The sequence below is a fragment of the Anastrepha obliqua genome, chromosome 1 (genome assembly GCF_027943255.1).
Source record: "Anastrepha obliqua isolate idAnaObli1 chromosome 1, idAnaObli1_1.0, whole genome shotgun sequence".
Lineage (NCBI taxonomy): Eukaryota > Metazoa > Arthropoda > Insecta > Diptera > Tephritidae > Anastrepha > Anastrepha obliqua.
Window position 1 is genome coordinate 67,971,234 of NC_072892.1, and position 144,179 is coordinate 68,115,412.

General features: G+C 36.8%; 7 protein-coding genes across 13 annotated transcripts; 5 read left to right on the forward strand and 2 right to left on the reverse strand.

Moving 5' to 3' along the window:
- Nucleotides 1-12,926: 12,926 nt before the first annotated feature.
- On the forward strand, nt 12,927-40,171 carry LOC129250733 (glycine receptor subunit alpha-4). The gene is made up of 6 exons (XM_054890333.1): nt 12,927-13,329; nt 36,046-36,118; nt 36,193-36,647; nt 36,741-36,851; nt 36,928-37,454; nt 39,388-40,171. The coding sequence occupies exons 2-6, from the start codon at nt 36,048-36,050 to the stop codon at nt 39,658-39,660; spliced, it is 1,437 nt and encodes a 478-aa protein (XP_054746308.1). The 5' UTR covers nt 12,927-13,329; nt 36,046-36,047; the 3' UTR covers nt 39,661-40,171.
- A 4,588-nt stretch (nt 40,172-44,759) lies between these two features.
- On the forward strand, nt 44,760-48,781 carry LOC129250741 (acyl-coenzyme A thioesterase 9, mitochondrial-like). Its single transcript, XM_054890343.1, has 4 exons — nt 44,760-44,921; nt 44,998-45,065; nt 45,162-45,404; nt 47,488-48,781. Exons 1-4 carry the CDS (start codon nt 44,851-44,853, stop codon nt 48,417-48,419), a joined length of 1,314 nt encoding a protein of 437 aa, XP_054746318.1. The 5' UTR covers nt 44,760-44,850; the 3' UTR covers nt 48,420-48,781.
- A 1,719-nt stretch (nt 48,782-50,500) lies between these two features.
- On the reverse strand, nt 50,501-51,828 carry LOC129253177 (60S ribosomal protein L6). The gene is made up of 2 exons (XM_054891450.1): nt 51,673-51,828; nt 50,501-51,304 (listed from the first exon to the last, which is right to left on the reverse strand). The coding sequence occupies exons 1-2, from the start codon at nt 51,781-51,783 to the stop codon at nt 50,627-50,629; spliced, it is 789 nt and encodes a 262-aa protein (XP_054747425.1). The 5' UTR covers nt 51,784-51,828; the 3' UTR covers nt 50,501-50,626.
- Nucleotides 51,829-56,130: 4,302 nt separating this feature from the next.
- On the forward strand, nt 56,131-56,451 carry LOC129253446 (activity-regulated cytoskeleton associated protein 2-like). Its single transcript, XM_054891822.1, has one exon. It carries the CDS (start codon nt 56,131-56,133, stop codon nt 56,449-56,451), a length of 321 nt encoding a protein of 106 aa, XP_054747797.1.
- A 1,968-nt stretch (nt 56,452-58,419) lies between these two features.
- On the forward strand, nt 58,420-91,377 carry LOC129247638 (uncharacterized). 6 transcript variants are annotated; one of them, XR_008582569.1, is made up of 3 exons: nt 58,420-59,185; nt 87,669-88,267; nt 88,541-91,377. XR_008582569.1 is itself a non-coding variant. In XM_054886880.1 (3 exons), the coding sequence occupies exons 1-3, from the start codon at nt 59,091-59,093 to the stop codon at nt 88,138-88,140; spliced, it is 432 nt and encodes a 143-aa protein (XP_054742855.1). In that variant the 5' UTR covers nt 58,420-59,090; the 3' UTR covers nt 88,141-91,377. The 6 variants fall into 6 exon arrangements, 2 of the variants coding, with proteins under 2 accessions (XP_054742855.1, XP_054742831.1); XR_008582572.1 differs by lacking the exon at nt 88,541-91,377 and adding an exon at nt 76,928-77,517 and having other exon boundaries at nt 87,669-87,739; XR_008582571.1 differs by lacking the exons at nt 87,669-88,267; nt 88,541-91,377 and adding exons at nt 76,928-77,517; nt 79,872-80,032.
- Nucleotides 91,378-122,868: 31,491 nt separating this feature from the next.
- Nucleotides 122,869-127,821, reverse strand: LOC129253081 (transcription factor SPT20 homolog). 2 transcript variants are annotated; one of them, XM_054891325.1, is made up of 7 exons: nt 127,409-127,821; nt 126,963-127,352; nt 126,714-126,901; nt 124,276-126,555; nt 124,053-124,188; nt 123,689-123,970; nt 122,869-123,050 (listed from the first exon to the last, which is right to left on the reverse strand). In XM_054891325.1, exons 1-7 carry the CDS (start codon nt 127,547-127,549, stop codon nt 123,033-123,035), a joined length of 3,435 nt encoding a protein of 1,144 aa, XP_054747300.1. In that variant the 5' UTR covers nt 127,550-127,821; the 3' UTR covers nt 122,869-123,032. The 2 variants fall into 2 exon arrangements, with proteins under 2 accessions (XP_054747300.1, XP_054747299.1); XM_054891324.1 differs by having other exon boundaries at nt 122,869-123,970.
- A 1,689-nt stretch (nt 127,822-129,510) lies between these two features.
- On the forward strand, nt 129,511-138,529 carry LOC129244572 (protein split ends-like). The gene is made up of 4 exons (XM_054882279.1): nt 129,511-129,865; nt 130,060-136,702; nt 136,790-137,015; nt 137,224-138,529. The coding sequence occupies exons 1-4, from the start codon at nt 129,791-129,793 to the stop codon at nt 137,816-137,818; spliced, it is 7,539 nt and encodes a 2,512-aa protein (XP_054738254.1). The 5' UTR covers nt 129,511-129,790; the 3' UTR covers nt 137,819-138,529.
- The last annotated feature ends 5,650 nt before the right edge of the window (nt 138,530-144,179 follow it).

Below are 144,179 nucleotides of genomic sequence, written 5' to 3' on the forward strand. Positions count from 1 at the left end.
TACAGTTTTATTTCCGGTCTTACCCCCTTTTCGTAGAAATGAAGAGATGTAACGCCTTTACAAGACACTCCCCACCAAACTATTACCGAGACTGGTTGGCAGACACGCTGAACTCTTGGAACAGCATTTGTTGCATCAGAAGTTTTAGGATAGAGAATGTCGTTTCGTTTATTAAAAACTTCTTCAACAGTGAGCATTTTCTCATCTGTGAAAAAAATAGTTTCATGGCCGTCGACCGCGTGCCACCGAAGAAGCTGCTTGCATCTGTCGAGTAGTAGTAGTAGTATTTATTGCAAATAAAAGCAAAATATACAAAATTTTAAATTTACTTATTGTAATATTAAAAAAAAAATATATTTACAATAATTTAACGACAATGGCATGAGCCGTCTGTCGATTTATTTTTCGTGCAAAACAACTATTCGGTTTATGGTTAAACCAATTAAACTCTTTTATTAAGTAATCCGTGTATCTAGAGGCATATTTAATGAAACGGAAAAGTTTATCCCAATTATCATTTTCCCCATTGAGAATCTCAATTAGTTGTGAATCATTTAAGGTAAATTTTCCGGGAAAAGACTTTTCTATATTCTCTTAATATTGGGCAGCGCGCCAGGAAATGTGCTATGTTTTCAAGCTCGCCTAAATTACACATTGAGCAAGTTTTATTTTCTGTGTCAAATCTGTTGTTATTTAAAATTACCATGTCACTTCTAGCCCTCATAATCCACATGCTTGATTCTATATCATATTTTTTTAAATAAACTAGACCTTTTATATCCTACTAGTACTTAAGGCTTTTTGTATGTGCACATTCATCCTTGCCTTGTTGTGTTTTGTTAAAAGCAATGTTGCATCTTCTATTCAGCTTTCTGATTGTATGTTATCTATTCGCCAAATGACATTGTTTGTACTAAACAAGTTCTTAAAATCTCTAATCCAGAAGACTTCTTTCTTTTAAAACAATTGTTGACAGATAATGTGGCAGCCGATTTTCTGAGTACATAAACAAAATTCTGTACATATAGGTACTTAAGGAACAGTTCTAAAGTGAACAAATGATTTTCTTGCATGCCGGTTTCCAAAAAAAGTATGTATGTAGGCATATGTGATGGTAGCTTCAGAATTCGCTTTACAAAATATTTTGCAATATATCAACTTCTTCAAACCACCCAAAACCCCACACCTGCGCTGCGTATGATTGTATTGAATGGCAAGCTGCAAGAAAAAGTTTCCGTTTACCATAGATTCAATTGAAATTTCTTTCTTTTTTAAAAGACAAGTCCACGAAGCACTAATACCATTTTTTGTTGCAGCTGTTCTGTTTTCAACATGTTTTTTTAAGTTCATCTGAGGTGTTATTTCCACTCCTAGCAACATAACACTCCTAAGTAAGTATATCGAGAGCATTCGAAGCTGGTCAGGGAATGCCTGGTCTCACTCTCGATTGCATCAGAATTCTTCGACATAAAGATAATTTGGGTACCTGGTCACAGTGACATTGCAGGAAACTGCGAAGCCAACGAGCTGGCCAGACAGGGGACCTGTGAGGCAATATGCCCGCGAAAGGAGAGGATCGGGATCCCCTTGACAACCTGCGGTCTACTCCTGGAAGGATGGGCTCTGCACCAACTCAGCGAGCGCTGGGCAAGTACACGAACGTGTAGGGTCGCGAAGTCCTTCTGGCCACGTTTGGATAGGAGGCGTTCGAGGGATATTCTGGGGATGACAAAATGTCATCTCTCAAATTTCGTGGGCATCATCACGGGGCACTGTCCGCGAGGTACACATGCCGTGAGACTCGGAATCACTTCGAGTTCTTTTTGCTTCAGCTGCATGGAGGATGAGGTGGAATCATCTCAGCACCTGCTCCTTAGCTGCCCAGCCTTCGCGCGACTAAGATTCAAGTATCTTGGTTCTCATTTCTTTTCGGCGCCTGCTGATATAGCAGGTGTTGATAACAAAAATCTGATGAACTACATCAGCAGCATAATGAGGTTAACACAACCGCGCACTAGTCACCGTTCGTAGTCCACAAACACTCACCACTCTCCCATCCCTTCCCTTCCTCCCCCCTTCTCTGTCCTTAAATGGTATCACAAAGGACGAACCAAACTATTTCGTCCAAGTGGGCCCTACTCTCTGGGCAACCATTATAACCTAACCTAAGTATATCGCGACACAATCTGTATTTCTTCCTTACTATAATACCACTTCTCCTCTTTACTAAGTTTCCCACCTTTTCTGAACACCATTATTTGATTACTTCAAGATTCCACAGGCTGTAATAGCTTTCAAGGTTATTAACCATCTCTTGTAATTTGCCTGGGTGATCCGCTAACAAAATGATATCATCCGCATACATTAGAAGTCTAATATTTTTCCCTTCTATGTTTACCTATGTTACCTTTCATGTAAGTCGAGTATAATTTTCTTCAAGCGCGTTGTCAAAAGATTACCAGTTGAGCGACGGAAGGCTTTCATGTGGAGATCATCTCTAATTAATCTTGATATGGATCTGGTCGATATATTCATTTCCCTGGACATGATTTTCTGCTTAACAAGGGGACTTCTGGGAATTCTTTCTCGAACGTCTTTTATGGATGCACTGGTTCGAACCACGCAAGGACGACCACTTCTTTTTCTGTATGTCACTTCAGATGTTTGGGATCCTGCGGTAAAGAAGCATTCTCGAAATACTATGTTTCTTCAGTAGTTCGTAAATCTCATTAGACTTTTACCACAATTTTGTAATGCGAGATTCCTTAGCTCGCCACTCCATTGTTAACAAGCGAAATTTGCCACGAAACTGAGTACAATTTATATGTAGACAATGCATTTGAATAAAAGCAGAAATAACGTAACTTTATTCTGCGAATATGTTCTCGCCGTATGCATTGCAAAATTTGTCACAGAACTTGTGGCAAGACTAAGTACATTCGAAGGTTTGCCATTGCCTGCCGAAAAAACTTGTCTATCATTTAATGTTTCCGCATGGTAGTCACACACCTACCCATTCTGCGCAATAAGCGAAAAAAATCTGTCATAAAGGAAAGCCAACGCCAATTGGCAAACTGACAGAGGCTGCAAGAAACAAACACAAATTTTCATTAAATTCATTATTAATAATATGAACTGATAACCGTATGGCTAAGATCAATACAACTTTTGCATGTAAACGCGAATATCCAGCACTGATACGCAATCCAAGAAGAAGAAGAAAGAACCTATACTTTTATAATAACACAAGTCCAATCCGAAAATAATTTTGTGCTCACTAAAGCGTAAGAATTGGTGATTGAGAAATGTTTAATAGCCTTGATTAAACACCTTTAAACATATTTGTACATATGTATATTGCGTTTATGGATATGTTGCTGCATATATTTTGCTGCTATAGCTATTAGTTGCGCTTTCATCAAATCACCTAGAACTTTCTCCTAGGGCCATCTTATCTTTCTACTTAGGTAATATGTAAAATTCTTTTTAAGTGGAAAGCTAACTATTGACATCAACAACCCAGCCAACAAGTACACTCATTTCCACACGTACACTTCTTATATCCATGCAAATACATACATATGCACAAACGCATATACATACATATATACACATAGAATATTTACTATGCCAACACGTACAAATACATATAAGAACACATCACCAAACCTCATTCAATTGAACGACAACGGCGTCAACACTTTCAACGTTGAAAGATTTTCTATTTTTTCCTCTTTCAATTATTAAATTATCAGCATTGCACGACGTGATAATCTCGCACTTGAAAAATATTCCGCGTCAAGGAGACAGGCTGTTTGTTGTCCCCATCGGACAACCGTTACACCTCCGACTTACGTGTACGTACATATTTTTCAGCTGCGTTCGGAGGTACGGCGAGAGGTATTTATGCTGCGCCTAGCCTATTTTTATTGTACTATAATATAATATTTTTTAGTTAAAGCATTGAAAAGTGTAACAGTGCAAACATCTAGAAACTGCAACACTGCATGCGCTCAGCACTCACCGCCAGTTGCGGCTATTCAGAGTTATTTAAGTGAGAACTAAAGTTTGCAAATTAAATAGAAAATACACAAAAAGCTTATATAGAATTAAAAATAGAAAGTGAAAGCGCGTTCAAAAAAGTAGGCGCGAGTGAAATGCTTAAGAGGTAAGCATAGAGGCCGCAGCAATGTTCAAAAATATTAGTGTGGAAAATTGTTAAGGAGACTCAAGTAGGCTGGATGCCGAAGAAGGCGATATGGGCGAATGGCTGGCAAGAATGACTGGTAGGAAACTATTTTCGCTTGAGGGGACGACGCGTCGCCAACAGCCTGAGTGCTTATGACTATACAAAACTATCTTCAAAATGTTTCTTTTCACAACGCCTGGCTGGTGCAAAATTGTTCCCTTTTTAATGTAATTTATTTTCTTTTCCATCCTTTTTTATTGCGCTGATTTCAAAAGATGAGGTTAAGTGCGGCACTTGTTGTCTTAAAGTTGCCACAAAAGTGTTTGACGTAAATGCGCTGTGTTGCATACAGCAGCCAAGCAAGCTATGCTCAATGTATGTAAGCATGTGCGCAAGTATGTGTGAATGTGTAGTTGAGTGGTAGTAGTTGAGGGGTTGACAGACTGGTGCAGCTGCAGCGCGCTTCTGCTCATGGGGTTCTGAAAGGAAGCTCTTGGTGGCAATAATGCAAACGATAATGGTGATGATGAGCATTAGTTGTTGTTGTTGTTGCTTTAATGCTTGTTGCCGCAATCGACACGGTAGTTGGCAAGTGTCAGTCTGCAATGTTCGCGCAAGTATTGCAAAAATATGCTCATGCACTCGAACGCCTGCAAGTATGCTACTTTTAACTTATTTTTTATCCAGGTACAAGCGCGAGAGATATTTGCGAAAGTTTTATTTTTGTAAGGCCATTTAAGCAAGGTAAATGTTGGAGCAGCGCATAGCGAATACTGAATGCAACATGCCCTTGCATATTATACTTTATCGAAAGCAAATTATTTACGATTAAAAAATATTTGCGAAATGCACTTATGAGAAGTATTTCATTGGCAAGGTCAAAGTAAAAAAAAGGTGTAGCTATACCCGTTTGCCGCCGCCCAAGTAATTCCAGTGTAATTCACCGCCCACCAAATCTAAGACATCTCACATATGAGAGATAAATGAAATTCAAGGCGAAATTTTGGTATTTTACAAATTGCATGTCGTCTGAGAAAGTGTTGCTTAAACAAGTATTAGGGGGGTTGTAAATTTCAGAGAAACTTAGTTTATAGCAAGACACGTTTACAAGGCAACAGCAATAGAGGTAAAACAACAATGGTGTGTATTTTGCCATTGTTTGAGTTCTCCAGTTCTGTCGCCCGCCGTAGCCAAATAGGTTGGCGCGAGACTACTATTCTGGAGTGCGTAGAAAAAGTTTTTTTTTAATAGCGGTCGCCGCTCCGCCGACAATGGCAAACCTCCGAGTGTATTTCTGCCATGAAAAAGCTTCTCATAAAACCATTGGCCGTTCGGAGTCGGCTTAAAACTGTAAGTCCCTCCATTTGTAGAACAACATCAAGACGCACACCTCAAATAGGAGGAGGAGCTCAGCCAAACAACTAAACGAAGTCTATGCGCCAACTATTTTTTTTTTGTCCGTTTTTTGAGTTCTCCAGAAAGTCAAATTCGAAATTTGAAATTTGCCATTGGCGTTTAGATGGAAATACCTTGACACCTTCATGTGACCGGAATTGAATATGAGACGTTGAAGCCCATCAGACTGAGCAGAAAATTATTATCCACAGCTAAAGCATCATATAAAGGCCGCTTGTATTATCGAAATACAAGCGGACAAGACTGAGAGTCCCCCACCCAGAAATTGCAAGAATGAAAAGAGGTCAAACACCTGTTTTTTCAATGTCCGGCACCAAAATTAAATAAAAAAATTAATTAAATGAAATTCGTGTTTTTAGAATATTTGCGAAGATCTGGTATGTTGGTTCGAATAGGTGCGTGACTTTGGGGTCATTATGTTTCTTAGAAAATACTCTATAAGGAATTTATGCCACTTTTTGCTACTTATTAGAATCACATCCGAAATATTGTCTTTAACGACAATACTACTTTTGAACCCTTTCTTAATTTATTTTGTTTTATTTTAATCCATCTCAGCTATTGCCGGAGATTACACATCCCGGATAAAATTTTCAAGAGATTGTGGCATGGTGGAGCGTATTCCAAGTTCTACGCCCATGCGATTACTATTGCTTAATACTTATATTATACTTCTTCAAATTTTTGATTAGATGCTTAGGCACTAATCCAGTGGAAGGTATAATTATTGGTATCATGTTCGCTTCCCTCATTTTAAAAATTTGATTACCTTAAAAACCTTTCCCAAATTTTTAATTTTAATCGTTTTTTTTTCATGGTATGCTTAAATGTATTTAATTATTGAATTTTTACTCATACTAAGGAAGTTATGTTCCTAGGTTACATATATTTTATCTGCACTTCGGAAATAGAAAATTCTTCTAAAAACACAAATAATTTCTTTAAATTTTGTGTTACTGTAAATTATGAGTTAAATTCTTAGATTTTACTATATCTAAAAAAATTAAAATTAGATATTTTTTTTATAAAAACATTCACCATCTCACCCTAATAATCACTCCTTCTTTATCTAAAAACAATGCACCAAACAGTAACAGTCCTTTTGCGATTTCTAAAAATCTCAAGCATAAGAGATTTGTGAAAGTCTCTTATTTTTGTTCTATCCTTTAAACTAAAATATTGTTTTTTTCGTTACACTGCAGATACTTAACGAGCACTCTTCGAATTTCACAATAACGAGCCAATTGCTTGGCAAATCCTTTTACACTCCTGATACCAATCAGTGCACTTACACTAACAAAAACAAAAATAATGAGATAATAAAACAAAAGAAACAAAAAGGCAGTGAAGTAAATAAAAGCAAGCAAAATTATGCGAAAAAATCAATGAAGTTTTAGTTCATCGAAATGGGTCTATGTATTTATAAAATTTTGGTATGAAAAAATTAAGTTATATAAATCACAAATATCAGCACCAAAATAATAGACACACAATATTTTAAACATTTTCGACTAATTTTGTTTTATTTTTTAATCGCCATTAGTTGTTTATAAAAAAACAGTTCATTCTGCAACAAATCACAAGTAAAGCAAAGTGTAAAACTTTACACAAGGTTTGAAAAAATACAATGAATTTTCATCAAAACTTGAAACTTTTTAATCAGAAATTAAAAATAAAATTGGGTACGCCATTTTATAGGTTATGAAAATTTAGTATAACAAAGAGCAAGTTTGAAGTCGCCAAATATTCACGCTGATTGTTGATAATTTTCCCCCTGAGGGTGTTGCGCATTTACACCATCTTTCGTGCATCCGTTTGCTATACTTCTGCTCAAATATGACCGAGACTTTATCAATAAAACGGTCCGCGGATGACATATGGCAAAAATAAATTTTTTGTTGGATGGTAGGACTGTTATGAGCTTACATGGCAAATTTCAGCGTGATATGTCACATAGTTTGATTTCTGTGCTACTGTAAACAAGTCAAGCTCGAGTGTGTTTTTCGAATTTAACGATGGAAATTCAAGTTGAACAAAGAATTTGTTTGAAATTTTGTTATTCCAACAAACTTTCGGCTTCAGACGCCTTAAAAAAACCTATAGGGACTCTGCTCTATCGCGTGCACGTGTTTTCCAGTGGTACAAATCGTTCAAAGAGGGCCGTACATCAACCCAAAAAACCACGCCAAAGTCGCTCAAAAATTAAGGTTATGCTGACTGTTTTTTTCGATTACGAAGGTGTGGTGCACTCGCCTCCAATGGTGATTACTTTGAAGGAGATAAAATAAAAATTGAACAATAATTAACCGTTTGTGTTTTATTAAATCAGTCTCGTTCATATTTGAGCAGAAGATATTTTGATCATAGCAATTTGAGGGCGAAACCAATTAGTTTTTATTTTGAAAAAAATTTAATGCCAAAAATTTTAATACGAATAATTGCGAAAAATCTTCACACATTTTTTACACAACATTTGATATTATATGTGTATAAGTTTATATAATTATTTAATAAAATTTATAAGTTTATATAATTATTTAATAACCTCCTCGATCCGGGTCCGGAAACGATTGCATGCCCGAATCAAATTCTCCTTATTCATATTGACGTAACGGCATTAATTGCAACCTTCAGAAAATAAATGGTATTATGAGAATGCCTATTGGTTACACGCTCAACACAACAGCAAAATTCACTCGAAATTCTTGATTAAAGAATAAAGAAGTGTGGTGGTATGACATGTCTTTTGTTGCCCACAACATCTAAAACCATAATAGTAGCTGGAAACTTCGTGTGCATGACATCAGGAACCTCTGTAGCAACATAGCCATCTGTCCTTTCTGCGGTTAATCTTTTGGTATTGGCCAACATTTTTTTCGCTAGAAAAGAAACCATAACTCAGGCGCTTAAGGGTGTTTAATTTTGTTTAGAAGAGGTTTTGATCCGACATAAACTGTATTCTGCGCATATCTTAGGATTTATACCGGAAATCTTCATGGACAACTCGACGGATAAGAAACATTAGACTCCTCGCTAGGGCCCTCATTAATTTTGAAGGGTCCTCGACAATGATCGCTTGCACTTGTTGAATAAATTCTGCAGATCGGACAGTATCAGAACGTTCCTGATATTTTTTTGCGTTTTGCAACAGATTCTGCATCGCCGCCTGACGCTTCCAATTCACGGCGAACGTTATGAATGAATAAACGGGCACACTTAAGACAATGAGCGATTTCTGAATCGGTATGATTTGCACATATAGCGACGATAACTGAATGTCTCTTCATTTCTTGAGTTAAGTTGTAGTCCTCATTGTCTTATCTGAAAAAGAGCAAAAATGAAAAAAGTGGTTTCGGGAAGATAAAGCTACATATATAGGGTTGTTCAATAGGTGCGCTTCAACTTTTTTCCGATAGGGAGGGCGAACGACGCAATATTTTTTATTTTTCGCTTGTCATTTGTAAACTTCATTAGTATACATTTCATCATGGAACGCTACACACTTGAGCAACGATTGCAAATCGTGCAAATTTTTTATGAAAATATTCGTTCTGTTGCTGCTACTTTAAGAGCATTACGGCCATTTTACGGTCCATTTAACAAGCCGTCCCGTTTTGGGGTTATGTGAAGTCATTGGTCTACAGTAACAAGCCGGCGACGATTTGTGAGCTCAGAGCCAATATTGAACGCGAAATTGCTGGAATTTCGACCGATTTATGCAAAAGAGTGGTCGAAAATTGGGTTCAACGATTGGACCTCGTAAAACGTGCACGCGGTGGTCATGCAAAAAAAATCGAATTTCATACTTAAATGTATATGTTCAAACTCGATAATAAAAAAAAAAATTAGTTAAAAAAGTCAAACCGTTTGTGTTTTATTCAAAAAAGTTCAAAAGTTGAAGCGCTCTTACTGAAAACCCCTTTATATATGTCCTCAATTACCATATTCACCCGGTATTCATTTCATCTATTAGGTAAATAAATTGCTGATTATACCTGTATTCTTCCTTATTATTTGCATACTCGTACATATGCATGTATACCTAAAATAACCTTAGTGTTCGTCTTTCAAACTTTCTCTATTATTACTAGCAGCTACGGCATTTGCTGTAAAGCCGCGGACAGCTCAATAATTTTGAATATTTTCACTACTTCCTATGAAAATGAAATGAAGTAGTATTTAGAAAAAAATTGAACGCTCGCCATGAGATGACTCAGACGCCAAACTTCTCTTCGAGTATTATCTCGCTTGTAGGTATGTCATGTAACGCTACTTTATTTGGAGCACAGCTCAGATATAATATATCGATGTTGTCAATCTCTGGCCACAGAAAATTGGTTAAGGCGAATCTATTCAAGGTGATATCAGTAGTCACATTGATTTTTTAGATTTTTTTTATTTTTGTTTCTTTCGACTTGAACATTAGGATACCAACGAATGACGAATAGCCGTCCACTACTACTCTGCTTTATTTTGCGATTGTTCTAGTTCTACCACCTTTAATAGACTGGCCTTGCACTGCATCGATAACTTTCCACGGTAACGCTATTTCCTTCCTTCATCAAACAGTTAATCTTTGTAGCTGCATTGATGCTTGGTGTTCGGTCCAAGAATGACAATTTGACAAAAATGGAATGGCAAAAATGAGCCTCGTCCAAGAAGATGATTTGCAACATATTTACGTATTTGTGTATTCGCACTATGCCGGATTTACGGAAGATTTATAATTTTTGCAAACGGCAAGGAAAGTAAATCATATTTAATATTTCTGAACTAGACAGCTGGAGCGCGTAAAAGTCAGCATAAAGATCTCGATTCACTCAAAATATTGTTTTTTTATTTTGTAAAAAGTTATTGAAAAATAAAATTGGATGATTGATTTCGCGCCAACTTGTACTTCTTAAAATTGCCACACGTTCGGTAATCGTGAAGCGATGCATGATGAAATGACAAAACTAACTGAATATTTTGACAGCTAGATACCACTGTTGACACTTTGTTAACACTTGAAAAACCCATTATTACTATCTAGCAACCCTGTATTGAATTTTATTTTAATTTGTTGCAGAATTGTACTTTTTACAACCAACTTTATATCTCCGGACCGATTTAAGATATCACATAAAATATAGATGCAGCCGAATGGCTTGGTGCGTGACTAACATTCGGGAGCGCGTAGGTTCGAATCGCCGTGCATGAACATCAAATAATAGCAACAGGTTTTCTAATAGATCTCGACCCTCGGCAGGCAAACCTCCGAGTATATATCTGCCGTCCGGAATTGGCTTAAACCTGTAGGCCTCTCCATTTGCGGACACTAAGACACACGCCACAAAGCTCGGATAGCTCAGCTAAACACCCAAAAATGGTGTTAAGCGCCAATTTTTTATTAATTTATTTTTTATTAAGAATTATACCCAGATTTCTTTAAGTGAAAAATATGTAGACCGATCACTGGTCCCAAGTGCTATAGGTAGGTGGGTAGGTTAGATGGCTAAAGTACCACCGGCACACTTGAAGTAGCACGTATGTACGTGCCGTTTTGATACCATAATGTGGACCACTACTTGCGAAAAAATTTAGGGAAGAGAAACCCATCTATAGCCATCAAGTGCTGTTGATGTAATGGAGGAGAGAAAAGGGATCTAGGCTGGAGAATTTCCTCAAGCCATCCCCAAAGGGCACACTAAGGAATCTCAAGCGGCTAGCCGCCAGAGCCGGACATTTGCAGAGAAAGTGATCAACAGTCTCTTTCTCTACAGGATCCCCACAGCTTCTGCAATAGAGTTTATACGGAAGTCCAAGCTTCTCAAGTGCTATAATTTACAAATAAATTTTTCATTAAAATTTTTTTTCGTTATTATGGCATAAGTCACTATGTATAAATTTGTAGCCCCATTTTCTTTATTAGTTTAATATTTCTATATTTTATCTCAAAAGCAGTACGTGAAGAACATCTTTGACATTTTCCGTACGATGCTACATTGAGTGCACATGCACCGAGTTAACGCTAATACACTTAGACGTAGTAAACTTTTTATACATACATACATACATATGCACGTGTCAATGTGTATGTATGTACGTCACTCAGTTATTTTGGCGCTTACAGCTGTTTTTTGTTTGCTAATTTTAAACGAACAACAATGATGACTTTGCGCCAAATTCGCCCGCATTCATACACACATGCATGCATGAGTGTATATGTGTGTGAGTGTACATTTACAATAAAAACGCTTAAGCGCTCAATAATCACTTTAAGGATCAATCGATAATTTATGCCGAAGCGAATCATTTTTAACATTGAAAGCGTCAAACAAGAACAAGAACAACAACAAATCTAGGCAAAAGAACTACTGTAAGAATAGCTGCAGTTACAGCAGTAGTTAGCAGTAGTAGCAGCAATAACAACAAAGCATTAGTATGGCAGCAGCAGCCTGCTTAAGTGGTACTATACAGAATAATGACGACAGGATTAGGCAATGTCAAAGTACTCAAGGAATTTATGTTAAGTGGATGCAACGCAGCAGCAAATCACATGTAGCATACATAAGTGCGCATAGCTGAGTACATACAGACATAGACATACACTCACGCATACATACCATATACATATGTGAATATATAGACAAAATTTAAAATAATTAATAGGAAATTATAAATAGCTGCCAGTTGAAGCATTTCGCAAATCGAATACGTTTTTGCCAATTTTTTGTTTTAATTTTTACTTTTTAATTTACACCCATCTAAAGGTGATCCTAAATAGCTATTGCAAATATTATTTATTTTTTTTTTTTTTTGTTTTATATTTACTTGCCAAAAAATATGCGTCCAACTAAAATAATATTCTCATGCATTGGCCATCGAAATCTGCAGTCTAGTTATTCTACTGCGCCGAATCCTTTCTCGTCAAAGCAAGCAAATACATTTTAAACGTAAATTCGCTACTGAGCGCCTGACTTTCGCTTTCGGCAACGCTTAAACAGCCAGCACACACACGCACACACACCCACAAAACAGCGGAAAGAAAGTGTAAGGAAATTTTAGAGATTAAAAGAATTTTCCATCTCATCAATGTTGAATGACAACAACACCAACAATCAACAACTACTGCAGCTTTAGTGTCTCATCAGTCAATTGCCGACCACCACCACCACCACACCACACCAACGCATGCAGTTGCCAATGAGTATCTACCAGCTACTTTCAACTCATCTGTGAGCGCTCGAATGCTTGAGCTCTGATGCCAATGACGTTGCGCCTCCATTTGCTATGTTTAAATTCAAATCTCAACGTTATAACCGACAGTCAGCGGCGGATGTTCAACGAATTTAGACGTACAAATTAAAAAAGTGAAAGATAGTTCAAAGCAAACCAGGAACTACTAAAAATGAATTTTCTTAAAAAAAAACAGGCATGCAATGATGAATACTAAATCAATTAAAAAGAAAGTTGCTTTTAAAAAAATCTGATAATTATGTGAAAAGCCAAAATGTGTAAAAGACTTGCGAAAATGCAATTTAATTGTTTTAAAGCTGTAGAGTTCGTGTAATGTGTTACGTAAGCACAGTTGTGAAAATTTGAAGGCCTTTCCAGCAGATTCTAAGAATAAATAAAGAAATTATGAGGAAATAAAACAATTTCATGTGGAAGTGTATTTGAAAATTGGCAGAAATCTTCACAAATTGTAATCATAAAATTATATTAATAAAAAATTAAGTTCGGTAAGTCGAAGAAATTTTTCAGTAGCTCTGTATGTGTGTACACGTACTCGCAAAATAAAGGAGCGTGAAGAATTAGCAAGTTTCAACTATTTTATTCTTTTTCGGTATTTATAATAATTTTTTCATTCAAAAACGGTCATCAAAACTTTCAACTTTTTGTCAGAGTCTTCAGAAAATTTTTAGACATGCAGTGTTATATCAAAATCACCAAAATTTTCAACTTTGTAATCTAAATTTTTAATATTATAACTTCTGGGCCACTTGGATTTTCATTTCATTTTTTTCTCGTTGAGCGTTTTCTTCCGTATATCGATCACCTAATTTCTTTTTTGAATAACTTTCTTTTACTAAATAAAATAAATGATTTTGAGTAATGAAAATCTTTATATTGACCTTTACCCGCTCCATTGCTAGGCTATTTGTATGCTGCAGCTGTCTAGTTCGAATATGTTTGACGTACGAAGCCATTTGCAAAAATTATAAACCTTCCTTCGTGCATGAAACAGCAAAAAATGCTAGAAAAAGTTTTTTCTAATGGAAGTCGCTCATCTACAGACAATGGCAAACCTCCGAGTGTATTTCTGCCAAGAAAAAGCTTCTCATAAAAAACCATTTGCCGTTCGGAGTCGGTTCAAGCTGTAGATCCCCCATTTGTGGAACAACATTAAGACACTCGCCCCAAAATAGAAGGAGGAGATCGGTCAAACACCTAACAGAAGTGTACGCGTCAATTATTTATTCTTTTATTAATTTTTTCTGGGGTCATTAATTTTGCGCCACCTTGTAAAAGTCAACCAGAATTTTTAGGCACTTGAAACTTGCACTTTGCTTCAATGAGTTTGTCTAGAAATTTCGGAAACGACGAAACCAAAATTGCACGTAATTAGCTGTTACAGTATCGGCACCATAAAAACCATTCACAATTTCAGCGGCCAAACTTGCATTTTCACCTTTATAAAAAAAGAAAAACTGTAAAATGTACCGATTTTTTTCTTTTTTGATTTCCCTTGTTAACACCCTGTAATTCACAACTAACAAACAAAAAGCAGCAAAAGAATTTTTTTAGTGTGAAATGTCAACTTTAAATTGTTTTTGCGATACTTTACGCGATCTCACTACAGCCATCTACCGAGAAAATAATGTTTTTTTCTTTTCCGAACTAAATAATAATAAAGTATTGCTTACAAGTGAGTTCCATAACTACCTACAGGGTACGATAAGGCATAAAGGTTCAGATTATGTAAAATAAGTACGAATACTCTTTTTTTATTAGGATTTTGTTCATACTAACATCTTTTACTAATCCCAATCAGTGAAACTTACATACCAAATTTGAAGCTGCTGGATCACTTTTTGCTATTTATGACCAACCTTTGTATGAAACGCTCTGACTGAGCTTATTGGGCAATATTTTCACTTATTTCGAGATAAAACCGAATGACGTATTAGAATAGTCAAAATAAAGCAGAGTCTAAATTTGTTAAACTGAGGCTCAGGAAAAACTACAGCTATTTTAATCATATGTAGTCGGATTATTACCAGGTTTTTAGCATAGAACCAGGTTCAAATTTAAGGGGTTACATACGTCCAGCAGCGCCAAAAATTCGCTAAAAGAAAAACTGTTTTTAGAAGGGATAACAATAGAAATAAATGTAAACAAAACTTTATACATCGTTTATTAGTACTTGAACTTTCTAAAAAAATTTATTTTAATTTTTCTTTACAAAAATTAGTATATAAAAAATCTCGTGACCCAAAGTACCATGAAAAAAAGTTGCTCCGCGGTCTGCATGAATGTGTAAAAAGTGAACAAAATCTTGTCAATGAAAGTCGTAGTAATGGTTGTCGAGCCGGATTTTGGAATTTCGAAAAATTTAGCAATTTACGGCGTTTAAACAAAGTATGCGTTTTACGTCATAAATGTCACACTTTAATTATGTTTAAAATTTTTTTTAATAAAAATATCAAAAATCCGACTAGACAGACTATAGAGAAAACACTTTCGCTTATTCAATAAAAGAAAAAACCGTATCAAAAAATATTTAAAACTGTAAGGGTTATAATGCAGACCACGCCAGAAAAAGTAGTTTCGAGAAAAACGAGTGCATTTCGCCCGAGGTCGCGCACATTTGAACAACTGTTGGCCTCGAATGATCAAAAACAATTCAACTTTGGTTTCATAAACCTTTGCATATCGACCCTACACATACTCTCATAATGTTTCATAGACGTCCCTATACATAGGTACTTTAGAAATTTAACGGCCAGCTGTCTCAAACGAAGGACAGCTACCTATGCGCATCACCTGTGGGGAATTTTACAATCGACTTCCACAGAAATACGCTTAAAACTATAAAGAATAATAATTTGTAAAAAAAAAATCGATTTTTTGAAAATTCTGGACGTATGTAACCCCTTAAACCCAGCACCAGATGGTACTAAAATTGGTTTCAAGCAAATTAAATTGAAAAGTTTACGATGCACATAATTCCCGATACAAAAAAAACAACAAAAAATTTGCATTTCCAAGATATTGAAAGAGATTTGTATATAAATTTAATCCAAAAATGCGTTTAGTCGCGGTACAGACTCCACAAAGCCACCGTTTTTTTATAGGAATATTAAGCATTGAAGAGCCGCAAAATAATAAAAGTCTTACAGTCCCGATAAGAACAGACTTGAAAGTCACTTTTGTCCGGAATGGAAATCTCTCATCAAGAATTTTTGTACCTATATGTCAATTTGTACCGCAATTGCCTTTTTGTGTACGTAGTTTCATCCGTTTCCATTGCTATTTCATTTTTAGTACATCTCGCTGGAATGCAAAATCGACGTATTTTTATGAGCTGCATCCTAAGCATCCTTCTTTTTTTAATGATTCCCAGATCATTTTCTTTTTCGCATTCTTTTACATTTACTTATTTTTTATACTTATGCCATTTTTAATTTTAGAAGTTACCAGGCAAAGTAAAATATTTACATCTAAACAGATGATCATACATACATTTGTCAGATGATATTCGAACGTAATAGATTTATGTTAAAACTGGTTCTTACTAAACCAAAGTAGATACTAAATTGAATATGGCAGTCCAAAAAAAACAGAGCTCTAAATATTATTCTTAGTTTAAGGGGGTGGTAGGGTTTAGCGCTAAAAAAACACTTTTTTTTTGAACTTTTTACAGAAATATGGCTTAAGATACTTTAATAAAATCAGTTGCATGTTATTGTACATCTTTTCAATAAGTTTTTAAAAAATATTAATAATAAAATATTGACAAATAAGCCCATGACAGAGTTTTTTTGGAGATATGTTTTTCGAGAGGTGCTCTGCGGTGCCAATCGGCATTCGTCGTAGAATCATCTGAAACTAAAAAAGTCGAATTTTTCAGTTAAAGTATGACGAAAAACATTTCGCCATATTTGTAAGTGAAAAACAACCTTAAAAAAAAAAACTAAAAAAAAAAACAGTGGGGGGGGGGAGGTATTTTTGATTTAGAAAACGTGTGCCAAATTTGAAAAGAATCGGTTGAATAGTTTCGGAGTTGTGATTGGCACCGACTTTTAAGAAGTCGTTTCGGGAAAAACGCGTTTGAAAAAATGACTCTGAAAAATTATCGATGCTCCGCATTCGAGGTAGAGTGCCTACAAAGGCTATGACTTTGAGAGTTCTGCTCCGATCCACTTAAAATTTTGACACAACATTCTTCAAATGATTTACTATAAGATGAGTGAAGAAAAAAAATTTCGATTTTGTGACCCTACCCCCCCTTAACTAAACTGGGGTTATCGCGGGACTATGATTATGCGCCAATAGGCTTAGAATGTTTGTATACTATGTTTGTATACTGACAATCGGAGCACCCAAAATCTATAAATTATAATTGTTTTACTGTTTCCATTAAACATTCATATGTACATAAAAGTGTGAACGTGTACTGGAAACTTTTATAATTATAAAAAAAGTCAGATTTCTTTCTTAATTCATTTGCCTTAACAAAAAGTGCGTTTTGCAAATATAAAGTTTGTTTGACTTGTGAGCATTTCTTCACGATATGAACGTGATCTCAAAAATACAGCTTGATGGCCACGCAAATTTCATCATTTGTACAGGACGTAAACTCTCTCAAAGAAAGTCACAGTTGCTCGACAGCAATGGTTAAAATACTGGACGATATTCGAATTCACAACGGAGACTTGACTCTACTTTGTTTACTTAATTTTTCTAAAGCATTTGACTCAATGGATCACAAATTGTTATGTTTGAAGCTTAAACACTATTTCGGCTTCAAAGACAGTGCTGTGAAGCTCATGGTCAGCTACCTTGGTGGCAGAACGCAGAAGGTTAAGACGAGAAAATTAACATCTCAGCCTAGATATGTACCCACTGGTGTTCCGCAAAGGTCTATCCTCAATCCACTTCTATTTAGTCTTTTTGTCAATGATATTTTTACCGTTTGTCAGTATACGAATGTCCATGCGTATGCTGGTGATATACAATTGTACTTGCCCTGTCGTATTGATCTCGTTGAATATTTATGTTTTAAAATAAACAGTGATTTGTCTGCTATTTCTGTTTGGGCTAATGATAACTATTTATATTTGAACGCGTCAAAGTCATATGCCTTACCTATATGTAATAGTGAGGTGTATGTTGACAATATCCCTAAAATGTGGATAAGCACTAATTCCATTACCTTTGCGGATACGGTAAAAAAATTTGGGGTTTATTCTTAACACAAAACTTACCTTTACTGACCATATAAATACGGCTGTGGGGAATATTTATGGTACATTGCGTAAGCTGAGAGTCTCTGCAACATTCACGCCAGAGGAAACGAGGCGCAAATTAGTTCTCCAGCTAATTATGCCTCTTATTACCTACTCTGAGGTGGTATACAGCAAACTTAACTCCACATCCTGCCATAAACTTAATGTGGCATCTAATAACGCCTCGCGGTATGTATTTATATGGGATTGGCAGATATGACCATATCTCTGCCTTCAGATCAAGGTTACTAGGCTGTTGCCTTAATAGTTATTTATCTGCTAGGAATTGCATATTTTTGTGCAAACTTATATTATTCAGGCCTCCTCTCTATCTGACGGAGAAGTTGATACCAGTAGGGTCTCGCAGACACAAACAATTCATCGTTCCAACATTTAATTACCTATCATTATCTGGATTATTTTTCATTAACGCTTTTAAAGTGTGGAACCCATTACCCGACACTGTGAAGGCTGGACTTAACAGATTTAACTACGGCGCACAAATCTATAATTGCTTTCAAAGTGTTTGATTGCATTGAATTAGGGCATTACATTTCTCTCTATATTCCCTAATTACTACTTTCTTCTCTAAATTCTTCTTTTCTTTCCCAACTACCAAAGCCTTATCTTCTTATTATTATAGTTAAGTTACATACATTAGATTGATTTGTTAATGAATTGGTGTAAAAATTTAGATTAATAAACTTTCATGCTAAAATCATTCTAGTTGAAGGGCTATTAAAAGACCTTAGTCTTACTCTGTACTATTGATACAAATAAATAAATAAACTCATATGTGTAGGAAGGTGGTTGAGAGCGATTTGAGCTATTCGTTTATATAAAAAACACACTTTTTCGACAGAAAATTCAGATTAAATATTAACGTATATTTTTTTATGTAAAGTAAATGATTTTATGAAAATCGTGAGCCATCTTTAATACAAAACTTCGTGAATGCCCGGGATGCAACTTTTGATCGCCATGCACTGGCCCTAGAATATTTGAGATAAATATTTTGATTGAGTTAAGATATTTATATTATATAACGATAATAATTATTCAAATTTCATATTCTTAGCTTTTATGGCTTTTTCAAGACGGCCCTTAAAAAATGTGGTTATTGTCTGTTTTTGCCTACCATTTGATAATAACAACATATGCACCAAACTTTGCTTTTTACTAATAATAGTTCGAGGTATTCGTTGCACAATCAAAGACGCAAAATGAAGTAAAAACCTTTCCCGGCTTTTCGATTTCATTATTTTTAAATTCCTGATTAGTGAGATTTTAGGCAATGATGTACCAAAAGATAAGCATGGAGCGGATGCCACTCATTTTTTTTTATCGCGACAACTAGCAAGTACAGCACTGAGACACAATTAAATCCATTCTATTGCACTCGGATTCCCTTTTAATTTTCTTTAAGTCTACCCGACCCAAGGTGGTTGCTTCTTAACACATCACTGCCAAAGAGCTCAAGCCTGATTTGAGCGGAGGCGGGGCAAACGCACAGGAAGTGGTCCGCCGTCTCATCCTCCTCTTCATGTGCTTCGCCCATACGGCTCGTCATCAGTCCAACCAGGTGTCTGCAGTGCCCTCTGCTTAATGACAGAAGGATCTGCGACAGGTTACATCAGTTTAGTCCATCTGCAGCCTCTCTCAGCCTGCCAAGCTCGCCCGTGGGTTGTAGTAACCCATTTGCTAACCGTGACTTTGATGGCTGCAGAAGGGAGTGGCGAAACGGGCTCTGGGCAAAGAAGATGGCCTCAGAGCCCGCCCTAGCTAAGGAGTCAGATGTCTCGTTACCCACGAAACCCACGTGTCCCAGCACCCATGTTATCATCAGGCTATTATGTCTGCCGACTTAGTTCAGCCTCGATTTACAGGATTCGACTACTGATGTGGTTGGGGGCTGTATAAGACCTGCCTCCCATAGTTTACCTTTATTTTATTTAGATTATTTTTCTTTTTCAAAATAAGTTTACGATTTGAAAAGTTTCATCGCTTGAAAATTTGTCAATGAAGTGTGAGAATTTACTTTTGAAATAGAAATTCATATTTTTTTAATTGGTCGGCTGATTTAGCTGAAATTTCATCACGGCCATTTTAATTTGTTTTAAACAAGTTTTTTAAGAGAATTTTCTTTCTAAAAGTCAAATTTAATCAAATCGTATTTACTTATTATTTTAATATCGCTTTTGACCACTTTTGAAAACTAGCGCAATAACGAAGTTGGGAGTGGCTTTTGTGCCTTTTAAGTCCCAACCTGACTTAGACCGAAAGCAAAATAAAGCCCAGCAATATAATAATATATTGTATTATAGTTTATTCTACAACCACTTAGAATCTAAATTAAAGTTTCAAACTTTGTACAAAATTTATAAGAACTTAAAAAATATTCATCAAAATTTCAAATTTTTTAATCAGAGTGTAAAAAAAATTATAAGCATAATTAAATTTTAGGATAATAAAGTGCAAGCTTGAAGTTACTACAAAACTCTCAATAATTTTTTTCTCTGAGCATTTTTTATATGGAGAAGATTCGCAACACCGCATGAAAAAAAATTAACAAAAATGCAAAAGGATTTTCCAGCAACATCAAACTTACACTAAAATTTAAGAAGCTATAAAACTGCATACTCGAATTTTTTCTAAAAATTCTGAATAAATTTTAAAAATTTTGGTGAAAAATTGTTGAATTTTTATGAACCTTATAGAAATTTTGAAACTTTGATTTATATGATTTTTTAACTATATTTTTTATAAAATAAAAATAAAGAAAATTAAAAAATAAATATAGTTCTTTTAGCGAGCTGTACGATGGAAGCCGTATGTGCCTTGGCACTCACAAGGCTTTATGTGAAGCATATTGCCGATGCAATCTTATTAATTTTAAGTTTCTTTAATACAGCATTTATATTTGTATTTGGATTTGGATTCGTATTGGCCTTGCAGTGAAGAGACAACCTACACCAAAAACATTCCAGTCCAGGAATTGGTATTTGATCGGCAAAGACTTACTAGTACGAGAATTATATCAGTTGCAAAATGAACAATTAGAGGTTTATGCAAAATAAATATGTTTCTATTAATATAAATAGGAATTCTTCAAACAATAAAGATGCGCGAACTGTGCACCAGACAAATGTACAAGTAAATAGTATTTGAGTCAACAATTTTCTTTGTTTTCATCCATTATGAACTAATTCATTAACTGGTATAATGCTGATGCATAGGAAATCAATTAATATTCTTAAGAAATAAAAATAAAACTCAAACCACAATTAATAGATATATTGAGGAAGAAATTAAATTTTAAATATAAACTTTGTGTAATCATTAAAGTAAAGTACAATAACAATAAATGTTACATATAGATGTACATTAAATTGTGTTTTTGTTTCTCCTTGCCTCGCAGAGCAAGTTACAATATGCATGTAAGCAACATGCATGCATGCAGGTGAGAGCGGTGCCGCTGAGTTCAAACGTTGACTGCGCTGCTTACGCTTCTTTCGCTGTTCGCGATGGCTGCGTAACCAAACAATTTTGATTGCTAATTTTGTTAGATAACGTTCGTAAAAGATCAGTGCTGTCCAGAATGAAAAATGTGATTGTATAAGTGAGAACGAGAGAATGGGAGCAGCCCAGTAGGAAATTTAAACCAAAATAAATAAATATTGGATTGGAGTAGAAAATTTGGAACGTTATGTAACTCCTTTTATATATTTGGGTTTGTAAATCTATATTATATCTCTAATAAAATCTTTAATATGAATACTTTCGTGGCAGCTTCTTAATAAAAGATAAATTCGAAAAATTTTTAGACAAATGTTTTTAACAAAAGCACCATCTATAAAAGGCCGGCCTTGTTTAGCAATATATAAGCTGATCATGGAAGATAGCTCAGCTTTCATTTTTATATTTAATTGCTTAACAACTTCCTCATTTTCTACTTTAGCTAACCACCCTTTGAATTTTTCCAAAAAGTCTAACTTTTTTTCTTCATATAATCCCTGACTAGCTTTTTTGTCTAAAATTTGTATATTTTTGTGGGAGGAATCGAAATGCCTTTTGATATTACATCTATAGCCTTCTTTGAACGACTTGTAACATAAAAGGCATTGCAAGTCGCCAAAGGCATTTTCTAGCATAAAAAAGTTCTCACCGGGCATTGTATTGCATACACTAAGCATCGCAGACAAACTTGGTGTTTATTCGTTGCTGGTTTGCTAACGACTGAACGATGGAGAGTAAGAATACGTGTGATCAATTGATCTATGGGATGGACAGCACTGTTCCAGATGTAGTTTGCGGCCACAAGTTACCTATTTATGGTTCTGCACCAAGTGTTTGCTCGAGCGCCAGTTCGTCTATAACCCTGGATATTCCATCTTAGCGCCTGCCTTACAATATTGTCCACGGGTTTGCGCCATCGCCACTTATGCTTACCAACCTCAATCGTTACAGTTTCTTGCTGTGTACGGTGCCATACATCTTCCTACCTTACTTTTTGCAGCCATTTTATACCAAGTGTTCTTCGCAAACATTTGTTAATAAATCGAATCGAAGATGCGGGAGGAGCATTTCCATGTTTCGCATCCATAAAATGGCACTGATTTAACATTGGACACAAATATACGCTGCTTTGTTTTGCATGAGATCTGGCTCGCCGATCTAGACGTTCCCCAGCATGCCAAAAACGGAGTTTGCTTTGTTAATCCTTTTATCTACGTCTTCGGCAGCACCGCTTTTGGCTGACATAACACTTCCCAAATATATAAAGCTCTGTATGCTTTCATGGCCTAAAAAGAGTTGGTGATGGCGTGGAGCAGTAGCCACTGGCATTTATTTCTAGGCCTGCTGCTCTGCTATGACTATTCTGTACTAATTGATTAAGATTTGTTTCCAGATTAATTAATCTGTGACTGACCATCCACTGACCATGTCACCGACCTATTCAAGATTCTCGAGGTGTATCCACTGTCTATGTAGTATATATTTTGGGTGCTTTTACTAATATACTCTCATTCCTTGGGAAAACTTCGGGGGAAAGCTGTAACCTCTAAAGGGCGCGGTAGCGAATGCTTCTCATATATGGGTGGGAGAAGAGAAATTAAATATCTTCAGCGTTCCAAACAAGCCCGAAGAAGCAGAACTTCGTTGAAAAGCTTAGCGTCGGCTTACAATGTTAGGTGCGGCTGGAGCGGATTTCAGCCTTAAATCAAGCGGACATTGACTGTTCACCCAATACTAGTGTTTAAGCATGGGTCCAAATCCTAACGGAAATACGTCTCCATGGGGTAATCGATTAATTTCCGGAAATCCTTCTACACAAAGTACAGCCGACACAACGGATATAGGGGTGCCAAATTCATGCAAAAATACAGTAGATCGTAAAAATTCAGGCTAATCACACTAGCCGCTGCAGGAACAACAATCTCTATTTACTTACTTACTAGATATCGAAAATCAATTTTTTTTTTTTTTGGATTTTTGGAGTATTCCAGGGTCACTATAAAAAAACTTATTTATTTTTTTGTTTTACTAAATAATTGAGGTATCATTGTTTGGACGTTTATGAAGGGAAATTTGATTTATATAAATCGATTTCGATTTATACAAAGTTAGTTTTTCTTTGCATTATTGTCAATAGAGATTTATTGGACTTGAGCTTTTTCGCACTTTATTTAGATCTAGACTTATGCCACTCTAAATCTGTACTCAAAGCTAAAGTGAAAGACTATTTTTTTTTTTTAATTCATCTAAAGGGTTTTGCCAAAGTGGCGCCTAGATGTCAGTAGCAAATAGTTTCTAAACGGTACTTCTTTTTTTGTCCTCATTGACTTTGTTAAGTGGCAGATGCACAATTTTACACGATAGAACAATGCGTTAAAACACTTATTATGAAAATGGTCGATCTTTAAGAACAACATATCCCAAAATTCGTGATTTTTTTTGTAGAAATAATCATCCGAATGGGTCAACAACTCAAATTGCAAGAAAGTGGTTCTGTCGAGGATAGAAAAAGGACTGGTAGACCAAAAATAGGACGTTCTGTTGAGAATATTGCTGCTGTGGCGCAAAGTGTTGCTGATAAACCTTCAACATCTTAGCGTTCTCAACAATTAGGCACTCATGAAATGACTGTTTGGCGGATATTACCTGTAGACCTGGTGCTCATGGTGGACATTTAAATGATGTAATTTTTCACATATAATTGTTAAGAGTCCTATTTTGAATAAAAATAGTGAAACCTAAAGAAATCTAAATTAAAAATTTTTTTTGTTTTTTAACAAAATCTTGATTCGTCTTTTGAAAGACCCTGTATTATAATAATCTCATCCCAAATAATCTCACCTTAAATGTAAGTTTGGGGAAAAAGAAATTCATTATTTTTATTTTGCGCAAATGGTCAACCTCGATTATTTCTGTGATTTCATCGACATTTTCCATACCATCAACATTTTTTTAACATCAAAAATGTATGAACGGAATCGACGAAACCAAGATTGCACGTAATTGGCTGTTACAGTATCGGTACCATGTTCACCATTCACAATTTATACGAGATATCGATCAGTTCAGCCATGATTAATGGATTTCCTTTTCCCTAAACTAATATATGTATGTCATGCGTCTATGTATCGATTAAATCGATATGCGCATTATTTTAGTTTTAAATAACAATAAAAAAATAAGTAAATAATTTTCACCTTAAATGCACTACAAAATTCTTACACAAATTTTAGTGATCGTGGCTGAATTTTTTATGACGCTATGCATTATTCAGGTAACTTGTTCTGTATACGCCCCTTCGTACTGATTTTATTCACATACATACATACTTCATACTTGTATGATATAAAACATTTAAACGTTACGCATACGCCTACGGTTCGCTTACGAACTTACTTTTCCAATAATTTTTCGTTTGCGATGCCCTTGCCTTCCGTTTATGTTTTTGAATGTCGATTCTCTCTTCAATTGTTTTTGTGTTTTTTTGTTTTCTTAAATACCTAATCGGTGTTGCTAGCATCGTTGACGTTAGACAACGACCCCAACACATACTCAAGCCGACCTCCGAGACAACGATGCTACGATGCCACCCCTCGTTCCCCTCATTCGCTCGTCTAATATGTGGCAATATGCCATAAAAGCGCACACAGGCACTTGTGCGGCCACTTCAGTCGAGTGGTTTTAATTGTGAATTAAGTCGCTATTGTGACCGCCGCATCTGCGCAAGAAGGTCTAGTGCAAGCCTCAAACCTTGCAGCCTACCAGCCTGAAGCGATAGAGGAAACACGCGCGGTTGACTTGTGATGCTATTTTCCTTTTTTTTGCGTATTCTTTCTTATTGTCAATAATATTTCATATATTTCATGCTTATGCATTTATAGGCGGAATGCAATCTGTACCGGGTGGTTCAAATAGAGGTATCTTTTTATTTTATTAAATATAATTATTTTTTTATTATGTAAATAAAATATTAATTTTACTATTTTTTTATTATTTTTTTTTTAATAAAATTATTTTTTGTTTGCTTTTAAATTAACACATTTGTGGACAATTTTCGGTTCCATTTCACGAATTGCTCCGGTCTGGCAATCACAATTTCAATAGGTAATCTTAAATTTATAGCCCACACCAATAATCGGAATGAAGCTTCCAGCAGCACAAGCCAGCCCCACTCTGCGGATGCATTGTCTTCTCGGCAATCATGTGCGAGTTTTTCAATTCCCAGATACCGGAATTTAGTTTACTAACATAAATAAGTTTACTATTGTATATTTTTTTTTAAATTTATTATTACGTTTGGTCAAAATTTGTTGCAGAAAAAGCCTTCTTCTTCTTAATTGGCGCGATAACCGCTTACGCGATTTTGGCCGAGATTAACAAAGCGCGCCAGTCGTTTCTTTCTCGTGCTAACCGGCGCCAATTGGACACACCAAGTGAAGCCAAGTCCTTCTCCACCTGATCTTTCCAACGCAGAGGAGGCCTTCCTCTTCCTCTGCTACCACCAGCTGGTACCGCATCGAATACTTTCAAAGCCGGAGCGTTTGTATCCATTCGGACGATATGACCCAGCCAACGAAGCCGCTGGATCTTTATTCGCTGCGCTATGTCTATGTCGTCGTAAAGCTCATACAGCTCATCGTTCCATCGTCTACGATATTCGCCGTTGCCAACGTGCAAAGGTCCAAAAATCTTACGCAGAATCTCCATCCATGCAGAAAAAGCCATCATTGTCCAAATAACTCAAAAAGGCTAAGTACTCTAGAATCACCCTGTATATGCACCTAACTACACAAATATCCACATACGTTGGTGCAAACGTATGCGTGTGCAGCGTCGTTGCTTTTGATGCTATTTCTAGAAATATGAAAGAACAATCCATTGAACGACTCAGCAGCCAAGGTAATTCCGTATTGTTCGCGTATTCTTCCGGCTTGGAGGATATTGTTGTTTCCGCTGCCATTTCGATTGTCATTGCCAGTGACACTGGTTGATGGGATTGTGAAATTATTGGCGCCGGTTTAAGTATTGTTATATTGGCCCGATATACTTTAAGGCTACGGTTTTGATTTGTTTTTTTTTTTTTTTCTTTGCTATTAATTTTACACTTCACCTTGACAGTGCGAAAACACTAATAATAAAATGCCAGTAACACCTTAGTCGAAGGCCAATTGAATTTGTGATATTCAAATTTCGTTTCGATGAAAAAGTTAAGTGTTATGAGATTTTTTAACAACATACATTTTATTTTGCATAAATATTATTTACAAATTAGTCTGAACTTGGCTCAAAGTATCTTAGAGCTTGTGACATTATAAATATTTAAAGGCTAACTTTGATTATATATTCACTCGAGTACAGTTTAACGGGAGGTTATGAACTTAGTCAGAGGAATTGGATGCTATTGTTGTTTCCTTTGTATACTCTTAAAAATATAGGATAGACCCGGGGGATACGGCACGATTTTTTTTTTCACTATATATTCTAAAATAAACAAGATTTTATAAAGAAAATTTATTGAAAATTCAGTGGATTAAATTCATTAGTATGCATATCCTGTATAGAAAAAAAACGAAAACAATTTAATACTTAAAATGCGCAAAAATATGTTTTAGGATACCCAACTAAAATGTTGAACCCTATAATTAATTTCGAGCATTCGTTAACAGAAAAAATGATATTTTAAAAAATAAACGAAATATGTTGTGTTTGTATCTGTACCACAAGAAAATAAAACACAATCGAAGGCTCAATATATGTATTTATTATTTATTATAATTATTTATTTGTTATCTATAATTAAAATTACAAAATAACTTTTAAGCACAAGCTACCAAGGCTATCGGCTTAGTCATATGGTTATAATACTTATTTCTAAAGGTTTAAATTAAGTGAAACATTTTAATATCTTTTAGAAAGTTAACAATTAGTCTTATATTAGATTCAGAGGGGTGTCGTAGGATTAGCGGGAGAGCGTTGAGCGTGAAGATTTGGGCAATCTGATAAAATATGCTGAATTGTTAGGTTGTTATTGTTGCAGAAGTGGCACTTGGGTTGAGATTTCGATTGCAAAATATATTCATGCGTTATAAGTGTGTGCCGCAATCTGAGGCGTATGAAGCATATGTTGGCCCATGTTGAAGTGTTGGTTGGAAGTTTGATCTGTGCACCGAGAGGGTTTATATCTTTGTATGGATGTGTGTAAGTTGACCATTCCTCATTAAGATGTTTACGTAGAGAGTTAGAGTAATAGGTTTTTAGTGACTTCACATCAAATGGCACATCAAAGACGTGAAGACAGTCTTTTAACGAGGATTTTACAGCTAGGTCTGCTTGTTCATTGCCCAAGATGCCTGAGTGAGATGGGATCCACATCAGTTTTATTTTTGGTGATATATATATTTAATTGGATGTTTCGCCAGGCTCCTCCTCCTATTTCTGGCGTGCGTCTTGCTGTTGTTCCACAAATGGAGGGACCTACAGTTTCAAACCGACTCCGAACGGTAGAAATTTTTTATGAGCAGCTTTTTCATAGCAAAAATACACTCGGAGGTTTGCCATTGCCTGCCGAGGGGCGATCGCTATTAGAAAAAATTCTATCTTCTTTTTGGTCTTTCACCGAGATTCGAACCTACGTTCTCTCTGAATTCCGAATGGTAGTCACGTACCAACCCATTCGACTACAATGGCCGCCCAATACATGTTTTAAATATTTCCACAAAATTTTAATTTATTTTTGGATATCTTTTATCATGAGCTAAATTTGTCTTAAGCGCTGCTGATTAAAACTTGTGAAGCTTTCGAAAAAAGTCACTCACTGGCTATTATAGTACAATATTCATAAGCTTTGTGGTACAATTTTATAAATGCCTGTTTAAAATCTTCCTAAATTTCCAATGGATTTTCATTTAACCGATTAACAGTTGCTTTAAGCAGACAGACAGCTTTACCGTAATGTTGCCTTCCTTCTTATTGAGTTTCTAGTTAGATTAGGTTAAGATATGTTGGGCTACGGTGGTTGCCACGCTCCAAAATTGTTTAAAAGGGCCGATGAAATATGATATTAGACAACGATGCCGCGTTCTAGTGAGAGCAGAGCAGTGGAAGAGAAAGTGTTCAACTTTTTTGAAAGAAGATAATAAAGGGTCTTTCAAAAGATGCGCCTAGATATTGTATAAAAAAAACATGCAAAATTTAGATTTTTCAGGTTTCATTATTTTTATTCAAAATACGGCTCTGCCCAATTATATGTGAAAAATGGCATCATTTAAATGTTCCCCATGAGCACCAATATCTACAGGTAAAACCCGCCAACCATTCGATTCATGAATGCCTAATAGTTGAGAACGTCGAGATATCGATATTGAAGGTTGTTCAGCAACACTTTGCGCGACAGCAGCAATATTGGCAACAGAGCGTCCCGTTTTTTGATCTGTCAGTACTTTTTCTATCCTCAAAGGACCAGTTTTGAACCAACCTTTGAATTGTCGACTCATTCGTTTATAATTATTGATGGCACGTTGGGGCTTCCCGGACAGGTGGACTATAAAGTCCCGCCTGTACTTGCCATTACAAAGTTCACGACCCTCTTACCCTCGAGGGAAGAGTGGGAACGGGACGAGGTAAGCCAGGGCAAATTCATATACATATGTATACACAGATGGCTCAAAGCTCGAGGGCAGGGTGGGCGGAGGTGTGTAATCCGAGCATTTGGGGATCTCCTTCAGTTTTCGGCTTCCCGTCTACTGTAGTGCTTTTCAGGCTGAACTGATGGCAATAATGAAAGCCGTGACACTGATACAGTGTGATGCGATACCTGGAGATGATATCTACATTTTCACTGATAGCCAGGTGGCGATAAAATTCCTCACAAAACAGTCCACAACCTCCAAGGTTGTCTCTTAATGAGATGGCTGAAGGGAACTGCAGAACCGGTGAACTAGCGAAAATCTGTACCAAATTAACTGATGAGTATATAGACAATGACATAGAGATACCCTTACAAATATGTAAACTACTTATCCGCGAAGAAATTGTACGAGTAGCGAATCAAAGATGACGTAATGGAGCCACTTGCAAAATTGCCCGACAACTGTGGCCGACTCTCAATGCTAAACGCACGGAACTTCTACTAAGAAGAGATAAGCAAGTCTTAACACACTGATTTCAGTTATAACGGGGCATTGCCTAATCGTTAGGCACGCCCAAAGATAATTAATCTAACCTAACCTAGATAATTAATTTTAACAATGGCGACTCATTAAGTAGACCATAATCTGCTTTATATGAAGCTAAAATACTCTCTTGGTTTCAAAACTTGTGCGTGGAAACTTATAGCCAGCTATCTCGAGAATAGAACGCAAAACATCAAATCAAGTAAATCAATCGTCGGTGTTAGACATGGATCCGCCTTCGGTTCGCTTAATTTAATGTCTTTATTAGTGATGCTTTTTCTGTGTGTCAGTGTGTGAATATTCACGAGTGTGTAGATGACATATATGTAATTGTACTTCTCCAGCCTCATTGGTCTCGCAGAGGATTAATGTTTCAAAATAAACTATGTTCTGTCTGCTATCTCTGTTTGTGCTAGAAAAAAATTATTTATGCTTAAATGCGACTAAATCATTTGTCTTACTTACTTGTTGACAATATTTCTAAGCTGTGAATTGGCCATCGTTTCCTTAACTTTGTGGATAAAGTAAACAATTTAGGATATATTCTGAACTCTGAACTTACTTGTAGAGATCATATAAAGGGGGTAACGAGAAATGTGTACGTCAAACTCCGAAAACTGAGAATCTCAGCTCCATTTACACCAGTTGAAGGCAGGCGTAAATTAGTGCTCCAGCTAATTAGGCCATTTAGCACCATTTAGGTAGTATACAGCAAAAGGGTTCAGTATCTTTGAAGAAAGTTAATGCAACATTTAACAATAGTACATTCTACTTATATGGAATCGGTAGATATGACTATTTTTCTGTCTGTGGAACTAGAATAATTGGTTGTTGTCTTGAAAATTATTTGTCTACCAGGAATTGCATTTTAATGTACAAACTCCTAATGTAGAAGACACCTGCATCTTTATTTGACAGGCTGATATCAGTAAGCTCACGGAGGCACCTTAGTGAATTGTGCCAAAATGCAATTACTTCATCTCCTCTAGGCTATTTTATATGAATGCCGTCAGAGTCTGAAATTCAATCCCTAAGTAAATAAAGCCTGGACTAGACAAATTCAACTCCTAAGATAGCTTCACCAATTTCCAAATGCGCCTCTTTTGCAAAAGACAATGGACTGCCCTTAAGACTATTATCGATGAGACATGGCCATCACCCGCCATGGGTGCTGAAAAAATCATCTTTTATAAACGACTTAAGTTACATGCAAAAATCTAATACGACATCGGCAGAGTATTGCGCACATTTTTTAGAAATTTCATCTCGCTTTAAAAGCACTAGTTGGCAGCTAATCTTCACCGATGGTTCCAAAGCGAATTACACTTCCTTTGCTGTCGTGAAAGAGAATGGAGATCCTATATCGTATGGACTACTACTTCCGTTTTGTTCAATTTTCACCGCTGAAGCAACAGCAGCTCTCTACGCCATGCAGTATTCGTCATAATCGAAGGGGAAATACATTATATGCACAGACAGTATGTCCTGTTTTCAGGCCATAAAGAACTATAATAACTCAAAGAACTATAATAAACCACATTATTGGAACCATAAGAAATATCCTGATTTCTCACCCTCATAATATCAAAATCATGTGGGTACCAGGGCATTCATGCATCAACGGCAATACAATCGCTGATAATACTGCCAAGGATATGAGCATTACTCCTACGATCACATCAAATCTTTTATGTAAAAATGATGTTTATCGACTTATAAAGCAGCATAGGCAAACCAAACTAGTAGCTGACTGGTTTCACTATAGCCACCATTACTCCAGGATTAATCCTAATCGTACTAAACCAACTTATCTATCATCCCTCCCATCTAACTATACTACGCCATATACTCGCCTACGCATTGGTCACAGTGTAATCACCAATGCATATCTACTGCAAGGGAAGCAACCAAGCCTGTGTCCATTTTGTAATACTCCAGTCAGTATCCTGCACTTGTTAGCCTTTTGCCCTGGACTAGATAGACAAAGACAGCAGAATTTTGACGGTCATGATGCACTATCGCTATTAATTAACCCTTCCGATTCCAACATTTCGAAAATCTATAAATTTCTGAAGGACTCTGATCTTCTACGACATATATAAGCCAGGAATTCTTCACCAGCCAGCCGAAAGCCTCCGTTGCTAGCGCTGCATTATCTTTTTGTTTATTTAGCAATTCTATTGTTATTTAAGCTTTCAAAAATAAAATAAATAAATAACTCCAACACACAAATATTTTAAAACAGTCTGATTACAGGATATCAAGGCATTACACTTCCCTCTTTCTTCCTGTACTCATTCTCATTTTATCTTTCATTATCTTTTCTATTATTACTAAAGGGCTTTCCAATAAAAGGCATTATTTTGATATTCAAAGAAAAATGATATTTTTTAATAAAAATAATCGCCGTTAATAGAGGAAAATAACCACGACCACGTTTACAGGACAATATCCTTTTCATTAATATTTCCATAACCGAATTGCAAAGTGACTACCCTATGTTCTCGATAGCCTCACGAATTCCATCTTTGAGGTCTTGAATCGACCCTGGGCTGTTGGCGTAGACCTTCTCTTTCACGTGATCTCAAAGAAAAAAGTCACAAGGTGTTAAATCACAAGATCTCGGTGGTCAATTGTGATCACCTCTTCGAGAGATAACACGGCCCGGAAGCTTTTCCCGTAAAAGATCAATGGTTTCGTTGCATGTGTGGCACGTAGCACCGTCTTGTTGAAAATAAACGTTGTCCAGATCAATACCATCCAATTCCGGTCATGAAAAATCGTTAATCATCTCTCGATATCAACGAATAACACCTGTTATTGGAAAACCCTATATTACAATTTTAATGTAATTTACATTTAATTTAAATGTGGTTAAAATTTTATCATGTGAAAATTTATATAAGTTAAAGTAAAGACTTACTTTGTACTACATACAAAAATAAATAAATAAGTTCAACTTTCAAAAATTTTGGTCAGCATTTTTGGACAAGTTCTGAGTATTCACTTTTGTAGCATTTGAGTTTTGGTATACTATAATAACACACATTCTGCCAAAAAAATATCAAGAATTGTTCATTTAAAAAGCGCGCGTTATAGATATGTCTAAATTTTTTTTTTTTTTTTTTTGCTGAAATGTTGGTACAACTGTCCTCTATAGTGCCGCAGAGTTTGAGCGTGATCAGTTAATTAGCTTGTTTTTGGCATTTGGCAAAGAGTTTGTCTTAAATTTTGTATTTTGAATGGGATTTCGTGTGCCAAAAAATGTTGGCGAGTGTGCTTTATCAAAAACACGGGTCTACGAGTGGTATACGACTTTTGCAGAGGGCCGAGAAGTCGTGGAAGATTTGCCCCGATCTGGTCGCACATCAACGTCTTCAACGGATTAAAACATCGACAAAGTCAAGGAAATGCTGCTGGAAAACTATCATTTAAGTTTGAGAGAGGTAGCTCATGGCCCTAGCGTGTCTCAACAATCAATTCGCAACATTTTACACCATCAATTGGGCATGAGACGCGTGGCTGCTCGACCCGTTCCAAGAGAGTTGAATTTATTTCAAAAAATTCATCGGAAGAAGTTGGCTGAAGACATGCTTGAGCAAGTGAATTCGGACCCAACGTTTCTCCAGTGCATCATAACAGATGATGAAACGTGCGTATATGAGTTTGACATGCAAGCCAGTCAACAAGCGGCTGAATGGCGCTATTCTCATGAGCCGAAACCGAAAAAAAACCTCGTCAAAGTCGGTCAAAAGTGAAAGTTATGCTACGCGTTTTCTTTGATTATCATGGTGTTGTGCACTCGGAATTCGTTCCAAATGGTTCTACGGTAAATAAAGAATATATATAAAGGTGAATGTCTGTACGTTATCCACGCATCTCTACAAAACGACAACACCAAATGACGTAAAAATTTTTATACATTCATAAAGGTTGTCAAAAAAGTCTTGCGGTATTTTTATTGAATTTTCAATTGTTCATAAAATTGGTTATAATAATGCGATTTAAGTCAAATATGCGCCGTTTTGTTCGATGACGAGTTCCCAACGAGATGCCAACTTCATAATGCCCCTCTTATAGAAGCTCGCTTCCCTATTGTCAAAAAACTCGGAGAGCCAATTTTCACAGGACTCTCTTGAGGACAGCTTCCGACTACCAAGCTCGTTCGCCATGGACAGAAATAGGTGGTAATCACTTGGTGCGAGATCCGGACTATACGGTGGATGCAAAAGAACCTCCCATCCGAGCTCCCGGAGCTTCTGGCGCGTCACCAAAGATGTGTGTGGCCTGGCGTTGTCCTGATGGAAGACAATTCGGCCTCTGTTGATCAAAGATGGCCTCTTCTGCATGAGTGCTGCATTCAAGCGGTCCAGTTGTTGGCAGTACAGGTCCGAATTGAGCGTTTGGCCATAGGGGAGCAGCTCATAGTGGATGGTTCCCTGCCAATCCCACCAAACACACCACCGTCTGGGCAGCTCCACCGCTTTTCGACCACGACCGTTTGCGCTTCACGTTGTCGTAAGTGACCCACTTTTCATCGCCAGTCACCAGCCGCTTCAAAAACGGGTCGATTTTGTTGCGATTCAGAAGCGATTCGCATGCATCCATACGGGCAAAAATGTTTTTTTGCGTCAAGTCGTGTGGCACCCATACATCGGCTTCTTTTTGAATCCAAGCTTCTTCAAATGGTTTATAACGGTTTGATGACTCATGCCCAGCTCTTGGCCGATGCTACGGCTGCTACTATGCCGGTCTCTTTCGATCAATTCAGCGATTTTATCGCAATTTTTGACGACAGGCCTTCCGGACCGTGGCGCATCTTCGATCACCTCTGCACCAGAACGAAAACGTTGAAACCATCGTTGTGCGGTGGAAATGAAAACTGTATCGGGTCCATGAACTGCACAAATTTTATTGGCAGCATGAGATGCATTTTTGCCTTTATCGTAGTAGTAGTGTAAAATATGCCGTAGTTTCTCTTTATTTTGCTCCATGTTTGCGACGCTATAACTCACGAACGACTAAAAGCAAATAACAATTAATCAAACACGTGTTAGCACGTGAAAAGAGCTTTCCAAAAAGCTCTAGAGTGAACCGATGCGACGAATACAACTAGAACTACGCGCTTGCAAAGACAAGCTTGCGGAAATACCGCAAGACTTTTTTCACAACCTTTATTTTCACTAAATGAAGGTTATAGGCATATTTTTATGACGGATCTCCATTCTCACAGCCCGCAGGCCCGGCCACCACTCTCATTGGTCACTAATAATCGAATATTTGCTTAAATTTAATCTAAAAAATCTTAGTTTTTTCTATTTCCCACTATTTATAGGGCACTCTAGACTTTATAATCCGCATAAGCGGTTCAACTATGACCCAAATGCAAAGTTCAAAAGCAGTTTGAGATAGAAAATTAATAAAAATAATTTTGCTTTATATTTTTCTGATTAGTTGTTTTGATTTTATTTAACGAGGCATAGCAACGGATGCCGGGTATTGTAATATAATAGTATGGTTATTAATAAAAAATTATTTTCTATGAAATTATTGTTTGTAATTCTTTTATATACATATCCTAAATCCCTTAAAACTACTCCTACGCGAGTGGGGCCGCGGGTTAAAGCTAGTAAAGAATATTATTTAGAATTTATGCGACGTTTGAGCGAGAATGTGAGTAGGAAACGGCCCAATTTGTGGAAAGAAAACTCATGGACCTTCCCCATGATAACGCCCGACCTCATAAGGCGCATATGGTGAAAACTTTTTTAACCAAAAACTCAACAAATATCATCGAAAAACTACCGCATTCACCGGATTTAACCTCCTGTGACATTTCCCTTTCCCAAATTGCCACTCCACGGTAGGAGCTGAAGAAGATCTCCTCAAATGCGTTTCAAAGGTGATTTGATGATTGAACTAATGGTTGGCATATGTGTATTGCTTTGAATGAAATGGAATGGATAAATTTTGATGATTAAACAATTATTTTTCGTTTTTTTTGAACAATTCCCGGTACTTTCTTGACAGAATGTAGGTAAAGGTAAATAAAAACAATTTCGATATTTTAATTCGCTGCATCGAATAAAAAAATCGATGTTTTTTTTTTGTTTTTACTGACATTTCATCTCGAACCCCCAAGGTCTACTAGTAACCCAAGAATGAATTTTATGTCTCTTCACACTATTTTGTTATTTTCATATACATTTTTTAATTGCTCATACTAACATCTTAAATCGACTGTTTTCCTTTCTTACAGTAATGGAATACCAAATCTTCCTGTTGGTAATATTTTCAATATGTTTAGAGAAATTCACAACGGGCGAATACCAGTAAGTTTCTACTACGATTGCCCTCTGCTTAAATGTTTCAACTAACCTACATTAATTTTTCTCTCGCCAACCAGGCAAAGTTTAGCGATAACAGATATATTACCCGAGGATATAAAACGCTATGACAAAATGCGTCCACCCAAAAAGGACGGACAACCAACAATAGTTTACTTTCACGTCACTGTAATGGGTCTCGATTCGATCGACGAGAACTCAATGACATATGTCGCGGACGTTTTTTTCGCGCAAACATGGAAAGATCACCGATTACGACTTCCAGAGAATATGACACAGGAGTATAGATTGCTCGAGGTAGATTGGTTGAAGAATATGTGGCGCCCCGACTCTTTCTTCAAGAATGCCAAATCAGTTACTTTCCAAACAATGACAATTCCTAATCATTATATGTGGTTGTACAAGGATAAAACCATACTTTATATGGTGAAATTGACATTGAAATTGTCGTGCACCATGAATTTTGCCATTTATCCGCATGACACGCAAGAATGCAAGATGCAGATGGAAAGTTGTAAGTTGCTGAAAAGAAAAGAAAAATATACATACATTAATAAAATAAATTTCATTACTTAAATCATTTACTCATCACTCGATTTTCAAATAGTATCACACACCACAGATGATATGATCTTTCAGTGGGATCCAACGACCCCGTTAGTGGTTGATGAAAATATTGAACTACCGCAGGTGGCACTGATACGTAACGAAACTGCGGGTGAGCAACATATTTACCATCACCATCAAAATACTTCAATGCAATAATGATGTTTAAATTTAACAAATATTTCCAGATTGCACTCAAGTCTACTCGACCGGCAATTTCACCTGCCTCGAAGTCGTTTTCACGCTCAAACGCCGTTTAGTCTACTATGTTTTCAATACATACATACCGACTTGTATGATTGTCATAATGTCTTGGGTCTCATTTTGGATCAAACCGGAGGCAGCGCCAGCGCGTGTTACACTCGGTGTCACTTCGCTACTGACATTGTCCACGCAACATGCGAAGTCACAATCATCTCTGCCGCCTGTTTCCTATCTAAAGGCGGTCGACGCATTCATGTCCGTTTGCACGGTGTTTGTTTTCATGGCTTTAATGGAATATTGCTTAATAAATATTGTATTAAGTGACACGCCAATACCGAAACCCATAGCTTATCCGCCGAAGCCGGTGCCGGAAGGTGCGAAAAAAGAACCAGAAAAGCCACCTACGACCGCACCAATACCCGCGCCAGCAACCACACCAGCCAAAGTGGTGCCAGACGAAAAGATTGAGAAAATTGAAAAGATATTCGATGAGATGACCAAAAATAAAAGGGTGAGTCCATATCGAACAGGAGCTATTTTTTTTATTCATAGTTTTTTCGAGTCAAATTTGTTAAAATAGCTTCGCTGTTTAATTGGATAATTAGTAACTACAACTTATGATCAGATGCTATAATTTGAGCTTGCACCAATTGTTGGGTGTTTGGCTGAACTCCTCCTCCTATTTGAGGGGTGCGTCTTGATGTTTTCCACAAATGGAGTGATCTGTGGTTTTACCCCGTCCCCGAACGGCATATGGTTTTTTTATGAAGAGCTTTTTCATGGCAGAAGTACACTCGGAGGTTTGCCATTGTCTGCGACTTCCATAAAAAAAACTTTTTCTATCATTGCTTTTTCATGCCCGAGGTTTCGAACCTGTGCACTTCCGCATGGTAGTCACTCACTTACCCATTCGACTACGACAGCGGGCATCGTATATGGTATCTTTCACTAATATCGGAGTTAATGTGGTATATTTGATGGGTCGGGGGGAGTAGCGCATTGATTGGTGCGGTAACCGTTTACGCGATTTTGGCCAAGTTGAATAAAGTGCGCCAATTGTGATGAGTTCAACAGGCGGGTGATATCTACTATAAAACTGATATTTCCACAGGCGTAACAAGTGAGTGATAGCCAGGATTCCTAAAATTAAAAGTTGAGAGAAAGGAGATAAATCCTCCACACAGCTGCGGCAAAAGAAACTCGAAGTAATGCCAATATTCAACGCATGGATGACTAGCAGACAATAATTTCCAGTTGAGGCATGCACAATATTCGACAGCTGAGGTTTTGTTAGCCTTATAAACTCCCTCGAACGCCTTCAATTAACGCATGACCAAAAGTGCAAATTTGTGCACCTTCCCAGCGCTCGCTGAGTTGGCGCGAATTCCATAGGTAGTCAAGGGAACTCCAAACTACCTCACTGGTCTGCTGACAGGTAGCTGGTCAGTCAGTCATCAGCCTGGCAGTTATTCTGTCAATTAGCTATAGAAGTTTAATTTTGAAGTATTCGGATGAGGTCGAAAAGAAAATCTGACCTTCCCCAACTAGTTTCTAGTGCACCATAAGCGAGTCTAAGGCCCTAATTTCCGTTTGGCAATTGGAATACACCCCAATAGCAGTCAAAAAATTGATTGTTTAATAGCAGCTGCCTTCACTAGAAATACATTGCATTGATTCGGTAGCCTGGACTTAGGACTCATTGGAGCTCGTCACATAACATTCATGCAGCTTCGGGCCGTGCGTGAATACCGCCTAGTCTAACGATTAATTATAATTTTTGCTGCCAACAAGTAATGAATTCCAAGCAAAAAAACAAATATTAGTTTTATTTTGCCCAAATGGTTTAAATTGTTTATGGTCGATCTTCAGCTCCAGGGCGATGCCCTGCTAATTTTATCAACATTATCGACATTTTCTTTAACATCAAAAATACCTGAACGGAATCGACGAAACCAAAATTGCAGGCTGTTACTTAGCTGTTACAGTATCGGCACCATAAACACCATTCACAATTTCAGCGGTCTGGCTTGCAGTTTCGCCCTAATCAAAGAAAACCTGTCAAATGTCCCTAATTTTCTCTTTCAATTTTCATTGTTAACACCCTGTAACTCACAACTGAATGGAACAAACAAAAAAAAGCAAAAGAATTTTTTAGTGTGTTATGTCTCCTTGACAACGAGCATTTACTTTGGATTGTTTGATATATAGCCATCTACCGAGTAATTAAGAGATTTCTTTTTCTCCAAACTAATATATGTACATACATATAAACTATCAGGAATTGAAGCAATCTGAAATCTGTTCTACCAAAAAGAGAGATAGGCTAGGAAAGTTTGTTACACCAATCACATAAAATTGATCTTGTAACCTAATTAAGTTATTGGTTCAAACTAATTCTAAATTAAAAGTTTATTTCCTTACCCTTCTCTCCTCTCTACCTGCAGGTAGTGCACACACGTCGTGTCGTACGCCCTCCACTAGATGCCGATGGCCCTTGGATTCCACGACAAGAATCACGCATCATACTAACACCAACCATTGCACCACCACCACCGCCACCGCCGCCAGAACCCGAGCTACCCAAACCAAAACTTACGCCACAGCAAGAACGCCTGAAGAGAGCCATTTACATTGATCGCACATCAAGGGTGCTCTTTCCCGCGCTATTCGCCAGTCTTAACGGTATTTACTGGATCATATTTTATGAATATCTCTAAGCACGCACAGGCTGCTATGGCAAACATGCTTGTGCATGTTCACATATACACATATATGTGTATGTATGTATGCTCAACTGTGCATGAGATGTGAAATGTGCTTTATGGTTTTAACACTAATCTATAGAATTAAAAACTAAAAAACTCTATAACTTACTCAAAATTTAATATAAAACAGGAATATGTACGAGTATAAATGAAAACGAATAATAGACAATTGTTGTAATGTTAATACAAGTAAGTAGAAAATTTTATTCAAATAAATGTTACTTAAAACGAGTGTGTGTACTTATAAAAAAATATGTTAGAATTAAAAATAATATACAGATTAAGGTTATTTAAAACGCATTAGCTATTAAACGAAGAGTTCGATATGAAATATTTAAATAGCGTATCTGAAGTTTTAATAATACAATTTACTTTATTTTATTTCACAACTATTTCTTGGATAAATAATTTGCAAAATTTTGAAGCACTTTGCATTAGAAAATCCTTTAACAAGTAAATAAATAATCGTATCAGTGTGCATTTCTTATTGTGAATAATTAATAAAACATATATCATTTATTAAAAACATGATTAGTATCATTTACTTAAGGATAAGTAGCAGTTGTTAATTGAAGAAATAAGAAAATTATATCGAATTTTAAAGTATGTATTAATTGTGATAATAACTACAAATGTACATTTTTGGCTTAGTATTAAATAAATAAAATCGCTTCAGAAAAACTACTTATGTGGCCAACTTTTTTGGTGATAAGTATTAGGATAGGCTTATAATAAAACCAGCTGCGGTTCGAAGGCATGATACAGTAGAATTATAATAAAATCGAAGATATGACAAACTCAATTCGTTCACCGCTCTCAATTAACGTTTTTTTGTTTATATTTGCTTCTATAAATTTATTATTTGCTTCGTAGTATACAGTGAGTCACAGTCAAAGTGAGCCACCAATTCCTTGAAGATATTTGTTTAAACAACTTTTGTAAATACTTTCAAACACCCATTATTTTTTGTCAACTTTATCAAGTGAGCATGCTTGTGTAATCTAACTGTATTTTTTCTGTTTGTTTGCTGCCGAAGTAAGAGTAATAATGAAGAACAAAAACAAACGCACAAACTAATGTCACACTCAAAGTGAGCCACATAACATTGTTTCTTTTAAAATAACGGGATATGTATTTTTGGATATTAATTTTCGCTTGCATCTTATTCTTAGTGTTTTAGTTGTTTATTATCAAGCGGGTTATAAAGATGGGTCGACAAACAAGTGTTGAAATTAGACAGTTAATAATTGATCTTTTTAAAAAAGGAAAATCCCAAAGAAAAATTGCGGAATATGTGAATAAAAGTCGAGGAACTGTCCAGCACATCATACATCGCTTTACTAGAGGAGGAAGAGTAGGAAACAAGCAGAAAGTAAGCAAAAAAAAGGCGTTTTCAGAAAGGGACGAGGCATTTATTTTGCGGGAAGTGAAGAAAAATCCTCATCTTAGTGCTCTAAAATTGACGAAGATGATTGAGGAGTATCTAAATATCCACGTTAAACCCGAAACTGTAAGAAGAGTTCTCAGAAAGCATGGTTATAATGGTCGTACGGCCAGAAACAAGCTATTTATTAGCAGCAAAAATCGAAAAAAAAGGTTGGAGTTTGCGCTGAAATATGTCTACAAGGATATGAGTTTCTGGCAAAAGGTTCATAACGGTATAATGCAACGTGATATTTTTGTAGGTTCTCTTTACAGACGAAAGTAAATTTAACTTATTTGGCTCTGACGGTAAGAAGATGGTACGGCGACAAAAAAACACTGAGTTTCAGCCGAAAAACCTAACTCCCAGTATGAAGCACGGCGGTGGCTCCGTCATGGTTTGGGGCTGCATGGCAGGTGGTGGAACTAGAAATCTTCAACATATTCCAGGCATAATGGATAAATACGTTTATATAGACCTTTTGAAGCAAAATCTTAAGCCAAGTGTCGAAAAACTAGGGATCGAAGGCGACTTCTATTTTTACCAGGACAATGATCCTAAGCACAAGTTGTTTGTTGCGCGGGAATATCTATTATATAACTGCCCCCACGTATTGGAAGTACCACCGCAGTCTCCAGATATAAATATAATTGAAAACTTATGGTTCCGTCTTGACCAAAACCTGCGGAAACATAGCATTTCTTCAAAACAAAGTCTTTTAGATGCCTTACAAGACGAGTGGCGTGCAATTCCTTCCACATATACCTGTAAGTTATTAGAATCAATGCCCCGACATCTAAAAGCCGTTATTTCCGCCAAAGGTGGCCCAACAAAGAATTAATTTGTTATTTAAGTTTAGTTCAGCTAAGGTGGCTCACTTTCACTGTGAGATAGATTTGTGAATTATTTTAGTTTTTGCTCATTTTTTTATAATAAACAAAGAAGGTTCTTCATGTAAGCGATGAATTATTGAAGCTAATATTCAAACAATAAAAACACATAAACCTTTTTTACAATCTGTGGTATTTTTAAACAAATTTCTACTAAATCTGATGACTAGGAAGTGTGGCTCACTTTGACTGTGACTCACTGTATATCAAGCTGAAATCTATGCCACAACAAAAGCAGCTAAATTGGCTCCGGAATTAGCCCCTCTTGATACTCGGACAAACATTTCCATTGATAGCCACGCGGCTACTAAAGCAAGTATGGCTCCTTGGACTAACTCGGAATGTGTTCAACAATGCAGATCCAAAATAAATAAATTCGGCAGAAATGGGCGGGTAACTATTTACTGGATACCAGGACAAAAAAATATAGAAGGAAATGAGAGAACCGATGAGCTCACTAAGGCAAATGAGGAAATATCTGTGGAAATGTAATCAATTTGGGAACACTCAATTTCGTACAAAACTGCCAAAATTATGCTAAGGACTTGGAATACGAAAACTACAAACTTTATTTTTAGTTTATATATTTCCTCACACTTTAGAAAAGACTACAAAATATTGGTTGGAGTACTGACGTGCCACGGTCTCACCCCACATTACGCAGGCAGAGCTTTTTTCGTGTAACACTGCAACGAAGCGAATGCTAGGGGTACTTTGGAACACCTACAAATGTGCTAGAATCAACATATTTTCCATCCTTGAAGGATATTGCTGACAAAAGGCAGAACTGCTTGTTAAAACTCGCGAAGACATACATACGTTAAGAGTTACATAAAATGAATAGTTCGACTTCAAATACGTAGCACTGGAAACTCAATGAGCCCTAGAGGTCTAAGGGAGATATTTTTACAGATCAGCCAGCACTACCTAAGCTAACCTCCCATAAATTATTAAATATATAAAGAGTGATATTGAAGGGTCATTGCCCACCAGATCATTTAACAAAGAAAAAAAATACAGAGCATTAACCATTTAACTGTTTAATTCTGTTTCGAAAAACTTTTTCTGTCTGCTCAGTTATTTTCCAGCGAAGAGAAATATACTCGACATAAACAGAGTAAAATGTTTCTGTCCGTAAAAGTAGGCAATTATTGGCCTCTGGTGACGGTCAAGCATTGTTTGACAAGAACTTTATATGTGTGCGTGTCGGGTGCTTGACGCTAATATCTAAAATTTTTGATTTTTACCGACAACAAGTATGTGTGACACGACGCCACCCGACTGCACTAACACATACAAAGCGCAGTCAAGCATGCTGTATCGTCACCAGAGGCCATATGACTGAAAATCAAACGTTGCGTGCTGGTTTTTTAGAGAATATGTATTTTTATTCGTTGTAAACAAACAAAATGTATTTCATTGATAAAAATATACCACATAAAGATAAAATTAGGGCGTTATAAGAATGAGAACAGAAGCAATAAAATACCCAATTAATTTCAAGAAAGCTAAGTTACGAAACTAAAAATTAAAATTAAGGGAAATGATAGTTTTTAAAGCGAGTTGCAGCACATAATGCACCAATATCTGAATGCCGTCATTGGAGACTCGAGTAACTTTGACCCAATTGCGTTCTGGATATTGTAGCAGGTTGAACTTTTACTTATCAAGAATCGACACCGACATACCCAATCTACATATGTCCGGCTTGTGAAGGCCATCAAATCTACTCACCTAACACCCCCTCCCTCTGGACCTAACCTTTTGACAAAGCACGTTTTCTGGGCCTACCGTTAGATGAGCTAGACGAAGAAGATTTGTATCAAAATCGCACTGACAGGGCTTAGTAAGCTGCTAGGACAACAATAGGGAGAAAATACGTTGCTTACAGGGTCATGCAGAAATCAGTTGCAAATTAACAGCTTGCGCAAATAAAATTTTAGTACTTGTTACTCAAACAAAATTCAACGATTTCATACATATCGGGTCACTCAAATAATATTTAAATTTTAAATTTTCTTCACACTTTTACTCAAGCATGAAATTTGGCAAGCACAAAACTATACACGAACAAAATGATATCATGCCATATCAGGTGTGAATACAATTATGACCATGTATACACAGCTTAACTTTCAGCCGAAACTGTAATCAATTAACGGAAACACGGTTGTATTGTACAAAGAAGTACAGAACGCAAAGGTGTGGCCAACATCAAATCGTTAATTGGCTGTCAGCACGTTTGAAGGAATAAGCTGATGTGCTGACGTAATAATGGATATGACAGCTGTTTGACTTCAACTAACGTCGGCAAAAACTGAGATTGCATTGGTGAAAAAATTAACATCCTTGTTGTTTCGTTGCCGCATGAACAACGACCGACTGAAAGAACGTAAGAATACACGTGAAATGAAATGAACAGATGTGAAGTTATACGCTACCATTTTTGCGAATTTCGTAGATGAAATCTCATACAGTAATCACCATTTTACCTGACTACTAACAGACAAATATTTACAATATAATTGGAGGGACAGTATGGACATATCTATAGTTTGTGTCAGAAAATTAATTTTTTTATATTGCAATAAAATACTCCTTAAAATTAAATGCATATAAATACATGCCTGTAATTCTCTGCTGTGATGTCATGGAATTTTATTGGCTTATTTTTGAATGCTATGCTTTAGCTCTTGGCAACCCTTCTTTCGAAGATAAGGTGAATCGTAAACAAAACCAGTCAGACATCACTAATTGAAGCGTAAATACTTGATGTACATATATTAAAGCGATATTCTTATTAGACTTTTAAGTTATAACAAAATAAAAATGATAAGAATACTGCAAAAAGGCACGCATGTATTGTTACGTCAACAATTGTCTGCGAGACCAGCCTTGCTGTAAGTCATACACATGAATATGTATAGATAATAATTTCAAGGACAGTAACATCAGACAATCATTAAATTTTTATAGTTCCGCGAATTTTGCAACGGCCTTAAAGGGGCAGGATGCACCCCCACCCATATATACGATGAATGAAGGTGAAACTAAAATGATTTTAATATTTATACGACTATTGGACTTTCATTTATATATATGTACATATGTATGAATGTGCTTATGAATCACTATTACAGTGCTAACTGAAATTATGCAGCGTTTGGGTCTGGAAAGGGGCTACTGTCCCATACCAAAAAGTCGGGAACATTTACTAAAGTATACCCCGAAAGCGGAGGACTTACCCGCACGTGCAATGCAGGATTCCTACACGTCGGCGCTGCTCCCACTTAGTACTGATTTGAAACTACAAGACAATTACGTCTCACATTTAGGTAACGTACGAATGGGCCGTCTAATGGAAGATATGGATGCTTTTGCAGGTACTTGCACATGTCTTATAGCAATTGGCAAATGAGGTTTCAGTAGATACTTTTATATAACGGCGGTGAAAGTGCAAAACCACATTTAATAAATTGCACATAAGCTTTTATATTTGTTTAGCCGTTATAAACGATTTCGACGTCTAAGCTATATATGTACATATTTTGAAATTCTGTCGATTATTGTTATTTATTGGAGCAATATGAAATTTTTTTAAATTAATAGATCACACTAGCTACATAGGCCTACGATGCTAATTCTGTCGGTATTTCTTTTATTACGTTATAAATGTATCATAGCATTATTATCGTAGAATAGGGTCACTCTGATGGGTTGTTGTTGTAGCAGCATAAATATTCCACATACATATACGGGGAATGCTGCTGAAGCCGGATAAAAATCGTGGGAACGATTCCGATGGGTTGTTATTGTTATAGCAGCTTACTTAACCCTGCCAGTGCAATATAGATTACCGATCGTCTTCGTCTAGCTCATTTAACGGTAGGGCTAGAAAACTTGCTGTTTTCGACAGGTTGGGTCCAGAGGATTTTCTTGGGTGGTGAACTTGAAAGAAAAAAGACTCTTTCTAACCAGCCATTAACTATTTAAAAATATAGAACAGAAATGTTTTTTTTTTTTTTTAGTTTTTTCTTTAAAATCTACTGAAATCAGACCATTTATTCTAATATTTTTATTTATAAGACTATTTTTTGTCGCAATGGTCGTTATTTGCCCAATATACATATCTCCCAGTACTTCTAATATGACAAAAAAAAAATGTTTGTTAAAAATAAATAATTTTGGTTCGAAACATAAGTAACACACATGTAACATATTCACATGTATTTTTCACTAAAAAATTATTTATTTTCATTTACTATCACCTTTTTAATAGGGTGATACTTTACTTTTTCTACAACTGAATTTATTTACCCAACCATATTTCAAGTAAGATTGTAGATAGGCAAATTTTTTACCATGTCCTTGTCAATGTCAGGCATGCGCAATATTAGGTATGTTCGTGTATTATCCAGTAACTTAATTTCCTCAAAGAGAAAAATATAAAAAAAGTACATGAACGCAAAACCAGTAACAATTTGCAGATTTTTCAAATGAATGAATGTTTGGCGGGAAAAATCACAAAAAATAAAAAAAAAATCTTTAGAGCTACCTCGTTTAAAAAAACAAACTTTCAATGCTTTCGATTTGTATTTCGAAAAGTGCAGCAACGGTGACTGGAGGTTATCGTTCAGAATTACATACCTCTACGTCATTGACCGATTCCTATTTAATGCCTGACTTCAAACAAACTTTGTAAATTTTATCTTAAATATAGTTACTCACATTCTCCATTTTAATCCCGCTTTTTTAATTTACTTTTCGAATTTTGACTCAATTCGCAAATTTTAATTTGTGTGTAATTTTACTTTGCGATTACTTGCAAATTCTTACATGTAAAAATTTATCCAGTAAAAACTAGCAACTTCCCCTCAAAATGTCATTTGCTCTCTCACTTTCCCCTACTTTGCACGTTTTTTGGATACATGAACACCGAAACTTGATAATTTGTAAAAATTATTTCAAATTATTTGCTTCATGAACAGAACTATTGTTTCAACAGAAGGTTCTAGATTGACACATTTCGAGAGGGTAAATTCTAATAAGAAGAAGAACAATTTTCGCATGTAGTTTCACATCGATCATTTTGTAGATGAGTGTTATATACAAATACAAAATATGCAGAAATTACAGCCAGTCCTTATTTTATGTTGTGTAAAATTTACTTCTGTATTCATCATAATGTTTATGAATGAATATGCATAAAAGAGTGACACAACAGGACGGTTTTTTGTTTGAATATGTGTTTTTCAAATATTTTTTATTTGGAATACGAGGTCTTCCGATATTTGATTATTTTTTTTTTGGTTACGCGTTCTTCCATAATTTTTTTTAATATGCTTTTTTTCAATACGCGTTATAACTTAACCTTATATTTATCTTTTATATTTCATTACAATAGTCAAATTGTTGTTTATTGCATGACATTGACTGATTTAAAGTTATAATAATTCCTCTTTGTAGTTTGGGTTGCTCATCAGCATATTAAAGTGCCCACCCTTCCCGCCAATGTCAACTTGCCATACACTTTTGTCACCATACTGGTTGATAAAGTGACGTTCAGTGACCTAATAACCAATGTCAAGGAAGATATACGTATTTCTGGGCATATGTCGTGGGTAGGACGGAGTTCCATGGAAATCGTTGTGTGGCTGGAGCAAAAGCATCATGACGTTTATAAGAAAATAACTCGTGCGCTATTTCTCATGGGTGCACGCAATGCTACCAATACCGGGCCGGCTCCGGTTAATCCAATTGCACCAGCCACGGAGGAGGAGAAACAGATACTTTCCGGTGGTGAGGAGCGCAAAAAGCGACGCCAAATGATACAAGCACAATCGATATTTAAAGTAGAACCAAATGATTTTGAGCAATCCTTAATGTATGATATCTATAAGCGTACCACACATACCAATACTATGGAGCTGAATAAACGTGTGTTACCGTCGAATGCGCGTTGGATGTCTGAATGGAGTACAGTTACAACGATACCATGCTTTCCGGAGCATCGCAATGCACACAATACAGTGTTCGGTGGATTTTTAATGCGTTTAGGTTTGGAAAGCAGCTGGACAGCTGCTTTCTTGTATTGCGGCACACGTCCCAAATTGATGCATATTTGCGACATAAGCTTCGAGAAGCCTGTCCCGGTTACATCGTTTATAAAACTAACCTCCTATGTGGTGTACACCGAATTGAATTATCTGCAAATAATGACAGTTATTGATGTATTGGACACAAGTGGCGGCGGCAGTGGTCAAGTCACTACAAACGTCTTCTATAGTACATATAAATCAAATGAGACTGTACACCAGATACTGCCAAGATCTTATCACGAAACTATGTGGTACATACAGGGAAGGCGCAAGTTTAAATATTCAATGGGCTTGGAATAAATTAATTTCAAATGTGCAATATAATCCCTATAAAGACGCTAAGCTGATTGAGTGCTTAATTATGCCTATGTGAAACATAATTAACATTGTGATTTCTATAAATTATGTATTTAACCTAAAATCCATTTTACCAACAGTGACTAATAGCTTAAGTAAACATTGTATAAATTAATTTTGATTTTAGTATATTTTATAATATATTTATATTTGAAGTTTTTACTCATTTTTGTAAGTAGATATATCTTTTATTTGATGCTATTTATAAAAAGATACTTACCTGTTATTTAATCGGCATTGTAATCTGTTCTGTGAAAAATAAATTCATGACGAATCTCCAACAACCATTCGTTGTGCAAATACAATTGTGTTTTATGATATGCTTCTATGGAAATATATTCTGCTAGTGGTTAGAAGAGAAATTCTTTCCTTTATAAAAGTTTGGTCTGGCATTGTAAAATAACCTTTTTTTATACATAGGTCAAATAAAACATGCAAAATATTCAAGTTATTGTTTGACTTATAAAGTTAGAAAATTATTCTGTAAAAAATACAGGATATTATATTGAAAAATCGTCGAGGAACCGAAAGAGATTTAGTAGAAGCCCTAGGCATCTCATTAGTCAGTGTAAGCAATATTTTGACTGAAGTATTGGGCTTCAGAAAGCTGTGTGCACAATGGGTGCCACATTCACTAACAATGGAAGAAAAACGCATTCGTATGCGACTTTTGTAGCAACATTTAGAGCGTTTTTGAATATATAAAGTGGATTTTATGCGTCGATTTATCACTATGGAGGAGACCTGCGTCTATTACCATGATTCTACATCAAAACAAAATGTTAAAGAGTGGTGTGAACCTGGTTCTTCGGTTCCGAAACGAGTTCGTGTCTAGAAATCGGCCAAGTGTTAGGAATGCGAAAGGAATTTACTGGTGGTTTACATGCAAACTGGCAAAGCAATAAAATCTGAATATTATTGTAACCTTTTAGACCAGCTGAAGGACAAAAATCGTGAAAAAAGGTCTAGTTTTCAATTAAAAAAAAATTGTTTTCATCACGACAATACACCGAGGCTCAAGAGCATTTTTACAATGGCTAAAATCCATGAATTAAAGTTCGAATTATTAGAATATCCACCTTCTTCACCAGATTTGGCCCCTAGCGGTTTCCATCTGTTTCCAGACCTAAACAAATTTATGCATGACAAGCGTTTTTCACCAAATGATGAGGTCATAATTCCTGTAGAAGCATACAAGCTACATTATTCGGTAAGTTCAGTCGAATTGCTAACCAAGTTATTCATTTGTTTATATTAATCAAGCACATAGCCATAAGTTCTTTTACAGTGCTTGAGCTTGATTCTAAAAACTTAAAAATAATATTAAAAATAGTGACGTATTAGCGAAAAAGATTTGACATAGGGAAATAGTAGGCTGTAAAAAGGGGAAGTAGAATACGACCCATTAGAAAAAAATATATGTATGTATGTGTGCGTCCATTTTAGCTACTTAGTGGGTGAAATAATGTAGGAGTTAATTTTTAAAGTGCCCTGTACTTCCGATGGTTTTGATCTTTTGTGGCAGAGCGTTCGTAAGACGAACCGTAAAAACGAAGAACTATCGTTCCCGCGACAGTCGGTTCTACCTAACCGAAACGACCCAGTTTTATATCCGGCCAAGGACTGTCACCTCAGCAGTATTTCCCGTGTATGTATGGGGAATGTTTATGCTGCTACAACAACATCATTCAGATACAAGCAACTCTAATTCATACTAAGCAGGTTAAGTTTTTGTTCGGAAAGGTATTTAAGGATCTTGTGAAGCAGCAATCGTCATTTGACTTTAATAAATCATCAAATTTGACAGAATTTAATAAATTTATTGTATGTTAAGTAAGTTAACCAAAATGTAAGAAATGTAAATAAACTTGAACGAACTGAAAGTATTATAATTTAAACTTACCTAAAATTCACCGTATTATTATTTATATTTCCAGCAGGTAATTTTGCGTTCCAAATAATTAAGGCGTTTCCTAAAATGCCTCAACAAGCCCCTCAAATTCCATACTAATCATTAGACTGTATTCCAATTTTTTTAAATTGTATATTTTTTTTCTTTTACTTTGTGTTGACATAAAAATTAAAAATAAGAAAATCCTAGACAACCTGAATGTACGTTTACATTCACATTTTTGACGTCAATGCAAAGTTTAGAATCGCAAACGATGGGGATACTGCGATGAGTGCAAAGCAAACATATTTTGCAGATATTTCTTGAAGAATTTGCCTTCTGGATGCGCTTTGATAGCCTTAAGCACTGCAGCATCAACTTCCTTCTGGTCCTTCTTGCGCTGTTCATTGGGGACGAAACGTTCCTTCTTGACAGCGAAAATATCACCCTCACCGGATTTTTTATCCTTCTTGATTTTCAAACGACGGAAGTAGGCATCGTCTAAGTGCTCTGGCACTTTGAGATCGCCCAAATCCACCTTTGAGGATGTACCAATGACGAAACGTTGCGAAATGCGACGCAATGGGCAGGAGTTCAATGCAAATGGACCGGTAACAAGCAACAGTCCAGAGTTCAATACCTTCAATAGTACAACACGTTTGCCTTGGTGACGACCAGCCAACAAAATTAGCACACGTCCAGGGACGAGATTGCGACGAATGTTACGCTGGTGGTTGCTGAAGTAAGATTTAGCAGGACGCTTCTTGACAAAACGTTTGGTTGGGTAGTTGGCTTTGGGTTTCTTCAAATACACAGTACGTTCACCGCCGTTCTTGGGGCCATTGATCTTCTTCACTTTCTTGATGGGTATCTTGACTTTTGGAACAATGGGCTGCTTCACATTCTTCAAACGGTACAGAGCACGACGCTTGTACATCTGTAAATGAAAAAATATAAAAAATGTGGCTTATTTCAGTTCTATACCATAAAATTAAAAGTAAAATGCATTATTTGTTATGTATGTGGATAACAAAGCACCAAGGGCACCACTTTCGACACTCTACACTTCTCCAGTAAACGCTCTTCTTTATAAACAATCACATATCACAATGAAATATTTTACACAAATAACAACTGAACGGAATGTGCAATATCCAATTCCAAATAAATGTAACTTCCAAATTCTGATTAGAAGTGTTAAAAAACAAGACGCACTTGCCAATGGCAAAGGCAATATTGTCACCACGCTGCCGAAAAGGTTCATTTTCAGGAGCTTCCATTTCCACATATTTCCATAATTTTTACCTGGCTCTTGGAGTAGCGCAGAATTCCCCCGCTGAGTAATTTATTTACCGGGTGCTTATGGTTCTTTTTGCCCGTTTTGGCAGATTTTTTAGCATTTGCGCTGGGTGCCATTTTGAAAAACACGTGTACACCGCACAGAAATTAATGTAAAAAGGAAGGTTAGCGTTGACGGTATTACCAGATCCACAAGATTTTCCACAAATGTCAAATTGGCGGCCATGATAATTTCGGACAAAAGCTCCAAATACAATCGGTAGATGGCACCCTGTGCTGAGACCATTCATAAATAAAAATTCAAGCAAAATATATATAAGATCCATCATAATATCATAACGAATTATTTTAAAACTGGTAAAGAAATATTGGAAAAACATTCTAGTGTTAAATATTTCATAGTTTAAGAGAGGAAGTAATGTTGCCAGATCCGCAAAAAACTAACGAAACAGAATATATGTGAAATGTCAAAATCACCCCGTACCAATTTCGGACAAAAGCTCAGAATAAATCTCAGCAGATGTCGCACCATCTGCACGCTAATAAAGGGCCTTTCAAACGTGACGCCTAGTGTCAGTAGTGAATAATTTCTAGACAAGAGCCTTTTTTTATGCCATCTTTCAAATTTGTCAAATAGACAGATGTAGAATTTTACACGATAGAACAGAGCGCTATATTTTTTCAATCAATAAATTCAATTTTTCCATTTCAATTGAAAAATGGTTCAAAGGGGTACAGTAAACAAATAATCAAAATGTTAATTTCATGTCCTCGTACGTTAAATACTTATTCCAATTAGTACACTCTGCTGGCGAGTTAAATTATTTCGGTTTTGCCCTAATTGCAATAGAGGGCGCCAGGCACAGTTGCTGCGAATTTTCACAATAGAGCGTATGTAACGGAAATATTGGCAGTAGTCGTTTCAATGATAATTTTGTTTTTTAATTTTAATTAAATTAATTCTAGAATTATTATTGCGGTTATCCGTTTCCAACAATTTTACTCGCTTATAATTGTGATATGCAAGAAACTATTTGTGTGACTTGCGATACTTTATTCCAAAAAGTGTAGATGTAGTGGAAAAAATTGAGTAAGTGAAGCAATTTGTATTGCACCAGTTTAAGACAATCTCCAACATTCGCCCAAACCAAAAATAAGCAAAGATATAATAAATGAAATTTGAATCAATTTGCCGGTCCAGCTCACGCCGACAAGTTTGAACAAAAGGTTGGATTCTATAAATAGCCGTTTTTATTTTTAACAAATTCAAGCTCATCTCCAGAAGGTTATTTGTTGGAACTCAAATTTATTACTATTTTTTCAGACAATTGAATGGTTTGCTCGATATTAGTTTCCAAGCTTTTGCAGTAACTGCTGGTTTTTTCGGGTGCACCTTAAATTAAAATGAGTTAACTTTTGGAACCAAGAAACATTTGCCCGACCCTATAACGGTCGCCATTTCCGCACTGCTCTATTAACTTCGTAAATTTCCGACCTCCGAATGCCGTCGTAGGTAGGTTAATGGGCAGGAGTATTCAGAGTCCACCTTAACTTACTCAACATATGTCCGGCTGTGAAGGTACCCCGCGCGATATTAAACACCTATTTACATACCTACATAAAGAGAAATTAACGAAACTAAACGAAATTCGTCGAAACAGCATGTGTCCGGCGCCTTCCGTTAGATGAGATAGACGATGACGGCCGATGACTGGCAGGTCTTAATGAACCGCTACAACAACAACAAAAACAGTGTTAGCTTCGGTTTTGAAGTAATATTCGATTATGTCCCTCACATTGCACCAAACAGTCCGCTTTTCGGGGTGCAAGCGAAAGTTTTTATAATTGACATTTTCATTGAACCAGAAATGAGACTCATCACCGCACAAAATTCAACCGATTGAACATTTCTAACTAATTACTGATATTTATCCAGTATCGACCGGGTAGGTACACTTCGCTTGTGAAAGAACTGATGAGCCAGTCGACATATGTATGCCAAGTTTTGGTAAGCTTTATCAATAACCAGAGCAATTCAGAATTTGCAAGGTTCATGAATATCCGTTATTTGTGTATTGTGTATTCAAAAGTGTAAAATATTCCTAATAAAAAGTAGAAAAATCGGCTTGAGATTTTTCCTAATAAAATTAACTAAATGATTTTAACAAAAATTATGGCTGACTCCCTAAGCGCATTAACGCAAAATATTGGTTACTTTTATTTCTAGGCTATAAGTGATAATAAAGTCCAAGATGCACAAGAACGGTCGGGTTCAAATTTCCAACCATGACGCGCGAATCGGGCATGGTAATTTATGTGTTTAGGGAGCCACTCATTATTTAGTTCTTTAATATTTTGTTACAGTAATTTTTTTCAAGCTCAACATTTTTAGAGGTTATAAGGTGCGTTTCATAATCATAAGACACTTTTAGTATACAATTTTTGAACTACCATAAGCTCGCTTTTACTTTCCGGAGTAGCTTTTATTTGGCATCATTTCACCTAAAATGCCGAGGGATTCAATATTATCACAAGAGGAGCGTGGAAAAATTGTGGCCTACAAGGGTTCAGGCTTGTCAATCAAATTAATTACAAAAAAAAAAACAGGCAGAAGTCGTTGTGTTATCCGGAAATTTTTATGGAGTCTTGAGAATTATAACATTTTGAAGCCCGTTGGAAGAAAATTATCTCTATCAAGTCGAGCACAGCGAGCAGTCATAAGAAAAGCTTCTAACTCGACTAAGTCTTGCTCCAATTTGGCCGCTGTTCTTCAAAATAAGGTTTCAAAAAGAACAGTTTGGCGCATCATTTAAAACTATCACGGCACAAGCTGGCGCGTCTTCAGTTTGCAGAAAACCACTTAGACACCAACTGGGGCACAGTAATATATTTGGAATATTTTTAATGTTGCCCAATTTCCGCCGCGTTCTCCGGATCTAAACCCAATAGAAAACATTTGGGGTATATTAGTCAAAAGAGTTTACGCCAACAATCGCCAATTTGACAAGACCAACGAGCTTAAGGTGGCAATTAAGGCAGAATGGGCTTCTCTAGATGTAAATTTATTTAAAAGGTTAGCAGAATCGATGGAAAAAAGGTTATTTTGTGTTTTTGCTAAAATTTTTCTTTGTATTAAAAGAGTTCTAAATTTTGTAATGAAACAGATAACTTTTGTTACTTTAATCGATATGTAAAATTTTTGTTTTCCTCTGAAATCTATAAATTAAAATACTTTGGAAAATTAGGGGTGTCTTATGACTATGAAACACACCTTATTTTATTTGTGTAAATTACAACCAACTGTTTTCTTGCAGGCTAGTTTTTGTGTGCGAAAAACCCGAATGGAAATAGTTTCTAACAGTTGTTATAATTATCTAGTGTGAAAACATTTCAAATGCAATTCTGAACAAAAGGTACTACATCTGATTAAATTTACTGACAAAGTTTCTCGCTAATCAAAATTGTTATTAACAGTTGTAGCATACTTATATTTTATAATTTATTAATGTATTTATTTTTATATGACAATACCTTCAACTTGTTCAGATTTCATTTAAGGGTAAGGGATAAACGCTAAAAAACACTTTTTTCATGAATTTATTGTAGCGAAACGGTTCAAGTCAGTTTATTAAAAGTTGTTGCATATTATAAAATAACATTTCAAGAATATTTGATAAAATTTTCATGTAAAAATATTGCAAAATGAGCGAATGACAGCACATTTACGTAGAAGTCTTTTCAAAAATACATTTTGCAGTAGTCAGCATATCTCAGCGCAGAATCATCTGCAATCAAAAAAATCGAATAATTTAGTTAAAGTATGAGTTAAACTTCCCCCCAACGTTTATTTTGACGATTTATTTTCATTTTCAGCCATTTGGTAGTCGTTTGAAGTAAAAAGTGATTTTTGACGAAAAAATGCCGCCATTTTGTAGGTGTAAAACCACCTTAATATAAAAAAAAAATGGCGAAAAAAAACGTTGGGGGGAGGTTTTTTATATGTAAAATATGTGTGCAAAATTTCAAAAGGATCGGTTGAGTAGTTTTCAAATGCCAATGACTACGCACTTTAAAAAAAAAGGTTCGAGAAAACCGCGTTTAAAGTTTTAAGTTATCTCGGCAGATGTTTGAGGCGGCTCGGCTTTATGCTCTATAACTTAAAAAGTTTTGCTCGGATTGACTTAAAATTTTAACACGGTATTTTTGGAATGTTTTACTACAATAACATGCAAAAAAAAAAATCGATTTTTATCCCTTACCCTTACCCATCCGTTTGTTAAAATACAAGACATTCCGTTTGATTAATTTACATTCTACTATACTATATAATAAGATAAAAAGAACTTTACCCATTCCGTGTAAATTATATTTTATGATAAAATAAATACAACTTTACAACTGGCGGCCAACAAAGTGGCCAATTTGCCCAATTTTCCAAGAAGAAGCCCAAGACTGCAAAGCGGCATGACTGTATTCTTCACAACGGAGCAATTCGAGCGGTTGATAAGTTTAGTTCACTCCAGCAATGACGGCACAGGAACATTTACCACGTTTTGTGCGCATTTCAATGGTGAGCGTAGTCCAGCAAAAGTGGAAGAGTTCATTGCGGTAATTTCAACTTTCAAAGCGGTGGAGAAAATTGCGGATGTGGACGCCGAATGGTGGCGTGGCATTAAGGAGCAAGTCGTTGATTTTGCAGACGTTACACGTAGACTGCGCGAGAGTTTTTCACCTTCAAAACCGGCCTGGCAAATTTATGCCGGAATCTTTGATTTAAAGCAATAGAAGAGTGAACTGACGAAAACCTTTGTTCGGAAAAAGCAAGCGTTATTTTCTCAGCTAGATGTCGTTCCTGCCGAAGCAGAACAACTAGATATGCTGTTTGGTATGGTGCACGCACAAATCCGGGAGAGAGTAAGTCGACGGAAGATATCATCTTCTGAAAATTTCCTCAGCGAGGCTCGAGAAGCCGAACTTTTTGTTTTAAGTGAACGTAGGAGTGGAAACTCTGATCAAACTGCAAAGAGTATTAACAGTGAAGAGGCATTGCGTTGCAATTTTTGTCGAAACAAAGGTCACACGCCGGAAAACTGTTTCAAAAAACAAAAGGCCGATGCTGCGGAAGCTCAGTCAGTGGCAATTTCACAGGCAGTAACTGTTAAGCCTAAATTTGCTTGCTATGGTTGTAATACCCCAGGCGGTACTCGCGCAAATTGTGCAACATGTCGGAACAAAAATCAATTCGCCGAAAGTTTCGTGAATTTTAATTCAATATCTGCGAATGGTATTGGAGAGAGAGACATACCTATGGTCAACGTACAACTTTTCGGTGTACCAGGTCAAGCATGTTTTGATTGTGGTGCACGTACTTCGTAGCGAGCGCTAATCTAAAGTCTGTCCTGGACTTTAAAGGTTGTAAATACCGAAATGTGAAATGTGAAATTACGTTAGCTGATGGCAGTACTTCTACGCAAGAATGCTTGTCCACTGTTCATGGTATTACCTAACGCTACCAGTAATCGGACTTTGATTGGCACGGACTTTCTTGAGCAGGCTGGTATAGTTCTTAATATGGGCCAGAAGTATTGATATTTCGAGAGCGATGCCATGAAGCATTTTGATTTTGCGCCTCCATTGCCTCTTATGCTGAATTTGATAGAGACTGTAAAAGTGTCGAGCACGCGACCGAAACGAAGGGCAGAAGAAGAGCCTGAGCGAGTAATAGATAGACCCAAAATTTACATATTATGGTCCAGAAATTCCAAATAATAACTATTAACTACACTCAATACAAGTAATATTTAAAGATGCTTTGCCAACCGATGCTTTAACTCCAGACAGAAAGCTGCAGCTATCACTATTTAATGGTCTAATTTACAATATCGCAAACTATGATGACAACGACTTTACGAGGCTTTATTCCATAGACTTCTCCAATGACTACTAGATGTCTTTTTTCAAACTCTAAATTTGAATTTTCCAATAGGATTGATTTTGCCTATAAAAAGCCTGCGCACTTTTGGAATGGACACATTCCGGTGTTAAAAATACAAGACATTCCGTTTGATTAAATTACATTCTGTAATAAGATAACAACAACTTTACCCATTCCGTGTAAATTATATTTTATAATAAAATAAATACAACTTTACACAGTTGAATTAAATTTTAAAGATCTTCTCAGTCTTCCAGCAAAAAACACGAATATCCTGCTTCCGCCTTAAGGTTTTTTTTAAACTATGACAAAGAGCCATTGACTGGACGTTCAATATATTTAGTTATTTGTTCTATATTTGAACATTTTTAATTACAAAAGAATTTCATGATAAACATTAACACGAGAAATTATTATACAACTCATGACTGAAATATTCATCGATGGAAAATGTATAAGTACATACATGCATATACTACTTGCGGCATGAGTATGCGATAAGTTTCTTAGCATAGGTCAGGCATTAAACTTGTTGGGAATCTAATTTTTAAGCAGTTAATTAATTTGTTATAAAATAAGAGCGCACTATAAAAAATATTTCTACGCTCTCTTACCCTCTATTTTAGGTTATTGGGGCTCAGCTGGCACAAAGAGGCTTCGTTCTATTTAACCACCTAAGTGTGTTTTTGACAGCGTCGAGAGCAAACGTGTGTGTAAAGAATATCAAAGACAATTCTCAATTAACCGCACACATTGGGGCTCGTCGCTTGGCGCATTCAGCAGCCAAATTTGACTCTTCAGTACCTAACGAAGTTCGAACGTGTCGGTCGGGTTTAATGTCACGGCAATGGTAACGAAGTAGAATTCTGCTGTTAGGCGGAAATATTGTGTGAGCTCTGGGAAAAACGCGACGAAGACGGATACGTGAAACGCGAGACGTGAGCGGCGAGGCGGGCAACCATAGTGACGCCGTAAAACCGAACGCAGTCACTTAACGAATTGCTCCACTGTGACGTAATGATTATTATTTTTAGCGTTAGCAAAAACGAAAACTTTTCAGTGTTTTAAAAGCCGGTTTCCGTATCGAAGTTTTCCAGTGTTTGTTCGCAACTCAAAGAGAATAGTTAGTTAATTTCTACTGACAGCGCTCGTGCTTCAGAATTCTCAACTCAGATAGCAGAGCGCGTAAAAAATATTACAATTTTGTGAAGTGTGCCAAAACGGCAAACATTATTAATTATCGTTATTATTGTACTTAGCAACGCCAAGAGCCACAACAAAGTGAAATATTTGTTAATTTTATGAACGAATTGTCAATTATGATAAAAAGTGCGAAAAGGTGCAAATTATCGTGATATTCAGTTGATAAATTGCAAGAATAATAATTAACAAGCGCCTATTCAAAATAATTCAGTTTAAAGAGAAAGCAGAGAAAATAAAGCAGACAACAATTTCATATACCAGGAGAGAAAAATAAACCAAAATCGATATGTCTTCAACTAAATTCATTGCTATTCTGCCGCAGGCTACACAGCCGGGTGATATAGTTCAAATCAGTGGAAAAATATCTGTCGACGCAAAAGAGTAAGAAGAATGCTAATGCATTTATTAGGCCAAATAAATAAATGAATTTAATTTAGAAGCACTTGAATAGGCTGCGGTCTGGAGGACTTATTCGAGTTGTTATGCTTTCTATTAAAAGTGACTTTATATGTGAACTGAATTATCGAGGAGTTATAAAATCGCTAGTCTCACGGCTGATTTCTCTATTCCAATTTACAAGAAAAACTATAGCGATTCTTAATGGTTAATTTTTTATTCTTGTTTTATTTATTTTTATTTCATGGTAGAAAGTTGATAGATATTGGGTTAAATTTTTTAAATACTTGACAAAAGTTTGTTTCTAGTGTCCTTACACACAAATATAATATAAAGTTAATACATAAAGATTTTGTAGAAGCAAATTGTTTTTCAAAAATTTCAAATTAACAAATTAATTTAAAATATTGTAGACGAAGGCCTTAGCAGCCAGTGCTTGTTCTTTTTTCGCCCTTGCGAGTGGAATATTTATTTATAATTATTACTCTTTTCAATAAAAAATTAAAAAAAATAACTAATTGAAAATAATGCACTTTTTCGTATGTATACATACAAGGTGAAGTCCAAAATAAAAAAGACTGAGCTAAAATAGAAACAACAGGAGCTTTGTTCTGATAACTTCTAGTTTATTTATTCAAAATAGTCCCCTCTGGCCTCAATACACTGTTTTGCGTGATGTAAAAGCTTTTAGAAAGAGTGTTTCAGGTCATTGACCGGAATGTCCTTCAGGATGTCGGTACAAGCCTTTTGGATTGCCTCTACGAACACAAAACGTTTTCCTCTCATGGCCAAATGCAATTTTCCGAATAGGTGGAAGTCTCAGGGAGCCATATCAGGCGAATACGGTGAGTGATTGATGGTTAAAATGCGATTTCTAGTCAGAAAATCAGTCACAAGAGTGGATCGATGAGATGGTGCATTATCAAGCAATAAGCGCCAGCTTCCTCCCTCGCGGTATTCAGGGAGAATTCGACGAATGCGATGCAACAAACACTTCAAAACGCCAAGATAGAAAATTACATTGATGGTTTGGCCCGTTGGCACAAACTCCTTCTGGAAAATTCCCTTGGAATCGTAAAAGCATATGAGCATCGACTTGATTTTTGACTTCTCCAAACGCGATTTTTTGGGTGGTGGCTCGTCTGTGGCCTTCCATTCGGCGCTTTGACGCTTAGTGTCAGGTTCATGTTGAAAACACCTCGTTTCATCACCAGTTACAATGTTGTAAAGGAAGTTCTCGTCTTCTCTCGCCTCTTTGGTCTTTCGAATGTTGAATTCTGAGCAATTTTTGGTCCTCAGTTGACTTGTGCGGAATGAAACGTGCACAGACCTTTCGTAAGCCTAAATGATCAGTTAAAATGCAATAAATCGATGTCACAACCATCTCTGAAACATGTAAACCACTCATGAACTCTGGCATAACATAAACTTTTTTCATCAATTCAAATGTTTCGATAAACGTTTTGGGGATTTTAAAACAAAATTTGATATTAGACCTTTGTTCGACACTCATTTTTGTATCGATGGCACAAACATACTGACACTTTATACGCAATAACTTCGCTTCCACTGAACCGGATGTCACCAAGCTTTCACTGGAAGTCAGCTAGAGATGTAACTTCGAACGCTTTAACTCATTAAAAAGATGGCGCCATCAAAAACATTTTTAAGACGCCAGTCTTGTTTATTTTGGACTTCACTTTGTAAAAAAAAAAAAAAAAAATTCTTTTTAAAACTCTTTAAATAAATAAAAAATAAATAATTTAAAAGAATGCAATTTCTCCTCCTCCTAAATAATACACTTTTTCCTATATATAAATTAAAAAAATGTCTGTTTAAAACTCATTAAATAAATAAAAAATAAATAATTTAAAAGAATGCAATTTCTCCTTCTCTATCCAGCCAAGGTATGAAGTCACAATTTTGATTTTAGTGGCATTCGAAAATATATTGAATGTACCAATTAAGAAACCATTAAGAAATTCACCATTTCACTCATATACAAATGAGGTTATAAAATAAGTGAAGCAAATAATCAACAAGGCAATACAAATCATATACAATAATTATCTTATTAGACCAACAGAAATTTCGTTTTTACCGCTTTAAAGAGCTTATTTAAATGTTTACTTGGATGACCTTTAAAAAATTAAGAAAGAGACGAAGACGAATAAATCCGCTGTCAATACAAAATCGAAAACAGAGCTTTTAACCACTCAACCCAAATCTGCCTCATGTTTTAACTCATGGTTGAAAAGTTCCGGGTGTGGCACATAGATGGTACTAGTTTTATTTCAACCGCCTCTTTTTCAGTTAGTAATAAGCTTGAAAAGATAGCTACTAAAATTTCGTTATATTCTATTCATTAGTTCGTGAGTTATTGTGCTAAGAGTGGCGCTACTTTTGTTTTTTCAAAACAATGGATCAAAAAGAACTTCGCGCTTTATTTTTACACTGCTTCTTGCTGGGAATGGAAAATACCGTTCAAGCAAAGCAATGACTTGAAAAGTGTTATGGAGACTCTGCTCCATGAGAAACAACAATAAAACGATGGTTTGCTAATGGTAACACAAGAAAATATCAAAAAAATCCACAAGATCGTTTTGGATGGAAAGTGAAGTTCCGTGAGTTAGCTGACATCGTAAGATATCAAAAGAACGTCTTGGCTTTATATTACATGAACTGTGACGCCATTTCCTTGTTTGGTTGTTTCTCAATGTGTTTTTCTGAGAGCAGTGGTTTTGATGATGTTGGACGGTAGGATATGTTCGCCTTCTTCAGTCGACGTTCGATGGTGTTGATACTTATATTTATTCCCCTTTATAGCAAGAACCGATCGTGCTTGGCGTAGTCACAAAGAAGGGACCCGCTTAAAAAGTTGTACTATCACTTTATCCTGCTTTTTTGTCGTCACTCGCTTCAAGCAGCGTTCGGAAAAGTCATCAACATTTTTGTGCACCTTATACCGCTGATTCCACATCACAACAAACTTTTTTTGATTTTTTAATCACTTATCCAGCCGTGGCGAAGATAATTTCGACTCTTTCGAATGCGTCCATAAAAATACCGCCTCAAAACGCTGCGCGTACTTCTCACTCATTTTTGTTTACTGGCGTCCGGCCCTGGCGCCGTAGGTCTTCAGTGGGACTATTATGCAGCAAAAAGCAGGATAAAATATATCTTGAATTTACAAGAAAAAAAACATGACACAGACTGTAACTCTTTTTTTCTTGTTTACGAGAAAACGGAAATTGGATGGACTCAGTCTTCCAACACTGAAAGGTGTGACACTTGGTCTTTCCGATGAAGTTAAATATCTAGGAGCAATCTTGGATAAGAAGGTGACTCTCGCGCATTGAGGATTTTTCAGCAATGCCGCAGAGCCTTTGGTAAAACCTGGGGTCTGGAACCTGCTGTGGTCCTATGGATATGCACAGCACTTATCAGACCAATCATCACTTACGCCTCAGTGGCCTGAGGGCGAAGGAGCATGGTTAAGTCGACACTCCGAGAACTATGCAGGCTGCAAAGAAGTGTATGTTTATGCATCACGGGTGCCATGAGTACAACCTCTGGTGATGTCCTAAATGCTATGCTTGATTTGCTCACCCTCGATCTTAACATACAACAGGAAGCAATAACAGCAATGTGTAGACTCCATAAATATGGTTTCTGGCACGAAGGCGGAACTTTGGGACACAGAAATCTTTAAGATGCTATCTGAGGAGTATCCACTGTTTTTTGCACCTAAAGACGATCTGATACCCACAGTTTCATTTAGAAGGAAATTTGAAGTCAGAAAGTCAGTAATCCAGAATGCATGCAGGAAGGTTTGACGGATATTTTCTTTACCGATGGGTCCAAGAATGAAATAGGGTCTGGAGCCGGATAGTACTTAAACGATAGTAATAATTATCACTATGCTATGGGGCAAATAGCAACTGTTTTCCAAACGGAAGTGTTTGCCATCCTGAAAGTAGCCGAATGGATAATCGATAGGAGATGGAGCGGGAAACAGATTGGAGTTTTCAGTGACAGTCAGCCTGCACTGAAGACCCTGGAGAGCGCGAAGCAAACCTCAAAGATTGTTCAAAAATGTGCAGCTTATTCTGTCGCAGGCTTGCACTTATATGGGTTCCAGGACACTCCGGTGTTCAAGGAAACGAAATTGCCGATGAATTGGCCAACCGTGGATTAGCGGTTCCCCCACAAGGCCCAGAGCCAATAATCGGAATCAGTTCCGAAGGAATCATGAATGGGATCAGCGATTATGAAATCTACATAAAGAGCGATGGTCCGGTCTAGAACGCTGCAGAACTGCAAAGTGTTTTGTGACAAGTCCTGTCAAACTTTCTACTAAAACTTGGAAGGAAAGACGTGCGGTTGATGGTCGGTATCATTGCAGGACACAACCCATGGGGTCAGCATATGACCACCATTGGAATCATTGCGGACCCAAGTGCCTGTCGTGCTTGGAGGAGGCGGATAGCACTGAGCACTTTCTCTGTGAGTGTTCTACCTTTGCTAGAGCACGGCTACGAGTTTTGGGTTCCGATGTCGTGAGAATGAGTAATATTCGTCTCTAAAACGGGAAAAATTTTCACAGGACTAATTATCTCTATCTCTGTCTCTATTCTTTCCTATCTCTTTCTCTGATACTTTTCGGCTTCCCTCCTTGACTATCTACGCTCTTTCCAGAGCTTTAAATACAATGGGCTTTTTAGCCTGAGTGTTTTAGGAGCCACCAAATCTCCTGGTGCTCCTTGGCTCGATCTTTTCAAATTTCAATTTCAACTATTTTTTTCAATCTCAAATATTAATTTGAGATACTTTAAATCCATTTATATCTTTAAAGGGTTTTCTAAATTTGTTTGAGCTTGTAATGAAGACTTCTTGAGATATCCAACAGTATTTAAAAAGACTACGCCTTTTTCATTATACGCCTGCTCATTTTCAAAAATATTCCTTAAAAAAATATATTTACTAAGCACACCACTTATATAGTAAGCACCAACATTGAGCAACTTTTCTTGATTATCTACTGAGATTATTAACCTTCTCTATACTCTGAAAAATATTTAGAGCTGGTTTTGTTAACTTTTAATTTACTCGAATCATCGAAAAAAACAAGGATTTGATATAAGTGAAAACATATCTTTATATTTATCTTGATTTTGTTACCGTTATGTGTACTAAATAGTGGTGTACTTGCTTACTCAGTGTAAAAATGGTAATTTTCTTTTTCGTGTTTTACAACTAAATTGTATTATTGCACATGCAACGACGTTTAACTAAGCTTGCAATCATTACCAAAATCAAATGCCGCAAACGCTAATGCACGCTACATTTTACTTTGGCTGCCGCAAACTCAGAATGGAATGCATGAAATATTTTCTCGGAAAATCATATTATGAAGTGCGATAATAATACTAAAATATACTACCTAAGTACGGCATGAAAGTGAACAAATGGGCTGATTTTTGGACTGGTTGTGGGGTTAAAATATTTTAATGCACATGCATGCATATGTTTGTGTGTGTGTGTGTGTATACAAAATATTTTTTATATGTAAAGTATTTGCATATACCTGTTTGCTACTAATTTAATGAGGTGACTTTAAAATGCCTTCATTCACTCATTATTTCTGTTACTTTATTTGAAAACAATTAATTTTTGTTATTGTTATTGTAAAATAATTCCGCCGGGCGTTTTCAAATATTTATATACACAGATATTTTTGCCAACATTACTTTTATACGAAATTTGAGCAATAAATTGGAATACATCTTTAAAATGTGTACTTCCTTGCTTTTACTTTTTTTATTTTCTTAATTAAAAATTTAGAAATAAAAGAATTGCAATTTAGGTTCAACCAGAAAAGTTTATAAAGTTGATTGAGATTTTTATGAAAAAAGTACACTTGTGCTCACATAATAAAGTCACTTCAAATTTTACAATATTCGCAATATTTTTCACGCTAACTTTTTTCGTTAACTTTTTATAAAAATATATTTAATTATAACAAAAACCTTATAAATCAAGGTTCCAAACTTTATACTAAATTCATGAAAAAATGAATAAATTTCAAAAATTATCTTCCAAATTTTCAACTTTTTAACCAGGATTTTTAGTAAACTTTTGGAAATGTCCATTTATAGCCCACTCAATATTAGTCTAAAAAGAAGAGATTTCTCATGGAACTCGGAAGTTCGCCGTTGCCTACCGCGACGCTGTTAGAAAAAAGCTTTTTCTATCATTTAGTATTTCATGCTCGGAAATTCGAATCTTCGCACTTCCGAATGGTACTGAAGCAGCTTTATAGCACATTGAATTTTGGTCCAAAATATAATCATCAAAATGTTCAACTTTTCAATCATAATTTTTAGTAAGGTTCTGGGAATGAAGTTTTGTAGCCCATTTAATTGTAATATTTTTCTCAAATAATAATAAAGTGAAAGTTTTAATATAAATAATTAAAAAATCGCGGGAATGTTTGAAAAATTTTTTTTCATACGATGCTGAGTATTTTCTTCCAAGAAAATTCCGAGAAAATTCCAAATCTTGTAAAACCCAAGATATAATTGTTAAAAATATTGAAACTGGACGTTATTTTGCCTCTTTAACGGTTTTTGTATTTTTTTGTATCCTTCCACACAATAAAATGAAATTTTCTTATATTTTCACGCACAATTTTTCTATCAAAAGAAGTATTTGAACTAAAGAGTATCAAAGAAAGTGAAATCAATATCTGACCTACGTTTATTTGACAATTAAATGCTAAACAATTCATATATTTGTGTACATTAACCCTACTTTGTGTACGAAGAACTACATCAGCTATGTATGTTTGTATGTATGTAAACGAATTTGCCGTGGTTTAGTGAATTAAACACAACGGCTTAAGTTGTTAACATGTCGTCCAATTCAAATTCAGAACAAGAGAAAAGTTTTGAGTTCGATTGAATGAATTATTATTTTTATAAATATGAAATAAATATATACATTAGGGTGGGCAATTTACTCTTAAAAAATAGAGCAGACCCTGTTTCGGCAACTGAAGTATTATAACGGCAATACTGATCAAGAAGAGTTCAGGGAGATACAGATCTAAAGTGGATTTCGTGCTCGATTTTGATTTTACTTTGTTTAATAAGCCGTGGTCGGAACTACCTTCATCCACAATCATATCACGCATATGTATCATAGTATTTTTTTCCTTGTTCACTCCTCTCGGGAGAATAGGGCCTTGTCAAGACTCTTCCATCGCATAGGGTTCTGTGCTGTTGTTTTCGCACCGCCCATGAGATGTCGGCATCTGCTAGTTCGCGCAGCATCGACCTTCTCCAAGTTTTTTTTGGTCGGCCGCGACCTCTGATCCCTTGTACAATGCCATTATCGCATATGTAGTAGTGCACTAGAATAGCCAAAAAAATGTCTTTTGATGATACCCCCTAAATTTCGAAAAAAAAATTGGACACCTGCTTGTCATTTTTATTTTATTTACCAGTGCCGCCAACGCTTTGGAAGTGACTATAGAAATACACTTTTTCGTAAAAATGCCAAAGGAAAAAATTATTTAATTTATTTTTATAGGGACCTTATGTATCTCAAAATTAAAACAAAAACTATTTATCTCGTTTTGTTTGTATTTGTGCTATCATTTTGTAGACTTTTGTGAAGGGAAATTAAAAGTAGAACTTAAATAATATCGATCTGTAAATATTTAATCTCAAATTTACTGCAAAGTGCAGTATGTATTTTATGACGTAATAGACTATTATGGAGAAAAACGATAAAACTCTTATCTAAAATTAAAATATAGGTACTTGATTTACGTAAGTTAGAAATGATTCAATTCTGAAAAAACACATATTTTACGACATTGTTAGGAAAAGCGGTGAATTGCAATTATCTTGCTTCTAAAACTTTTCACTTTAAGTAGTTATGTACGAGTTTAAGTAGAAAAGTGTATAATTACTCATTTTTATACGGTTGTTAAGCGAGTCTATTGATGATAAACAAAAATTTTATTGATAAGAAGTCTGATAAGCGTTTGCTGACTGTAAAATATTTCGTATGAAAACAATTTCGACATTACCTCTAAATTGAGTTGTGCTCTTCGCACACTATGTTACACAATTTTTCACTAAAACTAAACGAAACCAAACAAAATCGGTTAATTTAGACTTCACACAGAATAAAATCAAATATCTGCCACCACACATAAACGGCGTGCAAATCCCGTATCACAACACCGCCAAATACTTACATAGGAATGGCACTAGATACTAAGCATAGATGGAATGCTCACGTTAAAAAGAAAAAAGAATAGTTATATATCAGATTTAAAAATATGTACTGGCTTATGGGCAACCAATCAGCCTTATCCCTATACAATAAAATTCTTTTATATTGTATAAGCAGGTGCTTAAACCAATTTGGACCTATGGGATCCAGCTATGGGCATGGTCAAGCTCAACCAACATAAAATCCATACAAAGATTCCAAAATAAGGTATTACGATTCGCTGTTAATGCACCTTGGTACGTCCACAACATCGATATCGAACGTGACCTTGGCATCGAATCAGTTACCACTTCGATCAACATAAACGCTAAGCCTCATATGGAAAGACTACGCCACCATGTAAATAGCGAAGCCTCAGCCCTAATTGACCCCGATAAATGAAAAGAAAGGCTGAAACGAAAAAAACCGCATCAACGCACGCAGTAGCCCATTTCCCTGCAAGTCTAGTGCAGAGTATTTTTAAATTTAGTTGTATTATACAAAATTAAATCCAAACTGTTCGTTAGTTTATAATTTATTATAATAATAAAAAAAAACTACTGTTTGGCTGCACGCATTTTCATAAGTAAATAAGAGTAAGAGTAAATAAGTTTTCTGAAATAAGAATTTTATTTTTAGTAATTCAGTAATTTTTCCTCTGATCTTAACAATAAAATCAGTCAAAGGCAGTTTTCAGGTGTTGAGCACGAATATGTAGTTAATTAGTTTTATTTGATATTTCCAGACTAATATACGAGGGGCGGTTCAATAAGTACCTGTGTTTGATGACAGAGGGCATTCCAGAGGGTAATTGGTATTAGCAAACATATTTTCAGACGACAGCAAAACATATTTCAGACTCATTAAACCAGGTTTTTCTCCTCTATGCGGTCTGTAATGTTTGGGGCGTACAAATTTAAAAAATCAAAAAATTATTTTTTTCAGCTTTTTATTATATTCGAGCACGGGAGTCAAAATTTCAATCAATAAAAATTTATACTTCATTATAATACTTAATTCTACACATCCAAATTACATCTCTAAGTTGATTGAAACTATTTTTCGATGCTCTTAGGCGGTCAATGTTTAAAATGTTTGAGTACTTGTCGGTATTTTTTTAACTCCTTTGAACACTATTCCACTAATTCCAAAAGCAAGGACTAAAATTTTATATAATATATTTCAACGCCTGGAAAATTATTAGAATTCAAAAAACAACAAAATTGTTGGTGTACTTTGTGTAGACCGACCTGTACGCCGGCTTAGAAGTTGGGGTTAATGAAACAGCAAAAAATAACAGCAAACCACTTCTATCACATCAGCATAACTTTAATACTGTTACGCAAAGAGTCACTTATAACAGCAATTTGTCTTTTTGAAAACTCTTCAAACCTTTTATTTCTGCTCATATTTCCTCTTCCAAACTCATAAAAATGGGTGTAGAAAGTACACAAATAAGTAATTCGTTTGCTTGCTGTGCACACACACATTTGTACCTACAAGAATTGGTACATATTGCATATGTCTGTACATAAATAAAACAGAATGTTTATATTTAAAAACTCACACATTAGTAAGTGATTTTCTCAGAAAAATTCTTTGAATTCTGTCCAAAAAAAACTAAAAAATTCGTGTGCAAAGGCGTTAGAAATTACGTATTCCATTGTTATGAGGAATGCCCAAAAATTATGAGTGATCATCGGCAAAATACTTTGTCATTTGTTAAAGCTATTACACATACGAGTACATACGCACCATAAGCTTCTTTTCCTCATCAAATCATATGCCGCCGATGAAAGATTTATAACGAGCTCGCGAAGATTTCAAGCTAGACTTTGGCCCTACGTGATTCAAAAAATCTGATGCTACTGCTGTGATTTAATTTATTGTACAGCAAACAAAAAATGAGTTAGAACATATTTGATAATCTCCACAGCATTGGCGGCTCGAGTGTTTGGTGATTTAATTTGGGAATGATGTCATGGGCGTAAAACACAATTTAAGCTTTCTACCCGTGGTGTGCTTTGATTTTGTTCCACTTTACTAATTTTTTATATTTCTTTCTGTTGAAACGAAAGTAAATAAATAGTATTAAAAATAAAAAAGCGAATATTTTGGTAGATTCATCAAGTTTCTTAATAGCTTCATAATGAGAATAAAGAAACGATGAAAACACGCTGCAGTTGCCATTCAATTTGAAAATGTGGACAATTTTTTCCCCCTTCATTTATATTGGAAATTTCGTAGAAAAATAAGTGTGATTTAAAGGGTTTGTTTAGTTAAAAAAAATAAATAAAAATTACAGCCATTTCTGGCTAAAATGATATTTATGTCTTGATGCGGCACGAAAGTTTCTCATTTATAAATTTGAGGCGCTTAGCAAATGAATCCAATAGTGCCTAGTTATTATGAAATTTGGTTTTTTTTTTTTAATTTAAAAATTGCAAATTTACTCATAAGCCAATCATTTTAAGTACTTAATAAATGCATAAACTAAATATTATTTTAAAATTTATAGGTTTTGCATAAAGAGAATTATATAAGAAAATATGCATTTTGATTTTTAATATTATATGAAAATATAGATCCTTCTGTCACAAAAGCCATATTAATCGAAATTTCAAACTTTGTGCAAAATTAAATAAAAAATCAACAAATTTTCAAACATGTTATTCTGTATTTGTAGAATAATTTTGAGTACCCAGTTTTATATTCGTTATAAGGCAAAAACGCGTAAGCCCGACAGCCAAAACAAAAATTATCAAAAGTCAAGAGAATTTTTAAGTGACTTCAAACTTATGTTTTGTTATACTTAATGTGATGCTTCCAAAGTAGTTTGCTGTCCAAATGTATACCTAGGTATTTCGCAGATAAGGATGTGGGAATGAGGGTTCCATTCATGGCGACGTTTCTTGGTATGAAGCTTCTCTTTGTTGTTTATATAGTATATTATTTTAATATTCCACGAGTCGAACCATTCTTTGGTTTTGTTCAATACTTGTTGCATCTTCTTCGTAGCTTGCGCTAAGGTTCTATGTCCGTAAAGTAATACTGTGTCATCTGCGAATGTAGCCAACATTGCGTTTACGTTAGTGGGCACTGGTATGTCAGCAGTGTATAGATTGTAAAGCAGTAGTCCGAGAACGCTACTCTGTAGAATTCCCGCGGTAATTTTTCGGAATGATGAGGTATTGTCGTTAAACTTAACGTAGAAATGTCGATCTGTTATGTAACTTTCCAGTAGTTTGCATATATTGTTAAAAAGCACTAGTTTTAACTTAGTGATCAGTCCTTTGTGCCAAACCTTGTCAAATGCTTTTTCTATGTCCAAATAAATGCCAACACAGAATTTGTTTGCGTCTAGCGCACTTAATATTTTATGTGATACTCAGTATATTTGTTGCATTGTCGAGTATTTTTGTCTGAAACCAAATTGATGGTCCGGGATCACTTTGTGTTGGTCAATAATTGGTCGTATTCTCACAATGAGCAGCTTTTCGAATATTTTACTCATAATAGGAAGTAGGCTAATTGGTCTATATGATGATGCTATTGCTGGATCCTTGCCAGGTTTGGGAATAGCAATTATTTCCGCTATTTTCCAAACCTTCGGAAAATATTTAAGCCTAAACATAGCGTTAAATATGTTGCGTATGTGGGTTATTGCGCGAGATGGTAGTTGTTTTAATATTAGTGCTGTGATTTGGTCAAATCCAGGGGATTTTTTTGGTTTTATATCAGTCTTTATTATTTTTTTAATTTCTCGTGTAGTCACCGATCTTAATTTATAATCTTGAGTATGAGTTCGCTCTGATGCAAACGGGAAGGTATTTTGAATTGTAGAGCTTGAAAATATTTCTGCGTAATTGTCTGCTGGTGTTGCCGTCTTTTCTTCATTCGTTCTTCCCCAGTTTCCGTGTTCCTTCCTAATAGGCGGTTGGTGAATTATTTTGTTTAGAAGCTTTTTGGTTGCTTTCCAGATTGAGTAATTAGTTTCTGCTGTTGGAGCATTCCATGGTTCGTACGGGACAGATCGTACGAATTTTTACAGTTTACAACCTTAATTATAGACAAACCATAACTTTTTAAAACGAGTTATTTAGTGCACTAATACTGTGTGGTAGTTTTCTAAACAAAACCTATAAACGTGCTTTAAAATATACCCATATCTTTGCAAAATCAAAAAAAAAAATTATATGTTCGTACGGGACAGCTCCAGTCTACCGCTACTCTGAGTTATAGTGAATTAAGTGAAATTTCAGCGAAACTAATAATATTAACAAGAAAACGAAAATGGCATTTGATTGTGATTGTATTAGAGTTTATTAACACAACAAAAACATTTAAAACATATTTAGTTTAAATGACTTATAGTGTAAAAATGAAAATGTTCGTACGGGACAAATTGAGTTCGTACGGGACGTGTACGAAATTCAGCTCTTAAATTTTGATTTTAACGTTCTCTAAAGGGAAAATTTGATGCTGTTGTTATCTTGAGCATGGCTTTTATATGTAACTTCGCGCCCATTTGCTAATATTTCGTGAAATTTGGATATTCCGGGTATAGGCTTGGACGATTCCCAGGGACGAACATCCCGAATTTTGTCAGCTATTTCGGATGCAGAAATATAAAAAATGGATGTTGAGGGAACTAATGTGGCAGCAACTTTTGCGAAATCATTCGCGTTTTGGATTACAGTATTGCTTCCTTGGCTACGGGCTTTTTGATTAACAAGTCTTTTTATATTGCCACCGACTCCGTCTACAACTCCCTTACCATGGGAAGTGGCAAAATACTTCCATTCAAATTGTTTGCTATATCTTTCAGAGAGATATACCAATAACGAGACCATATAACGATTTTTGAATTCAGAAGAAGGACCATCACTCCATATAACTTCTTTTCTTCTTTTGTAATGTAAGTTTTTTACCGTTAGTCCAACAGACCATTGTGTCGTTCATGCCCGGGCATGTATAAACAATGTCCGGACGAAAGTAAAAATCTTTCATCATTTTGGTGGTTTCGTCATCGTTAATTGGTTCATTTATAGATTTATTCCTAACGTTATCAATACTAAGTCCAAGTTTTTTTGCCACACCCGCTACAACAGCCTTTTTTTTAGTGGGTGAACTGGGTAGACTTCGCATACGTTTCTGTACAGCCTTAGCATACGTTTGCTTACATTTGTATGGAAAACATTCAGATTCGCAATCACCAACAATATTTGAACCAGCCTCCCTGTCTTGGGTTTGGATCAACTTTTTGGCTCTTTGGACTCTCTTTTTTTCTTTTTCGTACTTCTTCCTCTTCTGTATTTCTTCCTGGGTCATGGCTTCAGTTTTTCTTTTCCTCCACTGTTTCACTCTTTCTTTTTCGTTGTTTTTGAAATCTGGACCTTTTTTTCGTTTCTCGTCTCTCCATTTTTTATAACGTGACACGCTATGGTTGTTATTATTTTCACTAATTTTCTCCATTTTTTAGTTAAAAGAAAAACTTACATATATGCCGTGTTCGTACGGGACAAAATTTAATGACTGAATATTGAACTTATTTGCGATGCAAACTGAAATCAATGCTTTACAAGTAAAAAGAGCACCAGTAGTTTGCTTTAAATGTAAAGTAATCGAAACAAATAAGTTACTCAGATGAGCACAAAAATAACTGTACAGTGTTAAGTGCGTTCGTACGGGACATCATCGAACCATTTTTTTAAAAGAGCATATCTGCGTTGTTCATAAATAAACTTTTTTTTAAATTATTATTATCAATTTCACGCTATATGTCACACATAATGAGAACTAAGCGCTTAAACTTCACCAAATTTCGATAGAGAAATACAATTTTTATGAGTTGTTTTTGTTGTAAAAAAAGATACTTCAATCTGAGGTCAAGTAAAAGGTCGATGTTTATAATGAAGATTGATATATTTTAAATACATTAACACTAATATAATCATCCGGAAATGCAATTTGTTCGGCGGTCGAAATTTACCATTTTCCATGGAATGCTCCTGTTGTACTAAACTTCAATAAAATTCGTTTGTGTGCAGTACTCATTTTAGTAGGCTGATCTGTTTGTACTCAAAAATAAGTAATTTACTAATAACATCAGAATTCGTTTTAGAGGTATGGTTCCTTCGGCAGAGTTTCTTATTTTGATCCCTAGAATACGATTTTCACAGAGCAATGAGTGATTTTTAAATCGACCCGCCCTAATATGTATGTATGTATATTTATTTGAGTTCGATAACTCATTAATTGTTAATGCTTCTTTAAGTAATTTGCAATAAATGGCTCATTCTAATATTTTTTTCTTATTGTTAACAACATTCCATACCACACGAGCAGATCAACTACACCTACATATATCCATACAAACGTATGCGCCCATAGGCAAGCGCTTTAATATCCATTGACATCCATTCTCTATTGTTGTTGTAACAGCATAAAACACTCACCACACATTTTTTGAGAATGTTGCTGGAGTGACAGTATTTGGCCGGATATTTGTAAATCCGGATCCGAGATGTGTGTGGAAGCGACATTTTTCCTCTCCTTTTGCTTAAAATGCAATAAATAACGAATAGTTTAACCTCAACTTTCATATTGATTAGTCAACAAATGCCGTTGTTCATTTCAAATCAGCACGAACTAAGCACTTAAGCACATACACGCATACTTAACTTCTCACCTACACGCAATACACTTGTGCATATGTATGTACAAGCCTCGCAGCCATTCAGTATGAGCTTCTACTTAAGTAGTTTGACTACCACGTGCTTGCGATGCTGTAGCGCCCATATTTTATTACTACAACAATAAATGTAGAAAATATGTTGACATGTCTGTGAATGAATGTGTAAGAAGGTATTTGGGGGCTTAGGACTTTGGTTGCCAATTTCAATCTTAACAAAAGGTTTTATGAATGAGCAAACAAATATATACTAACGTATGTATATACATGTATGCATCCATATGTATATAAGTATTTGGCGCATTCTGCGTCACAAGGAGACCCACTGTCTGGTCTGTTAAAAGTCGCACTTTGGCTTATAAACTCTATTTTTAAGTGCAAAGTAGGAACTATTGAAATTGGCGGAGCTAAAATAAGAATGGAGCTAAAATAATTTTTGTTTTGAATAACTAAATATGCATGAAAGATTTTTTTAAATACATGGTTTTTTACTGAATCAACGCAAACGAATTTTTGTAGTTTTTTACCCTCTATAAAAAGAAAACGCTTTCAGCTATTTATATATATATATATGTACTGAAGTTCGTCCAGATAGGTGTACGAAGACGCAAAGTAAATCACTCTATCGGAAGATTTATAACTTTTGAAATGGCGTCGTACGTCGGTCATATTTGACACTTGGGAACTAGACAACTACAGTACGATATACAAACATACATACGTAAGGATTTCCATCTACTTCTTCTTAGCTTCACAGTCTGTGACGTTTATCCCTTTCAAATCTGCTACGACGTCATCAACACATTGGTCGACCCTCTTTTCTTGCTCCAATTGGGCGTAAACACTTTTTCCATCACTCAAAATAATTTTTTTTTTAGATAATAAAACAAAAAAAATTATTTAAAAAAAACATGGATGATTAATTTTGCACCAACTTATATATTCAATTATACCAACTTGTATATAATATTATTATATATACTTTTTTAAATAAAGAATTTGTAAAAGTGTTGATTTTTTTTGTTCTACTCTCATATGAAATACGAAACATTTTCACTTGGCATATGGCAATAATTTTGTAATGTGGGCAAATAATGATGAGCGCGTGAGCGAAGGAGTTTTAACAATTTTTCCGATGGTAAAACTGCGATCTAGGCACTCACGACGCCATGGTGCAGATCCAAACTGGTCAACTCTTGTAAGATCAAATCTGATGGGTTTGTAGGTGACATCTTTCTTATTTGGGTTCCAGGACATAGGAACATAAAGGGAAATTAAACTTGCCAGGAAGGGGTCCACTGAATTGCTCTCAGAGGTTTCCTACCCGATCATCGGCATCCCCTTGACTGTTGTTAAAGGGGAATTGCAGAATTTATTTCTGAGAAAAGCGGAGAGCAGGTGGGACTCGAAACCCCTTTGTTCTCAGTACCATAGACACAGTACACAGAAAGTACTGAGAACTCCTCGCCAATCAATGTCCAAACTCGTAGCTGTGTTTACCAGTGATTGGACGATCGGTATACCCACAGGAAAGCTAGCTTTACTATTTAATCCCCATTGCAGAAGCTGCGGAGATTTTCAGAAAAGGAGACTGTTGAGCATTTTCTCTGTAGTCAAAATCTGAAAATGAGCCCGGCAAACACTACTTTCGCATTTTCACGGAATGCTCCAGGACCGGGCACGGTTCCGGCTCTGATGTCTACGTTTAATCCAGCAGGACTAAACTACTCTTTACTCTTGGAATGTATGCGTCTGTGTTTCAAGAGGAGGTGTATGCTATTCAAGAAGCAATGAAATTTGTTGTGGAAAACAGATGGACAGCAAAGCTGCGCTCAAGGCCTTAAACAGTCCAAAAACTCCAGGTTGAACTATGTCGGTAGACATAACATCCTGATGCTAACATGGGTCCCAGGACACGTGGGTATAGCAGGTAACGAGACCTCTATCTCTTTTCTTAGCCAAGGTTAGCAAACGGGTTGCTTCAACCCCCAAGAGAGCTTGGCAGGTTGAGAGAGGCAAAACTGATGTTACCTGTAATGTCCGACTGACTGTCGCAGATCCTCCTGTCATTAAGCAGGCAGCTGGCTGGACTGATGACGGGACACTTTCTGTGGGTGAAGCACATGGAAAAGGTAGGCATCTCAGACAGTGTACTCTACCCAGCATCTGGAGAGGAAGACGATTGGCGAACCACTTTTTGTGCATCTGCCCGGCCTTCGCTCGAATCAGACTTGAGATCCTGATATGTTAAGAAGCGGCCACCTTGGCTCCTTAGCACCACATGATCTACTCAGAGTGCAGTACAATGGACTTAATGTTGTCTGAGTGCTGTACTTGCTAGTTTGTTCCGAAAAGGAAATTCTGGCAGCTAGAGTGGGTCCATAACACAGGGTCCTACTTTCTTCGACAGCCTGAGGCAGCGCTCTAAACTAGATCCCATCAACCTTCTCCATTACATCAACAGCTCTGGTTGGCTGTAGATATTTGCCCGTTGGGTGGTCTCATAATGGTATCAAAACGTCGCTTTGGGCTACTTCAGTGGAGTGATACTTCAGTCATTTCACTTACCTACCGACAAATAATAAGGTGAAATTTTTTTCGAGAAAAAGAAGTACTGTTAAATATTTTTATTTAAACTATATATTTGAAATCCAACTGACGGTTAAATGATTTTTGTAGCCAGTATATTTTAGAACAATGTACAAATTTACCGCTTAGTGGATTAATTTTTTTTGGTCAATTTTTAGGTTTTCCATAAATTTCGCAAATGAGAATCACCAATCCATCGCTTACCAATTCAAATGGGATCTGGCTAACAATGTACTAAACGAGGGCTGCAAGGAAAATGACGAATGGATCAAGAACAAAGAAACGCAATTCGACGCCTTAGATGGTCGGTTTAAAACTCACTTAACTCATGCTAATAAAGCAAATACTAATGATATTTTAAGCAAGGGCTTTCTCAACACTAACTCTGTTATGAACACTACTGACGCATTTGTAAATTCCAATTCGTATTCTCTTTTAGGGCGGAAATTTGCCCTAGAATTCGGATTCAAAGACGATGGCATCTATGTGTACTTGGTGTGCGGAGACGGCCGAAATTATATCACACAATTTCAACCCGAAAGCGATTTTCAACACATTGAATCGATACAGGTGTGGGGCGATGTGGAAAAAATTACACATCTATCATTCTCTTATAATTAAACGCATTAACAAGGGATTCAAAAAAAGCACAAAAGCTCGCATCAAAATGTTGCCATATCCAAAGAATTGTTACTTGACAAAAAAGCACTTGCAATGGGACAATCGATCGACTACCGGTTCGGAAAAAGTTAGTAAGAGTAGTTTTCAATTGGTTTGCATGATTTCAAAATTTTTTATGCTTCAACTTATGCACACCAACAAGTATTACTTTAAAATGATTTATGCTTCAAATTTGTTTTTCTAATATTTCACACATTTAACTTATTTATTTGGGACTTTCCATTGGTAGCAAAATAATTTTGTATGTAGTTTAGTAATTTTAATTTTGATAAAACAAAATCACATAGTGATAATGAACCGAAAAGTATTAAACAATGGTACTTATTTACCTTAATCTTAGGCGCAGCTCACAAGTTGTACGGCACCAATACCTGGCACAGCAAAATCTTCCGTCGCAAGTCGAATAAATACGCCGCCCACCCACCTGCCCTTACCTTATTAAATCGAATTGAAATTAGTTTGTGTTTCTAAGCATGCGTTATATGCATAAAATGCACACACACACATATATATACGTGGACTTGTATGTATATTTTGTGTACTTAAGCACCGGCCACTCGCACGTTTAATTTCCTGCCATGATGACGCGGTTCTCGGGTGCACTGAAAGCCCAGCGCTGCATGCTACACATAAATGCATACATACAAATGCATGCCTGCCACTCCAGAGAGAATAAATTAACTTTTGCATGCCCGCCCGCCTTAAGCCTCGCTACAATCTAAGCTACTGTTTAAGTTGTTTTCAAGTTAGCGCTAAGCATAAGCAAAAAGTATTTAATTTTTTATTTTTTGGGCTTCACTGAACTAACTATTTCATTATTAAATAACGTTTAATGTACCAAAGATCAAGTGTAAGTAAGTAAAAAAAATTATAACTAAAATAATAAGAAATAAAATACAATAAATCAGTCTATTTTGTTAGACCACCTACGATGCCTTGTAAACGTTAAAATTTGTGCTACAATTAGAAAAACAATAAAAATAAATAATTAAAATTTTTAAATAAATGTCTTAACCGTTATAATACTAAGCTTATAGATATAACAATTACAGCTCAAAATTGTATTGTGTATACCCAAGTAATATAAAAATGTATTGAAAATTTTACACAGCACACAATTGCCTTTGATAACAAGAAGAAAAATGGCAAAAAAGATATAAAAAAATATGGGAATGTTCGAGTATCACTCCAGTAATAATAACACCGGTCGACCCGATTTTTTGGTCTGGTTTCTCAAATTTCAAATTCTTCAAATCTCAAATTTTGGTTTCTTTTACGTCTTTAATTTTACAATAGTTACAGCAATATTGTGACTCTGTTACTCTTTTGATGGCCTATTGCTAATAGTCAGCTGATTAGCTGCCGCAATCAAGGTGCATTCATTAAAGATGGTACGAGTAGCACTAGACCAACAACAATGTTTTGTACGTTTGATTGTCAACGAAAATTATTGGCAAAGTAGAAAACAATGAATGAATTCGCCTTGTTTCTATCTGGGCTGACAGCCACATGGACACGGCAAAAGAAAAAAACCAATCAGCTGATTTACCGATACCATCTTTAATAGATTCGCCTTGGCCGCAATATTGAAGAAGTTATTTCGCTTGTTATATTGTTTCAAAATATGTAATTATTGGCAACTCGTTTTATTTCAAATTAATTTCCGGTGAAAGCAATAAATAAAAAATATTGAATTTCAAAGTACTTTTCCTTTCCTGCTTCTGCTATGCAGTGACAAAGTTTGTACTGCGCTTGATTAACTAGGGGCATTGTACAAATCCATAAGTAAAAACACTCTCAGCTGTTCGTCAAAAACGCCCACAGCTGAAATCATCTGATTCTGAAACACTCTTTTATGTAAAATGGGTGCATAAAAACATGATTAAATTTCATAGAAAATCGTATCAAAAAGTCTAAAAAATGTTGTACAAATTTAGATATTTGTCAATAAAAAGCATTATTATAGCAAAGAAATATATTAAAATTATTTGTTATTGTAAATTTTGTAATGTTTTGAATGTTACCATAAAAATTCTAATTTGGCATAGCAACCCCTCCCTACGCTCAAGGAAAAAGGCAAAGCACTCACACCATCCCACACTTGCTTGCCTGTCAAACTCACACCTGGGTGCCTCTCAAAAATAAGAAGACGAAAATTGTGTTTTACTTGTATTTCTGTACAATGGCTGGTAGTGACCATCGGATTGGCAACATTTTACTGGCAGCACGCGTGACGTTGGCAATGTTACAGAAATTTTGTGATACATTCTCATAAAAAGTAGCACTGTCGCAATTATTGTAGCTCGAACACACTCTTTAATTAAAAAAAATGTTAATAAAAGCTCGAAAATATAAAATATTGTAATAAAAAATCCATTTTCAAAAGTGAATATTGAAAATATGATTTTCTTATGTTTATAGGGATTCTCTCGGGATTAAATCCCTTATGGACGTAAAATAGACAAAAGCAAAACTTTAAAAGCTAAACCTGGAAAATTTAGTGTTTTCAAAACCAGAGTTTATGAATTAAAACGGCAAGTCAGAAAAAACACTTTTTGTCGACCTGTGTAATCGAAGAAAAATTACTCGGAGTATTACGATCAATTTTATTTAAAGAGAAAAATTTAGTATTCTCAATACTATACGAAAGGAAAATGTGCAGACACTGACAAGTTTCATGAACAGCTGGCACGATTAAAATTGTGAAATGTACTATAAAATACCAGAAAGATAAACGCAAACGTATTTACAAGAAAGTAATAAAATTATAAAATTCAATCAATAGCAAAGAATCAGATTGTCTTGCATGAATGTCACTTTACACTACCATTTCCTCTCGCCGGTAATCAAATTTTGGGGTACTCGAACGCTAATTTCTAAGAGTTTCTGATAATCATTAAAAAATCATAAGTTAATCTAACAGTCATATTCTTTATATAATATATTGCCTTTTATGTGTACTTGTAATCGCTGTATAAGCTTAAATTTAATAATTCTATTTGAAAAAAAAAAAATTAATTATGCGAAATTCTAAATTTCGATTACAAAATGAAAGTTAAGTCCTATATATTAATTTTTTATACCTGCTCACAAATGTTTAATGTCAAATAATCCAGATGACGAAAGTGCGCATTAATATTAAAATGCATTTAATTCAATAATTTTTATTAATAACTTTTCATAAAATGTTTATTTACTTCATAACTCATTTATTGTACTATTTATAGTAGTCTCAAAATAATTTTCTGTGTATGAAAATTATTCCCTGGCCTCTTTTTTACACATATGTATGTATTATATTATAAATATTTTACGAAAAAAAAACAATTGTGAAGAAAAAAATTGAGCTAAAAATAAACTTTACTTGCCTTTCATAAAACTTGCAGTTTTTAATCAAGCAGCCCGAAAACTTTTAATATCCAAAACACAGGTTGTATAATTTAAGGGAATTAGCTAAACAAGTTATTGCAAATATTATACATTTATTTTTATTGAAAAGCTTATACCCTTAAATAAAATATAGCTTAAAAAAACTAAAAAACACGCTTTTATTGCTAATCGAACTAAAAAGTAGAAAATAAATTTTAATGACAAAGGGACCTATAATGAAGTAATAGCAAATCGAAGGATCAGTCATAGTCAACTACCTCAGAACAGAATTATAACAAAAATTAAGATACAAATAGAGTAATTCAAATTAGAGTTAAAAGCGTGGGATGCATTTTGCTTCACTTTCATAACCTTCTGTACATAGGTAGTTGCCAATAGAATGATTGTAATATTTACTATATCAAGGATATTATTGCATTGTCATCGGTCCTTGATAGGTGTGCAAAATTTCAAGTCGATCAGATGTTTAGAAGCCAGTGAAAATTAAGCTCAAAGATTCCGTTACATACATACATACATACATACATACATCCATACATGCATACATACATATATACATACATACATACAACCCGACCTAATAAAAGTGTGTTAAAAAAGATTCAAATATTCAAATTCACCTTACTTTTTGCCCACAGGTAAAAACAGAAAATATTAATCCTGGCAATCCCAATAAGGATAATGGAAAACTTTTATCAAATTATTGCATTGTCATCGGTCCTTGATAGGTGTGCAAAATTTCAAGTCGATCAGATGTTTAGAAGCCAGTGAAAATTAAGCTCAAAGATTCCGTTACATACATACATACATGCATACATACATACATACATACATACATACATACAACCCGACCTGATAAAAGTGTGTTAAAAATACGGACGCAATACAGCACACGCGTCGTAACGCGTATATTACACAGACGTACTAACATACACACAAACATTCGTAGGACGCTTGGTCTAAGCAAGTATTAGGTAGTGTAGTATAGGAGTCAAACCACGTCAAGTGGGCCCCGAATTTTCCATCAAATTCCCGATTTTAAAATCAAATGCATTTTTGGAGAGAGAATTTGTTACATAATAATTGCTGTGAATAGTTTTTTTTTATTTTGCTTTTTGTTTATGTTATTAACAATTGAATTTTTTTACATGATATTCTTGTAAAATCAATATCTCCGAAACTAAAATTGATAATTTGATGAAATTTATTTCGGTTACCGAAAAATGTTTACTCTACCGATTTAACGTTCAAAGACTGTGTATTTGTTGAAACAATAGTTTTTAACAATAATTTTTATGAAAAATCGCAATTATTTTTGCGTTCTTCACGCTCTAAATGGACAATATTACAGTCAGATTAAGCGCACAATGCTCACCTTTAATAATCTGTATAAAAAACTTTGTTCATCCAATCCGTTCTGAAGATATCGAATTTTTTGTCAGTCGAGGCACTACACACGAAAACGAACTTGCATGAACATGGCTTTGCAGAGTCGTACAGTCGCCGCAACTTCTAGTGTCAGTGTGCTGTGATTCTTAGTATGTTGCGTATGCTTTGAGGTTAGAAAAAAATTATTATGTGTTGTTATGAAAATGGTTCGACCTGATGAGTGTTGCAATCCGTTGGGGATAAAAGGTCATAATTGCATACGTCATAATTTATTCCAAATAACCGCTCACTGGGATGTAAAATTCAAGCAATATATAGGTAAATACGTCTGCAAATCATGTCGTATGAAGATATATAGAGATGGAAGTGTTACTGAAAGTGTATAAGTGCAGCGTATATACGTCCAAGTCCACAGTGGGTATAATCTTGATATTTATATACATAACACTTCGTTCAATAATGTGTGTGACTAATTAATTAAAACACATTTTTTTGCCAAAATTCGTTTTTATTCATCAACATAGTCCCCTTTTAGGTAGATACAATCATTCCAACGCTTTTCCAATCTTTCGATACCGCCTTTGTAAAACGATTTTTCTTATATATTGTGCATTGAATAGTTATTATTTAGGCAAATAAAGTCAATTAGTTCCCAAAATTTGTGACAGAAAATTTTGATTAATTTTTTCTAGTGCTGACCAAGGAGCAGAAAACGATGAGTCTGAAGTTTCTTCTGATGCAGAAAAAGTTAAGCGAAAATCTAGCATCCGTGTTAAAGTACGACTTTTTATCACTTATTACTTTGTTGAAAAAAAAATACTGCAAGTTTTGCAGAAAACTACACAATTCAAGTGCAAAATGCGATCCAAGCTCATCACTGGTCAAATACCCAAGTGACCATTCACCCGTATGTAATTTACTATTATATCGATGGTAAACAGCATCATTTAAGCCTTGTCATCATTTCTGAAAAACTAACCCACGATACAAGTTCGGTTCACTTATTCAACACAAGACTTGTTAAATATCTTAAAAGCAAATTTGGATCCAGAAATATATTATTATTATTATTATTAGAAGGCCATTACGCACTGCGACCAGAGCTGATCTATTGTGAAAGGCATATTTTGTAACCCTAGAGTTTTAGGCTTTTTAAATTTTTTTTTTGTTCGCAAAAAGATCATGATGCACATGAAAAAAAAATTTCCAAACACTTCAATAAGGCAATAGATATAAAAAAATGCGGAAATTTCATCACTTCGAACCTGCAAGTAACAAAAAGATTCGAAGTAAAATCTTCTCCGAGGACATATCTTGTTTCAAGACTATCATTACTAATTAAATTTTGTATGTTTTCATGTAGATATGGATGTATGTAATAAAAATTCTAGTAATGAAGCACCTCATTTTTGAATCCTTAATCCTTTTGTCTGTCTTTTTTAAGTGCTACACGTTTTAGCGTATGATCCCATGGGACAATGAAGGCCAACTGCGAAGCGCGTCGCGTTGCACCAGACTATACTGCGCATCAAAACTTTACACAGTTTGACAAAAAATTCGATATCTTCAGAACGGGTTGGATGAACAAAGTTTTTTATACAGATTATTAAAGGTGAGCATTGTGCGCTTAATCTGACTGTAATATTGTCCATTTAGAGCGTGAAGAACGCAAAAATAATTGCGATTTTTCATAAAAATTATTGTTAAAAACTATTGTTTCAACAAATACACAGTCTTTGAACGTTAAATCGGTAGAGTAAACATTTTTCGGTAACCGAAATAAATTTCATCAAATTATCAATTTTAGTTTCGGAGATATTGATTTTACAAGAATATCATGTAAAAAAATTCAATTGTTAATAACATAAACAAAAAGCAAAATAAAAAAAAACTATTCACAGCAATTATTATGTAACAAATTCTCTCTCCAAAAATGCATTTGATTTTAAAATCGGGAATTTGATGGAAAATTCGGGGCCCACTTGACGTGGTTTGACTCATAGGTATACATAATGCCTCCTCGCCTACCGTGGCTCAGTAATACGCAGGCGCGCACACATACGTACTAGCATACATACAAACATACATACGTATGACGCTTGAACTAAACACCAAAGCAAGTAATAGGCAGTGTTGTATACATACTACAATACTCACTATACTAGCGTGGCTCAGCAGTACGCAGCCACACACATATACGTATATCAACATATCGCACCCTAAATACAAAAGGGTCACAACTCAAAATGTTCCTTCTGCTCAAATATGAACGAGAAGTTATCAATAAAACGGTCCGCGGATGACATATGGCAAAAATAAATTTTTTGTTTTTTGGTAGGACTGTTATAAGCTTACATGGCAAATTTCAGCATGATATGTCACATAGTTTGTTTTCTGTGCTACTGTAAACAAGTCAAACTCGAGTGTGGAAAATTTTGAGTTGTGACCCTTTTGTATTTAGGGGGCGATATAACGCTTCGTAGTGTCGCTTTTTCGTTTCATCGAGTCTCAAATCACTCCCAACGATTCTAAAGAAGTTTTCACTTCAAAATATTTATATACTCTATGAAAATGATGTGTGTGGAAGCGACATTTCTCCTCTCCTTTTGCTTGAAATGCAATAAATAACGAATAGTTTAACCTTAACTTTCATATTGATTAGTCAACAAATGCCGTTGTTCATTTCAAATCAGCACGAACTAAGCACTTAAGCACATACACGCATACTTAACTTCTCACCTACACGCAATACACTTGTGCATATGTATGTACAAGCCTCGCAGCCATTCAGTATGAGCTTCTACTTAAGTAGTTTGACTACCACGTGCTTGCGATGCTGTAGCGCCCATATTTTATTACTACAACAATAAATGTAGAAAATATGTTGACATGTCTGTGAATCAATGTGTAAGAAGGTATTTGGGGGCTTAGGACTTTGGTTGCCAATTTCAATCTTAACAAAAGGTTTTATGAATGAGCAAACAAATATATACTAACGTATGTATATACATGTATGCATCCATATGTATATAAGTATTTGGCGCATTCTGCGTCACAAGGAGACCCACTGTCTGGTCTGTTAAAAGTCGCACTTTGGCTTATAAACTCTAGTTTTAAGTGCAAAGTAGGAACTTTTGAAATTGGCGGAGCTAAAATAAGAATGGAGCTAAAATAATTTTTGTTTTGAATAACTAAATATGCATGAAAGATTTTTTTAAATACATGGTTTTTTACTGAATCAACGCAAACGAATTTTTGTCGTTTTTTACCCTCTATAAAAAGAAAACGCTTTCAGCTATTTATATATATATATATGTACTGAAGTTCGTCCAGATAAATGTACGAAGACGCAAAATTAATCACTCTATCGGAAGATTTATAACTTTTGAAATGGCGTCGTACGTCGGTCATATTTGACACTTGGGAACTAGACAACTACAGTACGATATACAAACATACATACGTAAGGATTTCCATCTACTTCTTCTTAGCTTCACAGTCTGTGACGTTCATCACTTTCAAATCTGCTACGACGTCATCTACACATCTCTTTGTTGGTCGACCCTCTTTTCTTGCTCCAATTGGGCGTAAATACTTTTTCCATCACTCAAAATATTTTTTTTTAGATAATAAAAAAAAACAAATTATTAAAAAAAAAAATGGATGATTAATTTTGCACCAACTTATATATTCAATTATATTATATAAAGAATTTGTAAAAGTGTTGACTGTTTTTTTGTTCTACTCTCATATGAAATACGAAACATTTTCACTTGGCATATGGCAATAATTTTGTAATGTGGGCAAATAATGATGAGCGCGTGAGCGAAGGAGTTATTAACAATTTTTCCGATGGTAAAACTGCGATCTAGGCACTGACGACGCCATGGTGCAGATCCAAACTGGTCAACTCTTGTAAGATCAAATCTGATGGGTTTGTAGGTGACATCTTTCTTATTTGGGTTCCAGGACATAGGAACATAAAGGGAAATTAAACTTGCCAGGAAGGGGTCCACTGATTTGCTTTCAGAGGTCTCCTACCCGACCATCGGCATCCCCTTGACTGTTGTTAAAGGGGAATTGCAGAATTTATTTCTGAGAAAACCGGAGAGCAGGTGGGACTCGAAACCTCTTTGTCCTCAGTAACATAAACACAGTACACAGAAAGTACTGAGAACTCCTCGCCAATCAATGTCCAAACTCGTAGCTGTGTTTACCAGTGATTGGACGATCGGTATACCCACAGGAAAGCTAGCTTTACTATTTAATCCCCAATGCAGAAGCTGCGGAGATTTTCAGATAAGGAGACTGTTGAGCATTTTCTCTGTAGTCAAAATCTGAAAATGAGCCGGCAAACACTGCTTTCGCATTTTCACGGAATGCTCCAGGACCGGGCACGGTTCCGGCTCTGATGTCTACGTTTAATTCAGCAGGACTAAACTACTCTTTGCTCTTGGAATGTATGCGTCTGTGTTTCAAGAGGAGGTGTATGCTATTCAAGAAGCAATGAAATTTGTTGTGGAAAACAGATGGACAGCAAAGCTGCGCTCAAAGCCTTAGACAGTCCTCCAGCTCCAGGTTGAACTATGTCGGTAGACATAACATCCTGATGCTAATATGGGTCCCAGGACACGTGGGTATAGCAGGTAACGAGACCCTATCTCTTTTCCTAGCCAAGGTTAGCTTGGCAGGTTGAGAGAGGCAAAACTGATGTTAGCTGTAATGTCCGACTGACTGTCGCAGATCCTCCTGTCATTAAGCAGGCAGCTGGTTGGACTGATGACGGGACACTTTCTGTGGGTGAAGCACATGGAAAAGGTAGGCATCTCAGACAGTGTACTCTACCCAGCATCTGGAGAGGAAGACGATTGGCGAACCACTTTTTGTGCATCTGCCCGGCCTTCGCTCGAATTAGACTTGAGATCCTGATATGTGAAGAAGCGGCCACCTTGGCTCCTTAGCACCACATGATCTACTCAGAGTGCAGTACAATGGACTTAATGTTGTCTGAGTGCTGTACTTTCTAGTTTGTTCCGAAAAAAAAAATTCTGGCAGCTAGAGTGGGTCCATAACACGGGCTCCTACTTTCTTCAACAGCCTGAGGCAACGCTCTAACCTAGATCCCATCAACCTTCTCCATTACATCAACAGCTCTGGTTGGCTGTAGATATTTGCCCGTTGGGTGGTCTCATAATGGTATAAAAACGTCGCTTTGGGCTACTTCAGTGGAGTGATACTTCAGTCATTTCACTTACCTACCGACAAATAATGAGGTGAAATTTTTTTCGAGAAAAAGAAGTACTGTTAAATATTTTTATTTAAACTATATATTATATTTGAAATCCAACTGACGTTTAATTGATTTTTGTAGCCAGTATATTTTAGAACAATGTACAAATTTACCGCTTAATGGATTAATTTTTTTCGGTCAATTTTTAGGTTTTCCATAAATTTCGCAAATGAAGTCAATGAGAATCCACAATCCATCGCTTACCAATTCAAATGGGATCTGGCTAACAATGTATTAAACGAGGGCTGCAAGGAAAATGACGAATGGATCAAGAACAAAGAAACGCAATTCGACGCCTTAGATGGTCGGTTTAAAACTCACTTAACTCATGCTAATAAAGCAAATACTAATGATATTTTAAGCAAGGGCTTTCTCAACACTAACTCTGTTATGAACACTACTGACGCATTTGTAAATTCCAATTCGTATTCTCTTTTAGGGCCGGAATTTGCCCTAGAATTCGCATTCCAAGACGATGGCATCTATGTGTACTTGGTGTGCGAAGACGGCCGAAATTATATCACACAATTTCAACCCGAAAGCGATTTTCAATACATTGAATCGATACAGGTGTGGGGCGATGTGGAAAAAATTACACATCTATCATTCTCTTATAATTAAACGCATTAACAAGGGATTCAAAAAAAGCACAAAAGCTCGCATCAAAATGTTGCCATATCCAAAGAATTGTTACTTGACAAAAAAGCACTTGCAATGGGACAATCGATCGGCTACCGGTTCGGAAAAAGTTAGTAAGAGTAGTTTTCAATTGGTTTGCATGATTTCAAAATTTTTTATGCTTGAACTTATGCACACCAACAAGTATTACTTTAAAATGATTTATGCTTTAAATTTGTTTTTCTAATATTTCACACATTTAACTTATTTATTTGGGACTTTCCATTGGTAGCAAAATAATTTTGTATGTAGTTTAGTAATTTTAATTTTGATAAAACCAAATCACATAGTGATAATGAGCCGAAAAGTATTAAACAATGGCACCTATTTACCTTAATCTTAGGCGCAGCTCACAAGTTGTACGGCACCAATACCTGGCACAGCAAAATCTTCCGTCGCAAGTCGAGTAAATACGCCGCCCACCCACCTGCACTTACCTTGTTAAATCGAATTGAGATTTCTTTGTGTTTCTAAGCATGCGTTATTTGCATAAAATGCACACACACACACACATACGTAGAAGCATGTATGTATATTTTGTGTACTTAAGCACCGGCCACTCGCACGTTTAATTTCCTGCCATAATGACGCGGTTCTCGGGTGCACTGAAAGCCCAGCGCTGCATGCTACACATAAATGCATACATACAAATGCATGCCTGCCACTCCAGAGAGAATAAATTAACTTTTGCATGCCCGCCCGCCTTAAGCCTCGCTACAATCTAAGCTACTGCTTAAGTTGTTTTCAAGTTAGCGCTAAGCATAAGCAAAAAGTATTTAATTTTTTATTTTTTGGGCTTCACTGAACTAACTATTTCATTATTGAATAACGTTTAATGTACCAAAGATCAAGTGTAAGTAAGTAAAAAAAATTATAACTAAAATAATAAGAAATAAAATACAATAAATCAGTCGCTATTTTGTTAGGCCACCTACGATGCCTTGTAAACGTTAAAATTTCTGCTACAATTAGAAAAACAATAAAAATAAATAATTAAAATTTTTAAATAAATGTCTTAACCGTTATAATACTAAGCTTATAGATATAACAATTACAGCTCATAATTGTATTGTGTATACCCAACTAATATAAAAATGTATTGAAAATTTTACACAGCACACAATTGCCTTTGATAACAAGAAAAAAAATGTCAAAAGATATATAAAAAAATATGGGAATGTATTTTTGGTATAAATAGTTTTTAATTAAGAGTCCATTATTGTTCGGTCTATTACTAGCTAAGTTCGAGTATCACTCCAGCAATAATAACACCGGTCGACCCGATTTTTTGGTCTGGTTTCTGAATCTCAAATTTTGGTTTCTTTTACGTCTTTAATTTTACAATAGTTACAGCAATATTGTGACTCTGTTACTCTTTTGATGGCCTATTGCTAATAGTCAGCTGATTAGCTGCCGCAATCAAGGTGCATTCATTAAAGATGGTACGAGTAGCACTAGACCAACAACAATGTTTTGTACGTTTGATTGTCAAAGAAAATTATTGGCAAAGTAGAAAACAATGAATGAATTCGCCTTGTTTCTATCTGGGCTGACAGCCACATGGACACGGCAAAAGAAAAAAACCAATCAGCTGATTTACCGATACCATCTTTAATAGATTCGCCTTGGCCGCAATATTGAAGAAGTTATTTCGCTTGTTATATTGTTTCAAAATATGTAATTATTGGCAACTCGTTTTATTTAAAATTAATTTGCGGTGAAAGCAATAAATAAAAAATATTGAATTTCAAAGTACTTTTCCTTTTCTGCTTCTGCTATGCAGTGACAAATTTTGTACTGCGCTTGATTAGCTAGGGGCATTGTACAAATCCATAAGTAAAAACACTCTCAGCTGTTCGTCAAAAACGCCCACAGCTGAAATCATCTGATTCTGAAACACTCTTTTATGTAAAATGGGTGCATAAAAACATGATTAAATTTCATAGAAAATCGTATCAAAAAGTCTAAAAAATGTTGTACAAATTTAGATACTTGTCAATAAAAAGCATTATTATAGCAAAGAAATATATTAAAATTATTTGTTATTGTAAATTTTGTAATGTTTTGAATGTTACCATAAAAATTCTAATTTGGCATAGCAACCCCTCCCTACGCTCAAGGAAAAAGGCAAAGCACTCACACCATCCCACACTTGCTTGCCTGTCAAACTCACACCTGGGTGCCTCTCAAAAATAAGAAGACGAAAATTGTGTTTTACTTGTATTTCTGTACAATGGCTGGTAGTGACCATCGGATTGGCAACATTTTACTGGCAGCACGCGTGACGTTGGCAATGTTACAGAAATTTTGTGATACATTCTCATAAAAAGTAGCACTGTCGCAATTATTGTAGCTCGAACACACTCTTTAATTAAAAAAAATGTTAATAAAAGCTCGAAAATATAAAATATTGTAATAAAAAATCCATTTTCAAAAGTGAATATTGAAAATATGATTTTCTTATGTTTATAGGGATTCTCTCGGGATTAAATCCCTTATGGACGTAAAATAGACAAAATGAAGTGAATTAAAACGGCAAGTCAGAAAAAACACTTTTTGTCGACCTGTGTAATCGAAGAAAAATTACTCGGAGTATTACGATCAATTTTATTTAAAGAGAAAAATTTAGTATTCTCAATACTATACGAAAGGAAAATGTGCAGACACTGACAAGTTTCATGAACAGCTGGCACGATTAAAATTGTGAAATGTACTATAAAATACCAGAAAGATAAACGCAAACGTATTTACAAGAAAGTAATAAAATTCAATCAATAGCAAACAATCAGCTTGCCTTGCATGAATGTCACTTTGCACTACCATTTCCTCTCGCCGGTAATCAAATTTTGGGGTACTCGAACGCTAATTTCTAAGAGTTTCTGATAATCATTAAAAAATCATAAGTTAATCTAACAGTCATATTCTTTATATAATATATTGCCTTTTATGTGTACTTGTAATCGCTGTATAAGCTTAAATTTAATAATTCTATTTGAAAAAAAAAATTAATTATGCGAAATTCTAAATTTCGATTACAAAATGAAAGTTAAGTCCTATATATTAATTTTTTATACCTGCTCACAAATGTTTAATGTCAAATAATCCAGATGAGGAAAGTGCGCATTAATATTAAAATGCATTTAATTTAATAATTTTGTTAATAACTTTTCATAAAATGTTTATTTACTTCATAACTCATTTATTGTACTATTTATAGTAGTCTCAAAATAATTTTTTGTGTATCAAAATTATTCCCCGGCCTCTTTTTTACACATATGTATGTATTATATTATAAATCTTTTACGAAAACAAACAATTGTGAAAAAAAAATATTGAACTAAAAATAAACTTTACTTGCCTTTCATAAAACTTGCAGTTTTTAATCAAGCAGCCCGAAAACTTTTAATATCCAAAACACAGGTTGTATAATTTAAGGGAATTAGCTAAACAAGTTATTTCAAATATTATATATTTATTTTTATTGAAAAGCTTATACCCTTAAAAAAGCATAGACTCCTTATAACTAAATATTTATGTGGCAATTCGCCAATTGTGCTGGTGTCAAAACCAAATCGACAATCCGGCGACGAAATATTAAACCACTACTGTTTCTAATGTGGAGGATCATTTCAAAATAGTCATGACCAGCAATCACATAGCCTTCTTCTGGGAATTTACGATACTACCGGGGAGGATCTGCATTCGGACGTTAGAAGGCTTAGTGGGGAAAAGTCTCCCACTGATGGGTACCGGCTTTCGATGCTTCCTTCTCGTAAAAAAAACTATTTATGCATATATGCATACACTTATGGTCAATATTATAAATACACCATATTTTGAGCAGTTTGAACGATAGATACGTTCCCAAAAAATTCGTGTAAAAAGAGAATTAGGTGAGAACTATTTAAAAAAAAATTTTAGAGTTTACTTAAGAATTTATGTCGTGCCTACACATTCTAATTCATTAAATATATTATAAGAAATAAATTATTAAAATCTACCGAGTCTCAGAGATTTTGCCTAAAACTAATTTAAACTCTTCGTCCATGCGTCGAAAAATCTCATCTATTCGCTCTTTTAGATTTAAGAAAGACTCATGAAAAATTGAAACTCATATTGAAAATCGCGTTAAACCAATTAATTCGTGTAAAAAAAATTTTTTTATCATTTTTATCATATCGTGTTAAATCAAATTCGGGTTAAAAAAAATCGTGTAAAAAGAGAATTAGGGGTAGTTCTTAGTTCATTTTACAAAAAACAGCAATAAATCAAAGTTAAAAGTTTTGTACAAGATTCATAAAAGTTCGTTAATCAAAAATTTAGAAAAAATTTAGGTACGTAGTTTTTACATTGTAATATAATAAAGTGCAAGAGTAAAATTGTCGTTGATTTTAGATTTTTCCAACGGCGTTGCACATTTTCTCCACATAACGAATGTGCGAAATTTGCTTTATATCAAAAATCAACGACAATGTTCAGTCACTTCGAACTTGGACTTCATTATACAAAAAAAAAAAAATAAATAATTGGCGCATACACTTCTGTTAGGTGTTTGGCCGAGCTCCTCCTCCTATTTGTGGTGTGCGTATTGATGTTGTACACTTTCAAGCCGACTCCGAACGGCAGATATTTTTATGAGGAGCTTTTTCATGGCCGAAATCCACTCGGAGGTTTGCCATTGCCTGCCGAGGGGCGACCGCTATTAGAAAAATGTTTTTATTAATTTTGCTTTCACCGAGATTCGAACCAACGACCTCTCTGTGAATTCCGAATAGTAATCACGCATCAACCCATTCGGCTACGGCGGCCGACTGGACTTGGACTTCATTATACTATTTATGAAATTGAATGGGATAGAAATTGCATACCTAATTTTCTTTGAATTCCTATTAAATTTTTTATGAAAGTTTTAAGCTTCGGTTTATGCAAGCTGGTGCAAAATTAATCATCCTATCGGTATGTTTATATTTTTTGCAATTTTGGTGTCGTACATCAATCATATGTGACACTTGTGAACTAGACCGCTGCAGTATACAAACAGACAAAAAGACGAAATCAAGATTCCCATCACTCAAATTCATTTTTCTTTATTATTTATTAAAAAGTTATTCAAAAACAAAATTGGATGATTAATTTTGCACCACCTTGCATTATATAATATTTGTTGTAGAATGAATTATATTTTTATACATAAAAATTATATATAAATATAAATTACATATATAAATATTATAAAAAATTAATGAAAGTTAAAAAAGGGAAGGTAGTCATAACTATACAAATTTGGTGTATATATTATTTTGACTATAAGTAGATATTTTTTTTTTCCTATATAATAAAGTATATATATAAACATCATTAAAGTCGCAGAAAATCTCTTTAGTACTCCCTTTCCTTTCTCCTTTGATGTACGCCATAGCACACAAATGTTAGATAATAACCCTATTCGTTTATTGGAGACTTCGGGATGCAGGTTTGCTCGCTTTAATTCCCACACAACAGCCACTTTTGACCGTAAAAATGTGCCCAGAACGATAACACCAAAATGGGATTTGCATCGGATTTAAGAAACTTGATATTAGAGTATACCTCCAATTCTGATATCTTTTAATCCGATGCGCAACTATGAAATAAATATGTATTTCGGTAAGTATATAGAAACGGCGAACTTTTAAGCGTCGTTCATAATCGACGTAGCTTTAAACGGAATTTTATATTATAATAAATATCTGGCCTAAAAGCGGTCTGGCCAACTTGGGGATAAAACTTGAAGTGTTTAATATCTGCTAGATTTATTAAAAGCTTAGTAATATCACCTAAAAATTGTGCATGTGCTGGAACGATGTTTTATATAACTTTTATATAGAATTTATATAAAATAATATTTATATACATAGGTAACTCCGACGAAGCAATGGCTTATAATTTTATAAATAGACACTACTGTCAGCTGTCATAGTTCGCTGGCGTTTGTTTTGGCAGAAGTTACGAAAAAAATCTACAATATACAAAAATTAGTTTTTTTTTTTTTTTTTTTTTTTTTTTTTGGCGGTGAGGTAGGGTTCAAAATGCCTTCGCACTTACAGTAACCGTCGTCTACTGCGTCGAATGGTGTAGCCACTAAAACAATCCCTCCCCATTCCTTCCCGGATGTTTCCTCTGCCCCGGGACTCCGGTAGTATTTCATCGTAGGCAGAGGAGATCCAAGTAGGCGTTCTGTTCAGAAAGAAGCCTTTTCTACTCCCCCTGCGTCCAGGGTCGCCAATTTTGGAGCCAGCATCACGCTATCGGCTCATCTTCTACTCAAGTAGGATGGATGTATGTATATTGATCATCTCTATCCATGTCAAATTTCTTGGCACGTAGGATGCGCTCCACGTACGTGTCAATAAGTTGCCAGCTTTCTGCACTTTCGACCATTTTTTGGATGATGTTGTCTGCTTTTAAGGGGCCTAGCCTATCTTCTATTGCTTTGCGCTCTGCTGTCCACCTCTCACATTTGAAAAATGTGTGATCAGCATCGTCAATGGGTGCATCTCCGTAGATGCATTCAGCAGTTTCTGCTTTCCCTATTGTGTTGAGGTATTTATAAAAGTACCCATGTCCAGATAGCATCTGGGTGATGTAATAGTTCACCTCACCGAATTTCCTGTCATACCATTTATCTATGTTTGGTATCAGTCTCTTTGTCCATTTTCCTTTCGCCTCTGACGCCCAGCGCTCTTGCCATATTTGGAGTGTGCGTGCTCGAGCTTGTTGCCTTCTGGTATTTGTGCGGTCGCGTGTGTGGTCGTCTGTGTCATTTGTCTCGCTCTTTTTGAGGTCCCATAGTTCTTTTCGTTCCCTCGCTAGGAGATCTATGGGTATCGTACCGCTGATGATAAGTACTGCTGCTTCCGATACCGTGCGGTAAGCTGAGGCAACACGGAGGGCAGCAGTTCTTTGGGCCTTGGCAAGAATCTTCCGACGACATTCTGATTTGAGTGTGTCCGCCCATACTTCACAGCCGTATAGCAAGATGGATATCGTTGTGTCCATGAGCAGCTTCCGCCTGCTTGCGATGGGGCCTCCGATATTAGCCATTAATCGTGATAAGTTTGCGATTATTTTGGCAGATTTTTCAGCAGCGTGTTGGATTTGTGCCCAGTAAGTCAGCTTGTTGTCAAGTCTGATGCCCAGGTATTTCACCACTTTTGAAGTCCTTATATTCTCCGTGTAGACCGGCATTATTACTTCTAGAGGTATGCGCGCCCTCGTAAGTAGAATTAGTTCCGTCTTTTCCGGAGCCAAGCTAAGGTCGTGCGAGTCGAGCCATGTCTTGATTCTTATCAGCGTCTGTGAGAGTTTCCGTCTTGCCGCGTCTAAATCGCGTGCGGTAATTACTGCTGCAACATCATCCGCATATCCTACTAGATAACACTCGTCGGGCATATCGATGTTGAAGATGCCGTCGTAGCTGACGTTCCAGAGGTCAGGGCCTAAGATTGAACCTTGGGCCGCACCTGCAGTTAGCACTTTTGTCCGTTGTCCTCTACTTGTGTCGTAAATGAGTACACGATCTTTGAGGTAGCTACGGATCATCTTCATCAGGTATTGAGGTATTTTGTAACGCTTCTCAAGTGCGTCAATCATATCCTCCCATCTTGCGCTGTTGAAGGCGTTTCTTACGTCAATCGTGGCTAAGAGCACGATCGGTCGGGAGAAGTGATTTCTGCTCCGTGCTTTTTCTACACTCTTCACTACATCCTCAATTGCTCCGGTTGTCGACCTGCGTTGCCTAAAACCGTGTTGCATATCTGAGAGGCCACCCGATTTGCTTATCGCTGCTGCTATTCGTGGCTTCAGCAGTCTTTCTAACAGTTTCCCTGTCGTGTCGAGCATGCACAAGGGGCGGTACGCTGATGGGGCTTCCGTGTCTCCTTTACCTTTGCTTATGAGAACTAGCTTTTGCCTCTTCCAGATTTTTGGGAAGATTCCTTCACATAAGCAGGCATTATACATGTTTAGCAGTACTTGCGGACGTTCGTTTGCGATGACTTTCAGCACCTCCGATGGGATTCCGTCAGGACCTGGCGCTTTGTTATTTTTGAGGGTTGCTGCTGCTGCCTTCAATTCCTCTACCGTGAAAGACGGTGGCAAGTCGTTTTCTTCTATGTATTCCCTATCTGCTCTGAGGTCGTGCGTAGGGAAGAGTGTATTCACTATGTTTTCCATAGTGGCTTCGCTAAGTTCAGGAGGGCGCTGCCTTGCCCCTAGCTTATTTAGCACAATTTTGTATCCTAATCCCCAGGGGTTTTGGTTTATATCGCGTCTTAGCTCCTCCCATTTTTCTTTCTTGCTCTTCTGGATGACCGTCTTTAAGATGCGTTTTGCATCTTTGTATTCGGCGTGCTCTTCTATGGCGAGACCTGTTCTACGTGCTCTTGTGTACTTCCTCCTTTTTTTGATGCATATTTGCCTCAGCCCGCAGATTTCATCTGTCCACCAGTACACGGACTTCTTCGGGTGTGCGCCTTTTATCCTGGGCATTGCTGCTGAGCACGCTTGCGTTATCCTTCTCAGGGTTATCTGTATTTTTAGTCTGGCGCTATTTGGCTCTTCATGGTTTGACTCGTTTTCGTCAATTTTGGCGATGAGCTTTGGTCTATCGATCTTTCTTGCGTTCCACTTTCGTGAGCTTTTGTTGTATTTCGTTGCGCTTGTATTTGTCTCTCCAACACAGTAGGTGATGTACTGGTGATCACTGCCATTGTAGTCCTCAAGAACTGTCCATTCACGTATATTACTAGCGTAACTCTCAGACACTAGAGTTATGTCCGGTATTGTGCCTTCACAGCCAGGTCTTCGAAAGGTTGCTTTGTTGCCCACGTTTGCAACGACGAGCCCTAGTCTTGCGGCCATGTCTAATATTCGTTGGCCTCTCGAATTTGTTGTTCGACTACCCCATTCCATGGCCTTGGAGTTAAAGTCTCCGGCGATGATGAGATTTCCGCTTATTTGGCGAGCTAAATCTTCAATATTTTCCAGTTTAGCTTGGAAACCCGCAATGGTATCACTTGGCGTAAGGTAGCAGCTTATGATTGTGAGGCGATGGCTCGCTATCCAGACGAATCCATTTCCTGCTCCGCTATTCGTCACATGGAGCTTGGAATTATCCTTGCACCATATTGCTGCTGTAGAAGAGAGGTCTTCTATAAACCAGCCAACACTTGGAGAGGCGTACTGTTCGCTTAGTACTGCTATGTCTACTTCATGTTCCAGCATGATTTGTGGTAGGAGTAAATCTGCGGTAGTGCATCTGTGCATGTTGCCTTGAAGAATTTTTATCATTTCGACATATTTTCACTGTATGCTAGACATCTAGCTGACCCTAGAATGTGGTCAGTGTAGGCAAGACCTTTATCGCGGCATATACAACAGTCTGGTGGGTTGCTGCATTCCTTGATTTTGTGCCCTGGCTTCCCGCATCGTATACACAGGCCTTTACCTTTTCTATCAGGCCCCTTACACTCCCATTGTAAGTGTCCGGTTTCAAAGCATCGGTAGCATTTCTTTTTGTCAATGCAGAGCCTCATTTTGCAATTGATCCATCCGATCTTTATTCGTTCCTTCTGGAGAATTTTGCCCGCGTTTTCAGAGGTTAACGTCACGTACGCTCTTAGCTGTTCTCGGCTATTTGGTGCTGATAGCTTAACCATGGTTTCCACATTGGTTTCGTCTAGTATTCGGTTTACTGCTGTTACAACTTCGTCTGCTGTAGTCAGCGAGTCTAGATCTCGTATTTCTATTGTTGATTTATTCTTCAACTCGTTCACGGAGGCTATGTCTCTCATCTTGCCCCTCAAAGTTTCGTGGAATTCTGGGCCGGCTTTTGCGCCTTTGTCAAGTTCAAGGAGAAGCGCGCCCGTTTTCGTTTTCCTTATTGCTCGAACTTCCACCCGGTTTTCATCTGACTTAACATACTGCCGAAGGTTTTGCAAAACTTCAGCGTAGCTTCGTCCTTCTACTGGTTTGAAGAGTACCGCTTCTGACCGTCTTTTAATTTTCCTTTCGCCTTTTCTTGTCTGTGGTCTCTGCTTGGTTTTTGTTTCTACGTCTTGTTTCTTCGTCTTCTTTCTTGTCACGGTTTGCCACTCCGTCTTACCAGTCTCGCATACCTTTTTCTTCGCCCTTTGCTCTACCGGGCTGGATGCCCTCCGCTTTGATGATGCAGCAGTCGGGGTCATCAGGTCGCTTGTCGCAGTTTGTGCTTCTGGTGGTTTCGCCGCCCTTGATTTCTCGGCCTCTTCTTCCGCTTTTGTCCAATTTCGTCGTAGACTTTCGATAATGTCGAAGAGCTCGTCTAACTCGGATACTCCGGACTTTACATCGCTGCTTATATTTTTCTGTTTCTGCATTGCCAGCTTAATTTTCTTAAGAGTGAGGCGGCACTTCGCGAGAGCTTCTTCTTCACCTATCCTCATCTTCGCTATAAACTCCTGTTTCGGTGAGTTTTTTCCGGGATGTAGGCCTTGTTCACCTGTGGGAGTGTCAAGCGCTTGTCGTTCACTTGCTTCAGGTAAGGACGGTGTCAGAAAGACGTCAGCCCTCTCGTTGGGTCTGCTTTTTTCCCCAAAAGTCCGTGGGGGCGAATGTTGGATCTTGCTTTTCCTTCGGAAAGCTTCCAGGCCTTCGTATCCAGGTGATCTACTTTGCTGTATTGACATCATTTGCTTAATTGTCTGTTGAGTTTTTGTATTCATCATATTTGGGTCCCCGCTTCAAGCCGCTATCTCCGCTCGATGTACAGTTGCCGTGTTATCCCCGCGGTTATCTATGCTATGCAGGGAGGCCGCGCAAGGGTTGACGCAAAGCCTTATGAGCTGTTGCGTTCAGAGCCAGGATGGCATAAGTCAGGAATTTCTCATCTGAGCCTGTACCGCCAACTTAATGGCGACGTAGCTTTGAACGTACTTGAAGACCCGCCACGGGTTTAACAGGACGGAGGCGGTCTACAACATTAACCTGAGAGCCGTTTCTACAGGATTTCACTCCTGTGTACTAAGGTAACAGACTGTTGTATCCGTCAGCCCGAAGTGTTCTAATCCAATTCGTTTGTCAAAATCTATATCCGTTTCGTTGCCATTTCCGCTTGTTACATCACACTCCGTGTGTGATGGTGTGAATACAGCCGCTCCAACTAGGAGAACAGACGCTGACCAGAAAGCCGCTCACTGTGAGTCAGACGCTTCTGGGTTTTTGTATGTTCACCATGCCCACGCATGATGAAGGGGACACATAGTTATTGAAGGGCGGTGTCTATTCGCCTTTGTCACTGAGACTTCATTGGACTAGCTAGCTTTTGTACCGCGCCCTCTGTTTCAGCCGCTCCCTGTCGGGGATTGCTTATTCGTTAAAAACTTATTCGCAACTACCCTGCTACTGCAGGCCTTCCGGCGATCCGCAACCTGCCGACCCCCCCGGTAGCTTAGAGCTCAGCTTAGCCGTCCGATCCCTAAGGAACGTAGACCTCCGGGTATACAAAAATTAGTTCGAATTCGAAAATTGTATAATTATAGTTAAAACCCACAACGAAAAGTTGAATCTTTGAAGACAGTATTGCGCAAAATTTAGGATACTTTTGGGTCATTATAGTCCCAAAATGAGCACGGAACAAAAAACAGCCGAGTCCACTAACTCAGCTCAAGTCATAAAAACACCAATGCACCTATGAAGAAGTTGTACTAAAGTATATTACTAAAATGCAACTGGGAATTTGTCAAACCGATTGCGATGTCGCGATATGTTAAACATTTTTTTTTTCTGTTTTTTCATCAGCTGAGGTTTCAACAAAATGGTGAGCCATGCCACACAGCCAACGGAGTAATTAATGAAACAAAATTCCTGGAAATAATTTCACGATAATCGATAATCAAGATCACCCGATTTAACGCCTTTGAATTATTTACTGTGTGACATCTCAAAGATGCAGTTCATGTAATGAAACAAAATAAAGTTGAAGCTTTAAAAGATAATATTCCGCGCGAAATTTTCGAGATATAGCACCAATTATGCCTAAATGGCATAGAAAATTTTAACACAAGTTTTGGCATCTGTAAGGATGTACGCGGCTGATATTTGGGAAGTGTTATTTATCATTCTTAAATTGTAGACCATGTATATGGGCGTTTCTTGAAAAATCCGTCCTACGTTCGAATCGTAGAATAATAAACGCTAGCTGAAGAAATCAAAAAGCATGCCTCATCTTACAACATAAGACTTCAATCGCACCCAAACCCTTTAATTACAGAAATTACCACCAATCCCATTTTCTTTAACAGATTGAAGAGGAAGTCAGCAATAGATCACATTTGCTAAATAACAAGAATTTATAAATGGTTGTACCACTGGGTACTCGTATAGTATCTATTTTTTAAGTATAAGAATTAATAATAAATTATATTATGCTGATCGCACTAAAAACATGGATAATAAGAAAAAATTAATAAATAAACGCTACAATAACTAAAAATATGTAATTCAAATTGTAAAAAAAGGTTTACTAACACATATTTACAAAATTGTTAGGCAGAAAATCAACACAAATCGCAAACTGTACGAAGAATTGGTAGAATGCATGAGCGAAATGCCGACCATTGCTCAAGGATTTTTGATAGGTGCTCAAAATGATATGCAGGTTTTTTGCGACAGCTTTTGCCCATCAATAAAAGTTATTTGTCTAGTTGGAAAAGGATGCGGTGCAAATTCTAAGAGTGTAAATTACCATTTTATTACTTATTATTCAATAACATTTTCAGGTCTGATTAGATTTTAAATACTTCATCAGCCTCAAATTGTAAGCTAATAAATCAAAAGTTGGGGCAACCAAAAAATGCATACATTTAGTGACAACGAAGAAAAACATAAACCGCGAAAGTACCACCAACAGATCTACATATGTAGCGGAGTCACAGACCTAATGAAAAAAATATATTTTTAAAACATAAAGATGTACTCTTTGGCTTTAATTCACATTTTCACTCTAAATTAAAAAAAATTATACTTTTTATAAATGACTTAGAAGGAAATTGTGAGGAAACTCAGAGAGAGTAAAATCTTAAATGAAGCTAGAGGAAAGGCCGAAACAGCCATTGAACTATGCCTAAAAGATACACGGCTGAATATAAATATACAGTGAAACCTCCCCTTGCGGACACCTCCAATAAGCGGACACTCCCCATAACCGGACAAAAACTGAGGAACCAAGCTTTATGTTGTGTTTTTAGAACGAATTCCACTCTAATAACCGGACGCGGACACTTTTTCTCATTTTTTTTGTTCTAATCACCTCTCGAAAGAGGACGCGGACCTCTCGGTAACGGACAAGCAAAATAAAACACTGAACAAATGTGTAAGGAAAACAATAAAAACCTCTCATAAGCGGACGCGATGCTCTAATCCACGGACAACAAAGATAGTAGATTGACAATAGTTGAAATAAAAGATATAAAAAGAATATGGATGGGCGGTGATAACGTCAACAAAAAGAAAAAGTTCTTAAACGCGGATGGCTCAAAAATTTACCATTTGAGTTTCGAATGGTTCGTTAAGGCCAGAAGCCAAATTATACCAATATCGGGTATTATTATAAAGGAAAAGCAAAAGAAATCGCTGGCCGATTAGGTATTCAAATGGATGGTTGCAGAAATGGCGTAGGCGTCATAATGTGACTTTCAAAAGAACATGTGGGGAATCTTCCGAGGTTAATTTCGAGGATTGTGTGCCAATATGGTTGGAGATAAAGAAAAGATAAAGATGCAATATAGGAAGTTTGCCAGTGGAATGGAAGTCAAACCGGAAAGCTTGGATGTCTCGTGAAATTATGTGTGAGTGGCTAGAAATGCTTGATAAAAAAATGGGCTGCCAGAAGAGAAAAATTTTATTATTTTTGAACAATGCTACAACTCACCCTCGAGATATTAAACTAGATAACATAAAGTTGATCTTTTTACCTGATAATACAACATCCGTTTGTCAGCCCCTCGATCAGGGTATAATACAAAATTTTAAGTGTCATTACAGATGCCATATAATCAAACATATTTTGAAAAATTAGGAGACATTCCAATGGACAGACTTTCAAAAACTTTTGACATTTTGGAGGCTGTTTTTTTTATTAAATCTTCATGGGACAACGTAACGGCAGAAACAATTAAGAATTGTTTTTCGAAAGCCGGGTTTCAAAAAGCTCCGCTGTTCTGACTTCGAGGCAGAAGATGATATTCTCATATCGACACTAGTGGCTTTGATAAAGATTTTAAATGAAAATCAGCAAGGCCAGTATACAGAAGAGTTTTTGTTAATCGACGAAATTGTTAATACAGAAGACAATAATATTGACGTTGTCATTGACGAAATTAATACTGAGGAATTATCTGACGGAGAAAGCGAAGACTCAAATCATGTATGTGTCCAGGATGAATGTCAGATCAGGTCATATCCTGAAGCATTAGAACAACTGCGCCGCATTAAACAATTTTTAAGAGACGATATTACTGGATTCCAATACGCCAAGACTTTAGAATGTCATCTTCAAAACCTTTTTCTGAAACATAAACAGGAAAATCTACGACAGACTACGGTATATGAATTTTTGAAGCCTAAAATATAAATATGTTCAATCAAATATGCATATTCAAATGTGTAAATATACTCATTGTTCCCTATATAAAAATATAAATACATACATATATATTTTTCAATAAATATGAAAAAAAACTGAACGTACCATAAAAGAACATAAAAAATTATTTAAAGAGGTGTGATAGTAATTTTAACCTAGAGTTTTTTTTCAACCCCCATAAGCGGACACGTGAACTGAACTCACCAACTAAGTTTTTGCTTAGGCTCGAAATACTGAGCATGAAACACCAAACTATTTCAGAAATCATCAATAAAAGGGTGTAAGCGCCAATTGTAAAGGGTCTTTCAAAAGATGTGCCCAGAGGTTGTTTTCAAATAAAATATGTAAAAATTTAGATTCTTTCAGGTTTCACTATTTTTATTCAAAATACAGCTCTTAACAATTATGAGATCATTTAGATTATCACCATTAGCTAGTCTACAGGTAAAATCTGTCAAACAGTCGATTCATGAACATTGAGAGCGTCGAGATATCGATGTTGAAGATTGTTAAGCAACACTTTGTGCTACAGCAGCAATATTTATTTATTTAATAATCTACAGTACAAATTGCCTTACAGACTAGGCAAAAATGTAATTAAAAACAAACCCAATTTGGCAAATAAAATATTAGCAATTAATTAAATAAAAATACGTTTTGAGCAACTAAATTTAAAATTATTACAAAATTAGATTAAGACAAAGTGAAATCAAGCAATCTGGAATTGGATAATAAATTATATACTCTAAGTGCGCGAGAAATGGTTGCATTACTCGCAAATTTAGCATTAAAATTTCCCCATTAAAAGGGTAAACATCCGCTTAAGTAGAACAAGACAGTCAAAGATGCCATTAACAACACTGAAAATAAATGAAAGTGAAAAGACTTTTCCGGAGATTCTAAATTCCTTAGCTTTAGATGAGAATTAAAGTTGGATCAGGGGCCTAAATCTTAGGGAACGTAATGCCTGCTTAAGAAATATTTTTTGAGCACCCTCTATTCTATTTATCAAAAGTTAGTCTTAAGCTTTCCAAATGATAACACCAAAAGAACGTTCAGTTTTGGTCTGCCACTCCTTTTCCTATCTGCGACAGAAACATTTCTTGACATTTATTCACCATCCTTTGAATCGTCGACTAATTCGAACGATTATTTCCACAAAAAAAAACACGAATTTCGCGATATGTTATTCTTAAAGATCGGCCATTTACGTAATAAATTTCGATAATTGTAACGCGTTGCTCTATCCATGAGTAAAATTGTAGATACATACATCTGTCTACTTGGAATGGCAAAATGTCAAAGGAATTAGTGATTGCTGGCATCAAGGTGTCACTTTTGAAAGACCATTTCTTATATTTACATAAATGTCTTTATTTGTTCCATTGTGATTTGGATTAAATTTTTTATTAAACAACTTTTCTTATTATTCTTTTTTTTAGAATATTGAACAATTTTATTATTTCCTTATATGTCTATTTTCTTAATTTTTTCTCTTTTTATAAATAAAGTTTTGCAATAAAACCTATTAATATTTACTCTTCTATATATATAAATGTGAAAATCTGTCCCTATGTTCGCTTATAACTCGAGAATGGCTGAACGGATCTTATCTTGGTCTTGAATTATTCGTGGAGGTCTAGGGAAGGTTTTAAAGGTGAGAAAAATTCGAATAATTGCCGGGAAAATGGTCAAAACGTGGACCCGGGTAACCTTCGGATGTGTATATACAATATGGGTATCAAATGAAAGCTGTTGGTGAATGCTTTAGTTCAGAGTATTTTTCATGCCGCTCCGTGACTAGGGTCTCGAGATAGAGACCAACACGTGGACCCTAGAATGTGTTTGTACAATATGAATATCAAATTGAAGCTGTTGGTGAATGCTTTAGTACAGAGTATTTTTCATGCCGCTCCGAGAGTGGGGTCTCGAGATATAGGTCAAAACGTGGGCCCGGGTAACCTTCGGATGTGTATATACAATATGGGTATCAAATGGAAGCTGTTGGTGAATGCTTTAGTTCAGAATATTTTTCATGCCGCTCCGTGACTAGGGTCCCGAGATAGAGACCAACACGTGGACCCTAGAATGTGTTTGTACAATATGGATATCAATTGGAAGCTGTTGGTGAATGCTTTAGTACAGAGTATTTCTCATGCCGCTCCGTGACTGGGGTCTCGAGATATAGGTCAAAATGTGGACGCGGGTAACCTTCGGATGTGTATATACAATATGGGTATCAAATGGAAGCTGTTGGGGAATGCTTTAGTTCAGAGTATTTTTCATGCGACTCCGTGACTAGGGTCCCGAGATAGAGACCAACACGTGGACCCTAGAATGTGTTTGTACAATATGGATATCAATTGGAAGCTGTTGGTGAATGCTTTATTACAGAGTATTTCTCATGCCGCTCCGTGACTGGGGTCTCGAGATATAGGTCAAAACGTGGACCCGGGTAACCTTCGGATGTGTACATACAATATGGGTATCAAATGAAAGCTGTTGGTGAATGCTTTAGTTCAGAGTATTTTTCATGCCGCTCCGTGACTAGGGTCTCGAGATAGAGACCAAAACGTGGACCCTAGAATGTGTTTGTACAATATGAATGTCAAATTGAAGCTGTTGGTGAATGCTTTAGTACAGAGTATTTTTCATGCCGCTCCGAGAGTGGGGTCTCGAGATATAGGTCAAAACGTGGGCCCGGGTAACCTTCGGATGTGTATATACAATATGGGTATCAAATGGAAGCTGTTGGTGAATGCTTTAGTTCAGAGTATTTTTCATGCCGCTCCGTGACTAGGGTCCCGAGATAGAGACCAACACGTGGACCCTAGAATGTGTTTGTACAATATGGATATCAATTGGAAGCTGTTGGTGAATGCTTTAGTACAGAGTATTTCTCATGCCGCTGCGTGACTGGGGTCTGGAGATATAGGTCAAAATGTGGGCCCGGGTAACCTTCGGATGTGTATATACAATATGGGTATCAAATGGAAGCTGTTGGTGAATGCTTTAGTTCAGAGTATTTTTCATGCGGCTCCGTGACTAGGGTCCCGAGATAGAGACCAACACGTGGACCCTAGAATGTGTTTGTACAATATGGATATCAAATGGAAGCTGTTGGTGAATGCTTTAGTTCTGAGTATTTTTCATGCCGCTCCGTGACTAGGGTCCCGAGATAGAGACCAACACGTGGACCCTAGAATGTGTTTGTACAATATGGATATCAATTGAAAGCTGTTGGTGAATGCTTTAGTACAGAGTATTTCTCATGCCGCTCCGTGACTGGGGTCTCGAGATATAGGTCAAAACGTGGGCCCGGGTAACCTTTGGTTGTGGATGTGCAATATGGGCATCAAATGAAAGCTGTCGATAAGTGCTTTAATGTGGGGTAATTTTCATACCTATTGATGACTAGGGTCTCGAAATATATGCCAAAACGTGGACCCACCATGTCTTTGCCCAGCGACGCGGGCCGGGTTTGCTAGTTTTATATACGTAGAAGATTTTATACAAAACTTACCCGGAAAACAAATCCTGGTTACTCACCTTAAAAAAAAGCAAGAAAACTTAGCGTCTTTTCTCAGTAACCACAAAATCTTAATACAATATTTTTATCGTATTGCAATTTACTTATTTTCAGTAATTTCACATGATTAATTTTTGTTTCGGGAAAATATCACAAAGATATCACTCAGTCACTTTTTTATTTTAGTAAGAAATAAAATTCACTTGTAAAATAATGACTTCAAAATAATGGTGGCATTTGTACCAAGAACTTTTATGCTTCCTAAAATTTTCAGATTTTTTTAAGTCATTGCTTTTTTTTGCATTTTTTATGTAAGTTTCCAAATATGTATATTTACGAAAAGTCTGTACTTTAGATGTTGTTTAAGAATGGCGCACTCTGCGGTTATGCGGTTAAGCTTAATTGTAACAAATATACATTAATGTATAAATGCGTATGTTTGTTGAATACGGAAATTGCCTGTTTAAAATCTTTAATTGTTTGTAATAAATTTAATGATGTTTACACGTTTCTACTGAATTTATTGCCACCAACCGAATGCGATCGATAAATCACCAACGAAGCTGGTGCATGCGAAATTCCATGAATGCCTAATATAACAGATTTTCTTTTTATAAAGCACCACTCTTCAAATGAATGAAGACAAATGAATTAGAAATGTTGCTAGTTAAAAATAAACAAATAGTGGTACAGCGCACGCTAGATATCGTGAACGCTCTAAAGCGTGAACACCCCAAAACCTGAACAGACATTTTTGTGCTTTGACTACTCTAAAACGTGAACAAACCCAAAAAGCTCTATAACATGAACAATAAACGTTACAATTATTTGAATGTAGTTTACATTGATCTCAAATAATTCTGAAATTGGGCAATGCCCTCATTATGAAATAGGCATTTTATTCGTAATTGCATGTAAGGAGTAAAATATTTCAGTCGCGGTTTTGGTTTTGCAAAGAATGTTTCATCTTATGTTTTCTGGTGAAAATGAGTTCTAAAAAACCCGTGTGCTTGACATTAAAACAAAAGGCTAAAACTCTCGGCTTATTAAATAAAAAAAGGCTCATCTGTCACGATTTTAGCAAAGAAATATAATGTTGCTAAATCAAAAATTTGTAACATTAAAGCGAAAAAGCAAGTGATTTTAAAATGCGTAAACAACACTTATTGTGGACCTGGAAAAAGAAAAACACTGCGTTCTTCAGAGTTGCCCACAATGGAGAGAGTTCTTTATCGTTGGTTTATCCGAATGCGAGATAAAAACTGGCCAGTAAGTGCTCTAATGTTGAAAAGGCAAAAGCAATGCATGCAAAATTTAAAGAAAATGAAGCAAACTTCTTCGCTAGAAGAGGTATTCGTCTTCTTAAAATATCAGGCGAAAAACTGTCTTCGCAACCTCAGCTAGTGGATGCGTTTAAAGAAAAACTTAAAGCTAAAATGGCCGAATTGGAGTTGTGCAACGATCAGTTATATAATGCTGATTAGTCGGGATATTCTGGAGACTTTTGCCAGAGAAAACGTACGCATCAAGTTAGGAGAAGAGAGGCCAGGGGTAAAGTCCGAGAAGCAGCGAATCACGTTTTTATGCTGTTCAAACGCCACTGGATCCCACAAGCTTAAGCTTTTGGCAATTGGAAAGGCGAAGAATCCACGCTGCTTTAAAAACTTTCAGTGTCCCACCGACTATAAGAGCTCGAAATCCGCCTGGATGACGTCGGCTATTTTCAAGCAATGGTTTCATGAGTTATTTGTTCCACAGGTGAATATTCCTTTTAAGTTTTGTCCGATTTTTAAGGTTAATAAAAAAATAAATAATTGGCGCGTACACTTCTGTTAGGTGTTTGGCCGAGCTCCTCCTCCTATTTGTGGTGTGCGTCTTGATGTTGTTCCACAAATGGAGGAACCTACAGTTTCAAGCCGACTCCGAACGGCAGATATTTTTATGAGGAGCTTTTTCATGGCCGAAATCCACTCGGAGGTTTGTCATTGCCTACCGAGGGGCGACCGCTATTAGAAAAATGTTTTTATTAATTTTGCTTTCACCGAGATTCGAACCAACGACCTCTCTGTGAATTCCGAATGGTAATCACATTTTTAATCGATTTTTAAGGTTAACTGGTTGTTTTTTAAGGTTACAAATTTCGGCAATGTTTATGCCAACAAACGTTACTCCCCTCATTCAACCGATGGATCAGAATGCAATTAAAATCACTAAGTTGCATTACAGAAACAGCCTTCTAGCTTCAATAGCAGCGACAAAGTCTGATTTGCTCAAGTCGTTGAAAAAAATTAACTTAAAAACGCTATAAATCTTTTGGATGCGGCTTGGTTTCGTGTTGGTGAAGAAACATTAGCTAAGTGCTGGAACAGTATTTTAAATGTTGCGGTAAACAATGATGATCCCGAAGATAATGTTCCGTTGGCGGTTTTAAAAGAAAAATGGGAAGCTGAACTTCGCACCTTGATAAGCAACACCGTCGATCTCTTTAGTAGTTTAAATCCTGAAGTTCGTTCGTGTTCGCAGATATGTTCAATGATATGTATGTGGGTTATTGAAAAACCCCTTTTTTATTAAACATTTCAGATTGGATTCACGTTACCAGTCATTCATGAATGGAACGAAGATATCGAGGAGGGCAATGCAGATGACCATCATCAACAAGAGGACGAATCCGATGATGACAGCGTATCAGAGCAACTGGAGAAAATTAAGCCGACTGAAGCAGTTGAAATTTTCAACAAGGCGTTAATATGGGCTGGCCATGAAGACGTCGATCAAAATGATATGAGTGTGCTAAGACGGTTAAGGGAGAAAGCAGTTTTAGAAAAACAGATGAAAAAGATGACTGATTTTTTTAAATAAAACCATCGTATGACTTAATTTGCAATTAATATGTAATGAAAACAAAAATAAAATGTGGATTTAAATGTGAAAAAATATATTTACTTAGTCTTTTTGGGCATTCCAAAACGTGAACACTTTTGTTAACGTGAACTGCCTTGATTTGAATTAGTTCACGTTATCGAGCGTGCGCTTTATATACATAGATATACTCGTATATGTATATCTATGTATGTACCATATGTAGTAATAATGGTTTTCCAGTCCAATGGCAGACAGAAACAATAATAAGAACAATTATAACACTGTGAAGCAGCCAAAAAAGACAAGAATGCGGTATGGCAATTATGAAAGAAGAAGAGCTGTAAAATATTGAACCACCTGGCGCTTTGTTCCTAAAATTCAAAATTTTTTTACAGTGTATTGAATTTTGTCTAATTTGAGATCTCCACAAAAATTTTAGACCAAATTAAACAAACGCCTTAAAAAATACATATTAATATGGTATTTGAGCGCCTATAGTATAATAATATTTGAGGGCGTATATTTTTGTGGAAAATTTTAAATCAACATTTCTCATACGTGTGACTATTTTGACACTTATTTTTAAAAATCTGAACTATTTTAAGATTGTACGGTCGATGGAGGGCTACAATGTTCCACAAAAATATTTTTTCGGAAATTTTCAATAGGATAGGCAGTCTGCGGTAACGGACAAAAAAAAAACACAAATGGAGAGGCCTACAGTTTTATGTCGCCTACGAATGTCAGATGGTTTTTTATGAGGAGCCTTTTCATGGCTGAAATACACTCGGAGGTTTGCCAGTATCTGCCGATGGGCTACCGCTATTAGAAACAACTTTTTCTGTTATTTGATGTTCATCCACGGAGATTCGAATCTACGTACTCCCGAATAGTAGTCACGCAATGGTAGGCAACCCAATTGGCTACGGTGGCCGCCATAATTTATAATAGTTAATAGAATTTACCACAAACATGCGTTCGTTAACGCCAAAAAATTTTGCAGTAACCAAAAATTGAGGCAGCAAAGTGACAGTTGGATGCGTGAGAAATGAAATTTTGATCTATTAAAATGTATTTGTCTGTGCTTCTGGAAACAGATTTATGTTTTCCAACATTTGTGTGTTTTTGACTCTTTGCTTAGACACTTTACAATTCACGGTTTATAACCAAAAACGATCCGCGCCAATTTCCACTTTCCGAAATGTTGCCGATGAATTTTTAACCTGCAGCTTCCTTTAACCTTCCAAGGGTGCACTTTCAATTTGAAAGCTTCTTCTTCAGTCTTCTTCTATCGGTTTTACTAGTGATTGCAAGTTTTTCGTTCAATCATAATTTTTAATATCTTTGCTTTTGAGTGGGGACTTCTGTTTAAGCTCTTGATTTTTATTGCTGGCTACCAAGGCGAATACATTCAAGGTGGTGCCTCTAAAGCAGCTGATTTAGCAAATTCTGTGTTGTGATTGTCAAAGTGGCCTATTTTTTCTTGATGCTTTGTTTGTTTGTTGTTGTTGTTGTCATGGAAGTTTTGACAATCAGTACACAAAATTGCAAAGATAAAATACATGCAAATATTGTTGTTGTTCTACTGCCACCACCTTTACCAAATTCGCCTTTGCTGACTGCTGATGGCTTTAGCAAACCTATAATTAACACATATTAGGCCTCTTCTTTTCGCCAAGTGTTAGCAAGTGGCAAGTACAGAGCTAGCGAGCAGAGAAGTGACGAATATAAGAGGCTTATTGATAGGTTTTGGCGTTGGCGTACGCCAAATATTGCAAGAGAAACCAAAAAGTGATAGCGTAACAATGTGAGAAAGCCGCAAATTTCTGCTCGAAAAATGCAAGTAAAACATCTGATCAAAAACAGCTGGCTGCAATTTATGCAAATCAGAAAATTGCAATTTATCATTGGAAAAGGTAAATAAAAAGAATTGGAATTTGGAAGAAATTCGTAAATCTACGACTGGAGGGGACTCTATGCACAGTTTTTTGAATCCTCCATTTTCTTATTTCACTTTGCATTTTTAGTGTAAGCAAACTATCAGCTGATAGCGGAACTTGCAAGTTTTTACTGCTTTTCAGTTCGTTTACTATTTTGCATATTTTTTCTCTTTGAGAAAGGACGTATGGCAATTCGTTGTTGTAAAATTATTACTGGAAAAGGAAATAAAGGCAACTATAAAATACTTGTAAGCTATAATTTGTAATTTGTAATGGGCGAAGTATGTCAGCAACAAATGACTGATGATATCCCAGAAATTAATATTATATGATTACAATAAAGTCTTGGAAAATGAGCCGAGCACCAATCTTTAACAAACTTTACCAAAACTGATTTACTCATCGGATTTGACTTTAAACTTTATTTAATTTACAATATATGCCGTCATTACATCATTATTTGCCGAACTGCTCATTCGTGATTTTAAATGTTTTAATTAAAATATTATCAACTGGAATTTCTTCATCATTCAAATAATAAAAGAGCGTTTGGTTCTGCATACGAAATGTTTGGAAAATCCGCCTGTACATACCAAAATATAATTGTATGTACATACATGTACATGTATCAGTATAGGTAAGCATCGAAATACCAGTACCAACGTCAATGAGTCACAATATTTTTATTAATTCAGGTGTATTCTATTCTAAACATGCCCTTGTGATATACATATGGTAAATATTCACGGCCAATTGAAAATTATTAATGTAACGACCATTTATGCATCTACAAACCAAATTCTTATAAAGAAAACAATTTAACTAAAAATAAAGCAAAATATGATTTATAGAGGGAATTTCTACTATTTCCGAATTACACACCTTGCTGGCCAAATGGAATTTTAACGTGTTTGTTGAATATATTATATTAGAGGTATTTGAAATTTTGAAAATTTGCTTTACACTTTAGGAATTGTATATTAGTAAAAAGCAAGTACGCTTAGAGACGCTTGAGGTGTAAATATTAGTTCATAATTAACATCTTTCGAAATTGGGCTGTAATATATAAATGTATATATACATTTACTTATGTATGTGTGTATAGGTATAATTGGGGCTTATACCATTTATTGGGCGCAGTGCCGGATTTACACAAAATGCCGCCCTGTGCACCATGAAGAATGCCGCCCTAATTTTTTAAATTTGTGTGTGCGGGTTTGTATTGTAGTACAGAAAATCGTCGACTACACAATAAACAGGTGTAACAAACAAATTAATTGTTGAGCAAAATTTTTATTGTTTAATTATAAATTAAGTGCTAAGAAAATGTAATAAATAGCATAAAATATAGTAGCACATCTTAAAAAATAGAATCCAATTGAACCTATAGAGCAGCATACTTACTTAAACATATTATCAATCTTTATTAGATGAGCAAAAAAAAGGAATGATTGCTTTTATGAGATGAAGTTTTTACACATCACCTTAAATGCGAACACGTCTGACTTTTCGTACTTGAGGATCGTCATATTTTTTATGTGATTTTTCGAATTCCCATGCTCTGCTACACGAGCTCCTCCATGCCTCCAATCTGCATCAAACAGAAGACAGGTAACGCAATAAACAGACTTCTTACTTGCTGAATAACTAAGCCAATGGCGTTGGACTTTTTCACCATTGAGCAGTTTTCTCTCGAATAATGTTTCCGTCAACTTGCGAGCCTTTCCATCGCTATAAACTCTTTCTGTGATAGAAAAATCGAGGTTTTTTTTCTGACTGCATCCATTTCCGCTACGTAATCTCTGATAAAGTCACTAATTATCCAGGTTCCTGGATCATCATTCATCATTTTCTCGTTCGACTTGATATCTGTTGTTTCGTCGCTCGTAGCTAAATTTTTAATTTCTTCTTTCTCTTTTGTAGAACCTAGAAAACAAGAAGTCGTACTAAGAACATCGACATCATTATTCGTTGTCGGAAGTGAGCCCATACCATCAGGTTGAAATAGTGATATGTTACTTAAAAATTTAACAGTCACATCGTTGTCATCTGCAAACGAAGAATTAAAGCAATCATTCAACAGCTGTACTCACTGTACGCGAGTTGTGAAAATACATATTTTCCTCTGGACATGCAATTAATATTAATCCTTATGAGACGTACCTTTGTTCTCTAAGACTAAACAATCTTTTTCCGGACCAGCTTTCTCTTTTGTACCATGTTTTTTCGTGAAATAATTATGTAATTTTGGAGTCTTGTTCAAAACTTCCTTCTCCTTATTATTTTTCTCGAGAGCACGCTTTTTATATGCGTGCCCACTCAGCCTTTGGCGCCCGTCACTCATATTTTCCGTACATATATATAGAATTATTATCTCCGGAAGAATCAAAAACAATCCAGATTAATTGGAAAAACGTTAAATATATCAAGATAGTATGTTGACTTAATAGCGAATAAACCGAACAGCTGATCACAGCTGACAGTAGCTTGCTATAGAATGAGAGGGCGTTGCAAACTGTGTTTGAATTGAATTGAAACTTTAGCGCCGGACCTAATTTAAAACTGAGCGTAACTATGTTTAAAAATTAATCAGTTTATTCTAGCTAACATAAGTTAGCTGCGGTTCAATATTAAACCTCGTTCATATTTTACAACATCTCGTTCAGAGGAGATAATTTTATCATATGTTGTGACATGAACAGTTAGAAACTAATCCGAGATCAGCTTCTTATTTTCTCCATAAACGTTTTCCCTGAGGTGGCCCCTAATACCCGCCGCTCCTCGAGTATAATTTTTTTTTTTTTTTTGTTTTTTTTTTTTTAATTTTCTTCTCCAAATTTTGCCGCCCTTGTAGAATCTGCCGCCCTGTGCGCAGGCACCGTTGGCACTTAGTGTAAATCCGCCACTGGTTGGGCGTATGACTGGGCTCCTCCTCTTATTTATGGAGAGTGCCTTGAAAATTCTTTCCCACAAATCAGGGACCTAAAGTTTTATGCCGCCTCCGAACGGCAGCTGGCTTTTACTGAGTAGCTAATTGGCAGAGTGAAATAGGGTTTAGTAGTTTACGAGGTGTGGCTATTAAATACCGTTGCTGAAGATGTAGAAGGAGCATTCCATGGAAAATGTTAAATTTCGACCGCCGAACAAATTGCATTTCCGGATGATTATATTAGTGTTAATGTATTTAAAATATATCAATCTTCATTATAAACATCGACCTTTTACTTGACCTCAGTTTGAAGTATCTTTTTTTACAACAAAAACAACTCATAAAAATTGTATTTCTCTATCGAAATTTGGTGAAGTTTAAGCGCTTAGTTCTCATTATGTGTGACATATAGCGTGAAATTGATAATAATAATTAAAAAAAAGTTTATTTATGAACAACGCAGATATGCTCTTTTAAAAAAATGGTTCGATGATGTCCCGTACGAACGCACTTAACACTGTACAGTTATTTTTTTGCTCATCTGAGTAACTTATTTGTTTCGATTACTTTACATTTAAAGCAAACTACTGGTGCTCTTTTTACTTGTAAAGCATTGATTTCAGTTTGCATCGCAAATAAGTTCAATATTCAGTCATTAAATTTTGTCCCGTACGAACACGGCATGTAAGTTTTTCTTTTAACTAAAAAATGGAGAAAATTTGTGAAAATAATAACAACCATAGCGTGTTACGTTATAAAAAAATGGAGAGACGGGAAACGAAAAAAAAGTCCAGATTTCAAAAACAACAAAAAAGAAAGAGTGAAACAATGGAGGAAAAGAAAAACTGAAGCCATGACCCAGGAAGAAATACAGAAGAGGAAGAAGTACGAAAAAGGAAAAAAGAGAGTCCAAAGAGCCAAAAAGTTGATCCAAACCCAAGACAGGGAGGCTGCTTCAAATATTGTTGGTGATTGCGAATCTGAATGTTTTCCATACAAATGTAAGCAAACGTATGCTAAGGCTGTACAGAAATGTATGCGAAGTCTACCCAGTTCACCCACTAAAAAAAAGGCTGTTGTAGCGGGTGTGCCAAAAAAACTTGGACTTAGTATTGATAACGTTAGGAATAAATCTATAAATGAACCAATTAACGATGACGAAACCACCAAAATGGTGAAAGATTTTTACTTTCGTCCAAACATTGTTTATATATACATGCCCGGGCATGAACGACACAATGGTCTGTTGGACTAACGGTAAAAAACTTACATTACAAAAGCACTACCTCACCTTTTTTTTAAAAGAAGCTTTTTATATATTTAAGAAAGAGTTTCCGAACATAAAAATAGAGTTTTCTAGATTTTGTGCACTACGACCGAAAAATGTTTTGTTATTAAAAGACACGCCATCAGAACAGTGCTAATGTAGGATTCACGAGAATCATCCTCCTACTGGAGCACCATTCTCTGTGATACGGCCCTTGATTCAAGCTTTTGGTGAAATGTGTGCGATACATGTAAAAATGGAAGTAAAATAGTAATACCTTATGACCCAGGAAAAAATATAATTTATAAGCAATGGAAAAAAGGAGACGATCAACGAGTAAAACTGAAGACAGAAGAAATCAGTTGTGGAGAGTTACACGAAAACCTTATATCCGACTTACCATATGTCATGTATCACATAAATATAAAAAGAGTACAAGCACAAGCATTCCAAAGCGATACAAATAATGAACATGCAAGAATACTTCAAATTGATTTTGCTATGTCTTATTCTTGCGCATATCAAAACGAGGTGCAGTCAGCTTTATGGAGCAGGGAAAGTGTTACTCTTTTTACCGCTGCTTCATTTTTCATGGCACAATGTAAAACTTTTGTGAATTTGCTCTGATACAAAGCAAAACGATAAAGACAGTATATTCGCCTTCGTGACATATTTGTATGATAAAATTTTTGCAGCAGATCATGGCGAAAGAATTAAAGAAGTTATATGGAGTGATGGTCCTTCTTCTGAATTCAAAAATCGTTATATGGTCTCGTTATTGGTATATCTCTTTGAAAGATATAGCAAACAATTTGAATGGAAGTATTTTGCCACTTCCCATGGTAAGGGAGTTGTAGACGGAGCCGGTGGCAATATAAAAAGACTTGTTAATCAAAAAGCCCGTAGCCAAGGAAGCAATACTGTAATCCAAAACGCGAATGATTTTGCAAAAGTTGCTGCCACATTAGTTCCTTCAACAACCATTTTTTATATTTCTGCATCCGAAATAGCTGACAAAATTCGGGATGTTCGAACCTGGGAATCGTCCAAGCCTATACCCGGAATATCCAAATTTCACGAAATATTAGCAAATGGGCGCGAAGTTACATGTAAAAGCCATGCTCAAGATAACAACAGCATCAAATTTTCCCTTTAGAGAACATTAAAATCAAAATTTAAGAGCTGAATTTCGTACGCCGTACCATACGAACTCAATTTGTCCCGTACGAACATTTTCATTTTTACACTATAAGTCATTTAAACTAAATATGTTTTAAATGTTTTTGTTGTCTTAATAGACTCTAAAACAATCACAATCAAATGTCATTTTCGTTTTCTTGTTAATGTTATTAGTTTCGCTGAAATTTCACTTAATTCACTATAACTCAGAGTAGTGGTAGACTGGAGCTGTCCCGTACGAACATATAATTTTTTTTTGATTTTGCAAAGATATGCGAATATTTTAAAGCACGTTTATAGGTTACGTTTAGAAAACTACCACACAGTATTAGTGCACTAAATAACTCGTTTTAAAAAGTTATGGTTTGTCTATATTAAGGTTGTAAACTGTAAAAATTCGTACGATCTGTCCCGTACGAACCATGGAATGCTCCAAAAAGGGATTTTTAAAGCAGTGTGAGCTACTACATTCGAAAGAGAAGACTTCACACTTAACAGCTGGCGGCCACTGGTGTTTGGTCATTGTACAAAACTTAAAATCTGTACAAAGTGTTTGGTGCATGCTTAGTATGTCTACAACAGGTGCTGGCCCAATGCAGGCTGGCTTTGCTTGCTTGGATTCGATAACTGTCAAAAATGAATAGAACAATACTGAAATATATGAAATGAGACCAAATGGCAGCTTTCCTTGAAGCGCTTAAAGTACGGTAAAGCTCAATGTTCTATTTGCAACGCTTTTGACATTAGGAATTGAACACTCCTGTCTTTCATTTGTCGATCTAAATATAATTCGCGCACCCAAAACTTTCGTCGTTGTCGTAATTGATGTCTTATCTTTCAGGTAACATTATTATTCAAAAAGGTTTTATGTAGTATTAAATATATGTTAACTATCTGTTTCCTTTTCCTTTTACGAATCATCTGATTGTTATGACAGCGTTCAAAGCGCCAAATTGGCCATACAAGTTTTCAAAGCCAAGCAAAAGAAGTACAGCAAGCAAAGTCAACTTGCTTTGGGCTAGCACATTTAGTCCCGTTAATTAACAGTAGATAGTGGAGAAGAACCCAATATCGATTTTTAAGACCCAGACAAAACGAAGCAAACATTTTCAAGGGAGTGATAGAGTTTTCTTTTGTTACAATAATGCCGCATTTACTACGCCCTGCGCTAGAGCCATCAAATTTTCTTTATCTTTTCTCAGCATATTCATTCTTAAACTGTTGTACTCACACCAGGTGACTGTGTGGTATTTTCCACCCTCTAGAAAAAGTGAGGGTAAGCGTTGTTAATTTTTGTTTATTTGTGTACAAAAATTCGTGAAAATAGTTGTACGAAAACTTTGATTGTTACAAAAAAATGTAAGCATATCGTTCATATTCATTATAAAGGGTGAACAATTTAGTGGTATCGGATTTTAAATGGAAATAAAATAACGAAAATTCAAATTGATTGGGCAATCTTTATTATTTTTGTGTAGAATCATTCATGAAATTTTTTATTTTTTTAAGATAACCCCTTTCAAATGTTGGCCGCAACTGTGCTGTAATTAGGCCATCCGTAAACACCAAGCACTCACTAGAGGACTTCGGTTGATATCTCGACAGCCTTGGGCAGCCTTGTCTTTTACGGTGTCCGTATATCTGCAAAACTTTCAACGCATTCGCAACAATTACCATAATTGGTCCACACTTTACACTGATGGTTCCAAATATGAAGATGTACTCGCCTTCAGCGTTGTTAACCAAAATGCAACACTATCTACCGCCTTATTACCATATTATGCATCCGTTTTCACAGCCGAAGCAACTGCCATCTATAACGCCTGTAAAATAGCAGGAAAATGGCTTATCTGCAGTGATTCCCTTTCAACTTTGACTTCAATAAAAAACATAAACAACAACGAATATTGATATCTCAAATCAGAGATACGCTAATATCAAACGCCGAAAAAATAAAGTTGTTTTGGATCCCTAGCCATATTGGAATACATGGAAACACCCTAGCAGACGCAGCAGCTAAACTTGCCACCAAACCGCCATAATAGACAACATACAGCTTTAACAAGGTCGACGCAACCAACAAAGCAAATCAACAACAAATGTCACAACGATGGCAAAACATAAACCATTATTATAAATGCATTAATCCAAGCTTCATCCCTCCAATCTTCCCAGCAACAACCACAATTCGAAACACGATTATATATACCCGTTTTCGGCTTGGACATACACGCCTGACCCACAGTAACCTCTTTCTAAACAACAATCAACAAAACCACGTTTGTCAATTCTGCAACGAAAAGATACTTTCTATCAAACACATCATTACTCGTACAAATTGTGAAGCATTGCATTCAATAAGGCAATCAACATCAAGCCACACAATAGAAGAACTCCTGTCCGAAGTAAGCGCAGAAAACATTAAAAGTTTTATACATTTTATTTGCAAAATTAATTTGTACTTTGAAATATGATATAAATGATTCACGAGTTTTAATATAATTACATAAATACTTATGATACATAAAGCTGATGGCCTAGCCGCTAATGCTTTAAAATCATTGTGATTGTAATTAATTACTTTTCCAATTTTAAATAAAAAAAAAAATTATAATATTCACACAACCACTAATTTTTCATTCGATAAGCTGTATCTTAAGAAAAAATTAATGTAATTAAAAATGTTATTCTAGGAAAAATACACAAATTTATTGTTTGTTTAAAACTGACAAACTTAAGGGGTTAGGGGTAGTCAGAATTTTCAAAAAATCGATTTTTTGTTTTTTGCATTTTCTTAAAGTATAATGTTTTAAAAATATTGTGTAAAAATTTGAAGTGAATCCGACAAATACTTTTCAAGTTATTCAACAATTAACAAAGGGCGCTCGGCCGCTCCGGAGCCGATAGCAAAACTTTAAATGCGTTTTTCTCAAAACTATGTTTTTCAAACTGTTGAACACTGTAACTTAAAAACCGCTACGTAGATTTCAATAAAATTTATACAGCTTTTGAAAAACATAAAAAACTTGTGCCTGATCGAAGGATTTTTTTTTTTCAAAAATTTCGATTTTTTTTTAACAATTAACTGTTGGTTTTTTTTTCTAAAATCTGGAAAAAATTTTCTGAGGCCGCCATTTTGTTCATTTTGAAAAAAAAAAAAGCTTCGATCCGGCTCGAGATTATCTATCAATAAAAATAATTTTTCTCATCCGATTGGTTTTAGATGAATTTGCAAGGACTTGTGATGTTCACCGCAAGGGACTTCTGGAAAAACGGGCTTCACACAAACAGCGATAACTTTTGCAATTATTATTTTTTTTTTTTGAAATTTTGGTGAAGTCAAGTTAAAACATCATGTTTTTATGCTATGTTTTTATTTTTGTTAAATAAATTAATTAAGTAGCAAAAAAAAATTCGTGAAAATCATCATTTTTTCGGGCCTCTGACTACCCCTAACCCCTTAACAAAACTTTACTCCATGAATGAAAAATAAAAAAAAAACACAGAATTTTTCATCTTTTGATTCAGTTCAAGTTCAATGAAATTTTAATATCTAGTATACATCCTTGTTTTGCCTGATGACTTCATTTATTCAAGTTTATTTGGCCTAGAGTTAACTAGTTTTTAGTCTCATTTGGACTCAAATTTCGCCATTCTGTTGGAGTACCTTTAGTTGGGTTTAGCTAGTTATGTTAATTTTAACGGCATGCCTACCGAATTCAACCCACAAATGTGCGATGGGATTCAGGTCTGGAGACTGTGGTGGTGTTGGAAGAATGTGAGGCGCATGATGTATGATCCTATGATCCTATAAAAGTTATTTCCAACACAAAGTTTTTGCGCACTTTCATGAAAGTTTTCTTTTAAAATATTAAGGCAAAGTGATTTATCCATAATACAATCAATATGTAAATACAAGATTAACCACGCCTGCCGTTGACATGCATCCCCACACCATTACAATCCCACCACCAAGTTCACTGTACTTACTGTATTGCTTTTATCGAATTCGATATTGGATTTTCTCCAGACTCGAATCCTTCCGTCCGATTGAAAAATGTTGAATTCACTCTCGTCGCTAAAAATGGCGTTGCTCCAGAAATCAAGTGGCTTATTTTTATGAGAGATTTCCTTGAGCCATTCGCGAGCTATACGCGGCACATTTCCCTGAGAACTGTTTTCGGATGGACTTCTTTATTAATCTCTTCAAGAACTTCTGCTATCACCTGCGTTGATGTAATTTTTGGGTTATTTTTTATTTTTCTTATTATAAGACGTTCTCCACTGAGGATCAATTTGCGAGGTCTACCAGTATGAGGTCGACTCTTAAGATTTGTTTCCCCTTTAAAACGTTTTATTATGCTATAAATAGTAAATCGACTTCGATTCACCGTTTGACCGATTTCTTCACGTGATTTATCCGCATTATGCAGATGCAAAATTATCTTTCATTCAGCTTCAGTTATGTCTGCTTGTTTCCGACCCATGATGTATTAATAACGCAAGACTTGAAATGACCAAATAAGCTGAATTTCGAATGATCGTATTCGTAACGCGACTTATTCGAAAGCATAAGTTCCTTTGTTAGAAAAATGAAATCAGTTATAATTTAGAATTCATACTTTGTGTGAATAATTTTGTCCCTTGAAAATATGAGGAATCGTATGATTTTCGTTAATATTTTATTTATGGAGTAAGGTTTTGTTAAGTTTATAAATTTGTGTATTTTTCTCAGAATAACATTTTTAATTACATTCTTTTTTTCTCAAAATACAGCCTCTTGAATCCAAAATTAGTTGTTGTGTGAATAATTTTATCCGAGTATGCATGAATCTCTGAAAAACAATCACCTGCAGACCATACGTTGTTGTTGTTGTTGTTGTTGTAGCACCATATATCCATACATATACGGGTAATGCTACTGAAGCGACAATCCTTGGCCGGATATACAAGGTGAAGTCCAAAATAAACAAGACTGGTGTCATAAAAATGTTTTTGATGGCGCCTTCTTTTTAATGAGTTAATGCGTTGGAAGTTACATCCCTAGCTGACTTCCAGTGAAAGCTTGGTGACATCCAGCTCAGTGGAAGCGAAGTTATTGCGTATAAAGTGTCAGTATGTTTGTGTCATCGGTACAAAAATGATTTTCGAACAAAGAGCTATTATCAAATTTTGTTTGAATTGATGAAAAATCGTGCCAGAGTTCATGAGTGGTTTACACGTTTCAGAGATGGTTGTGAGGACATAAATGACAATGATCATACGGGCCGCCCAAAATCAGTAATCACCGAAAACTCCATCGAAATAGTTCGTAAATTTATCAAAATTGAAGCGAAATCATCGTTGAAATTCGTGGAATCGGAGTTAAATATCTCCAAAACATCGATTTATCACATTTTAACTGATCATTTGGGCTTACGAAAGGTCTGTGCACATTTCATTCCGCACAAGTTAACTGAGGACCAAAAATTGCTCAGAATTCACCATTTGAAAGACCTCAATAAAGACTCGAGAAACGACGAGAACTTCCTTTACAACATTGTAACTGGTGATGAAACGTGGTGTTTTCAACATGAACCTGAAACTAAGCGTCAAAGCGCCGAATGGAAGGCCACAGACGAGCCACCACCCAAAAAATCGCGTTTGGAGAAGTCAAAAATCAAGTCGAAGCTCATATGCTTTTACGATTCCAAGGGAATTATCCAGAAGGAGTTTGTGCCAACGGGCCAAACCATCAATGCAATTTTCTATCTTGGCGTTTTGAAGTGTTTGTTGCATCGCATTCGTCGAATGACCTGAAACACTATTTTGAAAAGCTTTTCGATCGCGCAAATCAGTGTTTCGAGGCCAAAGGCGACTATTTCCGATAAATAAACTCGAAGTTATCAGAACGAAGCTCCTGTTGTTTCTATTTTAGCTCAGTCTTGTTTATTTTGGACTTTACCTTGTAAATCCGGGTCGTTCCGGTTATGTAGAACGTCGTGGGAACAGAGACCATTGGTCTACCACTTTGTCTAACGGTATATCGAGCACACTCGTGGCTACAACCTACACCGGTTCTTTTTCTTACGGACGTTCGCAAACATCTTTGGTTCCTATCAACTATTATCACATTTGTGTATTTTTGTCGCAATGGAGACATTTTTGGTACATTAACGGTGCAAAGGTAACCATTTTGCTGTCCTTATAACCCTACACATGTTTATATTGAAATGAAATCAACTTGAAATTATCACTTTTTCAAATTTGTATATATGTACAAACATATATGCATTTTTTATTCATAAATATTATGTGTTTACAAAATTCATTTAATTAAATGAGTGTGCTTACATTCTAAATATCTTTTATGGCATTTTGATTTGAATATGTTGGTATATACAAGACGCTGTTTAAAAAATTTTGAGATACATACGCCCATTACTGGTAAATATGTATTTTTGTATTCACAATGTATCTGCATTTCAAACTAGAAAATCTTTCTGTAAAGAAAGAGAGATCATTGCAATCTAATGTGAAAATAAAAATATAGTATTTCTATGACTAGTGGAAACTACACAAAAATTAAGCATGAGAATACTTTGCGTGATATTTCAAAAATCTATATTCAATCTCATTGAAAATTAAATGAAAAGGGCAATTTAAATAAATACTAGCTAACGTAAATATTCCACAAAAGTTTTCAACAATTCGGTAAAATAAATCTACTTAAACTTAAATCGATTGCTTGTACGCATTTAAACACTGTTTATGCGCTTATGTAACTATGTTTGATCTGTACATTTTGAATGTGATGTAAGTAGAGTAAAATTCATTAAAATTAAATGTAGCATACATCTAAATTATAAAGTATGTGTATGGGTGTATTTGTGTGTGTGTGTGTGTGTGGGATGATCTTTTAAAAGTCTTGTAATTGTAATCATTTCTCAATTTTTATATGACCCATTATTTGACCCGTAGCCGGGTTCACAAACTGTGCGTGACTCAGCTGCATGAGATTGGCCAGAGTTGAAGGAAGATTTAATACCGTCGCATCATGTCCTCCGATTGTCGCTTTCAGCGTGGGATCATGTGATTGTGTTATCGTTATAGTGTTACCCGCCAAATCTTGTGTACTTACAACTGTTGGCAGCTGTAATTGCATTATATGTTGTTGCTGTGGTTGCGACTGCTGAAATTGTGGATTGCCCCCTTGATGTTGTACAATTTGTATTTGAGGTTGATTTGTTGACATTAAAGACGGCGGCATAACGGCCATTGTGGACTGTGATAATGGCTGCTGTTGAGGTTGCTGTTGCTGCTGTTCCAATTGTGCTTCTTGTTGTAACCCACTAACTTCTTGCGTATTTCCTAAATCAGTAGATGCGTTGGTAGTATTTTGTGTATTCGTTGTTTTTTCATCCTATTTTAAGAGATGAATTTTAGTTTTAATTACAAAAAAATTGTGAACTAAATTTAATAAATTAATAATTAATTAAATTTACTTTTAAATTTGTATCAGCAATACCCGCAGACTCTGAACCCTCATGCAATTGCTTATGCTCTTCATAATACGCTCTCACCGCGAATTGCTTGTTGCATATCTCACAGTTATAGACATTTGAATTCTGCGTATGAATTCTGCGGGGGAAAAAATTAAACAAATTTTTAATATTTAAATATATAATACATAATACATAACGCCGTCGACTCCACGAATTTCCTTACTTTTTATGCTTATTGAGATTATCTTTACGCGAAAATGGTTTATGACAAATATCGCAGCTGAATAGCTTTCGACCCGAATGTGAGATTTCATGGCGCATGAGATGCTCCTTTCGGCTGAATGCTTTGCCGCATTGCTCTTCCTTGCACTTGAAGGGTCGCAGACCGGCATGTAATTTTATGTGTTGGGTTAGATGCTCTTTTTTCTTAAAGACACGCCCACATTGACTACATTCAAGACCGTTTGGACCAATGCCATAGGCAACGACGTTATCAGGCTTCGATTTCGCATCATCTGTTTCGATAGTGTTTATGACGGGTTGTTGTTGCTGAGAAGCCACAGTTATTGTAGGTATATCGCAAGACGTATTCAAGAGCTCAGGTTGTTGTTGTTGCTGCTGCGGTGTAGTTGACAATGGCTTGCCTGGTTTTCGCGTCGTATTTTGAGAGGATGTAGCATTTTGTGATTGCGACTCCTGTTGAGGTGCCTGCAACTGTGATAGTTGTTGCTGTATTTGTATCGCCGTGACAGCAGCTTTTTTCGGTTTCACGTCCAGTGTGGTTGTGGGCAAAAGTTTTAGTAGTGCTTGTTGCTGCTGCTGTTGTTGCTCTTGTGTCTGCGCTGTACTACTTATGCGACTGATGGTCACATCCTTTTTCTGTAACATCGGTATCTTCGTTTGCATTAATGCATTTGGTACTGATTGTTGTTGTTGTTGTTGCTGTTGTTGCAGAATGGGCGGTTGCTGTTGCTGTTGTTGCTGTGGCTTCATTGTTGATTTGTTTGTTATCCGATGAACCGTTATGCCACCGTGCTGTTGTGCCGCTAATGATGTTGCCACTTCCTGGAGTGGCTTTTGTTGTACCAGCTGTTGGTCCTGTTGTTGCTGACGTTGTTTTTGCTGCGCTTGTTGTTGTTGTTGTTGAAGCTGTTGCTGACGTTGTTTATGCTGCATTTGTTGCTGTTGTTTTTGTTGTTCCTGTTGGTGCAGTTGTTGTCTTTGCTGCTGCTGTTGCACTTGCTGCATAATTTGCTGGGTAAAATTCGTTGTTGGCGTTATTTCAATTGCCCCAGTGCCAACCTGCTGCGTTAACCTGTATTTTTGTTGCTTTATTATCTTTTGATCAAACTGTTTGGACAACTGTGTGCCGCTATCCAAATTATTCGGGACAAAATCTTCTGTTTGATCATTCGTGGAAGTTGCAGCGTCATTGGTGCAGGAATTATTTGCTCCAGTACGAATTATTTGTTGCGAAGTAACTTGTGCCATTGGTTTCATTGCCGTTTGTTGCAGCAACGTAGCTTGTTGCACCTGTTGCTGTTGTTGTGACTGCATTGCCGCCGGCAGCGATTGCAGCACATTACTACCCGCTATCGCTTGGAATGCTTGATTATTTAGCCCCGATGTGGCTAACTGTAGAGTTGCAGGTATAGAAGTGGGCGTCAATTGCATGATAGGCTGCCCATCCACAGTGGCGATCTGGGGTTGTAGCTTCATTTGCAATTGATAGGTTGTAGGCAGCATAAAATTTTTAGCATCTATATGTGCCACAATTTGCTGATCCGAGTTTTCATCTTTAATTGTAATGGGTAGATAGCATTTATTCGGCGATGACATAAGCGTGGTTGCTGCTGTTGGAGTTTGCAGAATATTCGCCGAGTTGTTAGCTGGTTGCGGTTGTTGCTGTTGCTGTAAAAGTGGCGCCAAATTCGATAAAATCGTAGCTGCAGCCGCCTGAGGCTGAGCTGGCGGTGTTTGTAATTGTAGTTGAATTTGTGGTTGCTGTCCACTAGCTGTCATGGCTAGTTGCGGCAATGTCGCAGTGAGTGTCTGTGAAGTGGGTGACGTGAGTACAAAATTCAGTTTAGGCTTTTTATTTTTGCTTGGGCTGTTTTCATCGCTAGGAGTAGATGGCGCACTAAATGTGATTGTCTGATGTGGCTGTAATTGGGATGTTATTTGTTGTAGTTGTTGCTGTAGCTGCTGCTGGAATTGAAATTGTTGCAGCTGTTGTTGCAATTGCTGCAATTGTATGGTAGCAGCAGAAGTTGCGGGCTGAGTTACGAGTTGGTTCTGCTGTTGCACTTGAACATGCTGCTCTTGTTGCTGTATGATCTGCTGGAGTTGTGACGGTTGGAATTGCAGCTGTTGTGACTGCTGCAGCACCTGTAATTGTTGATCTTGCTGCTGTGGTTGTAGTTCTTCTATTTTCTTTGCGTTATTCTTGCCAATGGGAGTAACTTTAATGTTCGGTTTCAATTTAAGAAATTCAGCAAGTGTCCTACAAGTAATTAGAAAGAAAATACTTAATTTTTGACATAAGAAGCAAACGATCTTTTGAAAGTTCCCTTTTGAGCCACAATTATTGCTTGACGAGAGTAGATGGTATAGTGTCTCTTAATATATGAAAGTGAACACACTCTGTAAAACTCTACTTACTTGTGGTCTGAATCAACGGAAGAGCCTTGTTTTTGTTGCTGAGTCTGCACATTCAGCAAACTTTGGGAAACTGGTAAATTTTCGGATTTGTACTGTAATTGTTCAGCTTTCAATGCCCCCTTGCTATCCATAGTTATAGTGTACTCCTGCATTAGGGGCTTTTCAGCTTGACTAGAATCCACAACTTGCTAAAAAGGGTAAAATTCAGTTTTAAACAAAGAAATGTTTACAAAAATTAATTAACCTTACCTGTATGCCTATCGACTGCATAATTGTGTTGAGTATATCATTATTGTTATTTGATATTGTGGCTTTGTTAGAACTATTTTGCTGAGGCAACGCCTGACAAGTCGCTACAGGAAATTGTGGTATTTTTTTATCCGATACGGATTGATTGTGACCATTTCGGCGAGCATTTGCTACATTAACGTTGTCTATAACACTGAGACTCTTGCCACTGTTTACAGCTATAGCATCTTTAATGTAAACTTTACCACCATTGTGCTGGGTAGCCTGCTTTAAGCAATCGTTTAGCATATTTTGTGAGTTCTTGCAAGTATTTCGAAATTTATATATCTCCTCCAGCTGGTCAATGCATGTTGTACAAACAACCTTTGGAAGGCGGTCTTTCTCGTCCACCTGGAAAATTATATTTAAACTTGTTTCACTTCAGTTCTTATTTTTGTACCACTCACCAGCAATGACAGACAATCGGCGATTTTAGAGCAGAGATTTCTGCTCTTCCCATCGGCGGAAAATATATAAATACGTTGTTCTGCATGTGCCGTGCAGACACGACACAAATCATGGAAGCTTACGCTACGATAATTTGCCATCTTTTGCCACTGGTTGTTTTTTAAAAAACAATTGTCTGCAATGCGTTACACGGTGGTTAATTGTGTTTTTCCTCTATAGTACAGTTTGTGTGCTGTTAGAGCAGTGCATATTTTTAAACTTCATATTTCAGTTGGAGATTTAATATTTGTAAGCAGATATATTATTTAACACAATTTATATACACAAATAAGAGTTTACTTTCAGTTGACAACACATAGTTGCCTACATAAAACTTAATGAATGCATTTGGATAATTTACTCAATTTTCATATAATAATAAAACACTTCATATTTCTTTTATAATTTTAGTTATCAATTCATTATTTTTATTTTTATAAATGTATATAAAAAAAGACTGCAACTTTTTGCTATTTGACTAAAGACGCCAAACTTTTTAGAAAACTTTTGTTGTTGCCTCGTTCAGCATGAATTTGACATTTCGAAAAGGGGAAATTCGAAAATCAATAGAAATGTTGCCAGAAATATAATAAGAAACAGGATTATGCTCATTCGTATCCATGTTACAGCTGTCAAGGAAAAACAATATATCGCGATGTATTTTGTTATTGTGTTTGACCTATAGAATATCAAAATCAACAAGCAAAGACTTGCAGTTTAAAGTAATTTAAATCAAAATTGATAATTTAAAAAATAAATATATAAAGAAAAATGTAAATTGCAACCCTACTACTGCTGCCTGTTTAATGTGTTTTCAAGAAACTCCATACTTGACCCATTCCTCAACTGATTTTAACTGAGACCTAAACCTAAATTTAGCAACCGAGAGACCACTGAAACAAAGAGCTTATTCAACTCGGAGAGTGTTCTGTTGATAGGAGCATTAAAGCTATCATACAACGTGAAACAGATGTACTTTCCCCGGCGCAGCTCATTATTTTATTTTTATTCTACTAAACGTCAACAACACACAAAAAAAATTTCAGCCGGTATTAAATGAATTGTTCAAAATTTTTTTCGACACGTTTCGCAGCATCTCACGCACGTACCCACCGCTACTGGACCAGCTGACGGTTGGTTTCGTCATCCATTGGATGGCGTCTGTCTTCAGTATTAAAATCAGTCGGCATGAAAGGATAAGGTCAAAATGACCCCTGGCTCCCGGACTATTAAACATATCTCTGGTGAATTGATAAAAAACCGCTTCGTCAAATTATAAGACGTTATCACATCAAAAATTTCAATCGGCATAAAGTAGTTTTACTTTTCAATTTTTTTTACAAGTTCACCTGTTTAGCTGACGTGTTTTCCCCCCTCTACCACGCAGCTGACTATTTTTTTTATTCTACTAAATGTCAACAATAAATGAAAAAAATTGCGGCCGGTATAAAATGAGTTGGTAGAATTTTTTTTCGACACGTTTCGTACCCTCCCACAATCACACCCACCACGGGTGTGCCAGCTGACGTTCACTTTCGTTATTCATGAAAGCTAAATAACAAGTATAGTCAAGAATTTAACGGTATAAAAACGCAGTCTAAAATCGACCACTGGCTCCCGGACTATACCATAAATTCTATTAAAACCATTTTTAGCTTCAATAAGCACCAAACCAACAAAAACCTTTTTGATTTTTTATTTATATGCGGTAATACTTTCATTATGGCACCACGGTATGGTTATACGTCACGTCAGTCAAATGCGTTGTCGCAACGAACACAAAGGACCCAATATAACACCTCAATAAGACAGTTTTTACAGGTAGTTGGATTCTATACATCGCGGCTGCCACCTTTCAATCTGTACATCGTAGATTTTTTACAGGTGCTAATATTGTTTTTAGTTCTTTCCACTTGACATACAGCACAATTAATAATAATAATAATTTTTTTCTTTAAATGTATAAAGAGATAAACATTTTCTGGCAACCTCGTCAGTAAATGATTTGAATGTCATCTAACTTCATGTGAAATCTCGTAGTTTTTCTCTCCAGTCGGTCAAGTGGCGTTCTTTCTTTTCATTTACGTGTGTTTTCATGGTGAAAAATTAAAATTAACTCGAATCAATTTTTCTATTTTGTTGCATTCAGACATAAGTTTAGCTTTGACTTTACGAGTTTGGTGTAAAAAGCACGAAAGAAGAGTTCCTTGTTGAGGAGTATGTATCGGTGAAATTGTGAATGAGCTGGTCGCATTTGGAATTCGACAGCGGTGCACGACGTAGGGTAAAGTAGAAAACAAAAGAAGGGCAAAAGTGATAACTTATGAAATGCGTATGAAGACATGGAAAATTTGAAAATAAGTGAAAATTTATTTGCGAATATACGTTATTTCGTGGATGGAAATTTGGACGAAGAGGTAAGAAAACGCATGTGAAGCTATATAACCGCTTTGTTGTCTGATGAACATTGAGGTGTACGTTTCGTTTTTGGAGCGCCAACTTGACACAGGGTGCACAAAAAGATAAGAAGTTATAAAACTTTATGGCGCTAATAATTAATTAAATTTCACGTAATGTGTATATGAAAGTTAACGAGAGATTAATATTTCAGGTTGAAAAATTACTTAAAAATGGTGGAGCACAATCGAAACTCTTCATTTCGGATGTTGTCACACATTTGGTGTGTGCTCCCAATTATACGGAAGAACAGCTGGCAATGAGTTTAGATCTCTACAATGTCATACCAGTAACAGATCAATGGATAACACATAGTGCCAAGCTGGGACGTTTGGCATCTACAAAAGCATTCGACCCCAGCGCTCAACGACTCTTTAAGTCGCTGAAATTCGCTATTACAAATTTATCCAATGCAGATTTTAAACGTTTATATGCAATACTCACATTTCATGGATCTCAAGTTACTACCACATTTGAGCCGAATATAACGCACTTTATATGCGGTAGTGTAGGTGGTAGTACTTATAATCGTGCCGCAAGGAGCTCGGTGACCATGGTCAGCCCTGACTGGATTATCGATTGTTTGAAACAAGGCAAAATTTTAAAATGCGAAGGTTACCATCCACGTTTGCTTAAGCCCGTCGAAAGGCCCAAGGCTGTACCAAAATTAAGCAGCATTTCCACAACAATCAGTCAAGCGCCTTCAACAAGTATTGGAGCACAATCTTTAACTTCAGTTTCAGTACCAACCGCAGCTCCAAGTTCAAACGCCGTTCCTTGCAATGTTGTAGACTCGGTAGAACAAACCCTATCCACAATTTTAGGATTTGATGATGATGATATGGGCGGTATTGTAAGCAGCATCGATAACAATCTTCGAGCTGGGGTCGATGATGCTGATGCCGCTCAGAGCATTGCAAACATTAAATCTCAATTGCAAGCATCATTACCACCATTACCATCTACGCTTCCTACACCCACTACACCAACCGCAAATGTAACTGACCAGTGTAATATGACTACCCAACCCACAACAAATCAGGTATGTGGCGACAACAATCAGACTTCCGAAGTAGTGACAAGCAGTGTCGGGATACTACCTTCACAACCACAACAAAATCAGCAGCTAACAACACAGACGCAACAACATCAGCAACCCCAACAGCAAATTGTATTTGTTCGACCACGTAACATTCAGCAGCAACAACAACAAATTCAGCAGCAGGTAATAGTCGGTGGAGCACATCAACAGCAAATTGGGCAAGCATTGCAATCTTCACTTCCACCGCAACAAATTATTGTACAGCAAAAAATTGTACCAAATGTCCAACAAATTCAAATGCAGCAACAACAACAAGTGAAAACTCCCGCAGCCAATATTTTGCAACAGCAACGTAACCTCAAGAGTCCACAACATCACATTCAAATCATACAACATCAACAACTGCCGCAAACCCCACGTACACCCCAGCCACAACCGCCAACACACCCAAACCTTCCACCTCAACCTCGAACTGCCCCATCAACGCCAACATCTAGTGGCCCATCGCCTCTACCAGATCCTCGTACTCCCACTCCTACAACTACTGCTGGTGGTGGGAATATAACTCAACCACGTACTCCACAAACAACCAGCGGACGACAGACACCATCTGCTCGTACGCCTTCTACAACACCACAAGCACAAAATCAGTCCCCACAACATGTGGCCACGATCGCAATGTCACCACAAACGCAGCCACTTGTACAACAGCAACATCCCCATCAGCAGCAAACTGTGCAAATGTCACCGCAAATGTTACACCAGCACATATTACATCAACAAAATATACTGCAGCAGCAGCAACTGCAACTTCAGCAGCATATACAAAATGGACAAAGTTTAACGCCACAACAGCAAGCTTTGCAGCGCCAAATACAGCATCAGCAACAACAATTGGTACAACAACAACAAAAGCTTCAACAACAACTGCAGCAGCAGCAGCAGCAACAACAACAACAACAACAGCAGCATCAAATGCAGCAGTCACCACGTATGCATCAGAATCCGCAAACGCCATCTCCATCGTTGCAGCAGCAACAACAGCAACACGGTTCTGGAGGTGGAAGCATGATGCCACCACAATCGCCACGCCAGTCTCCCGCATTGCAAATGACACCTCCACCTCATTCACCACAACCCCAGCAACAACAGCAACAGTTGGCCCAACAGCAACAATTGCGCCAACAACTACAAAATCGCCAGCAACAGCAACGCCAACAACAACAAGGAGGCTTAGGTGGCGCTATTGGATCGCCACAGCATCAACCATTGATGTCACCGCAGCAGCAACAACAACCTTTGCAACCCTTCCAACAACCACACCGTGTCTCGCTGCAGCAGCAACAACAGAGCCCACAACACAGTTCGGCACCACAGTCGCCCCAAATGCAGCAGGCCACAACACCGACGCAGAGCAAACAACAGATGTTGCAACAGATGAAACCGATTGACCCCACTGACCCCGTACAGGTTGCCCAGGTGCTCAGCCGTTCAGCGCCAAGCCCAAATCACGAATCACTTATAATGCGGCAACAGCATTTGAAGCAGCAGCAACAAGCTTTGCAACAACAACAGCAGCAGGCGTTGCAGCAACAACAGGCATTGCAGCAGCAACAACAACAGCAGCAACAGCAGTCTCAAGTAAGTAGACAATCTTCTTTGCAACAACCTCAAGTCCAGCAACAAATTGTTATCAACCCGACCAATCAACAACAACAAATCATTGCTCAACGACATGTCATTAACACGTCGACGGTGCAGGGACAACAGTTAATACAAAGTCATATGATGAATATACAGCAGCAGCAGCAGCAGCAACAACAACAACAGCAACAGCAACAAACTCAGCAGAAGCAACAACAGTTAATGACAATACAGCAGCAGCAGCAGTTGATTGTGCAGCAGCAGCAGCAGCAAAAACCAGCCGGTATGGTGATCGGTGGGACTCCCCAGCAGCAGCAGCCACAACTGCATCAGCAACCTCAACAACAATCTGCGACAATGCAGTTCAGTCAGCCACAACAAATGAACATGTCAGGCGGCCAAGTCTGTATCATCCAACAGACACTTCATCCACAACAGCAACAGCAACAACCACAGCCACAGCAGATTATTCAACAGCAGCAAGTGCAAAGTATTTCAAATAATTATCAACAACAAATCGTTAGTCCTAGCATACAACAGCCGCAGCAGCAACAACACCAACAGCCCCAAATAATTAGTCAACAAATTCAAATTCCGCAACAAGCAGTTCAACAGCAGCAGCAACAACAACAACAACAAATTGGCATTGGAGGGCCGACGCAAATAACGGTTTCGAATAAATCGAAAATAATTATAAGCCAACAGCAGTTTCAGCAGCTGAGCGTGCAACAACAGCAGCAGATATTACAACAGAATCAACAAAATCAGAATCTTGTAATAGTTAATCAGACAAATGTAACTCCTCAGCAACAACACCAGCAGCAGCCACAACAGCAAGCGCAGCCCCAAATCGTCCAACAAATAATACAACATCCTATGCAGCAATCGCCACAACAACAGCAGCAGCAACAACAACTTCAAATGCAACAGTCTCCTCAACAGCAACAGTTGCAGCAAATACCGCAAAGCCCGACGCAAGTGCTTAAGCATCCGCAGCAACCGCCTCCAATGTATACGCAGCGTCAACAATCGCTTGAGTTAACGGACGGAGCTAACGGGATGTTGCAGCAACCGCAACAACAAATGCAACATGCACAACAGTCACCGCAAATGATAACACAAACTCAAGTTATTCTGAACCCGCAACAACAACAGCAGCAACAACGTATTCAACTGCAACAGCAGCAACAACAGGGTAACATGCCGCAACAACCACAACAAATTGTTATAAACCAACAAGTCATCAATAACCCCCAACGCTTACAATATATACAACAACAACAACAGCTCCAACTACAGCAACGTAAGCCGCCACAAAATTCAATAATTGTCGGGCAACAGCAACTGCAACAATCAACGCAACAACAACAAATTATAATACAACAGCAAGCTGTGCCGTCACAACCAACACAACAACAGCAACACCCACATCAGGCTCAACAGCAGCAAATGATGACAATACCACCAGGCGGAAATATATCGAATCAAATAATATTACAGCAACAAAAGCCGACACTGCAGCAGCAGCATTCAGTTGATGGACAACAGCCCCAACAGCAGCAACAGCAACAAATCATATTACAGCAACAACCTCTACAACAAACCGTTGTTATTCAGCAGCAGCAATTGCCGCAACAACAACAACAAATAATTACAGCGGGTCAATCGCCTCAGCATCAGCAACAAGCGCAGCAACAGCAATTGATTATCCAGCAGGGCTCACCACAACAACAACAACAACAACCACACTGGTCGCCGCAACAGAGCCCAGCGGCATTGCAACAACAACCACCGCAGCCCGGCACTCCGGTGGTAGTGAGTGGCACACAAGTTATTGCAGCGAATTCTTCACTTGGAAGCTTGCAAGCGCCACAACAATTCATTCGCGCCATACGCCCCGGACAATGGCAACAGCCAGGTATGGCTACTGGCACGGCCGCACTTCAAGGCCAACCCCAGCGCCAAGTCATACAAGTCGATGATAAGACGCATGCACACCTTATGACGTTAGATCCGGTGAAAAAAATGGAATATATAGCCAAGTTGCAGCAACAAAACCAAAAACGTCTGATGATAAGACAGCAAGTTCCTTATCAGCCGCGTCCAGGCGCTCCAAATGTCGTCGCTACTGCGTTAGGTTCGACGGTGCAACGACCTGCTGGCGCACCTACACCCGGCACTCCACATATTATTGTTCAAAGTCAAATGCCTGCGGGCCTAACGCAGCAACAACAAATCCAATGGCTACAACAACAAGGTGCGCGACAAGTTGTTGTGCGTGCTGGTGCTGCACCTGGCTTAAGCCCGATCACGCAGCATCAGCAACCAGTTGTTGCAGGTGGTCAACAGACACAGCAGCAGGGGCCGACAACAACTGCCACACAATTCAATCCAAATGATCCCAATCAGCAACTACTGCTGCAGCGTCAGCTCCGCGTTCAGCAAGTACAGTTGCAGCAGCAGCAATTGACGCCACAAAAACCATCACCACAGCAGCAACCCGGACTGCAAATGGTTACCGCTAGCTCGTCTGCTATGAACACCGAACAGCAGCCGACAACACCTGGTACACCAACTCACGGCAGCAACATAATGAGCACACTAACACCAAGAACCATGGTTGTGGGCTCTGCTGAGACACAGCAGCAGCAGCAGATTGCCAACCCTCAGCAACAGCAACAGCAGGTTTTGCAGCAGACTCAACAGCAACAGATGAATATGAAAACAAAAACGGCACTGGCCAACATGTTGAACAGTCGCTTAGGCAACAACAATGGCGGAGCAATCCAGATACAACAGCAACAGGCAATGGTGGTAACAGCGAGCGGTACGCCATCAACGGATCAGTCGTTACAACAGCAACAACAACAACATCCTCAGCAAATAATACAGCATCAGGTGGTAGTCGCTGGCAGCACACCTCAGTCGGGCGTCATACTGCAGCAGCAACAACAGCCGCAACAGCAGCAACAGCAAATCGGCCCAGGCGGTGTTGTGCTGGAACAGCAGGACACTGCTGCGGGCCGGTTGCGCTTAATGACACAACAACATAATGCAGCGCTGCAGCAGCCCGGCGCACCGCCACAAGTACCGCCGGGTACACAGTTGTTGCAGGGCGTTGTTGGTACTGCACCACCACGCACACCACAAGAACTCATAATGCTTCAGCAACAACAGCAGCAACAGTTGCAATTACGTCGATCGAATGCTGTGTTGCAAACGCAGCTATCATCGGGTGGTCATGTTGTTACTGCGAGCACCGGCCAACAACAAATCGTTGTTGCCGGTCCTCAGCAGCACCAACAGATGAATATTGCGGCCGGTGTGCAGCAGCAAATTGTGACGGCTCAGGCCCCTCAAACCCAACCTCCGCAGTCGGCTCAAGGAGTTATGACACCGACTGGCTTCATACAAGGCCGCCCCAATATGCCGCTACCGCCGCGCCCACAATTCTACGGACACAATCCCAACCTAAAATTGCCGCCTGATCTCTTCCTCGTAGGGTGCACCTTCTACATAGTTGAATACGACGAAACCGACTCTGATGAGCTGCCCATTTGGATGGAGACCATACGTCAATTCGGCGGCGATATTGAGCGCGTCTACTGTCAACGGGTTACACACGTACTCTGTCGTACGCAACGTCATGGCGTGGTAATGCAGGCATTGCGTGACTCAAAGCGTTGCATAACCGCTTACTGGTTAAGCGATATCTGCTTTAAAAAGCAACTACAGCCGCCATGGCAGGCACTGCATCTACCATTTCCCAGCCAATTCGGTTACCAAAAGCCGCTGGAAAGGCATATTATTTCAACGTATGGATTCGAGGGCGAGGAAAGCTTCCGCATTAAACAAATGGTAGAAGAGTGTGGCGCCATATACACGTCGTACTTGTCAAAGCACAATACCGTATTGATTTGCAAGAAGCCAGAAGGCGATAAATACATTGCGGCCAAAGAATGGAATATACCGATTGTTAATGCCATTTGGTTGGCCGACATTTGTATTGGCAATCTGAGCGGCATGTCACAGTATGAAATTCAAAAATATCAGCAATACTCGCTGGCGGCACCCTTTAGGATCGACTACCCTCTGGTGCCACATTTAATGGGTGCGTGAAGTGATTACATAGTTATTTAAATATTTTTTTCTAATCTAATTACTGTAATTTTTTAATTTCAATTATATTTCTCAACAGCCGCTTGGAAGGCGCCTATTAACCTTACACAAGAAGCACATGAGCGCGTTAAACGTTCACTGGCTGATCCGTTTTTCGAACAAAAAACGAAACGTCAAAAGATCTCACCCTACCAGGAAGAAATTCCGGAGAACATTGTCTGTGTTGAATATCCACACAATGACAAACCGCCGAAGGTTATATTTTCACAGGTAGCCGATCCGGAATCACTGAAAAAAGCTGTGATGTAAGTGCAAAAAATTATGAAATAATGCGACTTTGTTTTCCTAAACTATTGACTATTAAAAGCTGAAGGTTAGCGCGACCTAAAATGTCCGATGAATATTCAAGCATTCCAGCAATTTACCATTTCTGTTGTCGATTTTCAAATATATTTATAATATTTTTACTGTTTATTCGTAATAACTAACAAAGCTTTATTAAATTTTTTGCAGCACTCTTGGTGGAATTGTTGTCGAAAATCCAGAGGATGCCACTTTTTTGGTCATGACACGCGAAAGTCGTACATGCAAGCTGATTCAAGCTGTTTGCCATGTGGATTATGTACTCAAATCGAGTTGGTTGGTGGAGAGCGCCAAAGCAGGTCGTTTCCTACTGCCTGAACCCTACAAGATACAATACATACCTGTCGACGAAAATCTAAAGTTCCACCTGGACACGGTGCTGCGTTCGAGCGTACGTAATAGTCTCTTTGCTGGCAAACATTTCTTTGTGACACCCGATGTTTTCCCCTCTCGTGCCGAAATCGTGCGTATGATTGAGTCGTCTGGCGGCAAAGTGGAGGGAAAACGGCGTACCGCGCAAGTCATCGCTGAGGCACATACACAAGCACCGGAGTCATATATAATTGTTACTTGCCCCAATGATATGCATTTATGTGTGGATTTGACGCGCCAGGGCAATCCGAAGTGTCCCATTGTTTCGACAGAGTTTGTGATGAGTTCGATATTGAAGCAAAAATTGGAGATCGAACCAAATTTAATAACCTACTTGTATAATAGCACCTACTCTAGCACTAAGTCCAAATAGTACTATGTCATATGCCACTGAAGTGGGCACTATATACAATACATAAGGAAAAAGTGAAATGTAATAAAAATGTAAATATATATTATATTAGTGATATATACATTTAAGTCAAAGAGAGAAAGATTTTTTGTATACCATATTTCCTTAACGCAGCAATTTTGTACACCTTTGTACAGTTAGGCGAACGGCGAAAATTCGAAATTTTATAAAAATTGTAAACGGCGTATGCAAATTTTTGTAGATTATATTTAATTATATATGAGTGCGCGCATATTCTTATTGACATTTGTGAATAATTAAGCTAAGGAAACGAGCGATTAATAATAATCCTGTGCGCTTAAAACTATTATGCCAATATGCAATGGCATAAATATCATGTAAAAGATCAAACCAAAATAGTTTGTAAAAGTATGAGAAACATTAAGCAATTATGTACCAATAACATATAACTTATTATATTTTCAAAATATTAATTTCTGTAAGTTTACGTATAAAGATTAAGTACCAAAAAAAAAAAACACATCACTTTAAAGTACACCATTATTATTTCGGAAACTATCAGTAACATGTGGTGTCAAATATTTATCACTACCGCAATAATATACTTTCCTTAAGATGGATCTTTTATGTCTGAGTACCCTAAAGCTATGTCGTAATCGGTTCGTTGAAGTAAGTTTCATAATAAAAAATATTTTTCAATATACATACGTACATCTCTATAAATTGTTTATATTTTGGGGCAATGAATTTGGGAACTTTATATAAAAAAACTGTTGCCACAGAGTGTTAATGAAGTTACGACTCTTAAAGATTGCGAAGCCATTTGCTACTCGAATGCGACATCTCGAGAAGAAGGGGAAAAGATCCACGGCAGTTGGTTCTACGTTACGGGAACGACACGGACACGGAAACAAAGGACTGTCATTCTAGCAGCGCTCCTCGTAAGTGTATGGGGAATGTTTATGCTGCTACCACAACAACAACAACAGCCCTGGCTCAGTATAACCAAAGGATGAAGGTCAAAATACATACCTCATATCAATAGGTTTGTTCATGTAAAAATTATACAGTAACTTAATTTCCTGGAACTCGTTCTCAAAGAGAAAAAAGTGCGCGAACGCAAAACCAGTAACAAATTGTAAGTATTACGAAGAGCTGATTAAATTGTTGGCGGGAGAAACCACAAATATTGAAGAATTTTGCAGTGGAGCTCCCTCATATTAAATTAAGGGGCAGCTACTCCAGACAACGAGTTTTTGAAAAATTTTTTGCCAAAGACATTATTTTTTTATTTTAAAATAAATTACATATTAATATTCGTGCTTAAGTGAGTATACAAAAATCTTTTTGAAAAAAAAAAAAAAAATGGCGTTGCTACAGCTGTCCAAACGTGGATCCTTTAATTTGCCCCGTGGAATGTACAGCCTCTGTAATCGACCGGAAGAAACGCGATTAAAGTTTTCGTTCTTTTATTCATCTTTCGTTCGACGCTCATCCCATCACAGACTTTATAAGGACTTTTTCGACTTTCTATTAAGGGGTTGGGAGTAGTCAGAATTAAAAAAAAAATGCATTTTCTTCTCTTCTTCTTCTTATATATAAAAATGAATGTTTGTCTGTATGTCATCGATGAATTCAAAAACTACTGGACCAATTATTATAAAAATTGGTATATATATATATTTTTCCACGGAGAAGGTTTGTAGAATATGCTCATTGATGCCACTCGCCACCAGGTGGCACTGCAGAGTAGCAACTTCTGCCCCGTTCAACCGATTGTCATGAAAATCAGTATGACAATGATCCCGACGGATCGAATGGCAAAGTTATGTAAGTTATAGCAGCAGTCGGTTTTAAAAATAGCCAACTCAATTAGACTATGTAGGTCCATTGTGGTATCACTGTGTAACACGGGAACCTCCGTATTTATTTATCATGCAACCATTTAGACGCTTTTATGAGGCGGAATTTAGGTTTTACTACTGTGTCCAAAAAATAAGGTGACATTGTATTTATTTTGAAAATTCTTTATTTATTCTTCCAAATCAATTTCATCCCCTTCAAAGTAATCCCCTCCCGACACAATGCACTTATGCCAACGTTTTTTCCAATTTTCGAAACACTGGTTGTAGTCACTTTCCGGGATGGCCTTCAGTTCCGTCTTCGTTGCGGCTTGAATCTCCTCTATCGTGTCAAAACGGTGTCCCCGGAGCGGTCTTTTGAGCCTGCTGAACAGCCAGAAGTCGCACGGTGCCAGATCAGGTGAATACGGTGGTTGCGGAACGATATGGGTTGAGTTTTTGATGAAATGATCACGAATTACGAGTCCAAAAAATTCAATGTTTTCGGTACCAGTCGAGATTTGACGCGCTTGAGGCCCAAAACATCCTTCAAAATGGTATTGACTGAGCCTTTCGATATGCCAACATCATCAGCAAGGTCTCTAATCGTTAATCGACGGTTTTTCAACACCAAATCTTTGATTTGTTGGACGTGAGCTTCGTCAGTTGAGGTTGATGGTCGCCCAGGACGCTCTTCGTCTTCGACACGTTCACGACCGGCTTGGAACTCACTATACCACTTGTAAACATTTTTTTTAGACATAGCCTCATCACCAAAGGCTTTCTGCACCATCCTCAACGTATCCGAAAATTGATTCCGCAAACAAAATTTAATGCAAATTCTTTGCTCAACAAATTTCGACATTGCAAAAAACGAGAAACTCACTTTTAGCAGCTCACAAAACGACGCGTATCTCAAACAGTAAATGAATATTTCACATGAAATTTGACATAGATGTCACTCACAGTACTACCAACCTAAAAAAAAAAAGAATTCTCCTAATCCTTCAAAGCGCGCAGTTTAAAATCAAATGTCACCTTATTTTTTGGACACAGTAGTATGCCAACACTGGATAGTTCCATAAGAGAGTCAAAATAGTATTTTCCTAACTACTTTGCCCTACTCCTAGCTAAGGCTGAACTATTATAGAGGAAGTGTTCTACTGTTTCTTCCTCTCCCTCGTTTCTACAACTTCTGCAGTATTCATGAGAAAACACTATTAGCCTAGAAGAGTGCCTACCTAACAGCTAATGAGCGGTGACACAAACTACGACCTTCGACATGCTCTCTCTTGAGAGGTTGAGCAATCCTCCTGACCTTTTCTGGTCTATTGACAAATTGAATAGCAAGCTGTGTTGACATTTCTGTACAGTAGTAGTAGGCGCGGCCGTTGTATGCGAATGGGTTGGTGCGTGACTACCATTCGGAATTCACGGAGAGAACGTAGGTTCGAATCTCGGTGAAATAGCAAAAATTAAGAAAAAGTTTTTTCTAATAGCGGTCGCCCCTTGGCAGGCAATGGCAAACCTCCGAGTGTATTTCTGCCATGAAAAAGCTGTTCATAAAAAATATCTGCCGTTCGAGGTCGGCTTGAAACTGTAGGTCTCTCCATTTGTGGAGCACCATCAAGACGCATAATAGGACACAAATAGGAGGAGGAGCTCGACCAAACACCCAAAAAGGGTGTACGCGACAATTATATACCTATATATAGTAGTAGTAGTATTTATTGCAAATAAAAGAAAAATATACAATATTTGAAATTTACTTATTGTAATATTAAGAAAAAAAATATTTACAATAATTTAACGGCAATGGCATTAGCCGTCTGTCTATTTTTCGTGCCAAGCAATTATTCGGTTTACGGTTTTTAAAACCACTTAAACTCTTTTATTAAGTAATCTCTGCATCTGGAGGCATATTTAATGAAACGGAAAAGTTTGTCCCAATTATCATTTTCCCCATTGAGAATCTCAATTAGTTGTGAATCACTTAAGGTAAATTTTCCGAAAAAGACTTTTCTATATTCTCTTAATATTGGGCAGCGCGCCAGGAAATTTGCTATGTTTTCAAGCTCGCCTAAATTACATATTGAGCAAGTTTTATTTTCTGTGTCCAATCTGTGGTTATGTAAAATTACCATGTCACTTCTAGCCCTCATAATCCACATACTTGTATCTATATCATATTTTTTTAACCACCCCTTACGTCACAGGATCAACTCCTCGCAGCAACTTTGCTCCAAATACTTCTCCTCAGGGCTGGTATTGAATCCAACTCTGGGCCAGAGGTATTCTATTGCTGCGCATGCCATAAACGGCTCCACTCGAACTCCAAGAAGCTTTAAGCTTCTTCAATATAACTGCAACGGACTCACGCGTAAGGTCGACGAGATAGTTGACTTTATGAGCCGACACAGTATCCCAATTACTGCGGTCCAGCAAACCAAGCTGCACGCCAGGTCCTCTCTGATCACCAGGAATGGCTATAACGTGCACAGACACGATCGCCAGCGAGACAATGGTGGTGGCCTAGCGTTTATAGTCTACCACACAGTGCAGTATCGTCTTATTGATGAAGGCATCGACCGCAGGGACAGCACCTTAGAATGTCAAGGTATAACTGTCCGGACAGGTGATGCCGAGCTCGAAATTTATAATGTATACATACCCCCTGTCACCTGCTGCCCGGCAGGATATCATTCTGATATAGGTGCGCTCATCAGAGGCGAAAACCGATTGGTTGTAGGTGACTTCAATGCGCATCACGATCTTTGCCATTCAAGCCTGTCAAATGATCGTTGGGGACAGCTATTGGCAGAGCAGTTAGACGATTCGACATACAGCACTGTAAACGACGACGCCCCCATCAGAGTAGTGGGCAATTGCAGCAGCTCGCCTGACATATCAATAGCTAACGCGGATCTGATAAATAGCATAACGTGGCGACCTATGCTATCGCTTGTATCAGACCTGCCATCCTCGTTTCCGCGAATCACCGGTCCTATTTCTACTTTAAAAAATAATTGGGCTGGCTGAAGACACCTTCGCTGCTCTTCCCATCCCCACCGATGTGCGCGCAGGCGAACGCGCATTCCGCAAGGTGCTCACAGCTGCTGCGGCTCGCTTCATCCCAGCTGGAAGGCTCAAGGACATTCATCCTAATCTCCTAGCCGAAGCAGCTAGCTTGGTCGGTCCCCGCATAAGGCATCTCAATTTGGAGATCAACATAAGCGGACTAAATGGGTTGAGCACCTGAAGACCTGCAGCCTCACCACTGGTGTGAGTAAGCTCTGCATCCTCCGGTCGACAGGGCCAAGCGTCGTGCCTCCAGAAGGCTGCATAAACTAGCAAACGACAGTGCGCCATTTGCTTTCTCCTATGATGAGGTTCAAGGGGCCATCAACAAATCAAATTGCTCAAAAGTCATTGTCCCTGACGGAGGACTGAACGCGCTGATGTTGAAGCACCTGGGACCATTGGGAGCAGGATTTCTCACAAAGGTTTTCAATTTATCCTTGGCCACTCCCATCATCCCTGACAAGTGGATCGCAGAGAGAGTGGTCCCACTACTGAAACCTGGGAAACCCGCCAACCAAGGGGAATCTTATCGTCCAATAACTCTCCTTTCCCCAGTAGTGAAGACACTTGAAGCCCTCCTCCTCCCACTCTTCACGAAACACCTGGCTCCAGCCCCACATCACACGATTTCCCACGAGTGCATAGCACCACCACTGCACTCACCGCCATAAACGCTCTGATAAACCGCGGGCTTAACCAGCGTTGGACCTGAAGAAAGCTTTCGATACAGTCAGCCATTCCACGCTACTAGATGATATTTATCAGTCGGCACTCCCGCCAGAGCTTAAGAGGTGGTCCCCAAACTACCTGAGCGGTCGTCACTCGTTAGTGATTTTTCGAGACCAACCACCAGAGAGAGTCTCCCTGGTCTCATACGCTGACGACTGCACGATAATGGCGTCGGACAATGACATCGATGGTCTGTGCTCCCAAGTGAACAGCTACCTCACCGACCTTTCTCGCTTTTTCGCTGCGAGGAATCTCCAACTTTCCCCCGCTAAGTCCACGGCGACCCTCTTTACCACCTGGACAAAGGTGGTCAAACTGTCCCTCAAGGTAAAAGTCGATGACACACCAATTCCGACGGTAAACAATCCCAAAATTTTGGGTGTGACATTTGACAGTTTGCTTTCCTGCTCAGCGCATACAATCGCAATTGCCACTAAGGTCCAAAATCGCAACAAGGTCCCAACTCGCTTGCCGGCAGCACTTGGGGCAAAGACAAGGACTGTTGCTATCGACATTTAAGGCGATTGGTCGGCCGGTCCTAAACTATGCTCCGCCTGTCTGTTCCCCTGGAACTAGTGATACGCAGTGAATAAAGCTACAGACATGCCAAAATACTGCCATTCGGACAGCGACCGGTTGCCTTGTGATGTCCCCTATCCAACACCTTCACAATGAGGCAAAAATGCTCCCTGTAATGGAACCCAATAAGC

Excerpts from the sequence above, each read along its gene's own strand:
- LOC129244572 (XM_054882279.1), top strand. The coding sequence starts at position 129,791 with ATGGAAAATTTGAAAATAAGTGAAAATTTATTTGCGAATATACGTTAT. Across the intron at positions 129,866-130,059 it reads ATGGAAATTTGGACGAAGAG|GTTGAAAAATTACTTAAAAA; the intron begins GTAAGAAAACGC and ends TTAATATTTCAG. Across the intron at positions 136,703-136,789 it reads TCTGGTGCCACATTTAATGG|CCGCTTGGAAGGCGCCTATT; the intron begins GTGCGTGAAGTG and ends ATTTCTCAACAG.
- LOC129250741 (XM_054890343.1), top strand. The coding sequence starts at position 44,851 with ATGATAAGAATACTGCAAAAAGGCACGCATGTATTGTTACGTCAACAA. Across the intron at positions 44,922-44,997 it reads TCTGCGAGACCAGCCTTGCT|TTCCGCGAATTTTGCAACGG; the intron begins GTAAGTCATACA and ends AAATTTTTATAG. Across the intron at positions 45,405-47,487 it reads AGATATGGATGCTTTTGCAG|TTTGGGTTGCTCATCAGCAT; the intron begins GTACTTGCACAT and ends TCCTCTTTGTAG.
- LOC129253446 (XM_054891822.1), top strand. The coding sequence starts at position 56,131 with ATGACTGTATTCTTCACAACGGAGCAATTCGAGCGGTTGATAAGTTTA.
- LOC129247638 (XM_054886856.1), top strand. The coding sequence starts at position 59,091 with ATGTCTTCAACTAAATTCATTGCTATTCTGCCGCAGGCTACACAGCCG. Across the intron at positions 59,186-87,668 it reads ATATCTGTCGACGCAAAAGA|GTTTTCCATAAATTTCGCAA; the intron begins GTAAGAAGAATG and ends GTCAATTTTTAG.
- LOC129250733 (XM_054890333.1), top strand. The coding sequence starts at position 36,048 with ATGGAATACCAAATCTTCCTGTTGGTAATATTTTCAATATGTTTAGAG. Across the intron at positions 36,648-36,740 it reads CAAGATGCAGATGGAAAGTT|TATCACACACCACAGATGAT; the intron begins GTAAGTTGCTGA and ends ATTTTCAAATAG. Across the intron at positions 37,455-39,387 it reads AGATGACCAAAAATAAAAGG|GTAGTGCACACACGTCGTGT; the intron begins GTGAGTCCATAT and ends CTCTACCTGCAG.
- LOC129253081 (XM_054891324.1), bottom strand. The coding sequence starts at position 127,549 with ATGGCAAATTATCGTAGCGTAAGCTTCCATGATTTGTGTCGTGTCTGC. Across the intron at positions 126,902-126,962 it reads TGCAGTCGATAGGCATACAG|CAAGTTGTGGATTCTAGTCA; the intron begins GTAAGGTTAATT and ends TACCCTTTTTAG. Across the intron at positions 126,556-126,713 it reads TCCGTTGATTCAGACCACAA|GACACTTGCTGAATTTCTTA; the intron begins GTAAGTAGAGTT and ends AATTACTTGTAG.
- LOC129253177 (XM_054891450.1), bottom strand. The coding sequence starts at position 51,783 with ATGGCACCCAGCGCAAATGCTAAAAAATCTGCCAAAACGGGCAAAAAG. Across the intron at positions 51,305-51,672 it reads TGCGCTACTCCAAGAGCCAG|ATGTACAAGCGTCGTGCTCT; the intron begins GTAAAAATTATG and ends TTTCATTTACAG.